Genomic DNA, 144,179 nt, shown 5'->3' on the forward strand with positions numbered 1-144,179 from the left:
AGCTTTTGTGAGATGAATTGGGAGAGGAAATTGGACGACAAGATACTGGAATTGCGGTGGGGATCCATAAATGCAATAATCAGAAAATAAGGGAAAAATAGAAATTTTGAGATTAGGGTTAGGTGGCTGACGGTAGGGCAGATTAGGGCAGACAATAGGATTAGGGCAGATGGTTGGGTTAGGGCAGATTATGGCAGATGGTAGGATTAGGGCAGATTAGGGTAGACGATAGGATTAGGAAAGATTAGGGCAGAAATTTGGAGATTAGGGCAGAAAATAGAGATTTGAGGATTAGGGCAGAAAAGAAACAAAGATTAGGACAGAAATTAGATATTCTTACCGAACATTCTCAGTGGCAAAACCTGGCTCTGATACCATGTAAGGTTTTGATATCTAATACCAAACCACCGAATGAACTTAGATGCAAGAGGAGGAAGAGAGAAGTGGGCTGCACGTCCAAGCAAGAGAGAGATGAAAGAGAGCAGCAACAAATGATGTCTGCCTCTTGTTATCATTATATACTAATCACGATTTAGGGTACATCATAAAATACACAAAATAACAATAAGATTTACAAGTATGCCACCGCCCATGATGTGTTGGGCGTGTGGATCAAATGGGTCAGGTCTGGGTGACCCGATCCATATGTACAAACTTAACAACCAATGCCAATTGACAACATATGTTCCAAGGATGAACCACTATATGTGTACAATGGGGGGTTAGTGCCTTCAAATGAAAGACTTTTTATTTCAATGGAAACACTTGTAATATTTATCAAATGGATCGACATTTTGTATCACCATAGTTAAACATGTGTTTCTAAATTATTGGTCAATTGAATGTCTAGTTATGTATTTTATTTGCATATGTTTGTGTTGAGGTGGAGGCCTAAGTAGGAATATGGCATTGTGTTGTTTGTGAGCATCTGTTTACAAGAAAGGGAATTATAGCATGACACATGCATGGTAGATCCCATGAAAAGTTGACCTCAATGCGAATACGTGACAAGCCCAAGGAGAGGCAAAGGTTGGTAGGCTCATCCAAGATTTGTTGCTATGTATGAGTGTGATTGGGCTATGTTTAAAACTAAGAAATTTTTACTGAAATTGTCTAGCATTTGGTCAAATTATGCGAATGACAAGATGCCATTGATGCCCTTATGATTGCTCATTTTTTCAAAAATATGTCTATGGTCTTATGACTATCTTGAGTAATTGATTGATTGAGTATTCTTATTTGTGCATGTTTATCTATGTGTTTACATTTGTATGATCCTAGGTACGAGGACAATGCTAGTCAATAGCCTACAACTGGAGTGATTATAATTGTGACTGATATTATATGACTAGACACCAATCATGCCTACCGTCGGGTTTTATGTGGGCAATGCAAGGGGGCTAAAAGAAAATGAATTGAGGATCACATGAACTTTAGTATGACCCTTCACTCATTTACTTCTTTATGTCAATCCTACAACATGCATACATGATCTGCATATGAGTTATACTGAGAGTGTATACAACAGAACTTGTACCATGTGTCACCACGGTACGCTGAAATGAGTTGTGTACTCGTACCGGTACGCCGGTATGGCAAAACGGGTACGGTGGTATGGGGGCGGTATGTCAAATCTGGATCCGGGTCAGAACCGGATCCAAACATTTAAACAACCAAAAAGTTTTGGGCAAAAACCCTTTGACGTCTGATGCCCTTCTCCTCTCTCCCTCTCGACTTTCAACAGAAGGTCTTTCGGCAGGTGTTTGGGCAGATGCAGACCGACGGCAACCGGCAACCGGCGACGGACGGAGAACGGTGACAGACAGTGGGTGAGAGGAAGAAAGAATGGGACAACAGTACGAAGGATTATGCGGGAGAGGGTTTCTCTCTTCGTCTCCCCCTAACTCTGCTTTCCTCTTCTCTCCCCCGGATGTCTCTGTAAATGGTAATAGAGATAGAACCCTAACCCACGTCCTTCCTTTCCTTTGTTCTCTCCCTTCCCGTCAATGTCACCGGTTTAGGGTTTTTCTTTCTGTCTCAGTTAATTGTGCTTATTTTAACTTTGATACAATTGCCAACGATGATATAGTCTGCCTATTAAAGCCATACTCTGTTTGGCATTCCCTTTTTGCTTCTACGCAGGAAGAGTTATTTGCATATCCTGCTCATTGGTGAGTGATGATATCATTTGTTTTTTCAAAAATTTTATTTTTTTTTAATGTCATTCCACTGTACCGCCGTACCAAGATTTGTAAAAATGTCGTACCCGTAACCGTTTTCTCGTACCCATACCAGCACCCGTGCCGGTACCTAGGTGACATAGCTTGTACCCAATCCTTATACCTTTATGTGTTTCGTCCATCTTTCTAGAATATATGCTTTGAGTCATTATTTATTGTTTTCTCAATCAAGTGTCTTTAACACATGACAACATAAAATGCTTCTAAATTCATACTTTTTGCATGTGCATTCAACTACTATGTTGTCAACTTATACATAATATATGCCTCCTACCTTTTAAGAGGTTCTTATTTCTCTCATAACATTATAGTAACTTTGCATATTTGTTTCTTGCTAGTCTATTTATATGCTGCAATTGAAAACCTTGATAGCCTCCATCTCAAGACATTCATGTGTTGTTAGGTATACAAACATATGGCTCGTATCAATGTTTTCTTTCCAAAAGCTAAGAGGCATATCTTGAACTCTTTTACATCTTTTTCAAGTTCATTTTATCTAACTGTCAATAAATAACTCATGTTGTTATATGAAACAAAACATTGAAAAATGAGAATAAAGAAATTTTTTAGTATAGCATACATACTCTTAAGGTCTTTGTGTTTATCGTATTTGTATTGACGTACTATCGCACAGATATCAATATCTATTTTTTTTTTACCTTTGTACAATCTTTGCAACATACGTACAAATCATTTGTTCCCAAGTAGACAAAAAAAATGTGATCATCTTCGCTAAAGTATATACCTTCTATAACTTTCCTTAAAGGCTATCTTTTGATTATGTATGCAGCTTGTATTCTTTTTGGATTTTATAAAATATACAATAAATATAGGCATTGATGTGTTTTTCTCATATGTGAGACACTACAGTAGTTGTTGCATTATCACTGTAGATGACTTGAAGGTGCTTCTCGTTCACTACTTCTACAAAAACTTCAAACAACCACTTAATTGTTCTCACGAGATGACTGTATAAAAAAGTGACAAAAAAATGCAACTATGTGAATGATAGCTCACTCTTATAAACTTGACAAATGGCCATTAATAATTATCAATCTTTACTATTGACTCAAAACCAAGGTCATCGTTGAAGTATTGTTAATTCATTCTTGACCTTGAGTTTGCCCAAAACATGCGTATACACTTCCATTTTCATCAATGACCATGAGACCACAAAAACTAGGATACTTGCTTGATTTCTTCTGTAAGCAATCAACTAACGTACATACTTCACTAGTTTTTTTTGTTTGTCCTATTTCTTTTCAAGTGGTTTATATGACCCATGGTTGTGAAAACACATTCATGTGACCACCATTTGTCTTTACAAAATGATTACAAGTATACTGTAGTGCAATGTCAGCACTAGCTGCTAATTTGCCTATTGAAACATGCAAAGATATTACTACGTAACCTTAAACAAATGAGCCGCCTTAGAAATGCCAAAAGATGGTTCTTATCATATAAGAAGGTACCCAAAATATATTTCCCAAGCAGAAACCTTGTTGTCACCATTCTTACTTTACTAGATTTTGAATTGTTTATGTAATGCTAAATTTTCAACTAGTTTCTTCTTACTTTTGGACAAATGTCTTTCTTATGATGACACCACTTGCACTTATCCCCTTTCTGACGTTGAAACTGTGTTCTAGAGTATATTTATTTCAAAACTTGTCCTTGTTGACATCATTGTCAAATTGCAATACTTCAACCAAATCTAGTTTATGCACCTATATCTTTTTTGCATGGGCAAAAATATTATCACTAGAAACAATCCTACTTTTAAATGTGTCATTTATACCATTTACTAAAACATTTTCTTTTGCAAGTTTACTTTCAAGCTCATTATTCATGTAGATGTTCTCTTCGTTATTAGTCTTAATAGACAAAGATTCACCATTTTTGCTACTACCAAATCGTTTGCTACTAATAGGTGATATGAGTACAATTGTAAATGAACAGCCACCATATGAAGCAATCTAAGAGCACATTCATATACAAAATGAATCACTTCAAAGGCAACCAACAAAACCTTGACATTGATTTGTTAGATGCATTTGGAAACTAAAAAATGACAATTAACATTGCAAGACTAAATAAAGATAAAGTTGTAATGAGTTAAACCAATAAGGAGCAGTGAATCACGGATGTAAAGCAATGATGGTTACGTCTCAATGTGATAGAAGTTAACATAGCAATTATTTTGTGGTTATACAACAATTTATCAATGAAAACACAAGGAAATAAAGTGATTTATGTGTGAAGGAATTAACGTTTATAACAATGCAGCAACATAATGCAAATAGTACATTGCTAAACTTGCAAGTATTTAGTGCTATGGTTTTTTTACTCCTTTTCTGATCATGGTAACCAAGTGAATTGTCAACAAGTCCAGCATTTTCTAGCACAGTACAATTGTGAAACCATGAAAATGACCTCCTAAACCTGCAGGAACATTATGAATTATAAACTGTGCACAACTTTTGAACTAGAGCACTATAACATGGATAGGCACGCTTGCCTTGCTAATTGCTATTCTATTTTGCGCTTATTTATTCATCAAGCCTTTTATAGTGCTAAACTACTTCATAGCTTCATATCATTCTACCTAATTATTTGAACCAGCTTATCTTCTTGAAACTTGTGTCTTCTTACCATCGTAAGCAACTCTCCAATGCAATCGATTTATTTACCATCAAGGTCGAACAGTTTGAACGGTCAACCCACAAGGTGAGAAAAGTGTTGATTCTTCAGTGCAATCAAATTGATTTCTCCATCAATGTAGAACAGGTTGATCATTTACTCAGCAATGAAGGAAATGTTTTAGGAGGTAATCTCATATAATAAGCACTACATGCATTTAGGTAAAACCATAAGAAATGTACTTTAATGTATCAACAGGCATTTAGGTAAAACTGAAATGTGTTGCTATGTGTTCATGGGCATTTAGTTGAAAATATGAGAAAAGTGTTGAACTCTACTGGGGCATTTAAGTAAAAACACGAGCATTTAAGTTTCAATGACCTTATGATCTTTTCAGAACGCATGACCTTACGTTTCGGGCCTAGTGCACAAATACAGTCCCGATAACTTTTCAGAGACCATAGCCCCCTGCGGTCATACCATTTATATGACATGATCAGCTTGTCATTCATAAACTCACAAATTGGCTTCTGAATGAGTTATAAGAAGTTCGGAAGGCACCCATTTCCAGAGCAGGTACCAAATAGTCGTACCTATAGGGCTGTTTACATTAGCCTAAAATGCTGATCAGAGATGTGGTTTTAGTTTTCTAAACTAGCAATGGACTTATGCAGAAAAGCTCGATTCGATCTTTTCTTTCTTTTCGATGTTAAACTCTGGTTTGAACAAGGTTTGAGGCTGCACAAAATGGGCTACTGCCAGTGAAACATAATTTGGAGAATTAGCATTTTTCGAACAAAAAAACTGTCCTCAAGTAATAGCAAAAATAGCAAGGTGCTCATCTCCAGATTTAGTAAAAAAGGGTATTGTGGACTTAATCGATTCATAGATCAACCAGAAATTAATCTCAGCGCGAAATGGACGGAGTGAAGGATGCTCCCCACGACCATATTTTCATGCATACCTGTGGGCGCAACAGACGCATCTTTGGCAAAAGCAAAGGTCGAGATCTCGTGAAAACCAGTAGCTCTCTCTCTCTCTCTCTCTCTCTCTCTCTCCCTCTGTGATCCTGCAGTGCTATAATGTTGGCATTGCCTCCTTATCCTCCCATTTCCTCTACTAGAGCTTGTTTCATTAAATAAAAAACTGTACTCGCGGACATACAACAGACTGCATCCTTAAACGCATGCACGGACTGCAAAAGGAACAATTCCACTTGTTTCGTTAATATATGTTAGCTAAGAGGATACAGGTCCAATCGTCCGGGACAATAACCATTACTGCAATTTACATGCACTTTTACATACAGGGTTGCACAGGCAAGGGGCAGCAATGAATTTAGTCAGAACTTGCACAAAACAAAAAAGCTCAGTGCCATGCTCCGAATCTGCACAAATTCACGTTAATCTCTGCCACAATCCATGCTGCTGCGTGCCAAAGGAAGCATAACTGGAGCCAATCCTGGAATAACTCATGAATCCTCTAATTCAACAAGCTGGGCTCTCTTCTCAGCCGCAATTTTCCTAATAAATATACCCCAACGTAGAGCTGCTTTTAGCTTGAGCCAGCCAACAACTGCTTTCCCTGATGACCTGCTTCCACGGTCCTCATTGTATGTGTAGTTTGGCATTGGAGACTGAACGTAAGAAGTATACTCATAATCGGACATGTTCATAGCACCTCCTCCCATGCTGAATAAACGAAGCAACTGTTGCATGTCATCATGCTCAAGCATCTCTGAGCTTTTTGACCGGATCTCTTCCTCCGAAAAGAAATCATGGTCCCGTTGTTGAGCCCAATCATCAAGTGGACCCATATTCATGCTATGTACAGGTGTATTAATAGATGTGAAGCCACAGTCAGCAGGCTGAGGAGGTCCTAGACCCAGACCAACCACGGAATCAGTTTGGTTGCCTTGCATTTGGTGGGAGGAGCCCATTGGTTGGTTTTGAACAGGATATGTTACAGTGTCGAATTGGAGTTGAGAATTAGGAACCAGTGGCTGAGACAGAGCTGAATAGTGTGCTGATGAATTGTCAGTGTACATTGATGTGGTTGCATCTGCTACAAAAAACATATGCAATATACCCACAATAAGCTTACCCATAGCGTTCAAATTGCAACCACATTCAGCATTATCAATCTCCAAGGTGGACATACTTTACTCTCACAAATCAAATACAGATCATACGAAAAATCACAACAAAGACTTTTACAGGAAATGGCCGAGTCCCAGTACCTACGGGCACCATACATGTCAATGCAACATAGATACCAACAGAGATCTAAAAAAGCCTTCAAAACTGTTCATTGCAGCTACCAATTATAAGATTCTTTAAGTCACATGGGTGCCGGTAAAGGTATGAATATGGATATGGAGATGTGGGTAAAAGCATGCCAATTTTAGAAATTGTGAGTACAGGAATACAGTAGAGTATATATATATGTATATATGCAAAAATCTGATAAAAAAATCAAAATTCAAGTAAACAAGTAATATAAATAAAAATAATACATGTTAATGACCAATAACCTGCAAAAACAGTGACTTAGATATAAGCCAGCTCACATAAAGGTAATTGTTCCAATCCAAAAAGTACCCAGGTGTGTATCTGTCTCCGTTTTGTTTTGCCATGTCGGTATGCTGATACAGGTACAGGTGCCATGCCTGAGCACCATGTGACTTAGCACGACTCAGATCACTTGAAATACAATAATCCTTTATCATAATAAGCACATTTACCATGTTGATCCATAAACATCAGCTCAATCAATAAACATGCATAACTAGCATATTTGGAATAAAATTTACTTGACGGACTGAAGGCATATATTCTCAAGTAATTTCCCAATCAATAAACAAGAAAAAGTTCTAAAAGACAGATGCACCACTTTGTGGCGAGTGGGGACCTATGTCACACGGGTGCGCCAAGTATGGTGGCGCACCCGCACTGGACTCGGTCAAACCGAATCTGGTGCTGCTGACCGCACCCGTTCTTCTTTTCTCTTGATTTTTTTCTTTTCATTTTTTTCCTTCTCCTATCTTTCCCTCCTCCGCCCACCCCCCCCCCCCCCCCCTCTTTTATTTTATTTAATAAAACTTTGAATTTTGTATGACATTAAGGTAACCTTGATAAAAAAAGTTCTAAAATATAGACAAATAAAATTACTTACATAACAAATAAGTTGTGCAGCAACAACAACAAAGAGTAAATTATGCATCACATACCCCCAAAGAAAAAAAAAAGAACACCATGCAATCTGAAACGCAGACGACAGAGAAAAATCTCATTGATCTAACTTTTGGATTCTTAAACTTGAGGAACAAATATCAGCTCAGACCTTGTATTGAAAACATAACTAGGCATCAACATGTGAAGGATCAAATGAAATACAAAGAAAAAACTAGGACAAGTTGAAGGCCATATATGATCTTCAAGAACCATCAAAGTGCTTGCACCACGTAATATTTACCATGCAGCCACTTGCAACTTAGAAAGAACAGCTTTTCTTTTGTACGCACACATATCCAAGTGATAGACAAAGAGAGAGAGAGAGAGAAAGAGACCTCTAGCAGCAATTCCAGGATCTGTTGCCACCTGATCAGTGCTAGCTGTGAATGGCATTTGCTGGACGGAAGCTTGCGGATCAAATGACTGGTATTCAGAACTTGAAGCCCGAGTATCAGACCGAGTAGTAATCATCTTTTTGCTCTGTTTAAAAGCCATCAACGCTTTGCCATCATATTCTACCACATGCATCCAATTATCATAAGCCTTTTTTACCAATGTATCCACATAGACCTGTCATTGTCAGCGAAGAATTCAAACATTAAACATGCAATTCAAATTCAAGGAAAAAAAAGAATATGCATCAGAATTCTCAAATATTAACTGTTTAGAGATAAAGATACGTGATTTTTCCACCCTGACAATTATTTCTTTTCTGTTCTTATCTACCCAATGATCAACCAAAATGAACATTCCATGATGATTTCCTTTTCCTCCAACTGAAGCTCATCCAAACCCAACAGATCCCAAAGCAAGTCTAGAGGCAATTGTGCAATGTCTACATGCAGAAGTATCATTTTTACAGTGATTCAAAGAGAAGTCTGTTCACAAGCAGAAATACTCATTTTGCAATGATAAGGCAAGAGACTTTGGTCTTTGGGAACACACCAGAATTTCTTGAAAGCAGAATTTCCAGAACTGTCATATATTCGCTCGAGATAAATGCATTTATAGCATTGTATGAAATTAAAGAAAACTCAAAGAAACATAATTTTTTATATTAATTTTTGTTTTTTTTTTTTTAATTCCAAAACAAACTTTCCAATTAATAAATAAAGCAAAACCTTCCAAATAGAAAAACTTCAAAATGGTGTTGGTGACAACGGTTCATATTTCTTAACGTACATTGTTTGTGGAGAAATAGGGACTTCAATACTCAGAGACCAAATGATGCTGGATGACCAAACCTCAACATCTATAAGGAGATCATGTCCCAAAAAAGTCTGTCTTATTGTTAACCAAAAGTTTGAAACCTGAGCTGCCCCTGTCACTAAACACTTGTATTCTTGATTGCATACCTTCTGGGTGTCGGTTAGAGTTTCAGCAGGGCAGTACTGGCCACCAGCAATAAGACCACACAATGCATAAATGTTGTTGAAGACCACACCAACATTCCTTGAATCATCGTTATAGTAAACATAAAGCTTTCCACCAAGCACACAAGTCTTGGCATGGTCAACTGCAGTTTCCCACATTTTATTGGACATACCACTTCCAAGGATCTACAGTCAAAGAGATAAAATTATTAGAATTTCAAAATATAAAAGGGCACAAATTTGTAACACACAAACATACATTTCGTAGTTTCTGTGGGTCTCTAACAACAAGACGCAGAAAGTCTTCCACAGTATATACTCCAGCCTTGCTCAGTCTTTTGTGAAATGAACCATCCTTTCCTATCTTCTCCAACCGCCACACCTCATCATTAAACGCCGGTGGATAATGTTTCTTATACACTGACAAAAAAAATTCTTAGCATGTTAACCAGAAAGTCTAGCAAAAGAACTAACAGCAATCATGGCATAAAAACACACATAAGCACACGCACACACATATATAGTGAGCAAAAAAGAGAGTGGTGTATATCGCTTTTGTGTTTAATGCCCTTTCAATCATACATAGGACCCAAAGCCTGCCCCTGTCTGCCTCTCCAAGGCAGTAGATACAAAAGTTGAAAGGCCTCTCTCTCTCTCTCTCTCCCTACTCCACACCCCCCCCCCCAAACAATATCCATGTGTTTGTGTGTCTGTACATGAGTATTGAAATAACTGCTATTTCACAGCATATTAATCTTTTTTTCCACCTCAAAGGTAGCCATATGAATGTAATCTACAAGCTTGATATGTAGGAATAAAACTGACCATCCATATACATTTGCGGGGAAAAAAAATTTGAAAATTATTAGCCCAAAAAAATTTCCACAAATATTCTGACCTCAAAAGCTCATATCTTTCTAACAGAAAACTAAAAAAGCATAGTTCAAGACCCCATCCTTAGAAAAATAACATAGCCATAGTGTCACATTCGTTAAAAAATGTCCAGAAATTCACAAATTTCAATATCATATTTCAATTTTGTCATGAACTAATTACTGGATGTATATGCATGTGTGTGTGCATATGTACATCATGTATGTGACGAAATAATGTTACAGCCAAAATACGTACATTCTCCTCTATGGTCCTTAACAGTAAATGCCTCTGTTTTTGCTTCACGGATACGAATACCCTCGCAGTAACCAGATGCAACTTTTAGACCAAGACGAAACTTCCTGCTACGTATCCAACTGGAGTTGTCTGTAAAAGTTAGATCCCCAAGCGTACCTACACCTTCTTTCAAGGTTACCTGCAAATCTCCAGTTAAAAGTGGCCTCTTTCCTTCACGTTCCTTTACAACATGACTTTCAAAGTCTTCCTCTACCCAATTATCATCATCTTCGTTGTTGAAGTCACCTTCAAGCACAACAACATCTAATTTCGCACAAGATTCTTGGCCTGAAGTTAAGACCTGACAAGTAGTTGCATCAAGCAACACTACATGAATAGCAGAACCTTGCTCGCCCTCAACTTTTCCACCAGTGAAAAGTGGAAGAGATAACCTTGAGCGAAAATGCAACTGCAAATTTCTTCCATCAGGTCCTTCAATCCGCTTCGGTGAAGTCCTGCATGTCTTAGTGTCAAGTGGAAGACTACTACAAATTTCACAAGTACGTGCATGGATAGACAGACACAAATCAAATTACAGAATATTCACTGTTACACCAGCATAAAATATTATTTTTCCAGAGGGAATCATCCCAAAATGACCAGTTAGGTTATATTTTTGTTAAAAAATGCAGCACTTAAACTAATAATACCAAAATGTGTAATGCATATTCCATAGGTGAGAATCAAATGGAAAAGAGCAAGGTTTACCAGTTACAATCTTTAGTATGCAATATGAAAATAGGATGCATTTTATATTTTGAAGAATATTCTCTCTTGTTGCTTCAAATCATAGAAACAAACATCATTTATAAGCTTTAAATGACAAGAACTTTCTCAGGTATAATACGGCAGACTTGTTTTTCTCTGGAAAATTTCACCAAATTTTAGAACAATTAAAAAAAGAGCTTAAAAGTAAAAAGTGAAAATAAAAATGTGGTGTAAAAACTGTTAAAAAATGCAAAAATAGCAAAAAAACATGAAAAAGCAAAAATATAAAAAATGTGAAAAACGTGAAAAAAAATGCAAAAGTGAGAAAAAACACAAAAAATTGTGTTCTTTTTATTTTGGCTTTTTTTAAACATATCTTTTCCCTTTTTTTGTCACTGATTTTTTCGTGTTTTTTTTCTTAAAAGAACATGATATTTATTACTATGCTTCAAATCAAACTCCAAAGACCAGTTTGGCTTCAGTAAGATTAACTTGATTAAAGTTATAAGATTTTAATTAGAACAAAATTGACCATTCCAGGAGAAAAGCATCAGCTACAAAGAACAGCTATAAAACTGTAAAACCACAGTGCAACCATATGGGTCCAGTTTAAAAGAGCATCAAGTAAACTTTTCCTCCAGTGGACCAAAGTGTCAGCAGGCCATGTAGAGTCATTGTCTTTATCTAGGACTATGACAACATAAACCACGTACACAATTAAAGAGGCATTTGATAAAGTTGAAAAATTTTTCATGGTATACTGGACAAGGTGAGGCTCACCTTCTTGTACACCCTATAAACTACAATTCAAACAAGAAATATGCTTATAAAATGTATCAGAAATGTGTCTGTAGAATTAGTAAAATAACAGTCTATATCTTAAACACAAGAGAAATGTATACCAGAATTAGTAAAATGCATCAAGAATATCCAATTATATACAGCAAGGACTTCAATCCTAGAGATGCAAAAGAACAAACAGCTGAAAGGAGGATGTAATTCCTAAATGTATGCTTCAACATCCAGGAATTGAACAATATCATACCTCCCACCAATCTTAGTAGGGCCCATTCTGGCTAATGCACGTTCTACTTCTTCGCTGACCTGTTCACCATTCAAAAGGGGAAAAAAAAGACAGTCATAATATGAATATATCATCTTTTGTCACTTAATAAAAGTTTTCTTTTTCTTCTGCAACACAAAATAAATGAAAAAGTAACAAGACAATTTGTAATGAATAAATTGCATCAAGAAAGAACTGAGTTACAGTTCTGATCAAGAAAGAATAACATATACAATGCTCCTTAGAGAACTTCACAGTCAATCAATCTACTCTATAGAAAGTTCCAGTTAATGAGAGAAAAAATTTTATGATATGGTGTATCCAACTAATGAATTCATCTTTCATGAGCCACAAAGTGTTATCACAAGTTCACAAATATATCCAGATCCACCTCTATGAACTGAAATCGGCTAACATCAAATAACTATTTGGAACTATTAAAGCCATTAAACCATCCACCACATTGATGAACAATCATTCTGGAGATGGTTAGACTCCTATGGTTTAAAAATCAAATTCATCATAATTCATGTCCTACCAATTATTGTGAATTTGTGATCATGAGTGAAGGAGTATCCACTAGTTTCACCACATAACCCGAAAAAAAAGAGTTAACCATGAACTTGTTTCTGTAGATTGGCACTCCAGTTTACTTGATGGTCTTCCCTTATGGAGGAGAACTTGGTCACATGGTGAATGACATCCTACCATTGATGTGTTTCTCATTTAATCTTCATACAGAAAACAGATTCTGTCCCAGTTGCAAGCAGCAGCTTTCTTTCCACTTCAAGAAAATAGCTAAGAGGTTGAGTTTGAGATCCTCTGTTTTTGAAATAGACAGCACCAAATGCAGGGTCTAGGGTTCTTGTTGTGGCTTCCGTTTCAGAGAACTTTGACCTCTATTTTTGCACCCAAGACCTCCAATTCACATGGAAGGCCAATCAAATTTGCAGATGTTATTTCGAATGAGTTAAAATGCTTCTCCCTCCAAACCTTCAAATGCAACTCTAATCTCACTATCCCTATTTTAGATTTCACACGATATTAAAGAGAAAAGAAAACTTCCAAGTTCCATGCTTTCCTCCGATAATATATAGCTCAAGTTTACCGGAGGATAGGGAAGCAGGTTTCCCAGTAACCAGACTTTGGAAGTAGAAATTATGATACTTCCAAGGCATGATGAAAAGCATCATTTTGTAGGGGAAGCATGTCTCTCTCCTCAATTACTAATATAGGAGAAGCTGGTTTCAGTCTGACTTCCACCAGCTTGGGCCCCTTTGTAAGAAACTTGCTCACCATGTGTTGGTGCAGGTCTTCATTTCTTTTCTTATCTTCCTTCTTTTTCCTCCTGTCCTTTTCAAATTTTCACTTTTATTCGCTTTCTAATTCACCTTCATTTATTTTCCAACTCTTTCCACTTTGCTTCTTAATTTGTTTCTTACTGGTTTGTGGTTTGCCTTGAACTATTTGCTCACTTCCTGAGTGCCTACAAATGTCAATGTGCTTTGCTTCTTGCTTTTTCTTCCACATAGCTTTTCATTTCCCAGTTCACAAAACTTACAAAATTGATTTAGCTAATCAAGCTCTAACATGACCTCCATTGTTGTCTCATTCTGTTACCATAAGGTACAGGATTAAGCTGGAGGTGCATCAAAAATCAGATGATATAACTCCACTTGTAGATCAATGGGTTCTTCTTTACTAGCCAAGGAAATTATCATTGACCCACTGACCTATATAATTTCTCAGACATTCTCTAGAGACACGAGGACACCCAAAAACACACACACACACACACACACACACTCAAATGATCATACTCCCCCACTTGAAAGACCAACTTCTACTCTTAGCAGTTAAAAGAAATTGAGGTGCCCACCTAGGTGCTAGATGGTAGCCTAGACAACTAGGCTGAGGCCTGTAGGGCCGTAGGCTGTCCAAAAAAAAAAGAATATTTGTTTGTAAAGTTTTAAGTATAAATATTTATTCTTTTGTCACTTTTTTTTCTGCGTTCATCTGGATTTACGAAGGATAGGGAAGCATTTTACATCTTTTTACTTTTTCCCCTTTTCTTTTTTCCCAAATAGAACCACTAAGGCTTCACCTGAGCATGGCACGGGTCCCGTAAGCTTTTTTTCTGGAGTCTATTGAGTGGGCCTACCAAACACTCAGCTATGTATGTAACACTTCTCCTTACCCACAAGTGGGCACCAGTCACCCACAAACATAGACAGACAGGTTCATAAGATGCAGGAACAAAAAGTGGCGAATTTAACAGCCAAAATCTAGCCAAACCACCATATACAAAATAAAATGAGAACCATTAGTCTGTTAAAGGCAACCAGTGCTGCTAAGTAACAGAGGTTTATTTTAGGTCCGCATGATGCATTTTCTTCCTTTGCAACTTGTACTTAATGTAGAGTGAAGTACTTGGAGATTTAACTTACAACTCGACGGAGAATAGGCTCCAGCGATGAGCAGAGCTTCTGCAAACTGTCCACCTTGAGAGCTTCCACTATCACACTGCCAAGAATAGTTTAAGATCAAGAAGACTGATAGAGAACCAATCATCTTACTGAAGATATAAAACTGACCAACAATCAGTCATGAGTCATGACCGGATTAAGATAAACCACTATTAAATGCTCAGCTACTCAAAAATTAAAGTTTCCTTTGAAGTCCAGACAACAATCCAAACACAAAATTGCTACCAAAAGCATACAATTTCCAAGTCTCAAGCAGGATGTTAATAAGAAAGAAAGTGGCACACATTTGTTACATAAGCAGAAAATATAAAGTAGAGACTGCAGAAGTAGCAGAGGCAACTGAGAAAAGCAACACAAAGTGTCTGAAGAAGGACATCAGATAAGGGTAATGCTGAATATCTTGAAAACCAGGGTTACAAAAAAAAAATACTGCAACTTGCAGTAAAAATTCCGAAAATTAACACCATATTTGAAGATAAAAAGCTGATAAAAGATTCTTAAAATTTTTCAGCAAAAAAAAGAAGTCAAGAAAAAGAATCATACTTGGCAAAAATTACCATTACTATAAAGAAAATTCAGAATATCAAACAATAAAACAACAATCAACTATTGAAGGCTTGAAGCACATTAAACACCCAATATACAAGATAATAAGCTATTTAACAGTATTTCTGTCTAAGTACCCAATATAATGAGCATGAAACAAGACAATGTATCAAATTTATTAAACAAAATAATTACACAAAAGGAAGCTGTGCAATTGCACAGAAAACTTTACTTGAACTTTATTGGTCTGTGGTTCTAGCTTAGGTTCCATTGCCCTCCCAGGCCATTGGATGCTGTTTAATTCAAATGTCTCAAAAGACAAAGGAAGAAAAAAGAAATTCAACCTCAATACAAAATCTTTCACTAGAATGAAAACCACAAAAAACTCCAAATTTCACATTCTACAGAACTTTTTATGACAACACATATGCTCTCAAATGCTCAAGGTTGTTCCTAGTGGCGTGGTCACAAAATAACCTTTGGAGCATAATGGGTCTGACCAACAGTAACTGTCCCTCCTCAAGATCTGCAATCTCAAGGATCCAAGTTGTCAAAATCAGAAGTCGCACAGATCAATCAGGTTCCCAAGAGGGTCTTTCATGTCTTATTCCAGGAAGAACAGTAATAGGAACTTCCTGTTCTGTTCCCAGGTGCAACTGTTTGTCTAAGAATAGATGGAATTCTGTCCTTTGTTTGTTTGGTAGCTGCATAACATGGGTATGTGGCAATGGCTGGCATATTCATGTTGATATGGCAACTTTTAGACATTCATATGCCAAGACCATCTGGGTACCTTTTAAATTTTAATATTAATTTAATGGGATTATATATGTGAACCATTGAACGCATAAACTTTGTTATTTGACACATTAGTATGAATTTATGAATTGTTTTGCTTCAGTTTCTTGGTACACACAGGGCTGTATATACATACACATGTTGCACCCACATTTTTTAACACTGTTGTGTTTGAACCCATATTTGATACCTGCACATACACGCCTTAGTTTTGCAGAAAAGGGGACTCCTGTCTGTCTATTTGATTCACTAAGTAGGAACAGTGTACTCAATATCAGTTGCAACTTGGATAACATTTCCACCAAATGCTTGTCAAAATCAAATTTAACGAGTACTAAATGTGTACAAAGTTAATTGCTAAAGCATTTAAGTAGTGATAGACTGAAAACAACAATAGTTGCAAAGCAGAAAGATAAGTGAGATGGCTAAACTAACTGTGGAAAGTTTTAGTGCTGGATCAGCACCTAAAAAAGTATACTTGATGTGAAATGTCTCAATGAAGTAGGATCTTAAAACAGTTACAAGATCAAATAAATCAACTGTAAGATATGACGCATCTTGATCTGACATCAAAAAGTTTTAGTGCTGGGGTCAACAACTGCAATAGTACACTTGGTGCAATACTGATAAATGCCACAGCTTCACCCAAAATGCAAACACAACATTAAACTTCCCAAGGATCAGGTGAATTACACTTTCTTGGAACGCTTTAGCTGTAAAGACATCTCACATTATCAAAATAAAGCATGATCAACACATCAGCTCCTTCAATGTGCATTAACAAGAATCACAACTGCTATCTCACTTTAGTTGATCCCATTAAAAGGTAAAATGAGGAAACCATACTGTTAAAGTGGTTCACATTTATAGACATGATTGCCTAGCAACTAAAAGTTAATTCATATATGCAGACAACTTACCATGTTAATGATATTCCACAGTCTTGCCATTTTCATTGAAAAGTCATAAGAAGATGAAAAGAATCAAGTAAGTACCACAAAAATGTAACTATACTATATTGATGTAGCTTCATTCAAATCAGTTGACATAGTTTTTCCATAATGGTTGGTAGTCCAACTGGGTTGACATTTGACAATTATCCTTACCAAAACAAAAGCACGGTTGTCCAGGTCATCTCTATACCCATATATTTGGATCCATTTCTGCCTTGACATCTTGTGAATGAGAAAGGCTCATCATTTGTAACTGGAACATGCTAGTACTGGTTTGCCACGTTGCAGTCAGTGTATATGTCAATATTCATGGGTCAATAAACTTTTAGTTTGTCCATGCCTCCTCTTTTTGTTGCAAGCAGGTCATAAGGCTGGCTACTTAAAATTACATCTTTTCTCATCTGTCTCATAGATCCCTTCCCCTACATAAACTGCAATTCGGCAACTTTACCCAATCGAAGCCAAATGAAACATGAAAATAATGAAGATTCAAGATGAACCCATTCAGGGGCCGTGCGTCCTTAGTCACAATTGGTAAGACTGCCATTTTCAGTTACACGACTCAAGAGAACATTGACCAAGAATGGCAGGAGAATATGCAAACAAAAGGTAAAAGGGGCTACCAGACGGCTAATAGAATCAGTTCCCTTATCCCTTCTTACCCTGAGATAGCAGAGGTTTCCTTGCATCCCCAAACCACAAAATCTAATACCTTTCATCCACTAAGGCCCCACAAAAATACTCACCTGATGTGAGTTGCCCGTGCTATTGGAAGCCATGAACCAAGAGAAAAGGGCACTCGAAGCACGAAAGATTATCCAGCAACTGCATAGCCTTCCATCTGACCTAACGAACGCCAAATAACACTGCAGTCACTTGACTACAGAACAGCTCCAACCAGAGATTCATCTGCAGTCCTCTCGACTGCATCTTTCAGGCTGAACCAAAAGGAAAAACTACAAAGACCAACTATTTGGTTTCTCAGAGTACGAACTATTGCTCTCGACTAATTTTCATAGATTCTTTGCAAAAATATCCCTCTTACCAAACAATCTCCAACACCAGTACACAATAATTCCAAGCAGCGAACGAATATAGACAGATAAGAAGAAGAAAAAAAAACAAGAAAACTGATTACAGCAAGGGAAACCACAAAACAGAGCGAGAGAGGGAAACTTGAAGGAATGATAGGAAAATAAGAAGGATCCAAGGAAACTAAAAAGCAGGAGGTGACGACAGACCTGGCGAGAGCGGGAACTTTGTGCCGCTTCTCCTCCGGCAGCCGTTCATCGGCATCGCCTCCGACTTCCAACCCTCTCTTCTCCCCCCTCCTCATGGAGGTTGAACGCTCAAGGAAACGAGTCGTCGGCCTCTGCATCTTCTCCTTCTACCCTCAGAACTAACGGAAGCACCCTATCACCAACTTCTCGGCTCTCAATTCATTCCGATCTCCATGAATAAAAAGATCCCCAAAGACCAACCATAATCTCGATCGTACCAACTACAGTCCAATAATGAAGAAGAAAAAGGAGAGATCCAAACTAGGAAGTTGCGGAGAAGGAAGAAAAGATAGAGAATGAAGAAAAAAAGAACTCGAATTTAGCAAAAAAGATCCGCAAATTGTGTTCCCTGTGAGCAGAGGAGCACTACAGAGAGAAAAGGTCCCGCTAGCTCATCCTCTTACTTTTCTAATGGCGGCTGACCGTTCCCTGGCTCCCTTCTCTTCCGTCAGATACACTCTCTCTCCGCCCAGGGCGATCTCGGCCGTTCATTGCGTGCGCAGTCGGGTTCGAACCTTGGGCGGTATTAAAGCGACTCTGGAGTCAATTCGCGTTCACAATTCTACCCTTCATTTATTTCTACCCTCAGTTATTTTTGTATTCCCACCCTTCGCTCGTCAGCGGACCCTTTTAGGTGTAGGCGCCGAACGACCACCGCGCCTTGCGTCTCGAAATGGCGGGGGTGCCCTCACGGCATGGAGCTATAGACGACTTTTAGGCTAAGTTTGTCATCTCCTCCGTGTCCACGATTAGAGATTTTTAACGCTGCGCTGCTTGACACTGAAACCTGCTGCTGCTTAGAAAACTTTCTCAAAAAACTTTCATTTCTAGAATTTTATATCTAAAGGGGCATATATATATATATATATATATACATAACAAATATTTGAAAACATTAACATAAAAATAAAGACACTTTCAAGGGCTGGTGTGGGCAACTGCCCATATGTAGCTCTGCCTCTATCTTTGACATGGACAGGGATCCAAATAAAAGCATGTGCTCGGAATTTAGGCTTGATAAAATATATGGATTTTTTATACAAAAAGATTATTTTACTCTTACAAGCCAAATTTCACGGTTTTGCACATAGTTTCTTCGTTGTAGCTCCAATTTCCATCAAATTCGAGTTGCGACTCCTTAAGCCTACACAAACACAAACATAGGGATTAAGCATTAAATAACATAAAAATTACATGAAAATAATATTAAAAAATAATGCATTTCATGCATTATCAAAGATAATATTAAAAATCAATGACCTTTTGGCTACTGCCTGTCACCACAATGTCATCTACCTAGATTAACACCACCATGATCTCTTTGTCTTCTCTTTTGATCAAAAGAGTTATTAGGAAAGGCGCCTATTGTTTCCAAATTTTTTTGTAGCATTACTAAACTTTAAGTACCATGCTCTAGGCAATTGTTCTATCCCATACAGTTCCTTACTGAATTTATAGATGATGTCGTGGATGAAGCTCCAAGTAGATTTCTTCCTCTAACTCTCCCTGTATTAAGGTGTTTTTCTACATCTACCTATGGAGGTTCCACTTATAATTGCAAGCAATGGATAGCAGAATCCTCATGGTGATCACTTTGATTACAAGGCAAAGGTCTCCCCTTTGTTTGTGCAAATCCTCTTGTGACCAATTTTATTTTATTTCTCTCCAAGGTCCCATCGCCCTTGCTTTTTTCTTTATAGTGCCACTTATGTTGATGTCATTTCGAGTAGTAATGATGGCCCAAGTCATATTTCTGGTCACCGCATCTAGTTCTTCATCCATTGCTCTCTTCTAGTTGTGAACTTTCACGGCTTTTTGATAGTTTTTAGTTTATGGATCTTGTCAATCATCTTGATGAACATGTCATGTCTCTTAGAGAGCCTACATTAGACATATTTATTGATTGGATAGTGGTATTATAAGTTTCATACTTGGCCCAATGTCTTGGTGAATGTTTAATTCCTTTTGTACTTAGGAGAGGAAGATCAATGGTCTCCTCTTCTAATTTTGGTTGTTTGGTCTCAAGGGACATTCATTTGTGCCAATTGCATGTTGATAAACAGTACTACAAATAAATAATCAAAATTATGTAGTTTTGTTGAAGTCGACTCCCCCTTATTTCTACTTGTGTCAAGTTTGACCAAGTAAGCTTGACTATCATTAAATTGAACGTCACGAGAGATAAAGCTTTTTAGTTGTTGGGGTAGCAAGCATAACCCTTGCTTCCTCCCTTGTGGCCAACAACGATACATTTGATAGATCAACTGATAATATGCCTCTTAGATTGATGTATCCAAACATATGTTGTCCTTTCAAAATGCAAAGGTGATCAAGCTTTGGTTGGGAACCTATGAGAATCTCAATAGGACTCTTAAACTTGAGACATTTTTTTACTAGGAGATATATTAATGACATAACAAACAAAATAACAAATTTCTAGTGTGCCATAGGGACATTCATTTCAACCAAAAAACTCCTAGCAATTTGGTCAAGTAGGTGACAATTTTTTCTCTTAGAAACCCCATTTTGCTGGGTAGTATCAATACAAGAGGTTTGATGCTCTATGTCATGCTCAATAAGAAAATTCTCAAAATTATGATTTTTATATTTCATTCCTTTATCAAACTAACACAGTTAGCTTTAAAATTATATTGTATTTCAATCATTTTATAAAACACCTGAAAATGAGAAAGAACCTCATTTTTGCTTTTCGTGAAATAGATCCATGTCACTTTAGAATAATCATCAATGAACATGAGATAATAAAAATATCCATCAATAGATTCAATTGAGGTTAAACCCTAGACATCAGTATGAATAATCTCAAAAAGAGTCCTACTAAAACTGTCCAAGAGAGAAAAGCTAGGTCTAGTAATCTTAGCAAAATGACATATACCATAACTCAGAAGTATAAAGAAATTCTCAGGAAACAAGCAGGATACAATCCTAGATTAAGGATAGCCTAAGCACTTGTGCCACAAGTCACTATTATTGTTCTTGGTAGCCACCATAGCATGATTTTGTACGGTCACCCAATCTAGTCCATTGATCAGCACACCCTTACTAATTGTCACATGAGTAATCAAATACTGTAAAATCACATTTGCTGGAGAAAACCCACACGATATGTAAGGCCTTTGGTAATCATGGCAATGGATAAAAAGTTAGATGTGAGCTTTGGCATAACCAGCACTTCACTTTCATGGCCTCTATTGGGAAAACAATATGGCCTTTTCCTTTCACCAACATGAGTGAACTATTTGCTACAACAACTAGGCCAAGTTTTTCATTGGTAAGCATACAACTTGAGTTGGGGGCCTTGCCATGTGATCTATAGCACCAGAGTTCATTTCATGTTTAAATCAATATAAGAAAGATAAGAAATACCTGGTTTTTCCCTGGAGTTGCCATGAGTGTTTATGGAGATACCAGCCGATTTCGATGCCTACAATTCTTTAATCATTTCTGCAAGTTTTTCTAGTGCCATAGAAGCTTCTGAGGATGAGAGACTATTGGCTTGCACTATTTCTTTACCCTTTTATTTTTGTACAGGTTGATGTTAGAGTTCTTACACTGCTGGTTGATGACTATTTTTGGTCTTTTGATAAAAAAAAACAACAGGTGTCCTTGTCGTGCCTGACATTTTTGCATTGAGAGCATTTGTCTCTCCTGCTATCATCACATTTAGATCTAGGATATTTGTTGTTGCTTCCATAAGAAGCAAGTTGGAACTTGGTTCTGAACAAAAGCAGTTTTGTCTATGCTGCCCATCTCATGACCAGATTCATTAAGTGTTACGATAGCCTTGGATCTAGATTCCTCCTGCATAAGAAGAGAACAAGCAGCACTAAGAGAAACTAACTCAGATAACATCAATATTTGGCTATAGATCTGGTCATAGTCATTCCCTTATCCAAATGGAATTCAAATATTCACTTTTTTCTATCAAATTTTTAACCTTAGTCAAGTGGATAGTCAATGAAGGATAAATATCCATTTCATCCCATATCTCGTTAAACGTCACAAGATATTCACTAATATGTAAGAATCATTTGTTGAGACTACCCTTTTTTTGAAATAGTTGGTACATAGGAGCAATGTTATATTGCTTTCTATACAAGATTTTGGTGGCTTGCCAAAATTCTTCAGCCATTTCAAGGAACATAAAATTAAAGCAATCATTGGTTCCATGGAGTTAATAAACCACAAAATAACAATGCCATTCATAGAATGCCACTCGTTAAATTTTGAACCACTAGATGGCAGCTTTCGCTTGCTACCATAAATGTAGCTAAGCTCTGATTTTCCACTTAGGAATTGAGTGGCCACATTGGACCAAGACAAGTAATTAAAACCATTGAGCAAGATTATGGTAATCTTTAGGTCAGAATTACCATACTCATGGACGATGATTTTATGTGTAGATCCATCACTGTCTTATATGATGGCCTGGTGCTCAATATGGCCCCCTTTTTTCAGTAGTGTACTCCATGATGTAATGCCAAAAGTCCATAAATTGAAGCCTCAGTGTGTAGTTTTGTAAAAGATAGAGAATCGTAAGTCATAAAGAATAATGGAGAACATGTTCACATTGCTCAGGTTAGCATGGCCTACTTCCATGGGTGGGAAGATGTTGTTTTCATTAAGCAAACCCTTATACATGAGGTGTTGTGTATACTGGGAATACATGATTTTTGTAATGGCAAAGCGACACCAACACAGAAAGACAATTATAATGGCCAAAGGAACATTGACATCACAAATTTTTTACAACATAGAAGGAAGGAATTTGACATACTTGTAATCACCCCAAATTTTTTCAAAAAGAATGCCCTTTTTTATTAAAAACACAAAACCCAATTTTTGGATCTAAATTGGTCCAAAGTCAAAAATCAATTAGATAAAAAAACCTAAGTTCAAATCCAAATCAAGCATTTGAGACTCATTTGCCCTTCCTTTTAACAAAAAGTCCTTTTTTTAGAGGGTGATTTTGGTATTTTTGGTAAACAAGATCTATTTGCCTCTCCTTTTTGACAAAGAACATCCTTTTAAAAGGCAATTTTGGTCTTTTTGGTAAACAAGACTCATTTGCCCCTCCTTTTTTACGAAGAACCTCCTTTTAGAAGACAATTTTGGTCATTTTGGTAAACAAGACCCATTTGCCCCTCCTTTTTTACGAATAACCTCCTTTTAAAGGGTAATTTTGTTTTTTTGGTAAACAAGAATCATTTACCTCTCCTTTTGACAAAAAAACCTCCTTTTAAAGGGCGATTTTGGTCTTTTTGGTAGACAAGACCTATTTGCCCCTCCTTTTGACAAAAAATCTCATTTTAGAGGGTGATTTTGGTCTTTTTGGTAGGCAAGTCCCATTTGCCCCTCCTTTTAACAAAAAACCTTCTTTTAGATGGTGATTTTAGTCTTTTTAAGTGAAAAAAGCCACAACTCATTTTTTTTAAAAAAATATTTTTTATAAGCCTAATGGCCAATCATACCCATTTTCAAACCATTTCTTTTTCAAAATAATTCAAAATTATGTGAAATTCGGATGAAAATGGGGTGGAATTCAACAAAATTTAAATTTTGAGTTTTTGGCTCTAAAATCTCCATAAATACCCCCACTTCCCCCTCTCTTGGGCAAGAGTGGTCCTTGAGAAAAACCATAGAGTATTCTCACTTGAAGACATAGGGTTTCTCTTGAGCTCTTTCTCCCTCCCTCTTTCTCTTTTCATTTCTCTTCTTCTCTAACTTGGAACAAGTTACAACCCTCTTAGAGGCATCATCTTGAAGCTTCACTCAAGAGAATCTTCAAGTTTAGGTGTTCATTTTCTATAAGTCTTTCTCATTTAGAGGTATGTAATCCAAACCTCACTCCATTCTTGATTTTCTTTCCTCTCTTCTTCATCTCCCAATGACCATATGAGATAGCTTTCACTCTCTATTTTAGAGTCAAGAGCCTATACTCGAGAGCAGCAGGAGCTTGAGAAGATGAGATAATCTTTCATTCTACGATTAAATCATGTTATTCATTTTCTCAAATATAATATTGTTGTTGTTGCTCTTTCCTTTCTCAAATATAGACTTCTTAAGTTTTCCTCATTTTCTTCCCATCTTCCTCTCCCCATGGCCAAAGGACATAGCACTCAATCTCTTTTTTTAGAAACAAGAGGCTTTGCTCAAGGGCAACGAGAGCATGGAAAGATGAGATGATCTTTCATTTGATAGTTACTTCATGCCCTCCCTCCTAGTTGAATTTTTCTCTTTCCATCTCTCTCTCTTTCCTTCCTTGAATATTGTCTATATATTATCCATGCATAGTTGCTTGTTTTTTCATTTATATGTGAATGTATGGTGGGAATGAGAGTGTGGTTTGGGGATTCTTTATCTTCATATTGATTTTTGAGGTCGGGACTTATCAAACCCGGGGAAACCCTTACGAATATGTACATGTTAATATGCATTTACATGACATTTCGTATTAGTTTCCTTTTAATCATCCCATTTGGAACCCTAATGAGCATCTTATTGTATGATTTGTTTTCTTCCACACCCAACGGTGGAAGAAATATATCCCTTGTGGCAAATCAAATCATAACATTATATGTTTTTATATAAATCATATTTTCCAAAACATTTTCAAAAAAAATCTCTCTAATGCGGCCTTGGAGACTTAGCTTAGGCTCTTGCATGAGTCTAAGCTCCCTTCCGGCCTATATCAAAATTTGAAGTCGGCAATTTTCAAATCATTCTTTGATTTTCATATTCATAAAAACATATGCGTATATACATGTTATATACGTATGCATGCACATAAATATCTTTCTTTGTTATTTCTCTTTCTATGATTTAACATACTTTTATAAACTCTTGTATACGTATATATAAATATATATATGTACGTATATTCCATTTTAAAATCTCTCTTTCTCTTTCTAAAATGATCTTCTCTTCTCTACTTGATATAGACATCATTTTCATAAGTTTTCATATATGTATACAAATACATATCTTTCTTTTTCAAAACATATGATTTTATTATTTTCAAGATCTTTTTCTTTCTTTATATCCCTCTTTGGATGTAGCCCTTCATCTTTTTCATTCTTTCAATATCTTACCATTTAAGATTTTAATTTTGCATTTACCGACTTCATTAAGACCACAACTCAAGTGATGACCCAATATTGGATTCATGCTTGATGGTCTACAATCCCAATCCATTTTCAAAAACTTTTCTTTCTTATATATGATAACTATGAAAACAAAAATCTTAGATGTATGTTATGGTAGGAATGCCTTAGATGAATGTCGTGGTAGGAATGAGTCATTTTTCTTCCATTCACCTTAGGATTGATGCATCCATTCATTCACTTCCACTCACTATCACAAATGAGCACAAACACATCTCTAAAAGAATTTATGCAAGATGAGATTGAGCTCTAACTAGGTGGTAACCGAATTAAAGCAAAATCTCAAGCCAACTTAAAGTCTTAAGAAAACACTAAAATGACTTCAAAGTGATTCCCTAAGCTTTTCAAATGATATTTAAAAGATTTTCCAACTCTAGTTTTCATCAAAATGTTTCACATTCTCAAACAATTGTTCAAGAACCTTTTCAAAAGTTTGAAGCATCAAACTTCCCATATTCTTCTACACCACATATAGAAAAGATGTTTAAACCAAAATGAAATGCATCAATAATAAACATAGCAATTGGATTGATTACTCCCTGTAAAGGCGCCGGGAACGGTTGATCCTCGTACCGACGGGCGAGTCCCTTTCTCTTTTATTTTCAAATAAAAAACTCATTTTTCTGGAGCACTTCAAAACCAACCAAAAATTTTGAGATGCAAACAGATGGCGACAGTGATGGGACCGATCATCATTTGGCAATGGTTATAATTGATGCATTTTTACTAACTTGAACATCTCACATATTGACAATGATAAAGCATGTTCCCTATTTTGACCTTGACCTCATTGGCACTTCATTGCATTGCTTGGTGATTGTGTTTGCTTTCTTGCACATAAGACTAATTGATGATGATCAATCATATTCACCTAGATTTAGTATCAAATACAACCCTCCTTAATTTAAGAGTTGTTTGAAGACAATGTTTGTTCTTCTTCTTATTTTAATCATCATCTTAGGCAACATTGCATTAGAGACAACTCATTTTACATGATTTCTCATATTTTAAAATTTCTCACACCTATTTTGTCTCGGTCATCATGTTGCTGGGCTTAGTCTTAGGTGGTAGCACAAGACTAAGCTTTACATTACAACTAGACCACACCTTGGGCGGGAAAGCCCCCTCGTTAGTACCATGAGTGGTAATTTGTGGTATATCAACGAATGTCCAAGAAGAAGTTGATAAACCTTATCCTTAGTTGCCAAATGAAGAAGTCTATGCTCGTACTAAGCCTCTTGGCTAAGGTATATTGGCATATCTTATATGAAATAATTATACTCAATCAAACCCAATTCAATTAGGGTCCTATGCTCCTTTTCCAAATATATGCATGATAAAGATGACTTTCAAAAATGTTGGATGTTTATCATTATATGATGATTGCATGTGTCTCTTTCATACAATCTTTGATCAATTGAATAATTTTACATTCCATTTTCTTATTTAAATCAACGTCTTCTTCGATCATCTCTATATAATCTTCAATATGATCACACCATAAGCTCATGCTTTAACTCTACTATCTAAATGACATTGATTGTTTCAAATATTGTCAATTCATTTTTCAGAATTACTTCAAGATTTACATTTTATCATACTTGGTCTATCTCTCATCTATTCATTTATCCAACTTCATATTTTTAAACATGATAGCCAGTTATTGGCTCAATTACGAACTTTGCTTGACTTAGGTCATGCATTCTTTTGCTCTCATTTTAGCCAAACTTTTTTCCAAGTTTCAATACTTATTATGTGTCTTTCCTCACATTTTACTATTTTCATAATTTCATTGGATCATCAATTATTCCTTGGCAAGTCTATTTTTCTTAGAATTGCTTCGAAATCTACATTTTATTATACATTGTCAATCCCTTATTTATTTGTCTGACCTCATATTATTGAACATGATGGCCACCTATTGGCCCAATTATCAACTCTCTTGACTCAGGTCATGCATTATTTTTCCCGCATTCATATGCAGCCAAATAACTTTTTAGCTTCAATACATATAGTGTGTCTTTCTTTCCATGGGTCATCAATTATTCTTTGACAAGTCCATCTCTTCTTTATAGAATTACTTCAAAATCTACATTTCATTATACTTTGTCAATCTCTCATTTATTTGTTTTACCTCATGTTTCTAACTCAATTACCAACTTTGTTTGGCTTAGGTCATACATTCTTTTCATTATCCTTACTTATAGGGTGTATTTCTTTGTATTCTACTACTTCCATAGGTTGGGGCATCGATTGCTCTTTGTCAATCCATCATTTATTTGTTCGAAATCACATTCTTGAACGTGACTCTGCTTGACTCGGGCCATACATTCTTTTTTTTTTCATTTATATTTAGTCCAATAATTTTTTGGCTTCAAAACATATAGTGTGTATTTCTACCATTTTTCTATTTCTATGATTTTATTAGGTTATCGTTTATTCCAAGATTTTTGCTTATGCTCCGATTACATTCTATCATCGGACATTTGATTTTTGACTTATTCATTCACCTCTGTTGAATCTATAACTTCATAAATCGAACCTCATATATTTATACTCCACTCGAGATTTAATTCTTTCGAAATTAAGATGTTCTATTTTCCTATATTATCAACTTGATATCTCGCTACGAGAATTATCATCTACCGATCATATTCTTATAACAAATTTCTCTCCTACAAGGTTTGTTTCAATTTCTTCACCTCAAAGGCAAAACACAAACTCTTGCATACCAAAGTTCATATATATGTCATTACCTTGTACCCTCATTTCCCCGTTAAGGGAACATATACCTTATTTTTATAATTTTGCTCATTTGATTGAGGTAATTTTCATTACTTTCTTTGCCTCAGTCTCAATCCAAGACATCAACCATTTATCTTCTACGCAACATTCTTTCCTTTATCAATCACCGCAATTTGCTAATACTGGGGCATTTTTTAAAAATATTTCAAGGACATTTCTAAATTTCTTTTGCGACAAATATTTTTCATGAACAATTATCATTGTCCATAGAAAAAAGGATCATATCCCAATCAAATCAACCGTCTGTTAAGCTAAAGATTTGATCAAGCGCAATCTGGCCATTAGGCTCGGAGCTTTCTAAAAGCTAGCTCAACCATGTCACTAGACAAGGGATTTTTATGGAGCAAGCACAACTTGGCCGTTTGGCTAAGGGCTTTTTTAAAGCAAGCTCAACCCGAACACTAGTTTGAGGAATTTTAACAAGTTCAAAATCCAACCTTGGGTGAAAACAAAAATTTCACCAAAAGGCACTCGAGGTGATAGGAAATTTTCTTGTCACAACCAATGAATGAGCAATAGGGTATCAGTCATTGCTTCAACAAACGAGTTTGAGGTGATGAAGGTTATTTCCTGGCATTGCCACTTGTTATTGAGTAACCCATTCAGGAAAGAGGTAAAACCTGAAACTATGGACAAAAGAGCAACCTATGCAGGTAAGAGGTTGAACCTGCAATGCAAGCCAAAGTAACCCACGCTACCAATGGGTTAAACCTGCACTACAAGTCATCACAGCTCACACAAATAAGAGGTTGAACCTGCAGGCCAACACAATGCACACAGGTAACGGGTTGAACCTGCAAACCAACGCAATGCACGTAGGTAAGGGGTCAAATCTGCAATGCAAGCCAAGACAACCAATTTCAGGGGGGTTAAACCTGAATTCAATATTGGCAAACCCAAGCAGACAAGGGGTTAAACCTGCAATATAAGCTCAAACAACCCATTCAGGTAAAGGGTTAAGCCTGAAACATCTATCAAAAAATGTGTTGTTTAAAAAATTTATGGTGTTTATCTTTGTCACTAAGTATGGTTAGCACCGACTCAGTAACAAAGAGGGGCATCTATAATCACCCCAAATTTTTTCAAAAAGAATGCCCTCTTTTATTAAAAACACGAAACCAATTTTTGGATCTAAATTGGTCCAAAGCCACAATACAAATCCAAATTAGATCCAAAAACCCAAGTTCAAATCCAAATCAAGCATTTGAGATCCATTTGCCCTTCATTTTAACAAAAAGACCTCCTTTTAGAGGGTAATTTTGGTCTTTTTGGTAAACAAGATCTATTTGCCCCTCCTTTTTGACAAAGAACATTCTTTTAGAAGGCAATTTTGGTCTTTTTGGTAAACAAGACCCATTTGCCCCTCCTTTTTTACAAAGAACCTCTTTTTAGAAGGCAATTTTGGTCATTTTGGTAAACAAGACTCATTTGCCCCTCTTTTTTTACGAAGAACCTCCTTTTAGAGGGTAATTTTGCTTTTTTTGGTAAACAAGACTCATTTACCTCTCCTTTTGACAAAAAAAACCTCCTTTTAAAGGGCGATTTTGGTCTTTTTTGTGGGCAAACCTATTTGCCCCTCTTTTTGACAAAGAATCTTTTTTTAGAGGGTGATTTTGGTTTTTTTGGTAGGCAAGACCCATTTGCCCCTATTTTTGACAAAAAACCTCCTTTTAAATGGTGATTTTAGTCCTTTTAGGTGAAAAAAGCCACAACTCATTTTTTTAAAAAAAAATATTTTTTATAAGCCTAATGACCAATCATACCCATTTTCAAACCATTTCTTTTTCAAAATAATTCAAAATTATGTGAAATTCGGATGAAAATGGGGTGGAATTCAAAAAAAATTAAATTTTGAGTTTTTGGCTCTAAAATCGCTATAAATACCCCCACTTCCCCCTCTCTTAGGCAAGAGTGGTCCTTGAGAAAAACTCTAGAGTATTCTCACTTGAAGACATAAGATTTCTCTTGAGCTATTTCTCTCTCTCTTTTTCTCTTTTCATTCTCTTCTTCTCTAACTTGGAGCAAATTACAACCCTCTTAGAGGCATCATCAAGAGAATCTTCACTCAAGAGAATCTTCAAGCTAAGGTGTTCATTTTCTCTAAGCATTTCTCATTTAGAGGTATGTAATCCAAACCCCACTACATTTTTTATTTTCTTTCCTTTCTTCTTCATCTCCCTATGGCCATATGAGATAACTCTCACTCTCTATTTTAGAGTCAAGAGGCTATACTCGAGAGCACCAGGAGCATGAGAAGATGAGATAATCTTTCATTCTACGATTAAATCATGTTATTCATTTTCTCAAATATAATATTGTTGTTGTTGCTCTTTCCTTTCTCGAATATAGACTTCAATTGCTTTTTTCATTTTCTTCTCATCTTCCTCTCCTCATGGCCAAAGGAAATAACACTCAATCTCTTTTTTTAGAGACAAGAGGGTATGCTCTAGGGCACCGGGAGCATAGAAAGATGAGATGATCTTTCATTTCATAGTTACTTCATGCCCTCCCTCCTAGTTGAATCTTTCTTTTTCCATCTCTCTCTCTCTCTCTTTTTCCTTCCTTGAATATTGTCTATATGTTATCCATGCATAGTTGCTTGGTTTTCTTTTTATATGTGAATGTATAGTGGGAATGAGAGTATGGTTTGGGAATTCTTTATCTTCATATTGATTTTTGAGGTTGGGACTTGTCCAACCCGGGAAAACCCTTACGAATATGTACATGTTAATATGCATTTGCATGACATTTTGCATTAGTTTCCTTTTAATCATTCCATTTGGAACCCTAATGAGCATCTTATTGTATTATTTGTTTTCTTCCATACCCAACGCTGGAAGAAATATATCTCTTGTGGCAAACCAAATCATAACATTCTATGTCTTTATATAAATCATATTTTCCAAAACATTTTCAAAAGAAATCTTTCTAATGGAGCCTTGGAGACTTAGCTTAGGCTCTTGCATGAGTCCAAGTTCCCATCCGGCCTATATCAAAATTTGAAGTCGGCTATTTTCAAATCATTCTTTGATTTTTATATTCATAAAAACGTATGCGTATATATACATGTTATATACGTATGCATGCACATGAATATCTTTCTTTGTTGTTTCTCTTTCTATGATTTAACATACATTTATAAACTCTCGTATACGTATATATAAATATATATATGTATGTGTATTCCATTTTAAAATCTCTCTTTCTCCTTCTAAAATGATCTTCTCTTCTCTACTTGATATAAACATCATTTTCATAAGCTTTCATATATGTATACAAATACATATCTTTCTTTTTCAAAACATGTGATTTTATTATTTTCAAGATCTTTTTCTTTCTCTATATCCCTCTTTGGATGTAGTCGTTCATATTTTTCATTCTTCCAATATCTTACCATTTAAGATTTTAATTTTTTATTTACCGACTTCATTAAGACTACAACTCAAGTAATGACCCAATATTGGATTCATGCTTGATGGTCTACAATCTCAATCCATTTTCAAAAACTTTTCTTTCTTATATATGATAACTATAAAAACAAAAATCTTAGATGTATGTTATGGTAGGAATGCCTTAGATGAATGTTGTGGTAGGAATGAGTCATTTTTCTTCCATTCATCTTAGGATTGATGCATCCATGCATCTACTTCCACCCAATATCACAAATGAGCACAAATACATCTCTAAAGTAATTTAAGCAAGATGAGATGGAGCTCTAACTAGGTGGTAACCGAATTAGAGTAAAATCTCAAGCCTACTTAAAGTCATAAGAGAACACAAAAATGACTTCAAAGTGATTCCCCAAACTTTTCAAATGATATTTAAAAGATTTCCCAACTCTAGTTTTCATCAAAATATTTCACATTCTCAAGTCATTGTTCAAGAACCTTTTCAAAAGTTTGAAACAACAAACTTTCAATATTCTTCTACACCGCATATAGAAAATATGTTTAAGCCAAAATGAAATGCATCAATAATAAACATAGCCCTTGGATTGATTACCCCCGGTAAAGGCGCCAGAAACGGTTGATCCTCATACCGACGGGCGAGTCCCTTTCTCTTTTATTTTCAAATAAAAAACTCATTTTTCTGGGGCACTCTAAAACCAATCAAAAATTTTGGGATACAAACAGATGGCCACCGTGATGTGACCGGTCATCGTTTGGCAATGGTTATAATTGATGCATTTTTATTAACTTGAACATCTCACATATTGCCAATGATAAAGCATGTTCCCTATTTTGACCTTGACCCCATTGACACTTCATTGCATTATTTGCTGATTGTGTTTGAAACATTAAACTTTCAATATTCTTCTACACCGCATATAGGAAAGATGTTTAAGCCAAAATGAAATGCATCAATAATAAATATAGCCCTTGGATTGATTACCCCCGGTAAAGGCGCCGGGAACGGTTGATCCTCGTACCCACGGGCGAGTCCCTTTCTCTTTTATTTTCAAATAAAAATCTCATTTTTCTGGAACACTCTAAAACCAACCAAAAATTTTGGGATTGGCATGCCAATAAGGTCTTCATGCCAAAGTACCATTGCTTTTAACACTATGAAGCTGGTAGCCAAAAGCCTGGTACACCATGAATATAGTAATGAACGACAATAAACTGCAATAGCCACATCCTAAAAAACTCAAATCCTCAATAAAAAGATAATCACCATACACATAAAACCAAAGTCCCACCTCTTTCCCTAGACCCCAAAACCCCAATATAAAAATATAATATTGGGGCTTTCTAATATTAGAAAATGATCTGTCAAATAAACAAGGGTCCTGAAGACACAATTTAATCGAGCGCGCGATAGAAAGGAAGACCATCGAAGGCAAGATGTTGAACATGAATGGCAGTTGGAAGTGGTGAAATGCATCTCCACCGTTTATGACTCAAGCAAACCATAAAAGAGAAGAAAAATAATTCCAGACACCAAATAAGAAAAATAGAATCCAAAATTAGCTGCACCATTAAAGGGGGAGAAAAAAAGCTTACGTGAAGTTAAACCAACAGATGCTGCTCTCGCCTTCCACCAGAGAGATAGAGAGAGAGAAGTCTAGAAAGAGAAATAAGAGGGGAGAGATTGGGAAAAAGAGTAAAATGACAAAAGGTAGGGAGAGATGGGGAGAGAGAGTAAAACGAGAAAAGCGAAGGAGACAAAAAATTTTCTCACCCAAGACAGTTGGAAACACATAGATATGAATTAACAGTAACGTTATTAAAAAGGGATATTGATGATGGTTGAAACTATTGTAGTGATGCAAAATGAGGTTTTGATCTGGCTAATAACTTTCAGGTGGCTAATAACTTTCAATGTGTGTGTGTGTGTGTCTATATAAATAAGTAAATAAATAAATATATATATATATATATATATATGTGTGTGTGTGTGTGTGTGTGTGTGTGTGTGTGTGTGTGTGTGTGTTGAGTTGGGTCGAGCCCAAGCCTGGGCCTTGATAGTTGGGCATAGGCCAACCCAATTCCAACTTTGATTGGGCCGTGCTGGCCCAATGCGCCCTAACTTCACTTAAGCAATTTGAAGAAGTACTTAATAGTTTGTCATTTATATCTTATGTGAATTATGTGAGCTTTTTGTTGATTATTTGTAAGGTGATGTGGATAGTAAACAATACAGCGCCCATACATGTTACCCTTCTTAGTTACACCTTGTACTAGTAGGTGTTGTTTCAGTAATAAACACCAATTAAGATGTCAAGATGTCAAATTTCTTTTTTTTACTAATAGTTATTGAATACATGAGTGATTATTTGAGTGTCCATTCTTCCATTTCCTTTTTTTCAGTGATTTCTTGGTACCACATCACATACTTCAATCCATGGACTTCAATATATGTTGTTTCCTAGTGGATAGTTCAATCTCATATTTGTTCATCTCATATTTGCTCATGGATTTTTGATGCATTTCAAAATGACGTTGTCCATGCAGTTCAACTATGGGATATTGTTGCACCCTTAGGTCCAGCATATATAAAGCTTGGTTAAGCATTAACCATCAATCCAGATATATTGTATCTTGCTGCTGTGGCAAACCTACAAAAACTTTGTGCTAAGGTGCTACACTCACTCTTTACTTTCTCATGCTCTTCCTTTAGTAGGATAATTATTGATTAATAACATGGTGGATTCCAAACATGCACTATAAAATCTTTCTTCCTTATCCAATGAAATTTGAAATAGCTATGGAATGTAAGTTAAGGTTATATGTTGTTATGCACATTCTGGTTTTGGGTTGTCTATATGCAAATGAAGCTTTTATGTCCAAAAATATGAAAGAAATATGCATTTGAATTGGAAAATATAATAACCATCAATTATTAACAGCCACACTTGATGTGCACCCAACTTTGGTCCATCGTCTACTTGAAGTACCCATCTGATAAAGGTCCTTGTTTAGTGCTTTGGGTTCACCATATTACTTGCCATAAACTCCTATATTCACGACCATCCTATGAGGGAATACCTAAATGAACATCGTTCAAAAACCATAAAGGGCATCAAATTGTTGCATGGTTGAGGCTTGCTGGATGTACATTTCAATGGACATATGATCTTCACTTTTACCATTCAAAGGCCTATTAACTTTAAGTCTTTCCCTTGCTCAGTTTCAAACAAGTACAACGTCTATTATATGAGAAAATTGTTTGTCAATCATGATATACCAATCTTGTCTATGTTAATAGACAGTGAATGTTCAACAAAAGATAAGTAAGTTCATTAATCGCTTTTGATTTACATGTTGATAACAAGTTTATAATTTCATAGTATGTATAAGTTGAGAATTTAGGATATTGCTTTAGATTGAAAACCTACTTGACTAATAGCTAGTAGTACCGAGTAGAATCATTGCTAGTGGAATGCTAATCCAGTGGGTATGAGAGTACACTGGGTATGAGAGTATGTAGGAGGCACCCATTCTACCTTTTTCCTGCAAAAATCATTACTGGAATCATGGCCATGTGTGCTATGTAAGCAAGTGTACATTATTTCATGTTAAGCAAATGTTAATATTTTGTTATCAATTACTTTAAGATCTTAGATAATTTCCTAAACGGATTTTGCTTTATGAAAATTTAGGGTACCTTCATTCCCAAGTGATATTGGTATGTCTTTTCTTGAAGAGAAGCTTGGTCAGCCTTGGCATAAGATATATTATGAATTTTCTCCCTCTCCAATTGCCACTGGTAATTTCTCTAAGGACATGTTTTAAAACAACAATTTTGGGCAACTAATGATAGAATATGTTCATTTGCCAACATTTAGATATCTTGTACTTCTTATGGTACCTATATTGTTCATCTTTATTTCGTATGTTACAAATTTAACTTCTTTTTACTATAGTTATTTTGACCTTTTATGTTTACATTTGTTGAGTTTTATATGTGGCATCTTTGGGGGGGCAAATATATAAAGGATACCTTAAAGAAAATGAGAACATTTATTGTTTGGAATATGGATATGGTTCTTATAAAATGTCCACGAACAAATTTTGAATAACTAGCCTCCAACTTATATGTTGTTGGATTATATGTTGTTGGATAGGTGCATGAGCAAGGTATCCTGTTTTTTGAGGAACTTGACTATGTGAATGGCCGAATCTCCATTTTTAACTTGAATAATTCTAATTAACAGAAGCCTCTTATATTATCATAGGTGTGAATTTAGCCATTTTATTATCTTATGTTACTATTTTGTCAGTTGTAGATACACAATTGTATTCAGTAAATTGTTATATAGTAGTACTTAGTTAACAACTAGGCCAAAGGTAGTGGTGTAGAATTGTTATATAGTAGTACTTAGTTAACAACTTTGGTGCGTCATGTTGAATAGAATTCAATTATCAAGTTGTTGCACTTTATTTGTGTATTGAATTTGTAAGTAAGTTTTGTTTGGCTGTACAACCTCTATTAATGTTGTAGTTGCAAGTTAAGCAATCGTCAATTAATAGGTTTTTGTTTCGAAGACATATAATACACCTGGAGAAGGGCCCTTTCAACAGGATAGACAAAATGAGGAAAGTTACCCCGAAATGCTGGAAGTGATATAGGGAAGCTGGTTAAGGTGGAATTTATATCCTACTTAAAGTTGGTTATATTTGTGGGTCTTCATCGGTCTTTATTTGGATACACTAGTTAGTTATCTTTTTCCTTGTGTCTTTTTAAAACCAATTTTCCCATAGCATGCATGTAGAGTTAAGTATCTAATATGTGAGTAATAAGGTTTGCATCAACATTTCCATGACCTTTACTATAATTGCAAGCGCTTGCTTGAACCTTTGTATTTTAAATAGTTTATTATGATGGAAGAGTTTTCTGAAACTAGCCCAAGTGCTTATTTTGTGATACTTGTGTTTATAACATTTATGTGATTAAGGAATCAAAGAGCCCTCAAACAGCTTCCTAGAAATCTCGTTATTGGGGATTTATATCACTAGTCAATTAGGGCTATGGCATTGTTCTTTATTATTAAATGGCCTTCATGCAGCAGTCAATTAGTCATCTTTATTTTATTCTGGCGGCATTATCATTTGTGATTGCCAGGGAAATAGCATTTGTTTGTTTTTACCATTTTATTTTTCTTTTTTTTTTAGCATTCTTTGTTGTCCCCACATGCTCAATTGTTGGATACATTTAAGAGAGGCAACTCACTGAAATAATGTATATATCATGGAGGTGTTGTGGCTGCTTGATGCTGGTTTTTCCAATGTTGATCCACACACGAGGAATCTAATACCAACTTTAGATGGCAAGTTGGTTATACATGACTTCGGAAATTCTGTTGTTTCATATGCTAGGTTTTTTCCAGACAAATTTACATATAAAAACTAGCATCCATGGCAGGCAAAAGCTTCCCTGAATCCTAACCTGCCCAATGCCCAATATTTGGACTTCCTCAATAATTCAGCTATCTCATACATAGTCTGACAAATGCTTCTTGTTTCTAGAAAAAATTATATATATTTGCTTTTTCGGACATGAAAGCTTTCAGAATCAAGCTCCTTTCTGTACTATTATATATAGAAATTATCTTTAATATGTCATCGGAAGAAAATATGAATTGATTTTATTTTTCATACCCTTCTTTATTATGCTATATAAGAGGCAATCCTTTCCACTACCTTCCACCTATTTGTTTTTTCTAGATTGAGCATGTATATTGAAAGTATGATTGTTCTAAACAAGTCATATGAGGAGAAGATGGTTTTGGCATACATGCATGTAAAACCTGGTCTAGCTTGGGATTAGTGACTAAGAGATGCATTGAAAAGAGTTTCAAATGCCCTAAAGGAAGAATTCAAATTTTGGTGTTGATTCTACATTTCTGACATGCATACTCTTTGCGTCTACAAATGTTTACCTTTTCATTCCAGAGATAGACATTTCATTGACTTTTGCTCAAATTAACACGACAGAAATAGAACCTAGAAAATTATATGTTCAACTCCTTTTCAATGTTTTCATTCAACTTTTTCTGCATTATGAATTCAAGGATCTACTAAAGAGAAAAAGAGAATTGGACTTGAATAAATGACAATTTTTTATTTTCATATCTTCACATACGACTTTATTTAGATGTGAAGATATGAGTTTGGTAGAAACTAATAGATACACCTGATAAGGAAGCAAGAGAATCACTTTCAAGATTTTAGCTTTTTTATTATTGGATCTCTGATTCATCTCTTTTGATTTCAAATCACTTATTGCTGACTTTAGACATGTCACCAACTTCATCTTCTTATTGACGTTGTTTTCTTTAAGCCCTTCGATTTCATAGGCAGCTTATGAAAAACTTTAAGGGAGTGTTTGGATGACAACCCTCTAAAGACTTGGTTTTGTGAAAAGCTTGGTTTAGATGCAAAAATCAGTTTTGCCTAAAAAACCGAAGGGGAGGCAGGTTTTTCAGGCCCTTCATGAAAACCAGGTTTTGTCATCCAAACATTCTGAAATGGTGTTTTGGGGTAAATACAGGTCCTATGAGACAAAACCTGGTTTTAGCTTGTCGTCCAGGCACTCCTTAAATTTCTTTCTTGTATTGTTCTATTAAGAAATGTAAATTTCAGCTTCATAATGTTATAAAGAAAAAAGATAGCTACTGGAAATTTTTCTTAAGTACTTTAAGGACAGTAATAACTTACTGATTTGATTTTTTCCAATATTTTAGGATATTCATATACTATTTCATCCTGATGGCAATCCTTTTCATGATGGTTTCAAAAACCAACACTGAAGAGATCAACTACCTCAAGATTGGAATTCCAAATGGTAAAATTTTCATCATTTACAGTTGATGTTCCCATCATTAGGTTTTTTTCCTTGTTGGCTATTTTGATTATGTTTCTCAAGGACAGGTTTTCTTTTCAAAAGTAGGCTATACCAGTGATAAAGTCACCATTAACCAAATAGGTGTTAAAAGCTACAGCTGCCAAGTTGCCTAAACTTTTTTTTTGGCACTCGATATATGGCAAGGGTGCCCTTAGCCATTGCCAGAAACTTTTTTTATGACAGCCCCGTTGATTGACGGCCATGGCAACAAACATGGCAAATTATAAGGCTCAATTTCCTGATAGAAGCTATGATTTTCTCTCATTTGAATAAAAAATGTTTTGTTCTGCTGTCCTTTTTTCCCTTTCATGTACAAGACATTAAGGCTGCGTTTGATTGCAAGGAAGAATTTAACGTGGTAAATTTACCACGATAAATTTTTTTGGAAAAAAAACAGGATAAAATTTAACCTTCTTTCGATTTGAGGTCCTATTTGATTGCAGGGAAGTTTTTTGTAGCGTAAAATTAACTGTATTTGATGCATAGGGTAGTTTTTTGCTGGGTAAATTTTACTGCGTTTGGTGCACAGAGCAAAAAATATGAGAGACTTTTTTCCTGACCGTTAGAACTTGTTGTTTTATTGGTTCTCCTCAAATAAGAAGAGGGTACAAAATGAAAGAAATCAGAAGAGGGTACAAAATGAACAAAACGAGAAGCTCCAACAATCCGAGTCCGAAAAAAAAAAAAACGCCTAAACGGAAAAACAAAAGAAAAATGAAAATCTCTCCTTCGATTCTTTTTTCCTCCTCCTCACCGCAACACCTCAGGCTCGGGAGAACCGCCAGTGGAGAAGATCGTCGGGAGAGCGGCCTCTCGCTTCAGAGATGGAGAAAATCCTTCGTCTTCGCCAAGAAAAAACCCTGCAACATCTCCACACTTCACGCCAATAACGCTTCTGAATGCCCGTGTGGTGATCACTCGGCCAAATCCTTCGTCTTAGAAGGAGGTGAAAGCAGAGAGAAAATGAGGGGAACGAGAGAGCCCTAACGGCTCTCAAGAAAATCTGCGGGAAAAACTCCGACCTCCTGAGGTCGGACTTTTTTGTAAGGGAAGTTTTCCTTCGTTGTACCATTTTACCGGGTGGATTTTAACGGCGTTTGATGCACCAACCACTTATCGAGTGAAATTCTCCCTCACCGTACATATTTCACCCGATGCACAGGATTTTTCCACATGGCCTAATATTCTAAGGAAAGTCAAAACTTGAAGCTGGTTTGGCAATATGGTCTTTGAAGATGGAAAAACTCAAGATGCATGGTGGCTGTCATTTCAACTAGGAGTGCGGAATATATGAAAGCTAACGAACAAAATGGCCTTCAAGGGTTTGTTTCCCAGGGGCAGAAGAACAAAATGTTCTTCATTACAAAGAAAGTTGGAGCGCAGATGAGGATGAAGGCTCTGTGTTTGGGCTTCAAGAACAAGGAAAGTGTATGTAAATCTACAATGACTAAATTGCCTTGACAATTGAAAACATGTGAAAACACCCTTCCATAAGAACAAAGATGGAAAGATGGACAGAATAACATTAACATTGGCACGGTGGCATGCGAAGGGTCGAATGAATGAATAACGTTCTCGATCCTGAATGCTGACCACCCTCAGGGGGAGTTATCGAAAAGTGTCCAAAGTTACAGTATAATAAGCTGATTATGAGATTATAATTGATGTTCTAATGAGATCCTCCTCCTGACGGGTAGCCAACGACCCTTTTATGTTTTTGGAGGAAACATTGTAGAAGAATCGAACTAGGTTTTGTGGGGATCAAGTGGGGGGCACTTTAATGGCAGACTGCAAATCTCCAAACAAATTACGAAGAGATATCATGCTAGAGATGTCAATGAATCAAATTTAGACCTTAAATATCTAATCATATTTCTTCAAATAAGTCAAATATGAAAAAAAAATGAATATTCGATTGAGAAATTCAAGTTTAAGAAATGCATCCAATTAGAGTTGGTCTTAACACAAATAATTAAAATCTAATTGGATTGTCAAACATCAGTATAGCCAATTAAATTTCCCTAATCCAATATTCATACATATCCTATTGGAGTTTAGATTCGTTTGTGAGTTCAAACGTCAGGTTGAGTTCAGATACGAACTGTGATTTATAAATTGAGTTCAATTACAGTAAATTTCCTTTCATTATTATTTGAATTCAAATTCTAGTATGAATATGTGATCATTTATTAAAATCCCATATGGTAAAAAGTATATCCAATCCAAATTCAATCAGCTGACAACCGTATGTTGGGCTTCAAGCACTGACATATAAAATATATAATACAGATATATCCTCTACACAAAGTTTTTATTCTTACAAAGCTACTACGTAGCAAATAAACAAAAAGGGGTGTTAAACAACCCCCATTAACAAACTAAAATGCCCTTAATTTAATTTATTAATATTTAAATAAGACCTGCTTCAAATGTTTAGTCTCGTATCGAAAATTGTGAAGAATCTTCAAGGTTTTATAAAGATGGTCATTGATGAGAAGATTGTCCTGATTCCAATCTTTTTCAAGGTTGAAACCAATACTGCTAGAGAGCAGGTTGAGATCCGTCGAACCAGAGACTCGAACCCAAGAGTAGGTCAGAGTGATATCAAAACCGGTTCAACACTCAAACCTAAGGTCCCACACAAGCAGACGCGTGTGCCTTAAAATGGTGGATTGTAATGCCTCAAATGTTTAGACTTGTATCGAAGATTGTAAGGAATCTTAAAGGGTCATTGATGAGAAGATTGTGATTCCTAACATTTTCAGGGTTAAAACCAAAACTGCTAAGGGTTAAAACCAAAACTGCTAGGAGACAGATTGAAATCCGTCGAACCAAAGACCCGAGCCTGAGAGTGGGTCAAGATGTTACACTCATTATCTGAGCGGTTTTCATAAGTAATAAATGACAAACAAATTTCTAAGTCACGCTTTTGATGTGTAGGTGAGACTTGAATAACAAATATAGAAGGTTTATATGCTGAAGGTCGTTAAAAACAAAATTTGCCGTGAATATACATTCATAAGGTTACTTTGCAAAAGTAACTATGGCCATACTTCCCAAATATGGAATCTTTGGAACCCAGTAATACTTCTTCCTCTTCGAAGTATCAGTTCAAGCTTGAGGTGGATTAATTTACAAACCTGTCAGTTTAATCATAAAATGCCTAGCTGCAACATGAGTGACTCTCCATAAACTCATCTGACATCAAGCATACATGTTCCCTATAAAAGCAACTCCATGAAAAGCAGAAAAAGTTACTGACACTATTCTCAGACTCGGTTAGGAGGAACTGCCAGCTTGAAGCAACAGCAGTCCTGGTTCAAACGCACAGACATGATACAGATCGAATATTGCGTTATAGTAGGTATAATAAAACCCATATGGGGACCAGACCACGGTGACCAAACCTGCCACAAGGTCCAACATGAAAAACTTCAGTTGAAACCATCGCAGCCATAACAGCATCTCTAAAATTAGATTAGCAGTCATTGATAGTAACTGAGTTTCAAAAGCAGTGGACTACTTTTACAATTTTATGCCATTCCCCTCACACCATATGAATCAAAAGGAGAAAAAAGGAACAAGGACTTGAACATGCCGTAGCAACTACTTTCTAACTTTCCTTTTACCCTTGGCCTGCCTGGAACCATGGGCCATATTTTCCCACTTGCCTACCTGTTTCTTTGAACCCTTAATCCCTTTCCTTTCCCCCCCATGTCTCTGTAAACCCTTCCCAGGTTTCCTCGCACTACCTGCTACAGTACAATAGAAAGATAATTAGGTGCTTTTCTAATAATTATTTCCAGAGAAAATGATTACCACAATTGAGGGGACAGAGACTTTTAAATTACAGAAAAGTATGTTCTCACCTTGCTTTAGCACATTTGCTTTCCTTGAAAGCTTTGCATGAGTTTTAATCACCTTCAAGACCCTTTCTTTGATAGGGATTGCATGCCTTTCTGCCACATGATCCCACATGTGAACATCCTTGTTCTCTTCTCCACACAACTCACTAGTTGTCACAGTGATGGTGGAGGACCCATTGTTGTAGACAGTAGTTCCTACACACAATAAGAACTTTTGACCACATTGATACACAAGATATTAAGGCTTAAAAAATCAGTGCATTTGATCACTTTGGATTTTTTTTTTCCAATACATGCCCAAGGCAAAGTTTCAGGGAATCAAGGAATTTGAGGGTGAGTAGAGAAAGAGAGTAGGTTCCTCCTATTTCTGAACCACCAATTGCTAGTGCCTACATGTATCAGAAGGAACAAGTTTGTGCAACTATCCAACACCTCTATCACACAACAGTAGACAGTATAATCTCGGCATCTTTCATACCCTCATCAAAGTGCACAACCATGTAAATGAAACAGTGGTCGAGAAGAATATTAAGCTATCAACACAATGCAATACCTTCCAACCCAAATCTGATACGAATAAAAGGTCTGGCCACAATGGACTGAAGAAATAACTTTATCGGTTTTTTCCCAACAACTCGTGATCCTTACACCAAACCAAATGTCTCACTCCCTCTCTCTCTCTGTCACACACACACATATCCCACACAAACCCATCCCATCCCAAAGTGGTAGAGGGACATGCAAAGACAGCACTATACAAGCACGCAGAGGACTCAAGTACAAACATATATTTGTGCATCTAGAAAGATGCATACACACACGACTGTTCCCTGGCTTAGTAGTCAAAAGCACAAGGCGAGCTGAAAACAGCATATGAAAGCAATAAAAACGAGGAATAAGAGGGAGAAAGAGAAGAACAAAAAGAAAAAAAAAAAAAAGATGAGAAAAGGGAGAAAATCAGAAGAAAAAAGATGGAAAAAAAATAAAGGTAGAAGGAGAAAGTAAGAGGAAAAAAATGTTAACAATTCTTTACTTGGCTGCCTAAGTGGCCCAGACTAGTTGACAAGGTGAGCACCCGAGGAACGCCTAGGCACACTTTTGACTACTAACTTTTCTGGTCAGGAACTTCGGTTCAAACATACCGGTAATTGATGGACCATGAAAATCTTCACCATCTTCTTCAATCTCGTTACGGGGGTCATCTGGAACTGTGCCAGGATTCACTGGTCCACCACCATAAGCTAATTGTATTTCCAGCTTCTTCTGTGGAAGTTATTGCAATCAAACAATCATAGTGAGGTAGTCCAATCTTTGTTACTTTTCTTTTTAAAAAAGATAATACACAAAAAGACAAACTAGTCATGTCATACACATGTAGTTGGTCTATTAAACGAAAGCATGCCTGATTTTACTACAATATTGCATAAATTCGACTTATTATGGGTTCAAAAATGAAAACACACATCATGCACAGCCATACATCCTTTTGCAGCTCACTTTAACACCGAAGAGATCTAGTAGAAAAACAGTTGTCTCAATCAGTATTGAAACTAGAAATTGATCGAATCAGGCAGACTAATGATTCAGCTGAATTGGTTAAAAATTAGCAAAAACTATTATTATATATTTATATTTCATTTTAAAAATGGATGAAAAATGATATAAAAGTAATTTAAAAATAAAAAAACTTTAAACTACATAAAAATAGCATAAATGAATAGAGTATAACACATGGCAGACCTGTGTCGGTCGGTGAATCAACGATGTCACCAATTCAATTCAAATCAGAAAAGTCAGGCCAATTTTTACAACATTGGTCAACATGTATTTTGTGAGGTTAAGCACGGCCCAGATTATCATGTACCAGCCTACAGCTTCACAATGCAGGGTGTGCAGCCAAGTCTGACCACCTAGGTGTGGCTTTCATATGTAAGATCCAGAAATACATGGTCCAAACTCCAAACTTACCCGTGTTCATGTAAATTCCTTTTCAGAATCTTACTGAATCATGGTATTTGGCTTTTAAATTCCACTGAATATTGTCTTAACATCATGACCTCTTGACTCAGTGTTGCCTTTCTTACTCAGTCAGTCCTCACTAAAGTAAACAGTTGCAGACCACATCTATTTACTTAAGCCCCCAACCGCTCCACAACCTTAGAGAATGTACGACATTGTATATAGTATACATTATGACCTCTTAATTCAGTCATACACAAATGGAAATCACATCTATCCATTTAGGTCGACCAACAGTTCCATAACTTCAGAAAATCTAAGGAAAACAAGTGAAAAGCATCATACCTTTTTCCGTTGTTCAATTCGCAATTTTCTTGCCTTCTCCTCTAATTGCTGCTGAGCTTCTTTTTGCCTTCTCTTCTTTCGCTTATGAAACCCAGTAATAAAATCCCTAATTGAAATTCCCTTTTAGGATGTAAAAATTGATAAGAAGAAAAGTAAACACAACAAGGCAGTCCCACAAATTGCAAATGGAGTGAAGATGTTAGCGAAACAGAAGACTTATCATCTTGAAAGAAAACCTTCTCCTTGCAGATTCAGAAAGACAAAGAAGAATAACAGGCATTTAGAACTATGTAGTTGAAACATCACCCAACCACCGCGGTATGGTGTGTCAATGTAAGCGAAAATATGCAGGTTGAGTAGGCTGACTTTTTTTAGGTTTTCTTCTTTTATTCTTCTTTTTCTTCTTCTTCTTCTGCTCTTTCTTCTTTTTACACTTCCATCCTTTTTCTTTCATTCTTCTTCCCCTATTTCAGTCTTTCTTTATTCCTTCTTTCCTTTTTTATCTATGTCTTATTTTGCCTCTTTCTTATTTCTTTCTTTCCTTATCTTTTTATTTCATCTTCTGCCTTTTCTTCTTTGCTTGTTTATTTCTTTTGTGAGTGCTTTTGCCATTCAGAAGCATCCTAATCATATGGTATCAAAGACTCTGGAGTCTTCACCAGCCGATTTCAAGCTTCCAATTTTCAAAAGATTTTTCAAAGACTGCAACCCCACTTTGGCCTTGATGGTGGGCCAAATGATGAACTAATGAACCAATACCATGGTTCACCCATGCATCTATCATCTATCTTAGGGGTTGTTATCAGAATTATCAAGCTCCAAACACCATTAAAGAAAATGCATTGTTAGAGGCATCAAGGTCGACCCAAGTCCAAGGACGAAGACCAAGGAGGTACATTACTTGAAAAAGCAAGGACATCTCCGACAGCACAACATGCCTTAAAATCTATGTCATATGAGTGCTCCTAAACGGCTGCCGCAACCCTGTCAACATTGGTGCTTCTCCGACACAGCACGTTGATGCAGTAAGCTAAATCGGGCCAAAGCTAATCCTTTTATATGTGCAGCTGGCTAAAATAGCTCTAATACAAAAAAATATATATATGTAAATACTAAATATAGATAAATACAACTACTAAACAAATAACAAATAACATATATCCATACACACACACAAGTGTGTGTGTGTGTGTGTGTGTATATGTACATTTTCACTGCACATGCACCTATATTTTTTTGAAAACATGTTGCATCTGCACCAGTACCCACACCTTGCACCCATGTGTCATAGCTTAAAACCTGAGAATATCTTGGTGCATGAGGTCAATGTTCTAGGGGAGAAATTGAAAATGATCATTGAAAAAGCAGCAAGATCAGCCCTTGAGCAAATGGTGCAAGAACAACCATTCTCCCTTCAACTTTCAAACACCACATTCGAATACCATCAAAAGCAATGCAACATCAAAACTGAGATTGCTCCAACTCCAACCAGCACGATCTGGCAACCGATGCCTGGAAAACACCGTGCTTGCCTTGTGTGAGCAACTCCAGCACAAACAATGACCACAATACATGTACAACCCCATTTGCATTGATTGTAATACATGAAGCCAACAACAAAAGCATCTCCACATATTCCATCGATAAGGAGTGTGCCTAATCAACAAGCCAACAACTACCTCATTTTCTAGGAAGCAACTACCTGAAGGTCCCAGATTGGCCATCAACACCTAATTGTATGACGGCCGACAGCAACACAATGTCATTCCTTCACAAGCTTGGCCAAGGATAGTGTTGCAGCTAACAAGGTGTCTACAAGGCTGCCTATGCCCATGCTATCCCTTTGTTCGACAGCAGTAGGCAACTATATTGCTTCTGCTGAAGGAAGCGCTAAAGGTCAAACCAATTGTGGCATATGCTCTGCATGCCTCACCCCATACCAACAACGCTCGATCTACCCCAGCTGAACTCTAACTTAACTCCCATGACCATGGACACCTTGCACTCAATCCAGAACATCGAAAGATCAAATCCCTCGAGCTAGAAACGAGCCTCCCCTACAGTCTTGGGAGCAAGACCATTATAACAGGGGAGAAGTTAGTGTGGACCTATCTCAAGCCCCATCCAACCCTATTTACTCCAACTAAAATGATCTGAACAAGGGGTCCTTGGCCATAGACCAGTGGCTAAGATGGATGAAGAGTGAGCATAGAGGCTGCACACATGTGAACCATTCAAAAGGTCAAGCGAGGATGGAGACAAGACGCACGCTCTGGACGAATATATAATCATGCCCAAAGTGGAAAGTGTCGAGGTGGATGTGGCCTTCCTCATCTAGCTACATAAGATCCACTTGCAATCCCCACACTAAGTGTGAAGTTCTGCCCCCTGGCCCACAAGGCCCAGCAAGCGAATGCCAAAGGCACGACTTGATCTAACATGCCACCTGACTCTCCAAGGGAGATGTGCCCTTGCCTTAATAAATTTTCAAACGTTTGTTCAAATTCCAAATGTTCTCGCCTTAATTGTCTCCATTTTGAAAAGATTTTCTTATTTAAGCTAGTCTATTGCACCCTAGAGGACAGATCTTGATGAAACGAAACAAGGATCAAGTTTTATTCCTCTCTCTCTTGGGTTCTTGTCATTTATCGCTATCTTCAAATAATTGGACACCTCACCGGACAACTACCAGCCGATCTAGTGTAGGGACTGCTTGGGCCCTCCTTACTAGGCGACACCCCTAGACATAGGCAATCACTTCTTCAAGGCTTGGCGGCATAAATTTCACATTGCTGGTTTAATAAAATCCAATATAACTGGGTAACTAATTTCATTCGATGAAAGATATAGTATAAATAGGAGTTATTACATGGATCCGCAGTTAGACACGAGGCAGCAGGACTGGCGAGCTTGAGAGCACCAATACTAATCGACCTTAAGTGAAATCCGCACACATTGGTTCCTGGAAGTAAAATGCTCTGCTCCATTAACTTCACTAAATTAACAAGGCAGGGTATTCATCTCTGGTGTCCATGCGCCCCAAGGAACCTTTTTGCCAGTCCGGATTCCTGCCCTAAGTATAAAAATCGAGTTCCTCCGAAGTGAAACCACAAGATCGGAGCAGCGCGCTAGAAGAAGATTAACACAACTGTAGTATGGGACAAAACGAAGGAAGCGGGGGATGGGGGCGCGGCCGAAGGTAAATGTAATTATGATGTTCAATCATCCTTAAAGCCCTTATCCGCAAAAGGCCCCAAACCATGCCTTCGTCATGTGCAACCAAACTTACACAAAATAATAAAACCTCAGCAATGACAATGCGCATGATGTTTCAAGAAAATTAGAGCTCCAACAACAGCAAGAAAAATAAAAAACGAAAACGAATAAAATCAACCCATTTTCCAAGAACCAAAACGCAATCAACCGCAGCACAAAAGAACATCGGAAAAGAAAGGCAAAAAAGAAGACAAGATAATGGCGAACAACGCCATATAACAGAATAAAGGGTAAGAAGAGGAAGAGGAGGGAATTGAACAAAACAGTAGGAACGCACCGGAGGCCCTTCTCGTCGAAGCCGACGGAGAGCGACTTGTTCCGGAGAGGCTTCCCCTTGACACTAAGTCTTGAAGGATCTGGGATCCCTCCGCCCTCCTCTTCTTCTTCTACCTGTTCCTCCCAGCCCATCCCTCAAGATCAGGGGGATCCCGTGGTCCCGATCGGCGCTTCTTGTGGCTTCCACTGACCGTCACGCCGGCTGCCGTTGTGTAGGAGGAGGAGCGCGGTGGCTGAGGGACACCTTTTATGGCAAAGCGGCCTACTTTTTGGGTGAATAGCACACCACCATCCATTGTTCATAGAATTTCAAATTACTGGTTGGGCGGCCCGTAGAAGCCGGTGGTGTGTATCAGGAAAAATCCGTTCTCATAAGTGCCTTAAATAAAAAAAGTCGACCAAACCTAAAAGCTTGTAATTTTCTTATCGAAGTAGCCTGATAGTACGACAACTTTCTGGTAACCACCTCAATGCTCTTGAACACGTTGCAACGTAACACATCTCTCATGTTTTAACCTACTTTACACCCGCTATAAAACATTATCTGCCATTAAAGTTTCCTACATACAAACAGTCAACAATATTACATTAGCAGAAAAACCGATCGATTGAATTAAAGAATCCATTTGCATGGGTGAAGAACAAGACAGAGTTTAGCCAATTCGTGAACGATCAAGGGTGATCCAACTGCATATTGTTTGCGTTATGTCGCTATCTTCTTTTATCAAGCATTAATTCCATCATGTTTAAATAAGTCATTTTATTCCCTTGCATAACTATTGTCCTAACACACATAATTGCTACAATAGGTTGTATTCATCTTATTGTCTTGGTTGTTGTATCATCTCTTTATTTAGTTTTGCAATATCGATTGTTATTGTTTGGTTGTTAAATGCATCTCATAAAAAATTGTAGATGTCGTTGATTAACTTCAAATTACTTCATTTTTCAATGTATGTATCCTTAGAGGTTGTTTGATAACCGTCTTACCAGACAAAATCAAGAAGAGGCCTTGTTTACCACATTGTAGTTTTGTTAGTCCTATCAATGGTGTTCTTTGTCCTTTATTTGATAGTTTTAAGGATTGAACACAACATTTTTTTATGTCTAGTTTTTGTTTTTGTATATGTTTGTTTTGTATGTACTGTTTGGCGTTTGTTTTATGTTCTGTCTTATTTGTCCAATGTTTGTGTTTTGTATTGTCTGCTTTATCTGACTTGTCTTTCCATCCATCGTTTGTCTTCCATTCTATTTGTTTTGTCCATTCCATCTAGTGTTTGTGTCTTGTGCAATGTGTTATGTTTGTGTTGTCTGTTTTGTCCATGGTTTGATAAGAAAGACATTTTATTTGTTAGTGCTGTTTATTCTAAAATGTTGCTAAAATATGCAAAACCTATTTCTAATTATGTCATTGAAAACCTATACAAAGAACTTGTTATATTGTTCAATACATTTATATTGTTAAGATTTTGGTAAAGCAAGATCATGTTAAAATAAGACAAATATATAGAATATCCATATAGCCAAACCAACTTCTACGAATTGATCCGTTTAACAAGAACATAATCAGTGTTACATATTACATTAAATAGTCAGCAATAGAAAAATGAAACCATATAACATCAATACAAGAAGAAATTAAATTTCCACATGTTGGAGGAACGTTGGCATACATCGACACAAAAACAGGATAAAGAAGTCTATAGACCCCAAGACAACAAGAGTAGAGTTACTATAAACATATAGACACCTATGACAACTTGCAACAACCAGTCTTCTTAGATGTGTGTTGTTGCTCGGACTGCATCTTGGCCATTATCCTTCTCTCGAATACCACATAAGATTTGAGGCAAGGCATCATCATTTAATTACCGCATTTGTAAAAATAAAAAGGCCATTAAATAGTTAGATTATATGCATAAAATATGAATTTAATTGAACATATAATTAGAAAAGTGGGCAGTTAATAAAAAGGGGGGGCTTTTTCCCCCTTGTCTTCCACTTCATCTTTTTCCTTTGGCTTGACCGTGTGATAAGAGGAGGGCGGAGGTGTGGCAGCGGCGACGATTGGGCCGACAGAGGAAGGCAACGGCGGCGGCAACGACATTGCACAGGTAAGCTGTCGGTCTCTCTCTCTCCCTGTCCCTTCTTTCTTCCTTCTTCTCCTCCGCCACTCTCACGCACTATCACCCTCTCTGTCTGTCTCTCCCCTCTATGCATGTTCCCTTTTTCTTCCGCCAGCTCTCGCTTGCACCGTCTCACCCCTTTGCAGCGCTCTATACCCTCTGTCCGCATACCCTCTCTCGCTGCCTGTCTCTTCTCCCCTTGTCTGCACTCTCTCACTTCCCCGTGTGTTGTTGCTCCCACTCGCAGCCCCCTTCTCACTCTCGCATCTTTCTCTGTCCTCAAGCTCTCACTCCCCGTCTCTTGTTTCCTTCACCCTCTTTCTCTCGCACCTGGTCCCTCTCCCTTGTTGTTCCCTGCCTCCCCCAACTGAACCAATCCCTCAGTCGGACTCCCTTTCTAGAGTTCATTTTCACTTTTTCTAACTAGTTATTGACTGTTTGGTCAATTTGCAGCTTGGAGATGCATATTTCCCCTCATACCAGTAAAGTGAAGGCGTTGGTGGTGAAGAAAGCGAGGAATCTTTGGCGTTGGCGCTCCATGGAACATTCGAGATGACTACCGAGAACATTGCAGCAGTTTGGACACTAATATTGGGGTGAGCAAGGCCTAATCGAGCCTAAATTATTGAATATTATCTATTAGAGCATGTATAATTATTATTTGAGCATGCTAAACTCATGATTTGATTATTTGGAATGCAATGTAGCGATGTTGTTATTTTTTGGGAAGTTTAGGACTGTTTTGAGTAGGATCAGAATCCACATGTATATCTATCTTTTAGCATGGTGGGTTGATGTTCGAAGCGATTAGAAAACATGGTAGAGATCGTGATGTTGTAGAGAAGATTTAGAACCATTTTAACGAGCTTGGGAAATATGCTTTTATTGATGTACATATGTGTTGTATGTTGAGAATCTTAATTGCAGGGAAGACACCTCAACTAAAGAAAGCAATTGAAAAATGTGTTAGTGATGGATTGATCGAAAGCATGGAGCTTAAATCATTGGGTGAGAACCTCAAGGGGTTGAGAAGAAGCCTACTGGAGGGCTTTGTGGGTCAACACTACCCGTTGACACCTTCTTGAGACGATGACATACCTCAATGAGTATATCTTACACTTGTATAGATTGTAAAGTGAAATAAGTAGAAATCTTATCACTTGTTTATGTTTGCAGGTACACCGAGCACATCCAGTAGATCTTGAGCAACAAGACATGAAGCTCGAGGCATTTTGAAGTATTTTGTGGATGCAAGACAGGTATGGCGGCATTCCAAGCAAATCTCTGCTTAGAGCCAATTTGTGAATGTGTGTTCTTAGGATCGTTGGATTCCAAGATTGTGATGTAATTAAATGATTGTAAAGTGATTGAATGAATGTATGCATGAGAGTTTAATGCTTATGTGATTACTTTTGTTTAAAAATTTCTACACAATTGCATGTGCATGCTAGATTGATAACTGCTTAGGACAGATGAGGTGGGGTATCGAGTCGAGTGTCTTCTCGACCCCAATTGTGCATTAGAAAACATCTTAGAATGATAACTGCCTAGGACAGCTACGAGCCAATCACAGATCGAGACTACTCTCTGGAATTTGGCTAAGTTTTGAAAGATGTGATTGATGTGTTTCATAAGATGTGAACTTTTATGAATGTAAATGTTGTGAATTGTTGCATATGTATTGCTGTGGGTAATGATACAATTAAATGAGAGTGAAAGGTAGTTATACCCGTATTGTTATGACGGCTAGCTAAGAATATTAATGAAATGTGCAGCCCTCGTGTGGAGGCAATTGGAGGTGTGAGTGCACTCATGTAGTGAACCAACCTTATGAGTTAGCCAGTCATTTTGTGAATGTACAATTATAATGATAAGAATGAAATAATAAGAGATGAGAGGCCAGTGGGTTGTGGCATTATATTTGGGAGTTGTCCCGCCTTCGCCACTGGTCTCGCCTGTTCGGAGCGTAGGTGATTCAAGGCCCCAAGGTATTGTTGTGTGATGTGCTTGGAGCGTTGGGCTCCCGCCTTCCCAAACTGAGTGTCTTAGGAAAGGCTGAGTATCTCTCCTTGGAATTCACACATCCATGGATGAGTACTCTACCACTGCAGTGGGAATGGATCCATATTATTTCGGGCCACCACAGGGGTTGTCTCCCGACTGTAGGCCGCCCGCGGTATGCACGTGTCTGTGTTTGCACCTACAGGAACTATCAATTCATTGAAGCTAATGAAAATGAAAAGAATATGAATGAAATGTATGTGAATGATGTGCATATGAATGAAATGAATGAGAATGATATATTTATGCATGTCTTGCATGTGAATTGAAATCGCATTGTCGTGACCAATGAGTGGCCTTTACATGTCATGATCTATGTGAGGGGCCTACTTGTCAAGTCATGTGGCTATGTCCTGTCACGACATGATGATGATTTACTTTGATAATTGTGATTATCTCATATTTGAGCCCATACCTAAAAGGTTTAGGGATTTACCTGGCTTGTTGCCATACTATGAAGGCTAAGCCTTCAATTGTTTCTCTTTTTCAAGTTTTGGCGAACTCGGGGCAGCAGGTTGATCAGATGGCTCTACTCACATCCTACTGAGGAGGTTTTGGGTCTTTTGTAGTGCCGGCGTGTCTTGATTGGTTATATTGATCTTTTGTTTTTTTTAGACATCAATTACATGGTTTGGAGCATTTTTGTCATATACATAGATGTGATTTTGTATGAACTGAGATTATTATATAAATGAAAGTTTGTCCCATGTTTCGAGTGGCATAGCTCCCTCCTTTTTGAATTGTTGTGTCGTCGCACTTCAATGCTTTATGTTTAAGAAAAAAATTATTTGAGGGTCAAAAGTTTGGGGTGTGATAGCTTTAGTATCAGAACTATGGCAAAACCCCACTGTGGATGTGAGTTAAATACTATCTGTGAAGCAGTGTTGTCGAGGTACGCGTTACTTGATTGAATTGTTACTGTAGTTTTGATTTTACAGTAAAGTATACGTATGTAATGTAATTGATGTTTTGAAACATTGTGCTGATACATGTTTGTGATTTGATTTGAAAGATTAGTCATAGACTTTGTTTGAGAATGAAGGTTATTGTTTGTACAGATGGAATACCAACGTAGGGGTAAAAAGCGAGCTGGGCCGCCAACAAAGGCACAAAGAGAGCCAAGTTCGACCCATTCAGATGCATATACCCCAGTGGATTAGTGTGGGTGCCCAAACACCACCAAGGCAGACTCCACCTGTGGATTAGCAGACTATACTGCTGACGACTTTGCAGACACTGACCTCTCTTGTACAGTTGATGGTCAGCAATCAAAGGAGTCATGCATCTCCTATAGGAGACACAACTGCACCACCTAAGGAGAAAGCAACAACAGTATCATTCAAGCAGTTTATGGTGATGCAGTCGCCTATCATTACTGGAGATAGCAGTCCAGACAAGGTAGATGAATGGACGTGAGAGATTGAACACATTTTTCGGCTTTTGAAGATGCCAGAAGGAGACAAGGTGAATTATGGCTCTTATCTGTTAGATGATGCCAATAGATGATGGCAATTGACCTGTGAGATATGGTTTGCAGGTCAACAGTCGATCCCATGGAAGCAGTTTAGGAATTCCTCCTTCAGCACTTACTTTCCAGTGCATGCTAGAAACAAGAAAAAGCAAGAGTTTCTTGAACTGCAATACAATCATTTGAGCTTGGAATAATATGTTATTAAGTATCGGCACTTGGAGGCGTATTGCCTGCACATCTATACCACTTATGAGGCCAGAGCAGACAAATTCGTACTTGGTTTGTGTGATGGGTTGTGAGGAAGAGTTATGTCACGCAAACCTTGTGATTTGGACGAGACAATTACTATGGCTAGATGCATGGAAGGGGGGCTAGGCAAGGACACAGAAGGACTATCACAAGAAGGCAGGCCAGCACTCACACGGTGGGCGAATGCAGGTCAATCACCACCACTTTGCAGGCAGTGCAAAGCCTTATGAGAGGCACAATGACCGAACATTTAGGCGGAACAAGCCAAACCGCAATGATGCCACACAGGGGTCAGTGGCTACTCCGACTTCACCGAGGTGCCCCACTTGTTCACGTGTGCATCCTGGGAAGCCATGCTATCGGGAGACCGGAGCTTGTCTACACTGTGGAAAGATGTGACACTTCATCAAAGATTGCTCCTTGAGGACGGGAAAAGAGTTGAAGAAGCCCAAGGCAGATTCTTCTAACGCCAACAAATAACTGGATGTGTTATGTGACTACTGTGAAGGAGCTTCAGGCACACGATCTTATCGAAGGTACACTACTTGTTGGTTTTCATATTGCTAAAGTGTTGTTTGATGCATGGGCAAGTCATTTGTTTATATTTAGTCAATTTGCCACCTCACTAGAAGTGTTGTCTAGGAAGATGTCGTATGTTATAAAAGTGGTTAGCCCTATGCATGCACAAGATTCGTGTAGCGAGTATCTACCCGATGTAGACATGGAGATCCATCAACATCACCTACCTGCATAATTGGTGGTCATAAATCTTAGTGGATTCGATGTGATTTTGAGCATGGATTGGCTATATGCGCATTATGCCAATATAGATTGCAGAAAGAAGCAGATACAGTTGTTGATTCATGAGATGCACCCTGTGGAATTCCAAGCTCGTAAAGCCAGTCGAACTGATAAGATAATGGTGTCTGCATTGAAGACTAAACGTTTGATAGAAAATGGTAGTGTTGCATTTTTTGTCAATGTGTTGACCAATGAGACTGAGCTGGTGAGGTTACAGGATGTTGCCATCGTGAATAAATACACTGATGTGTTTCCTGATGAACTGTCAAGTTTGCCTCCAACACGAAAATGGAGTTCAAGATAGAGTTGTTACCGGGAATAGCGCCTATTTCTAAGGCACCATACCATATGGTAGCTGCAGAATTAGAAGAATTGAAAAAGCAATTGCAGGAACTCTTGGATAAGGGCTTCATTCGACCTAGTGTGTCACCTTGGGGAACACCCGTATTGTTTGTTAAGAAGAAGGATGGAACAATGCACTTGTGTATAGATTACCGCATGTTGAACCAAGTCACCATCAAGAATAAGTATCTACTTCCTAGAATTGAAGACTTGTTTGATCAACTCAAGAATGCAAAAGTATTCTTCAAGATTTGTCTGAGGACGGGTTATCATTAACTTTTGATACAAGAGGAAGATGCTTCAAAATATGAAAAGAAATTTTTGGTGGTCTGCAATGAAACACGAAATTGTAGAATTTGTGGCAAAATGCTTGGTTTGCCAATGGGTCAAGGCAGAACATCAATGACCAGGAGAGTTGTTGCAGAGAATTGATATTCCAATGTGGAAATGGGAGGACATTACGATGGATTTCGTAGTTGGTTTGCCTCATACCAGGAGACAACATGATGCCATATGGGTGATTGTTGATCGACTTACGAAGTCCGCTCATTTTCTACCAATTCGAATTAGTCAGTCGTTGGAAAGTCTCGCAGAGTTATACATTAGCGAGATAGTGAGATTGCATGGAGTGCCAAAGTCTATCATTGTGGATCAAGATCCATGTTTTACCTCTAGGTTTTAAGAGCAATTGCAAAAGGCATTGGGTACCAAACTTAAGCTAAGCACAGCGTTTCACCCCCAAACTGATGGGCAATCTGAGAGGACCATTCAAACCTTAGAGGACATGTTACGTGCTTGTGTTTTGGACTGAAAAGGGATAAACATGTGAAATTGACAAAGTTTGCATATAACAACAGTTACCAATCTAGTATTTGAATGACACCTTTTGAGGCCTTGTATGGAAGGCCATGCAGATCGCGAACTTGTTGGATCGAAATGGGTGATGGCAAGATCGAAAACCCTTTAGTATTGTAACATTACACCGACCAAGTACAATTGATAAGGAAGAAGTTGTTGATTTCTCAAAGTAGACAGAAAAGTTATGCCGACAATCGATGCAGAGAGTTGGCTTTTGGGGTTGGTGATCATGTGTTCTTGAAGATTTCACCTACTAAAGGCGTTTTTCGATTTGGTGTTAAGGGAAAGTTGAGCCCGAGGTTCGTAGGACCTTTTGAGATATTAGAAAAGATCGGAGAGGTGGCGTATAGATTGGCACTACCACCTAACTTGAGTCATGTTCATGACGTTTTCCATGTTTCCATGCTTCTAAAGTATGTACCAGATCCTACACATGTGATTGATTTTCAAGGCATTTAGGTGCAAGATGATTTGACAATGAAAGAAAATTCTATTACAATTGTGGATCAAAAAGAGCAAGTAGTTCGCACCAAGAGAATTCCTCTAGTAAGAGTGGAATGGCAACACTATGGGTTGAAGGAGAGCACAAGGGAACTTGAGGAGGATATGCAAAACAAGTATCCACAATTGTTCTTGCATTAAGGTAAGATCTAAATTTCGAAGACGAAATTTTATTTAAGAAAGGTATCATGTAACACTCGTCCTCTTTCAAGTGGGTCGGGTCGGGTCCAAACCTGGACCCGAACCCACTTGCGTGAGGAGCACGACACGGGGGGCTTTTTCCCCCTTGTCTTCCACTTCGTCTTTTTCCTTTGGCTCGACTGTCTGAGAAGAGGAGGGCGGAGGTGTGGCAGCGGCGATGATTGGGTCGATGGAGGAAGGGCAACGGTGGCAGCGGCGACGGCGTTCCACAGGTAACCCATCGGTCTCTCTCTCTCCCTGTCCCTTCTTTCTTCCTTTTTCTCCTCTGCCACTCTCACGCACTATCGCCCTCTCTGTCTGTCTCTCCCCTCTATGCATGTTCCCTTTTTCTTCCGCCAACTCTCTCTTGCACTGTCTCACCCCTTTGCAGCTCTCTCGACCCTCTGTCCGCATACCGTCTCTCGCTGCCCGTCTCTTCTCCCCTTGTCTGCACTCTCTCACTCCCCCGTGTGTTGTTGCTCCCACTCGCAGCCCCCTTCTCACTCTCGCATCTCTCTCTGTGCTCGAGCTCTCACTCCCCGTCTCTTGTTTCCTTCACCCTCTTTCTCTCGCACCTAGTCCCTCTCCCTTGTTGTTCCCTGCCTCCCCCAACTGAACCAATTCCTCTCAGTCGGACTCCCCCTCTAGAGTTCATTTTCACTTTTTCTAACTAGTTAGCCACTGTTTGGTCAGTTTGCAGCTTCGGGACACATCTTTCCCCTCATACCAGTGAAGTGAAGGCGTTGGTGGTGAAGGCAGTGATCAATCATTGGCGTTGACACTCCATCAAACATTTGAGGTGGCTATCGAGAACATTGCAGCAGTTTGGACACTAATATTGGGGTGAGAAAGGCCTAATCTAGCCTAAATTGTTGAATTTTATCTATTAGACCATGTATAATTATTATTTGAGCATGCTAGACTCATGATTTGTTTATTTGGAATGCATTATAGCGATGTTGCTATTTTTTGGAAAGTTTAGAACTGTTTTGAGTAGGATCAGAATCTATGTGTATATCTATCTTTTAGCATGGTGGGTTGATGTTCGAAACAATTAGAAACCATGGTAGAGATTGTGATGTTGTAGAGAAGGTTTAGAACCGTTTTAATGAGCTTGGGAAATATGCTTCTATTGATGTACATATGCGTTGTATGTTGAGAATCTTAATTGCGGGGAAGACGCCTCAACTAAAGAAAGCAAATGAGAAATGTGTTAATGATAGATTGATCGAAAGCATGTAGCTTAAATCATTGGGTGACAACCTCAAGGGGTTGAAAATAAGCCTATTGGAGGGATTTGTGGGTCGACACTACTCGTTGACACCTTCTTGAGGTGATGACATACCTCAATTAGTATATCTTACACTTGTATAGATTGTAAAGCGAAATAAGTAGAAATCTTATCACTTGCTTATGTTTACAGGTACACTGGGCACATCCAATAGACCTTGAGCAACAATACGTGAAACTCGAGGCATTTTGAAGTTTTTTGTGGATGCGTGACAGATATGGCGGCATTCCAGGCAAATCCCTGCCTATGGCCAATTTGTGAATGTGTGTTCTTAGGATCATTGGATCCTAAGATTGTGATGTGATTGAATGATTGTAAAGTGATTGAATGAATGTATGCATGAGAGTTTAATGCTTATGTGATTAGTTTTGTTTAAAAATTTCTACGCAATTGCATGTGCATGCTAGATTGATAATTGCTTAGGACAGATGAGGTGGGGTATCAAGTTGAGTATCTCCTCGACCCCAATTGTGTATTAAAAAACATCCTAGAATGATAACTGCCCAGGACAACTACGAGCCAATCACGAATCGAGACTACTCTTTGGGATTTGGTTAAGTTTTGAAAGATGTGATTGATGTGTTTGATAAGATGTGAACTTTTATGAATGTAAATGTTGTGAATTGCTGCATATGTATTGCCGTGGGCAATGATACAATTGAATGACATTGAAGAGTAGTTGTACCTGTATTGTTATGTTGGCTAGCTAAGAATGTTAATGATATGTGTAATCCTCGTGTAGAGGCAATTGGAGACGTGGGTGCACTCATGAAGTAAACCAACCTCATGAGCTAGTCAATCATTTTGTGAATGTGCAATTATAATGACAAGAACGAAAGAATAAGAGATGAGAGACTAGTGGGTTGTGGCATTGTGTTTGGGATATCTCTCGCCTTCGCCACTGGTCTCACCTGTTTGGAGCGCAGGCGATGCAAGGCCCCAGAGTATTGTTGTGTGATGTGCTTGGAGCATTGGGCTCCCGCCTTCCCAAACTAGGTGTCTTAGGGAAGGCTGAGTATCTCTCCCTGAAATTCACACATCCATAGACGAGTGCTGTACCGTTGTAGCGGGAGTGGATCCATATTGTTTCGGGCCACCACGGGGGTTGTCTCCCGGCTGTACGCTGCCCGCGGTGTGCACGTATCTGTGTTTGCACACATAGGAATTGTGAATTCATTGAAGCTAATGAAAATGAAAAGAATATGAATGAAATGTATGTGAATGATGTGCATGTGAGTGAAATAAATGAGAATGATATGTTTATGCATGCCTTGCATGTGAATTGGAATTGCATTATCGTGACCAATGAGTGGCCTTTACATGTCGTGGTCTATGTGAGGGGCCTTCTTGTCAAGTCATGTGATTATGCTCTTCATGACGTGATGATGATTTGCTTCGATAATTGTGATTATCTCATGTTTTAGCTCATACCTAAAAGGTTTAGGGATGTACCTGGCTTGTTGCCATACTGCGAAGGCTAAACCTTCAATTGTTTCTCTTTTTCAGGTTTTGGCAGACCCGGAGCAGCAGGTTAAACAGATGGCTCTACTCACATCCTATTGGGGAGGTTTTGGGTTTTTTGTAGTGTCGGCACGTCTTGATTGGTTATATTGATGTCGTGTTTTTTGTTAGACATCAATTACATGGTTTGAGACATTTTTGTCATACACATAGATATGATTTTGTATGAACTGAAATTGTTATATAAATGAAAGTTTCCCCATTGTTTCGAGTGGCATAGCTCCCTTATTTTTGACTCGCACCTCAATGCTTTATATTTAAGAAAAAAAATTTATTTGAGGGTCAAAAGGTCGGGGTGTGACATGATGAGTCAGATGCATATGAGATGCATGAAATGTTATATGATATGTTTATAGCATCAAGTTCAGGTATTGAGTTAGAAGAAGAGGAGCATGATTCTATGAATAATCATACTACAAATTTTGAATCATTTAATAGGCTATTGGAGAATGCAGAGGAAGAATTATACCGAGGTTGCACACGGTTCAGTAAATTGTGTTTCTTGGTTTGGCTGTTTTGGATAAAATGTTTATATGGATGGATTGACTAAGTCATTCATTATATTACTTGAACTATTGAATGAATCATTTCCCAAAAGAAAAAGCTGCCAAAGTCTTATCATTGGATGAAAAAGATTATATGAGATTTGGGCTTCAATTAGCTGAAGATTGATGCATGTCCAAAACAGGGTATGTTGTATTGGAAGGATGCAAAAAAAAATGTGACTTTTGTGGAACATCCAGGTAGAAAGTAAAGAGTGAATCACCATGCTTAACCACAAACAAACAAGATAAGGTAAATAAGATTTTCTGCTAATGTTGTGTGTCTTTTTCCTTTGGTACCAAGACTTCAGAAGCTTTTATGTCATCAAAGATAGCAGCTGATAAGGAATGAGCTAGAGGGTTCTACAAGGGTGGACTCTATCAACTATCCATGAAAATAGCTTCATTTAACCGTGCACACCGGCCCGCCTCTCATTAGAAGTGTTAATACAAGTGCATATGGGCCAGGTCCCTAGGGAAAGGATATTTTTGGCCCTTTTTTATCATATGCTAAGTACAAAAGAGCAGCAAATGAAGCAACCAGAAGAGCTAACAATGTTGACTAAAAGTGCCAAATTTTGGAAGAAAGACAAACTCAATTAGAGTGCATTTGAGGAAGGGTGCACAAATTTGGAGCATGCAATAGAAACTTTAATAGAAGAAATCAAATCTTTAAAAAAATCATCTCTAATGATCGGCAAGGAAATGATGTAACCTAGGTTAAATTCAGTTAATGTATATTAGTTATTTGTCATATTTAAGAACTTATAACCTTTTTTATATGAAATACAGGTCATAGAAGACTATGCCAGTGAGGATGTCATATTTTTATTCATTGTAATTTAATGTTGGGTTTAAGATTTTCTTTGTAATTCTATTTATTTAATGTTATACCTTTTGATTGATTGTTCTATTTATGATCATTTTTTAGGTTATAAGTTATTGCGATCAAGATGCTTTGTTTCCAAGCCAAACTGTACTGAACGGGAGCTGCACACCAGTGGCCGCAAAAAATGCTTCTTTTCCCTTTTGTTCAATGGCATTGTAGCTGTGGGGGATGATGAGGTCTCTATATGAACTGTCATAGAAGTTTGACAAAGTAGGGTTCTTAAATGTATCAGTTTATGTCCCATCTTCAAGATATCAGGTTCTTTAAATGTAGAATTATAATATGGTGGATGATACAAACCATCACCACAACAGGCACCAAATATGTCCATGTACTAATGAAAATAATACATTGGTGGTAATGTGTTGCATAAGGATGAAAAACAAAATTAGCAAAAAGATTGAATGTCTTTATGAAGGAGCATTTCTCAATGAAAGATAGAACAAAATAGTGGTGGGAGATGAAGTTCAAGCAGTCTTGGGTGAGGTGTGGTGCGTGGGAGGGATTTTGAAAGCAAGCATACTTACAACCTCTCATAATGAGAAAATGTTGTCTGTTTTATGGGAAGCTCAGCATGCTAGAGAAAACAACTAAAGGGTGCAGTACTACAAGAACATGTTTACTTGTTTTGCTACCTTTATATTTATAGGTTGGGCTTTCATCAAATCAAAAACTAGTTGAAGGTGAGGAGTGCTTAAGGTTTCACTTGTTGCTTAAACTCTTGATGATTAACTTTATTTTATGTATTAAAATCTTATCATCCTATAGGTGGATCACAATGTATGCAAGTATTCAACAAAAGTTCTTTGAATGTTTCAATGATTCTTACATTAAGCTTGTGAACAGTGAAGCCCATTGACAAATATCATAGACCGACTACCAAAAATTGGTGCAGTTTGCTCAATATGGTCTCTATGAAGCTGCATCATCCATGGTAATAACAAATTGCACTCGGTTGTTCTCCTATGTAATCCTTTGTAGCTTCATAATAGTCTTGGAAAAATGATGATATGTAATTGAGCCATCTTTAATTGCTCTTAGGACTAAATGATGATATGTAATTGAGCCATCTTTAATTGCTCAGGACTAATGTACCTTTTTCCTTTCCAGGACTTGTCATCAGATTCTTGACAACATGTACATTCTACTTTAGCATTAATTGTAATGGGTGCGGCACCTGTCCTTGAAAAGGTGAATTTTTTGAATGCTCTATTATTGCACAAGGTCATTTGTTTTTCTTTGTTTGATTCTTACTAGTAGGCTGGCAAAGACATCTTTCATTTGCTATTTATATGCTAGTATTTTCTATTTATATGCTAGTGCAGCATATTAAGTATTATTTTGATGTTTACGCCTCACTTGATTGTTATACACAAGGTGAAACTATTGAGCAGTTTCTTCCTGTCTTTCTATCCCCACTAAAAGATGAGTTTCCTGATGTGCGGTTTATTATCAACAAGCTTGATCAAGTAAATCAGGCAGTTTGTGATTGGGTGATACTACTGCTGTTTGTAACTCAATTTTGTGGTATCAGTTTATCATGGATCTAGACTTCTAAAGCTGAAATAGTCTACTTGCTAGTGAATGTCTTCCCTAAAAGTTGGTCTGACTAACACAGTCCAATTTGGTTAGGTGAGACCCAAGAAACTGAATTCCATCAGTAACTAAGATGTGGAATAAAACTTTACATTATGAGTTCCACTCCATTGATTTGAATTCTACATTCTCTGTGTCTTTTGATTTATCCTAATAAATCCCTCAAAGAAGGATGATCTTAGATTTGACCATCAGAACTTACATAGTGTATCTTTTGTTATGTGATGCCAACTATTAGACTGCTTTTAAAATTTTGTTCACCATATTAAGATCTGGTTGGGGGAGTCTCACAATGACTCACGTCTTAATCCATTTGGTCAAGGCACATTGAATCAGTCAAACATAGTATGACCCACTTTGAACAGACCTCTACCATTATCTTAATGTTCTTATTCAAAATGAACCAATTAAATTTGAAAACTCTTGATGCCAGCTGACAGAAAATAAATGGAACCTGTCTTTATACATCCACATTTGCTTAGTCTGTGTAGGTGATTAGTAACTGTATAATTAAGCATATTAATTTTTCTGCGCTACTATGCAACAAATAAGGGTAGAACTGCAGTCTTTTCTGCTAAATAGACTTGCACTTTTTTGTGCTACTATGTTCATAAATTGGCTTCACAAACTCATGCTACCTGTATGCTTGTGTTGCCTTGTTCTATTATGTGTGTAGTTAGAAAGTCCCTTCTGAAATTAGATACAAAGTCAAGCTGCAGAATGATTATAACCATAATGAGGTGGTAGGAATGGTTGCTTATGCATCAGCTGTGAGGCATTCAACGAGGTAAAGGCTCAAATGAGTAAGGTAATTGCAGTTGCCTTCTATTTTCCAATTCATAAAATAAATTGTATGCTTATGTTCTTCTTATAACTGCAACATGAATGGGATCAGACCATCAGAGCCTTGAAAAATGGTGTCTCTCTTGAAGTTCTGAATGAAGGAGTTATGCCCAAACACAACATAGTTTACAACTATGGAAGCTTTAAATACAATTGAAGCCAGTATAATGAAGATATGAAGAATTTCAGGAAAATGGCATTAGCTAGGAAGGTACGAAGGAGACATCAATATGAATTATCTAATTAGCATCAACAAGGCATTCATGATGGAATGGGGAGTTAACAAGACACAACCTGGGTTAGATTAATCAAAAGGAAATACCTCTCAACACATGTTTGTTGTTAAATTACTTGTATTTCTAGTGGAATTATGTCCTTGCATATGATATAATTGCCCCATTGCTGAAACCATGCTCACAGGATGCAGCAATAGTATGCTTCTATACTCTTCTGTGGAGCTAGCCAGTCCACTTTTGTTTTGTCTGTTTTTGCCTTTTGGCTTATAAATATCTCACCGCTTTCAATTAAAATGCTAGATTTTTTATTAATAAAATGCCTCTTCTTAGTCATGAATTAGTGGTCTTGTAATGTTCAGCGTTTTGAGTAGGTTGGGTTGGATTAGGTCCAGACTCGGACAATGAACCCCACCTGCATGAAGAGCCTCACATGGGGCCTCTTCTTCCTTGGCTTCCTCATCGTCTCCCTCTTCTTCACTCTCTCATCTCGCTGATGGGAAGTCATCACAAAGAAGCAAGAGGCGGAAGAAGGGCAGCAGTGACAGAGGTGAAGGGTGGCAATGGAGGTGAAGGGTGGCAGTGGAGGCACACAAGTTAACCTTGTCAATCTCTCTCTACTTTTTTTTTTCTATTTCCTCCTTCTTCCTCACCCACTACCGCATTTCTATCCCTCTACCTCTTGTCAATCTCTGTTGTCTCCCTCTCTTCTGCCCAAGCTTTCTTCGCTTGCACTCTCCATGTCTCTTCTGTCCTCTCCATCTTCTTGCCCTTTTTCGCACTAGTACCATTCTCCCCCTCGCCATTCCCTATCAGCCTCCCCCTCTGTCCTGATTTTTCTTGCTTTTTCTCCTCTCCCTCTTGTTGTTTTCTGTTTGTCTCCCTCTCTGTCCGAGTTCTCTGTTTAGTCCCTCGCTCTCTCTCGCAAGCTCTCACTCCCTCGTTAGTCTCTCTCACATTCCCTCTGCCCATTCTCTTCTCTTCCGCACTCCCTCCCTCCTTTGCTACTCTCTTGTCCCTCTACTCGCACTCTCCCTCTACCGCCAGCCACTTTCACTCGCAGCCTCCTTCCATTCGTAGCATTCCTCACTCTCGGCGTCTCTCACCCTCAACCGAGCATTCTCTCGCTACACTCTCCATCTCGCCTGTCTCTTTTTTTTTTCATGCCCAGTTGTTGTCTCTCCCTAATTGTGCGTGTCAATATCAGTTGAACCACCTACTTCTCCTAACTGGATGCCCTCTTCTAACGGTAGACCCCTCTTTTGATCTCTATTTCGCTAAGTCTCACCCTATTTAGTGTTTTTGATTGGATTGCAGCTTGAGGACGCGTCTTTCCCCTCATACCAGTGAATTGAAAGCATTGGAGGTGATGGTAGCAAACAATCTTTATCATTGGTGCTTAGTCAAGCGGTTGGTGCGGCTACCGGGAACACTCCAGTAGTTAGGACTCTAAGAGTGGGGTGAGCGAGGCCTAATCGAGCTTAAATTGTCTGATATTTTTTGTTAGTGCATGTATAATTATTATTTGAGCATGTAAGACTCAAGATTAAATGATTTAGAATGCACGTTAGTGACATTGCTATATTGGGAAAGGTCTATGACTATTTTGGAGGGACGAGGATCTATGTATATAATTATTTTTTAGCATGATGGGCTAATAATTGAAGCAGTTATAGAGCATGGTAGAGATATTGATAATGTTGAGAAGGTTTAGAACCGTTTTAGTGAACTTGTAACGTAAGCTATTGTCGATGTGCATATTTGCATTGTTGGTTGGGAAAAAGTATGTATGTTGGGAAGATGCCTCAACTATGAAAACAAGTGAGAAACATTTTGGTGATAGGATGAACCGAAAGCTCAGAGTTTAAAACGTCTGGTTACAACGTCAAAGAGTTGGGAAGAAACCTATTGGAGGCGTTATGGGCTGATACTACATGTTGCTTGAGGCGATGACCTACGCCTCAATGATCCTATTTTGTACTTATATAGATTGTAAAGTGAAATGAGTATAAATCTTATCGCATGATTATTTTTGCAGGTACACCGAGCATGTCGAGTAGACCATGAGCGACAATATTTGAAGCTCGAGGTGATTTTGGATATTTTTGGCCACGCGCGGCAGATGTGGTGGCATTCCAGGCAAATCTTTGCCTGGGGGCCAAATTTAGAGTGCATGTTTTTCAAGATCGTAGCATCCTATGTTGTGTTTGTGATGGATATGTGTGTTATAAGTGCTTAATGCTACATGAATGAATGTATGTGAGTGAATGATTATGTGATCGGTGTATTGTCCTTAAATTACTAGCACATGCATTTTAGCAATTAACCGTTTAGGACAAATTAGATGGGGTATCGAGTCGAGTATCTCCTCAACCCCGGTTGTGCACTAGAAAGCATCATAGAATGATATTTGCATAGGACAACTATGAGCCAATCATGGACCGAGACTACTCTTCGTGAATTGGCTAAGTTTTGTAAGACGTGAATGATATGTTTGATTGATGTAGATGTTGCAATATGGTTCGTATACATTTGAATGATGCAATTGAATGAATTTGAATGATAAATGTACCCATAAAGTTATGATGGCTAGCTAAGAGCATTGATTGTGTGTGTTACCCTAGTAGGGAGGTATCTTAAGGTATGGGTGCACTCATGAAATGAACCAACCTTGTGTGCTAGCGGTCATTTTGTGAATGTGTTTTCCTAATGATAAGTTAGTAAAGAATAATAGATGAGAGACCAGTAAGTCATGACAATGTATTTGAGAGATGTCCAGCCCTCGCCACTAGTCTCGCCTGCTCGGAGCATAGGCAGTGCAAGGCCCTAGGATATCGTTATATGATATGCTTAGAGTGTTGGGCTCCCGTCTTCCCAACTTAGGTGTCCTAGGGAAGGCTGAGCAACTCTCTTTAGAATTCACACATCTATGGTTGATTGCTCTACCGCTGTAGTTTGAATAGATCCATATCGTTTTGGGTCACCACAGGGGTTGTCTCCTGACTTTAAGTCACTCGTGGTGTGCACGTGCCTATGTTTTCACCCACAAAAACTGTCAATTCACTAAAGCTATTGTAAATGAAGTGATTGTAAATGAAAAGAATGTTAATGAAGTGTATGTGAAGGAAGTAAATATGCATGAAATAAATGTGATTTTTAAATGTGTTAATTGTGGCCATTGAGCGGTCTCTACATGTTGTGGTATATGTGAGGGGCTTCAATGAAAAATCATGTGACTGCATGCTCCTATCATGACATGATAGTGTTTTGTTTTCGTATTTGTTATATCCAAGATTTGAGCACATACCTTAGAGGGTTAGGGAGCTATCTGGTTTGTTTCCATACTGCGAAGGCTAAGCCTTCTGTTGTTTACTTTTTCAGGTTTTGACGGACCCGGGGCAGCAGGTTGATAAGATGACTCAACTCATATTCTATTGGGGAGATTTTGGGTCTATTGTAGTGCCAACGTGTCATGTTTTGGTTTCATTGATTCTTTGTTTTTGTTATGCATCAATGTTGTGGTTTTAGGGCATTTTTCTCATATATATTATTGAGAAATATGAAATGAATTTTGTATGAACTGAATTTACTATATAATGAAATGTTTGCTACATTGCCTTTTGATGTGCATAGCTTCTTTTGAGAAATATGAAATGAATTTTGTATGAACTGAATTTACTATATAATGAAATGTTTGCTACATTGTCTTTTGATGTGCATAGCTTCTTTTGAATTGTTGTGTAATCGCACTTCATGTTTTACTTCTTGGTAAAAAAAAGTTATTTGAGGGTCAAAGTGTTGGGGTGTGACAGTTCTTCTCTCTCTCTCTCTCTCTCTCTCTCTCTCTCTCTCTCTCGATATATATATATATATATATATATATATATATATATATATATATATATATTTGAAAAGCATAAAAAACCATTGCTAAAAAAAGAAACTGGGCCCACTAGTTTTTAAGCATAGAACCAATGAGTGTGGTTTTAAATATTTGTAGGCATAGTTTGTAACCATAGCTACAAATTTTTAGCAATGATTTTTTCATTTTTGGCGACAGTTTTTTGCCATCTTAAAAACATAATTTCTTGTTGTGCATAGACATATCATTAGTTGCCAGCTGAAAGTGAGAAAGCCAGGGAGAGAGACAGACAGACACAGAGAGAAAAAAACATCAAAGGCAAACAAGGGCTACCTTGGCAATGCATCTCCTCAGCCAGAGAGAGACAGAGAGAGAGAAATCTCATACTTGTATGAAAGGTTGTAGACTATTCATTCTATAGATAGGGCTGCAAAGAAAGAGATAGAGAATGGGTGAGATAGAAAGAGAGACGGATTAACAGTGGTGAGGGCAGCATCGGCAATGGTTGACGCAGAGCCTCAACTAAAAACAAAGGGAAAAACAGAGCAAGTGAGAAAGATAAAGACATTATGTACCTATATGAGAGAGAAGTTGTGGTTCTGAGTCTAGCCCAACACCAAAAAATAGAGCGCTAGGAAAAGAGGAGAAGTGCAGGTCAGATTGAGAAAGAAGATTGAGGGGAGAGATGAAGATGAGAGACTGTGGAGAGAGGGTTGAGGGCTTCGAGTGGTCTTGATCATGTTTTGCGGATCACTATTCTATGGTTCCCCACATAATGCCACAGGATGGGTCAGGCTTTTATACCCTCTATTGTATGTCCTCTCTTTTCCGTGTGTTCCATGGCCAACATTTATGTTGACTGCATAAAAATGGAACATGTTGTTAAGTTTGTGCGAATGGGGATCGGGTCTGTTCAGACCCGATCCACGTCTTTTATATCCACACGCCTAAGAATACTAGGCGGTGGCATTCTTGTAATAATTTATATATTTTTGTACAAATCTGTTGTAACCTAATTAGGTTAATGTTTTAATAGAGATTAAGGATTGTAGGGCTGCATTGGCCGACTGCATCTCTTCCTCCATCGTCTTGCTTTATATCCTCTCCTCTCAATCTATCTTATTTTCAGCCGGAGAGACATGATTTAGTGAAGATTCTTACATGGTATCAGAGCCAGGTTGCAGCATCCTCCAATGAGTGTTTTCAATCTGATGTGATTTGCCCTAATCTGCCCTAAATCCCCCTTTTTCTGGCGTGATTAGCCCTAAATTCAGTTTCTGCCCTAAATCTTCCTTTCTGACGTGATTTGCCCTAATTTCTGCCGCTGCCCTAAATTCTGCCCCAAGTCGTCTGCCCTAATCATCCCTTTTTCATTATCCCTCTTCGTATTTCTTGCCCCTCTTTTCAGTCATGGATCAGCCAGCTCCTTCCCTTTTATCTTCTAGCTTTCTCTCCCAACTTATCTCTCAAAAACTAAACCATAGTAACTATTTGACTTGGAAACGTCAAATTGTCCCATTCATTAAAAGTCATAGACTCTATGGACATAACGATGGCACTACTCCAGCACCTCCAAAGTACATTGACCGTGAAGTGAAGAGGACCGTTGTGGGAGATCAAGCTGCTGGGACTCCGGCTGGGAGTGAGATTAGATTTGAATATGAAACTCTCACTGAAAACAATCCTAAATACGAAGTTTGGCTGGCTCACGACCAGTCCCTTGTTGCCTACATTACTTCTACTTTGTCAGAGGAGGTATTAGGAGGCATTGATGATGATTTAACAGCCCTGGAGTTGTGGTCTACCCTTGTCACGACGTATTCTCAAGTAACGGAAGCACGTTTTCTGCAATTAAGAAGGCAATTTCAGGACATCAAGCGTGGGATGCGTACAGTCTTGGAATATTTGAATGAAATAAAAAGTGTAAGTGATCAGCTTGCTGCTATTGGACATCCCGTCAGCGACAAGAACAAAGTGCAACAAGTTTTAAGTGGACTGGGAGCAGATTTTGACATATTTTGCACAGCCTTGGAAGTTCTTCCTATCCTCCCATCTTTTGAAGATCTGAAGGCCAAGCTTTTTCAGCATGAAGCTAGTCGTGTTCAGCGACAGAGTTTGATTCATTCCAACAGCCACAATGTACTGATCACAAGAACACATGCAGTGCAAGGGATTTGCACCCGTCCTTGGACTTCTCAGGCGGGAATGGGAAGAGGTATTCTCCTAACACCGCAGGGCATGAATACTACGCCTAGAAGGGCTCCGACTTGCTTCTATTGCAACAAGAGGGGACATGTGAAATCAGAATGTTGGCACAATCCTCAGAACAAAAATAATCAGATCAGGCGTAAGAACAAGGCGGCAGCAAGGCCAGCTTCATCATCATCTGGCTCAAATCCGACATCAAATGTTTCAGCAGACGTGCAGCAGCTTCTAATGACAGCTTTATCTAAATTCCACTTGAAACAAAATGAGCAAGGAGAGTTGTATGTGGACTCTGGAGCAGCAGCCCATGTTACTGGTGCAACAGGTAATCTCTCTAGTGTTTTCCCTTATTTAGATCAAGGCTCAGTTGTCGTGGGAGATGGTTCCCATCACACAATATCGCACATTGGAAATGCATATCTATAGGCTCTTCTTCCATTCCATTAAAGAATGTCCTTGTTGTTCCTAGTATCAAGAAAAATATTATCTCAGTGTCCAAACTTATTGATGACACTCATTCCTTTGTTGAATTCACACAACCTTCTGTTTATGTCAAGGATGTTCGAACCAAGAAGACATTCGCTGAGGGCACTCGCAAAGGAGATATGTATGTCTTTGAAGAAGCTCCAAAGCTGTCAAAACCTCACTCTTCAGATTCATGTTTTCCAAGTCATAGTGAAGTCAATGTTGCTGAGTATAATAAGTCGTCCATTTGGCATGGTCGGTTAGCTCATTGTAGTCAGTCTTTTGTTCGAAGTCTTGTTGCAGAGGGCTCTTAGATAAGTCCAGTCTGAGTTTAGTTAGTGAGACCAGCATGTGCTCGAGTTGTCATATCTGTAAGAGTCATGCCCTTCCTTTTCAATCAATCAATAAAAGAGCTTCAAAGGTTTTTGACACCATATATTCCGATGTTTGGGGGCCTGCTCCAATTCCTTCTTCTTCTGGGAGTAGATACTATGTCATTTTTATTCTTTCATATTCCCGATATACTTGGATCCATTTCATGAAATACAAATCAGAAGTTTTTCGCTTGTTTACTCAATTTCATGCCTTGGTTTGGAATAAATACTCCAGTAATATTGTGCATTTTCAATGTGATGGTGGTGGTGAATTTATTTTTAATGAATTTACTGAGTACTTACTAGATCATGGGATCACTAGACAAATCTCATGCCCGCATACACCTCAGCAAAACGGAATTGCTGAAAGGAAACATAGGCATATTGTTGAAAACGTGCTTAGCATGATGCATGACACAGACTTACCTATGACATTGTGGACTGAGGCTTTTCATACAGCTGTTCATGTTATAAACTGACTACCATTGGCTTTGCTTGATGGAAAGTCACCATTTTTTCTATTACATCAGGAACAACCATGTTATGAGGAATTGCGTGTTTTTGGATGTGTGTGCTATGTGCATATTGATGTTTCCTTAAGAAACAAATTTCAAGATCGTGCTGTTTTGTGCAGATTTATAGGGTATGCAGAAAACTACAAGGTTATAGGTGTTACAATCCTAAAACTGGGCGTGTACGTGTTTCACAGCATGTTGTTTTTTATGAAAGCAGGTTACAGGATCCAAAGGCTACTTCTGTGACACTTAATGACAAAAATGAGGTGTATGATACTTGGTTACATGCCAAAATCTTAAGACAAGGGGCGGAAATGTTGCCTGAGCGAAAGGAGCAAGCTGTAAATAAGCCTGAGACACTTGTAAGTAGTTCCTTAGACAACACTACTTCCTTGGATAACCTGCCTTCATCTTCTCAGCCCAATGATCCACCTATAGATAATTGGTTCTCAGGCCTGGTATACTCTAGGCGATCAGCCCCTACTACAGCTCCACGCCAATCACAACGCGTACGACATCCTATTGACAGTTGGGCGAGCTATAATAAATTTTCTCTGGATTTTCAACTGTTTATGACAGAAGTCATCAAAAAGGTGGAACCAAAATGTTATCAACATGCGAGTAAGGAAAAATGTTGGGTTGAAGCTATGAATGAGGAAATGGCAGCCTTGCATGAGTGTCAGACATGGCAGATTGTCCCTTGTCCAGATGATAAGAATGTTGTGGGCTCCAAATGAGTGTACAAACTGAAATATAAGCCAGATGGTAGCATTGATCGATACAAAGCTCGCCTTGTGGCGCGAGGCTTCACTCAGCAATACGGGGAAGATTATGATGAGACATTCAGTTCGGTCATCAAGATGAGAACAATACGTGTAATTATTTCTCTTGCAGTCTCATATGGATGGCCTCTTTATCAGTTAGATGTCAAAAAAAGCCTTCCTTCATGGGATTCTAAAGGAAGAGGTATATATGGAGCAACCTCCCGGCTATAGTACCCATGATCCTCAAAAATGGGTTTGTAAATTACATAAGTCTCTATATGGGTTGAAGCAAGCTTCTAGGTCATGGTTCGATCGGTTTTCTCATCATATATAACAAGTTGGTTTTCTCCGAAGCTTTCTCGATCACTCTCTATTTATCTACCATACCAGAGAAACTACCACTTGGTTACTTATATATATCGATGACATTGTTATAAGTGGGAATTCTTCTTCACATATTTCTTATGTTAAAGATATGTTGAAGCAAGAATTCAAGATGAAGGATCTCAGCGAATTACGATACTTCTTGGGTGTTGAAATTGACAGGACGAATGACAGATTGAGTCTTACGCAACATAAGTATACCCTTGATGTTTTGGGCATGGTAGGTATGATTAATTGCAAACCCATAACTACTCCTAGTGTTCTGAACACTAAATTGACTGCCTCTAATGGAACTGCTGCATATTCAAATCCTACATTCTATCGATTGTTGGTATGTTACAATACATCACTTTTACTCGCCCAGACATAGTATATGCTGTAAATCAGATCTCTCAGTTTATGCATGCACCCACAGAAGGACATATGGATGCCGCTACGCGGATCTTACGATACCTCAAAGCTACTCTTGGAGATGGATTAGTCTACACAAAATGTCCCAATGCTTCACTTGGACATAGCATATATACCTATACTGATGCAGACTGGGCAGGGGATCCCGATGACCGACGATCAGTTTCAGGTTTTTGTCTTTTTCTTGATTCGAATCTCATTTGTTGGAGTAGTAAGAAACAGCGTGCGGTTGCGCGATCTAGCACTGAGGCAGAGTATAGAGCAATGGCTGCAGGGACAGCTGAAGCGTCATGGTTACGACATTTTATTGGAGAGCTCAATCTTCCTATTGTTCAGTCTTCATTCCTTTGTGACAATCAAAGTGCGATAAAAATTGTCTTCAACCCCATCATACATAATCGTACCAAGCACATAGAGATTGATCAACACTTCATCCGTCAGAAGGTTGAAGAAGTCGAGATCTTGCCTGCTTATATATCCACCAGTGAACAGATAGCTGATCTCTTTACCAAAGGACTCACAGGGCAGCACTTTTGGGAATTGAAGAACAAGTTGTGCATGATCAAATCTCATGCACAACTTGAGGGGGGTTGTTAAGTTTGTGCTTATGGGGATCGGGTCTGTTCAGACCCGATCCACTTCTTTTATATCCACGAGCCTAAGAATACTAGGCGGTGGCATTCTTGTAATATTTTATATATTTTTGTACAAGTCTGTTGTAACCTAATTAGGTTAATGTTTTAATAGAGATTAAGGATTGTAGGGCTGCATTGGCCGACTGCATCTCTTCCTCCATCGTCTTGCTTTCTATCCTCTCTTCTCAATCTATCTTATTGTCAGCCGGAGAGACATGATTCAGTGAAGATTCTTACACATGTTCTGCCATCTTTCACTGCAACCAAACGGCTCTTAGATTTCTTCATATGATAGTTGTATTGATCCTTGTATCATATGCTTGCAACAAAGAATCTACTGGCAAAGAGGAAGGCAAATTTGGTATGTTGAAGCTCTCAATGATGAGTACTTGTTAATGTTATAGTGGTTTTGTTAAAAAATTACACGTGGTTGCGCTTGGGTGTGAGGACGAGAAAAGAAGGCATCAAGAAATGGAGCACTAGCAATCAGTGACCTAGTTGTTTTTATTTGCATTGTTTCTATATATTGCTTTTATTAAATGTTAATTTTGTCATGGGCAAATAAGTCAGTTATTTCCTTACATTACATTGATAAATTGTTGTTGAGAACATTAGTCCTATTACTTTGATAAATTGACATTATCACTTCATTTGTTATTCATTTCGTTTGCTATTAAGTCATCATATCAACTCTTTATTTGGTTTTACATTGCTAATCATCGTTATTTAGTTGCTACATGTTCCATATCGTTGCTCATTATTTTTTTGTTAGTTGTAAATCACTTCATTTTGTATGCATATATTCTTAGACCACTTCATATGTTAGTTACTCACTTTTATTGATACTAATATTGCCTTCTAGCACGAAAAAATTTGGGTAACATGGAAGCTAAATCTTTTTCTACTGAAGGTCCCAATGATGAACACAATATCTATATGAACAAAGCACTTGAAAGCAGGCCTGCACACAAAAATATTTTAGGGAACAATGTGAATGGCACACTTGAAAGTAGAATTGTCTATAGTGACAACAAATGTGACAAGTACTTTTTTCCCATCACGAGAATGATATGTGTCCAACTTGAAATAATTTTGAACCTCATATTCTAGCAAAAGGTATACGATTTGAGAGTGATGTTGGCTTTTGCAATGTGCATGCCCTCCAACATAGATTCATTTGCTAGACAGTTCTGCTTGGAACAAAAATGAACTTTTGTACAACTCTATTGTAAAGACATTTGAGTGCTTGTTTAAACGATTACAAATGCAATGAATGGATAGCATCATCAAGTTGTACTAATTAACTATGCCCATTCAATAATAGTTGCAATATCTCGTAGATGGCCGAATGCATGTCATTGCCTCTATTTGTGATTTTTTTTTTAAATGTAACAAAAAACATAGACACCATACTTAAATCATAATAAGTTTCAATGAAAGTTTTAGATTGTGTGTACCTTAGAGAAGATGATTACAATTTTCAATCGACATGGACAGGATATTGGTTGTACACCAAGTTTAAAATTTTAAAGTTTCAAATTTGAAGTATGAATTATTGCTTTGCAATTTTTAGATGTATAATTCAGGACTTCAGTGATAAACTTTGTTAGTATATGTGTAGTTTATAAACTTTAAAGTTTCTTTCTTTCATTTTGTTTTATCCACAATGATTTTTTCATAGTAACCTACCTATTATCTATATTTCTAATTTTTACTTTCTAAAGATGGTACTGTCATTTCTTCTGCTCTTTTTTAGCCCTTTCATCCATGTTCTCACATAAAAATGGCAAATAAATGAAGGCTCTTCAAATGAAAACCTTTTCTCCCTTAGGGGAAACAACATTGTTTGCCTTTGAAACATATTTTAACTTGTTTTCAGGTGTCACAAAACCGGGTTTGTACAAAACCTAGTCTCTATAGACCATATTTTTGGTATGGTAAATGAAAACCTACCCCCTTGGTTTTTTACTCCAAAACATCGTTCTAGGATGAATGGAGGACAATAGAAACAGATGGCCACCATGCCTCACACTGAATGGAAGATCAAAGCTATCAATGGGAGTCGTCGTTACTCGTTATTGTTAATTTGCTTGTTAAGTTCATCATATTTTCTAGATAAAGTTCCAATGACCTATACAGAGAATTAGGTGATTTCATAAACTACTGCAAACAGTGAAGGATGTTGACCACCTGGACCCACTCTTCTAACTCGATCCTCTGTGCTTCTGGTGATTCTTGTCCTAACTGTTCAAGATATTTGGAAATACTGACAAATCGGAGTCCAATAAACCTTTAGTGCGCTAGATTTGTAGAGGGATCAGCCAAAAAACGAGACTGGAAATTATAGTTGATAGACCGGATTTGCAGACTGGAGGTGGGTCCAACGCCATAAACCATTTCCATGCTTTGGATTTTTCTGTGGGTTGGTGGTTTTTGCATTCGTATATGGCTTATGTACACTTTTTTTGCAAGAACGAACAGACACTATGTTACCTTCCTTATCAACACTTGTTGACCATCTGAATCTTTTTTTTTTAATCTAAAAACATTCGTTTTCTTGAGAAAAAGACTTGTACTCTTCTTGTTTGCGTTGTAATTTTAAGTACTTCTAATTGGTAAGCACGATTATCGACTATTGAGTTTAGAATGATGAAGAAATACACTAAGACAAGGAATAGGTTGAACTTGATTGGAGTCTAGAGGAAATTTGCTCCAAGACCCCAAAATGCAGGTACTTTTTGAGCCCATAGCTTTATATTCTTGAGCTGCTTGTTGTAAGTTGTTGATTGTAGTGGTCAACTTTTTTGTTGATTGGAGTCTCTAGATAAGACTGCTAAGGATGAATAGAACTCGTGATCAGCTCTCTAACAGCATTAACTGTGCTGAGATTGGACTGTGTGGTGAAAAGCTTGTCATTGGAAATATGAGTTCTTTTGAGAATTTTGAAAAACTTAAATATAGTTTTTAAGAACTGGAGGGCTGCTTATTTCTAAATGCATGGTACTATTAAGGAATTTAATAACAAGCTAGTAGTTGGAGTAGCAAATTTGTTCACTAGAGGAGTAATAATCTTAAGTGAGATTTATAACACCTTTAATGATGACTTAATCATGAATTAATGCTAATTAATCAAATGATTAACCACTAATGGCATTACTAATGGCTAGGGATTAAATTGATTTTTTTAAAATAGTGGAACTATTTTTTGAATTTTTTGGTCAATTAAAGGGCTGTTTGAGCGTAACTCGATTGGGGAGACCAGAAATGCCCCTTTTGTGGTTTACCGATCCAAAACTAATAACATAACCATATATTATAGACTGGTAACCTCTCTGGCCACATGATTATTTTTGTATTGTGTTATTAAAAAACCATCACAAAAAATGCATCGTATCGGTAAAAGCCATGGCCAAACAATTGAGTGTTGCAAATACACTTTTTGCAACCTTTTTTTTCGATACAAAAAAAAAAAAACTACCTAGCCATACCAGTAGTTTTTTTTTTTTCAATTTTGTGAGACAAAAAATAATCACAAGTGGTGCATTCCACGGTTAAAAACTATGATCAATCAACTATAATCACAAAATGCACTATTTTTTATGGTTTTTTAGTGTCACCAATAGGGCTGCACACGAGCCGAGTCGAGCTCGAGCTTGCCCAGCTCGAGCTCGACTCGACTCAACAAGCTCGAGCTCGAACTCGACTCGAACTCAAGTCGAGCTACCTAACACAAGCTCGAGCTCGACTCGATTAAATAAAGTCGAGCTCGAGCTCGACTCGATTAACTCGATTAGCTCGTCTAAATAAAATATGATCCTTCTTTTTAAAATATCTAGTAAATTTCATGACGTGGGATGAAATTTGTGAATCACTCAACCGAGTCAACCCTGCCAACAGTTTAGAGCTGCAAATAGACACCATTTGGTATTAGACTGTTCTCATTAATAACTATTATAGAATCATAAGCTGATGACTGAACAACTGAACAAAATGTAAATAGGACATAATGTATACGAGGAAATAAAAGTTTAAAATTGGCTACACAGTATGGTAAAATAAAAGCCAACTTCAGTAGCTACATATGTCCTTTGATGGAAAAACAGACGAGCAGATTCGAGTCCAGATCTGAGCAGAGCATCATCTCCAAGAGGAAATTGGATAATAGCAGCAACAATTTGAGCAAGCTTTAGAATATAGTTTGAGAAGACGTAGACAGGAGTCAAGATCAAGGCTGTGCAGAACAGAAAATAACCCATGACCTCTGGCTTTGCTTGTAAATCCCCAGCATCCTCAACCTCCCAGCTCCAAAGGCCTGTCCACACAGTTTCTCCAAAGCACTTCCCATACCCAGCTGCCATGATCACCAATTCCCAGTTCAAATTTCCAACAGAAATCATCCAATACATAGATGATATAATAAAGGACATGCTCCTTAGTGCAGAACAGAAATCATCCAACGTAGATTAGCATAGGCTGTCCATCAACAAGATTGGCTGGCACTCAATCCAATACACACACACACATTTTTCAGTTTATCAAAAAGATTGGTTGTTCATCAATGCATGTAGAATAAAAGGAGCAGGGATCAGCTAAAATAGATCGTGCACCATTTTTCAGAAACAATATTCTGGAAATCAACACGTTAAGTTATTTCTCGAAAATGTCAGCCATGCCAATCTCATCACTCAGACAGAAAGGAAGGAGCAGAGAGAATGTATAGTACATTCCTCAAGTTTTGTCAGTTACATTTGCTAAAATAAATAGGGGACCCCAAGACAGCAAACCATCCTACGGTGGCCCAAAAATTACAAACAGAACCAGCTATACTTGAAAGCTAAACCGAAACAGATATGTACAATTATTTACACATAAAAAAGATCCAACACAAACTAGAAACAAGAAAAAAAAAACAATTCTTTTTCCATTTTGATGAAGAATACGAATGAAAACAGTCTGTTCCTAAAGGCAAATTTAAGTTTTTCTTGTTCTTTTTCAAACAAATCAGTGATAATAAATCATAACTCTAATCCTACGATGAACAAAGGATAAAAAATTCAGCTAAATATGCTATAGATGAAGCATGAAAAACCAACATGGGCTTCAAGGCTTCATCACCAAGATGAGATGTTGGAGGCAGTCAAGAGTTGAAGACCTCAGCTAACAAACCCAAGCCTGTATGTACCCCTAACCCCAGTGCGTATGGCAGGAAAAGAAACACACACAGCAAGAAAAAAACAAGCAAACAAACAAAAGAAAAGGCTCATTGGAGAATATATAAAAGCTGGCATAAATCAGAAATATCAAAAAAAAAAAACTTGCATCTACCATCAACTGCTTTGCCAACATCCCTAGAAGATAAGCCAAATACTTCTATCCACGTCTTTGAGAACAGTGCACATGCTAATATCATAAAAACAATAAAGAAAAGAGCACGGAATGGATTGGCTGCCAATTCTTCTACTGTTGAATCATGTCATGCAATCTCATCTTCAGCAGTACCCTACAAAAAAAACCAACAATAGTTGATAAGTAAACAACTTCTATAACATATAAGCGTAAAATAAACATGATAAAACTTAAATATACATGCATTTTGGTACTTGCCTTTAGCAATACTGGTACAAGATTCATAGGGTCGCCATACTGTTTTACCCAATCGCTTGCACAAACTAATTCTTCTACTGTCTTTGGGTTCAATGAACTCCTAGATTCATCCACAATTCGACCTCCAGTACTAAAAGCATATTCAGAGGCAACTGTAGTGATAGGAATACACAATATATCTCTTGCCATCTGTGATAAAATGGAGTATTTTAGTTCTTTATCTTTCCACCAAATTAATATATCAAACGAATCATGAGCGGTAACATCACATTTGAGCAATCCATCTTCTAAATACATATCAAGCTCAGACTTTGAAGCTTGAAAATGAACATTGTCTGCTTTATTTAAAAAGCTAAAAAATCTTATTCTACTTCTACTAGAGTTGCCACATGATGGGTCAGTTCCTCTCATAAAAGTAGTAGAATCACTTTCAACATCTTTATTTGAACCATCAATTTTTGCAATGTAGCTGTTATAAAGGTCTTGCATTGTACTTCTTACTAATGTCATATGTTCTTCTTTTTCTTCTATTTGACAAAAAGTCTTTGAAAAGACAAAGTCTGTTAAACTCAACTTTATCCTTGGATCTAGTATCGAAGCAATAGCCATTAATATGTTGCAGGAACTCCAATACTTATCAAATTTTTCCTTCATTTTGAATGCCATTCTCTTCATAAAGCTAGACCCATTTGTAACTCCTTCTTGTAATAATTCTTGAACCCCCCAAATTTCTAAGAAAAATAGGTTTGTTGTAGGATACTTCGACCCTGAAAAAAGAACAGAAACATTATAAAATGCTTCAAGAAAAGAACATATTTTTTGTACTCTCCCCCATTCTTCTGCATCCAACAACCAAGTAAAACCAACATCTTCCATAGCATATCTATCAAACACATGTTTGTACATAAGTGCAACTTCCAACATCAAGTAAGTAGAATTCCATCTAGTTGAAACATCTAGCACCAACTTCTTTTGACCATGCATTTCAAATTCATCTACTATAACCTGAAAGTTGTAAAGTCTTGATGGGGAACATTTTATGTATTTGACAGCCTCTCTGATCTTACCAAGTTCATCTCTAATTGCAGACAAACCATCTTGCACCATTAGATTTAAAATATGTGCACAACAACGAACATGAAAAAATTTACCGCCTTGGTATAGACTTACACCACTTTTCTCTAAATTTTTTTTAATGTTCTTACAAGAACATCATTAGAAGAAGCATTATCAACCGTAATTGAGATGATCTTCTTTTTTATTTCCCATTCTTGAATATTTTTAGCAATCACATTTGCTAGATTCTTCCCTGTATGAGGTGGTTCGACTTGGCTAAAACCAATTATACGCTTTTGAAGTGTCCAAGAATGATCTATGAAGTGAGCTGTAATGGAAATATACCCAATTTGTTGGTTAGACGTCCACATATCTGTTGTCAAAGCAACGGAAGGAACTCTTTTAAAATATTCCTTCAATTTCTTTTTTTCGACCTCGTATAATTTTGTGACATCTCTTTTCATTGTTGTCCTTGAAATGGGTACCCAATTTGGAAAAGCAACCTTCATTAAAAATCTAAACCAACAATGTTCAACCATATTGAATGCATACTCATGACAAACTACCATCTTTGCTATTATTTCTCTTATCTTTTCAGTATCAAGTTTGGCACCCTTACTTATTACTTCCTTTGTAAGGCCTGAAACTTCACTAATCCCAAACCTCAAAGTATTTTGCGTCAAACTACCAGAACGCATAAGACATTTATGTCTTTTCATTGATGATGTACACCCTCCTGAACTTATAACAAATGTTGTTTTACAATGCTTGCATCTACCTTTTTTGACACCACTCACAGTTACTTCTTTAAAATCATTTCAAACTGAAGAAGTTCTTGCCCTTTGTCTTTTCATACCACCCACAGTTACATCCTCATTTTCAACAGACCTTGTATTAGTAGTATCTAAACATGAGCTATAGACTGTTGTGTAGAGCTTCCTACATTATGTGGTTCTGTTGAACCTGCTCCTGAACTGCATATTACTTGTTTGTCTTTACTAATAGTATTTTCTATCGGTGAAGACATTCTTCTTCCGTAGATAGAAGGACTAATCTGTAATACAATAATTAACTACAGTTATATACTGCAAAATTTAAATTCACAATGCGTTTTCGTAAAAACAAATTAAAATAAGAAGGAATTAAAGACATGCAACCAACAACAACGCACCGGCTCGATTGCTACTTGATTGCTGCTAATATATAGCCCAGTCTGGCCGAAAGTCAAGCTTAACCAGAACATGAGCTGCAAAACAATGTAAAAAAAGATAACTATGGAAACACAAAAAGAACAACAGGTGGATGTATAGAGGAAGAACTAAGAAATGACATACTTATCCTTGATATCACATATATGGTCTTTTAAATATATATACTAGTATGCATATACATCTATAATGTATACGTTTTTATTTTCTGTTGACAGATGGTGTTCATTTATGAATTTTTTTTTTCACAATTATTATGTGCTCACTAGCAAATCATGGAAATTACCAGGTTAGTCGTCTCGATGTTCCAAAAGAAGACAAAGATGTTTCATCACAGCCAACAGCCAAGGTACACTAGAACACATACTGCATGAGGATGGTGAAATTACATCATAGATCTTGTTGAATAAACGGGAACTTTATTCCCTGCTGTGTGGCTTTGAATGCTAGCCATGCATGCCAAAAGTGTAAAATTTTCACCAAAGAACATGGACTCAGAGCTTGTAGGATTTTTCCTTCTGGAGCTGTTGACTTGCCTTTGAAGTCATTGAGTTAGGAAGAATTTCATATATTCCTTGAATTTAGTTGTGGTCAACCTTGATAGTTGAACCGAGAAATTCATCTGTTTGGGTGCATTAAGTACAAAAGGGAAAAAGAAAAGAGACTGCAATATATCTTCCAGTAACATAAGTAAATAGAAACTCAAAATCTCTTGGAGTTTTCACACAAAAAAAAATGATGGAACTCTTTGACCTCCCATGTATGTGCAAGGACTGGAAGTTAAGTTAATAGGCAAATAACCTTTCAAGTGTGACTTTTGAATACCATTGCTTGAAATATGCTTCTTTCTCCTCTCCTCTTCTCTCTCTCTCTCTCTCTCTCTATATATATATATATATATATATATATATTTGAAGCTCAATCATTGAACTCCAAGATTAAAAGAAAAAAGTTTTAGGAAAAAGGGAACAATGTGGAAAATGGACTGAAATTTGAGTGAAATGGTCTCAGTGGTGCCGCCACCTAAAAAAAAACCAACAATGGTAACAACAGATGCTAAAAGAAAATCCAGTGAAACAAATCCACCAAGTTCACAGATTATTTGTACATGGCACCACATCTACTTTTGTTTCTTCCAGAGCTTCTTATGATAACCAAAAAGACTAAAGAAAACTCTATGAAGCAAATATTTATGTGTAGATATAATGAGACATCTACCTTAAAGATAAATCAGTTCTGGTTCTGGACCAATAGCGTAAGCCCAAAGAGCTTGACAGTCGAAAGTTGCAAAGCAAGAGCTCGCTGTCCTGGAATCTTGTCAAATGCATCTACAACAATAGAATCATAACTTTAGTAGACCATTGGTGACTATAACAGAACAGCTATAGAAGCAAACAGAATATCAGGGCTCTTGCTATGATACATGATCTGGTGCTCACCATGCTTCTAACCAGAGATACTGCCAACTTGATTGTATATCCAGCAGCTCCAGGGTCGCATGGCTACATATGTGCATATCATTTTCTAATATCAAAAGCAAGAAAAAGTTTTGAAGTTGTACATAGAAATAACCAACAAATGTTTACAGGATTTGACTCTGTCAATTGATAACTCACTTAACGACATTAAACTCTAGAACAAGCCAAGTTTAATGTGCATATATTGAGTGTTTAATGTGCATATATTGAGTGGAAAGCACTTATCATTAGCAGACTGCTGTATATGGTGAGCTGAAGCAACACCAGCAGGTACAAAACAAGATAACCTTCTAAAAAATACATCATCCATGCAACATGGTTCAACAAAAAACTAGAAAAAACTTATAGCATAAAAAGGGGCAACCGATGCTACTGAGGCGAAGAAAAAAGGAAAGCCGAAGAGGTACTTGTTGCGAAGGCGGGAGCATGAGCTACAACAAGAGCGAGAGGGGCAACCGATGCTACTGAGGCAGTTGCAGCAGTGATTTCTGGTGGGTTTTATTTGGGCAAAATCAGTTGGGAGGAGGAGGAAGAAGAACAACAACAAGCAAAAGAAAAAAGGGAGGTCGAAGGGGTACCTGGCGTGAAGGTGGAAGCAGCAAAACAAAGAAGGCAGCAACAGCAGCAGTGGTGGGCCGGTGGCGGCGAGAGAAGGCAGCAACAATGGAAGAGAGAGAGCAGTTGGAAGACAACAACTCAGCAAGACAGCAAGTGCCCTCAGCCTCAGGTTTGGTCTGGTTGTCGTGGTCGAAGGAAGAAGGAAGACAGCAAGAGAGCAGACGGGAAGAGTGAAGACCGAAGGGCGAAGATGGAAGACCGAAGGCGAAGGGTGGTCCGTGGTCGACGAAAGAGCAAAGACGTGAAGAGAGAGAGCAAACGAGAAGAAAGAGAGTCAGCGCCGCAGAGAGAAGTCGGGAAGACGGAGGAAGAGTAAGCTATAAGAGGAGACCTCAGTAAAACCCTAAACCGGTGAATCGCTTTTACGAACCGGTTTATATAATTCAACTCGTTATATAACGAGTCGAGTCGAGTTTAAACGAGTCGAGTTCTTTAAACTCGAACTCGACTCGTTTATGGTTTCGAGTTTAACTATGAGCTCGAACTCGACTCATTTATAAATGAGTCGAGCTCGAGCCGAGCTTTTTCGAGCGAGTTCGAGTCGAGCCCGAGTTGGCTCGACTCGTTGTGCAGCCCTAGTCACCAAACATCTGGTCGTTGCTTGTTGGCTGTTACATAGTTGGACTCATCATTTACTCAATATATAATCGTTGCTTGTTGGCTGTTACATAGTTGGACTCATCATTTACTCAATATATAAATACAAAAATTAAAATCAGCCGACTACCTCTCTAATTATATAGTCGTTTTTTAATTTATGTCACAATAAACCATCACAAAATGTGTATTTGCAATGGATATTTTTCATATATTTTAGCGATAAAATACACTTTTTATGATTGTTTCTATTGGTACATAATAAAAAAAATAACTATCGTGTAGTGAGCTGATTTTAACTATATATATTACCCGACCGTCCTCCAGGGTCGACTCACCATTGCAGCTCCGTCCCCTGAACCAGTTCGCTGCAATTAGCGAGAGGGTGAATTTGTCAATTTTGTAGAAGCCTGGGATGAATTTGAGAAAAACCCTAAGCAGCCTTCCCTGGCGCGCTCCACTTGCCTCGCGTTTTTCTTCCTCTCGTATTGCTCTCGCTGGTCGGACATCATGGTGGGAGGAGATGTGTTCGGAGAGATGGCTGCGGTTGAGAGCTTCATGATCGTGCACAACGTGGCGAAGAGGCATAACGTTGGCACCTTAGTTAGAAGCGCGACAGCCTTCGGCGTGTCGGAGCTCATACTAGTGGGGAGGAGGGACTTCAACACCTTCGGCAGCCACGGCTCCGTCCCTCACGTCCGCTTCCGCCACTTCTATTCCCTATCCGACGCCCGCCTCTACCTCAAGGTCAGACCCCTCTATTCCTCCTTTTTCTCCTCCCATACTTCTTTCCTCGTGTTCTTGTTTTCCTCCACTCGGTTCTTACAGATCTTTGTCTTTTATTTGGCTTTTCTCATAGCCACTTTCTATTGTCTGTCAAAGTCACCTACTGTGCAACGGAAGTGCGGCCGCGAGCATTTGAAATTTCTTTGTTAACCTATGATCTGCATTCTCATAGGGGTGCTCGTAGTTCTTCTCCGACATTTATAGGGTATTTGATTGCTTAGTTAAGTAATACAAATTGATGTTTTCAATTAGCTTTGGAAACTCGGACATTTCGATGAAATTGGATTAATTAACTTGGTGGTTGTTTCTTTCATTGTTTCAGATATATTCTTCGCTCATTTTGTTATTTCTTGTTCGACTTACGGCACTTTTTTGGACGTTAGCCATTACAGATGGAAGGAAACTTTACTATTTATATATAAATTTAGTATTCATACATTAATTCACTCATTTATTCGCAGTTGCTATTTGAGATAAAACAGAGGATTGCTAGATAATAATTCATGAGTAGGAGCTTTCCTTTTTTTGTGAGAATCTTTTTTATTTAAGTTCTATTGTTTAAGCTCTTATCTGAATCTGGACTGTCAGCTTTTATATATGGATGTACAGAACATTTATTCTTGTTCGAATGGAAAATTTGCATGTCTTCCATACTTCTTTGGTCCTTGAGACTTGAGGTACGTGGTTCAAAAAAAATTGGTGGATTTACTATGTAAATTTTTTGTTTCTCATTTCATGGACCAATTTAGTATATGTTGCCAGCAACAGTAGTATAATCTGGCAAGCTTAATTTACATCATCAACTGCCTAAAAAAGATGAACATGTAGATCATGTTTTGATAACTAAATTATTTTTGTAGAGTAAAAGAAAATGAAAGTGCTGGAAGCATATAAAGTATGCTCAAGAGAGATTGTTTGGCTATGTTTTGGTAGGTAAATAAGTCAAAATAAATAGAATGGGAATAACTAAAAGAGGAGAATCTGACTATGTTTTGTTCAGTAAGCTAGTTAAGTTGAGACATAGACAATGGATGCTTATAGTATATATTTTCTTTCTATTATTGCACGAACACACACACACACACTCTCTCCCACACCCACTTCTCATCTAGTACTTTATTCATTTCAAAGCGTCCTTTTTTTGATAAACAATGCTAAGGAGTACCGTCTTACTAGCAAAATATATACAAAAAAAATGTTATTTAGAGAACAAGTTTTCAGGCTTAAACCACTATATCACACTCAATACCAATGTCCCATGTTGGAGACTAGTTAAATCATTTCATGGCAAGCTCATAATTCAAATGGTAAAGTATCACAGATGCCATGAAAGATAGTTGAACCAGGATTTGGGTGGGCTCCAGCTTGGCAGGTGGGTGAGAGACTTTCTCTCTTTGTCAAATCAATTCCACAACAAACTTCGATGATACCTTAATGGGAAATAAATGTTCTTCAATACAGTACTAAAGAAAAGAGAGAGAAGGGGGTGGACCTAGGGCTTGGGTGGTGCCAGTGTGGCGCTGACATGGTGTGGGTGTACAACTTAAGGGGAAATGTTAAGAGCATTGTCACAAAAAACGCAGTTTTTTTTTTAAAAAACGTGTATCATACGTCAAAAACGTCTCAACACGTTTAAAAATAAAAGATGCGTATAAAACGCATTTTATACGCGTCTTCCGTTCTTTTAAAGACACCAAGTGAGTTTTTTAAAATATGGCACGCGTGTAATATTTGTAAAAGAATTGTTTTTTTTAAACTTGGACGCTCCTTTTAATGGCAAAAACGTCTTTTTAGAGGAAAAGAGGGCTTACGTTAACTTCCCGCCGTCCTCTCCTTCGTCTCCTTTGTTCTCATCGAGTGAACTGTGAAGACTGAAGAGGGCATTGTTAAGAGGGGACACCGAACGGACGAGCGGTGAGAGGGGGTCGACGGGAGTCGCCGAGGCTGACGAAAATCATCATCTCTCTTGCGGTGGTGGGAAGATTTTTTCTTCGTTTCGACTGAGTAACAATTTTGTTCTTTGTTTGTATATACTTTTATTCGTTATCTTTCATTTTTAAAGTATGAGCATGGTTGTTTCATATCAATAATTCTTTCTCTGTGAAGGGCAACCAATAAAAGAGTCGCAAGTGTCCCTTCAATAAATTGAGGAACTTTTGAGGACATGGGAAGAGTTTATTAACTTTATTTCCCTGAATTTTTACGTTGGCAAATTGTTTCAGAGGTGTACCTAAAATTTGTTTCTTATCTAGTCATTTTTCAATGTTTTTTTTTAATTTCTCATTTATTTTATTTTTATATAATTGTTAGAATTATTTATTTATTTTTTAAAAATTTGCCATCTTTTTTTCGTTTTATTCCTGAGATATACAACTTTGCCGTATTATACCCGTTTTTTTCCTCGCCGTATTATACCCGTACACATTTTTTGTGACAATGAGTACACCTCTGAAACAATTTGCCAACATAAAAATTCAGGGAAATAAAGTTAATAAACTCTTCCCATGTCCTCAAAAGTTCCTCAATTTATTGAAGGGACACTTGCGACTCTTTTATGGTTGCCCATCACAGAGAAAGAATTATTGATATGAAACCACCATGCTCATACTTTAAAAATGAAAGATAACGAATAAAAGTATATACAAACAAAGAACAAAATTGTTACTCAAGCTGAGTACAAACAAAGAACAAAATTGTTACTCAAGCTGAGTAACAATTTTGTTCTTTGTTTGTATATACTTTTATTCGTTATCTTTCATTTTTAAAGTATGAGCATGGTTGTTTCATATCAATAATTCTTTCTCTGTGAAGGGCAACCATCGCAAGTGTCCCTTCAATAAATTGAGGAACTTTTGAGGACATGGGAAGAGTTTATTAACTTTATTTCCCTGAATTTTTACGTTGGCAAATTGTTTCAGAGGTGTACCTAAAATTTGTTGCTTATCTAGTCATTTTTCAATGTTTTTTTTTTAAATTTCTCATTTATTTTATTTTTATATAATTGTTAGAATTATTTATTTATTTTTTAAAAATTTGCCGTCTTTTTTCCGTTTTATTCCCGAGATATACAACTTTGCCATATTATATCTGTTTTTTTCCTCGCCGTATTATACCCGTACACGTTTTTTGTGACAAAAGAGTCATGGGTATTTTTGTATATTATTTGGATCTGGATTTGGATCCAGTTTTGATTACGTTCATGTTGTTTGTACATGTTCTGTGTGTTATTTTTAATACCCAATCAGTGTGAGGGTACTGTTGTAATTAGGAAAAAGCCCTAACATTAATACAAACTACAAAGTTTCTGCCGCAATCCCTATCATTGAATGTGTGTTTTGTGGCTGAGTTCCTGTCCTCTTCTCTCTCTTTTTGTAAGACAGACTTTCAAAAATCCTAATAATATGATCTCCATGTGGATGATGTTGACGAAATGTGAAGGTGGTAAGATGATTAGGGATGTTCAATGAGTTGAGTTGGCTCGACCTGGACTCGCTTGGCTAAGTTCAACTTGAGCTTGACTCATTTAATAAACGAGTTGAGTTCAAGTTTAGAAATAGACTCGCTTAAATAAACAACTTGAGCTTGAGTTGGGAAGGCTCCTCTCGGTTAAACTCGTTTAAGCTCGTGATACTCATGGTAAGAGAATAACTAAAATATGTTTTACATTATTGTCAAAAAAGGAAGTTGTTTTAGTGGACACACTTGTGAGTCGCAAAAGGTAGGGACAAAGTTCAAGTCACCTTGTTTTTGCTTTCAAATGAATATTGTCTTTATACCTTTTTCACAGAAAGCTAATATACTTAAAAGCTACGATGTCAAAGTGCCAAGGTGCTGTCTGGGTGCCAAGCAGCAGCTAGCGCCTAGGCAAAAAAGGCGACCAATTTTTTTTGTTTTATTTTTTTAGTTATGATAATATGTCAAGTTATTTTGATTAACTATTACTAGTATTTGAAATGTGGAGAGTAATAATATAACAATCATAATCAACTTATACAATCAAAATTAATTGACTTCATTGAATATGCAAAATTAATAAAGTAAGTATAATACACATTACATATTACAGTATATAACAGTATACATATTCCTAAAGCAGTATATAACAATATAATACATATTACATATTACATTATGTTACAGAACCATAAACAGAATACATATAACAGTTTAAACAGTCAGTCATATATACTACTAGTATATAACAGAAATTACTTCAGAGACAGTCATATAACGGAAAGAGAAACATTACAAATTAACAATTCAAACAGAAATCAGAAACATATATAACACAGATAGACTATTTACATAATCTATTTATATATAAGTTATATAATATTACAGGTATAGCAAACTGTGCTTAAAGAACACTAATATAATAAAAGGACTAATAGTACATAATAATATACAAATAAGTACATAACAGTAACAATACATATAAGTGCACGACCATACTAATGTATACGTATAATAGGTATCACAATACTACACATTATATAACAGACTAACAGTATATACATATAATAGTATGCATATAACAGCATAATCATAACAATACATAAAAAATATGTAATCAATACAAAATAAAGTACATAACAATATATATTCAATGCGCAGTACAATATATAACTATATAAATCTTTAACAATTTCTAAAATTCTGTTTCATAACCAATTAAAAACCTTTAATTGAAAGGGAAGGTGACGTTTCACTTTCCCATGGACTACGTATGTTGGTGCCAACACATATCCCGTCGCCTAAGTGGTGGACTTAGGTGATGGGTTTGGCCTCAAGCTTAGTCCATGCCTAAGTGTGGCTTAGGCAATGCCTTTACAACGTAGCTAAAAAGGGAGCATATAATTTAAAGAGAATGAAAATATATAAATATGGTATAAAAGTATCTCTTATAACAAATAAGGTATAAAAGTAAGTATCTCTTGTAACAGAATCAAAATGTTTTCCCCCAAAGATTTTTCTCCAAGGTTATTGATTCCTTATACAAGAGACCGTGAGAGAGAGCAAGAGCAAGCGAGAGATAGAGATAGAGATAGAGATAGAGATAGGAAAATGTAAAACCAGTTTTGAAGTTGGATGTCAATGTTATGTCAAGTTTGAAAAACTATTGGAAGAAGTTAATGTGAAAATATAAGTAATAAAGGTCTATATATATTAAAATTATAATAAATTCATTTTCAAATAAAGCAAAAGTGAAATGCTGAACTGAAATCTGAAAAGGGAAAAAAAAAATTCTATAAACGTAGACATGGAAGGGTCTGCCATTTGTGTGTGTGTGTGAGAGAGAGAGAGAGAGAGAGAGAGAGATTGTTTTTGGTAGGGGACATTTTTTATTAAAAAACTTAAAAAGGGTTAAAGATGTGAAAAGAAACGGTGAACCTGTGGAAGGGAGAAACAAAAGGTCTTCATTTATAGCGACATGTCCAAATGATTTGGCTTGGAATCAGGTTCTGGAGCAATGAGTAGCTGCCATTTATGTTGTATCAGGAGCTAAGTTCTTGGTGATTTCTATATAATTTAATATCTTTATCTATTTTTCCTTTATGGTTGTGCAGGCTTCATTCTCTTGTTATGCATGTGATTTATCATTGTTTGGATGATGGCCTTTGAGGATGCCTGTGGAGTTACTTCTCGTGTTTGTCGTTTCAATAATGAGGAACTGGTTTAATCATTTTGTTTTTTTTCTTTCATATTTTGGTCAGCAATTGGAAAATCTTATAATATATTCCTGGATTTTAGACAAGATTGTTTATATTTGTGCTTTTGTATTTTGCTATTTAGGAGAGGGGTTGTGACATATGTGGCATAGAGATAGTTGATGGCGCTACAGCTGTGCATGAGCATCCTTTCAAGAGAAGTACTGCATTTATACTTGGCAATGAGGTAACTTTTCATGCTATTTCAGGGACATGCTTGTCTCCATTTCTTCTCCAAAAGATGCTCTACCCAAGAGACAACATTTCACTAGTCTGTATCGATTGTCAGTGACAGTATTTTTTTTTTCTTTTAATATGCCAATAGAGTATATAGATTGTCAGTGATCATAAACAAGGATGACTAAAGCCTACTTAGAGATTTATCATCAAGGGTTCGGTTGGAACCTCCATGGACACTGAAAGTGCTGACATAAACAAGTAGTCTTTTGTACTGAAACTTCCAAGCGATCTCCTTGTACAAGCCTTAATAGGGTCACTCTCTGAAAAAGCTTTAGGTACCTTTATTTTGTTCAATGATTTATTTATTTGTATTGACTAGTTATTTTCTCTTCATCAGGGTACTGGTCTTTCAAGTAAGGAATGTGAGATTTGTGATTTCTTTGTTTATATCCCACAGTATGGTTGCGGAACTGCTTCCTTAAATGTCACTATAGCTGCATCTATTGTACTGCACCACTTTGGAGGTATTGCTCTTGTTGCTTTATCAATTGATTGCTAGATATCTCTTAATTTTGGTCATGATATTAAAATAGTCAAGCAGTACCTTTACTCCCTAAACCTCTATGTGTTTGTGTTATGTGATAGATCCTTCCACTTGAAGCATTGGAGCATGTCATTTGATGCACAGTCACAACTTTTGATACAAGATCCTGCATATATTGGCTGATATCAAACAGAAATATTAGTTTGATGGATGATTAAAAACATATTTTCCTTTTTAAGCAGTCAGATTTCTTAACTAAATATCCACAGATCTTGATGCTCTCTCCCTTTTGAGCTACATTTCCATGATTCCTTATCTTCTTCATCCACAAAATGTAGTATAAGTGTATAACTGCTCTTAAAAAATTTTGATTTTTTCAAATTTCAAATTTCAAGTCTCAAATCTCTTTTCCTGGTAGAAAATCCCGTCAGTTTAACATTGGTTGGTATGTGGACTTCACTACCTTAGGTGTTAAATAGGTTTATTTAATTTTTTTTTTCCTTTTTGAGATAGGATTGCCAAGCTGAGGGTTTGGCAGGCACACTTACCAGTGCAAGTAGGTGTGTAACAATGATCTGTTTAACGTAGGATTGCCAAGCTAGGGTCAGTCAGGCCATAAATTTTTATATTGTTTTTATGTTCCCCTTCAGCTCTGTTCAATGTGTATAATCTATTTCCTATAAAGTTTTATCCACAAAATCATTTCATTACAGCTTAGTGAAATGAAATTCTGATAGCCGTAGTTGAAGTAACTTTGTCAAGGAGCCAAATTTGCTTTTATTTTATTAGCAAATAACATAGCACATCCACAAATAGTCATGAGAACTGTTCAAATGTCTTTAATAGTTGTTTTGAGTTCTTATGGAATATTAGAAGGTTAGAGAGTGTGTGTTTAATGTTTTCCTATTTTGTTTGGACTATCATTGTAATTTTGTTTCTAGTAGCCCTAATCTGTTTTAATCTTGAGATTAGGGTAAGTTAATGTAAGTTTTCATGATTTTTCTTCTCCCACTATAACATGGTACCAAAGTGGGTTCGATCCTAACGCTGGCGGCCAGGTCAGTTTTTTTTTCGGTGGCTCTTTCTGGTGACTCTTCCTCTCTCTTCTTCCTCTCCTTCTGTCTTCCCTTTTCTCGTCTTCTTCCTCCTCCCTACTGCCTGTTGGCTGGTGGAGTAAAAACTGCATGGAGGAGGAGCTGATCACGCCTATGAGGAACGCGTGATTAGATCCTCAAGTAGACCATATATAGCAGATATGGTCTATTACTGCTGATGATCGTTGAGATGAACTGTCACTACTACTGATCGTGGAACAACAAGATGTGGACTTGTCGTTTGTGATGTTGCGGGGGTTAGAAGAAGCATAAACGGTCACACCCCGACCTTTTGACACTCAAACATTTTTTTTTTCTAAACATCAAACATCGAGGTGCGGCTACACAACAGTTCAAAAGAGATGAGCCAAGCAATTCAAAACAATGGGGCGAACTTTCATTTATATAATCATTTCAATTCATACAAAATCATATCTATGTATAACAAAAATGCCCCAGACTATATAATTGATGCCTAACAAAAACAAGACATCAATAAAACCAAAATAAGACGCGCCGGCACTACAAAAGACACATCCCAAAACCTCCCCAGTAGGACGTGAGTGAAGCCATCTGCTCAACCTGCTGCCTCGGATCTGCCAAAACCTGAAAAAGAAACAACTGAAGGCTTCGCAGTATGGCAACAAGCTAGGAAAATACCAAACCCTCTTAGATAGAGCTCAAATCAGAAAACAATTATCAAAATCATTCATCATCATGTCGTGCCAGAGCACGACATGTACAAGCCACTCAATGGCCACAGTACACAGTTTCAATCACATGCTTTCACATCAATCACATGCACATCAATCACGTACAATCATATACATTACATTTTCATTGACTTTAGTGAATTGACAGTTCCTGTGGGTGCAACACAGACACGTGCACACCATGGGCGGCCTACAGCCGGGAGACAACCCCTGTGGTGGCCCATAACAGTATGAATCCATTTCATCTGCTGCAGCAGTAGAGCACTCATCCATGGATGTGTGAAGTCCAAGGAGAGATACTCAGCCTTTCCTAGGACACCCAGGTTGGGAAGGCGGGAGCCCAACGCTCCAAGCACAACACAACAGTACCCTGGGGCTTTGCACCGTCTGCGCTCCGACAGGTGAGACCAGTGGCGAGAACGGGACGTCTCCCAAACACACAGGCACATCCCACTGGCCTCTCATCTCTTAATCATTCATTATTATCATTAGAAGAATGTATTCACAGATTGACTGGCTAGCTCATGAGGTTGGTACACTTCACGAGTGCACCCACACCTCCAAATGCCTCCACACGAGGTCTACTCATAACACTAATAGTCATAACTAGTCGTCATACAATATGGGTACAATTACCCTTCAATCCATTCATTTGCATTATTGCCCACAACAATGAATATGCAACAAAACACAACATTCGTATCAATTATCACATCAATCATATCTTTGAAAAACTTAGCCAAACCACAGAGAGTAGTCTCGATCTGCGATTGACTCGTAGCTGTCCTATGCAGTTATCATTCTATGATGCTTTCTAATGCATAATTGGGGTCGAGGAGACACTCGACTCGATACTCCGCTTCATCTGTCCTAAAGAGATATCAATTGTAGCATGCACATGCAAATGCGTAACCTTTTCAAAACAACTACTAATAACCTTTCAAGACAATTCATATCGTATATCAACGCATGAACAAACATACATATACTCATTCACAAGACAATCAATCAAGTCACATCACAATCCTAGGATCCCATGATCCTAGGAGCACACAATCACCCATTTGCCCAAGCATGGATTTGCCTGGAATGGCGCCATACCTGTGGCGCGCTCACAAAACTCTTCAAAATTCCTCGAGCTGCGAACTCAAGGTCGACGGGACGAGCCCGGTGTACCTGCAGACATAAACAAAAGGTAAGGCTTCTACTAGATACCTAACCAATTCAAACAAATACAAAACAAAATCCTTGTGGCACGTGTCATTGCCTCCAGAGGGTGTCGGGTAGTGTCGACCAACAAGCTCTCCAAAAGACCTCTTCCTTACATCTCTACGTTGCCACCAACATTAAAACCCAAAGTCATCAATCCATCCACCACTAATGCCTTTCTCGCAACTTTCTTTAATCAAGGCGTCAACCCCGAAGACACCTCCAACTTACGTACCCTTTCCTTACTTAACTCCAAGACGCACCCGTTCACAAAAACGTGTGCTACAAGCTCACTAAAACAGTCATAAATCTTCCCCACAACCACACAATCTCTACCATGCTTCCCTATTACCTCGAAAATCAACATCATGCTTAAATGATCATTATAGGCATTAATCAACGCTTTCTAACATAATCCTAAACTTTCCCCCAAAAACAAAATCGCTAACATGCGTCCCAAAACTTCAATTCTAAGCCCTAGCATGCTCAAACAATAATTATACTAGCTCTAATAGGTAATATTCAATAATTTGAGCTTAATTAGGCCTTGCTCACCCCAATCTAAGCGTCCAAACTGCTGCAACCCTTCTAGCAGCCACTTCACGCGTCCGGTCAAGTGCCAATGCCCAAGATTGCTTGCTGCCGCTGCTCACCACACGCCCTACCTGCTGGTAAGAGAGGAAAAAGCGTCCCCAACTGCAATCCGACCCAAAAAGCCATAAATGAGTCAACAATCGTCCAAATGAAGTTCAAAACAGAATCTGTCATTAGGAGAGACCCACGGTAGTAGTGGGAAAAGCTGAAATGAAAGAGAGAAAGGGGCGCTGACAGAGAGGGGAGACAACGAGAGAGGGAGGGTTCAGATAAAAAAGGGGTAAAATGGTAGAGGGAAGGGGAAATCAAGCGGGGCAATGGAAGATATGGTGAAGAGGAGACAGACGGGACGAAGAGGGGGCTTTAGCAGAGAGGGAGAGGAAGAAAACGTGCGGCAGGGGGGTGCTGTCGAAGGAGGGAGAGGCTGCGTGGGAGAAAGGAGAAGAAGCAGACAGAGAGGGTGAGAGAGAGAGAGCTTACCACGTTGCCGCCGTCGCCACCGCCGTCGCTGTCGTCGCCGTCGCCGCTGCTCCACACACCGTCCTCGATCTTCACTGTGTTGGTCGTAGCAGGCGAAGAGGGAAAACGACGAAGGAAAGGGGAAAAGAGGAAGGCGAGACGGGCTGCGGCGTCGGCTCCTCACGCGTGTGGGGCTCGGGTCCGGGTCTGGACCCTGACTCGACCCGTTTTGCCAAAACAAAAGCCGAACGTTACATCCTACCCTCAAAAGAAATTTCGTCCTCGAAATTTAGATCATACCTCAGTGCAAGAACAAGTGCGGATATTTCTTCTGCATGTCCTCCTCAGGTTCCCATGTGCTCTCCTTCAATCCATGGTACTGCCATTCCACTTTCACTAAAGGAATTCTCTTAATGCGAAGCACTTGCTCTCTATGATCCACAATTCTGATAGGTTTCTCTTCCATTGTTAGATCATCTTGCACCTGAATACCTTGAAAATCAATCACATGTGTCGGATCTGGTACGTACTTTCGAAGCATGGAAACATAAAAAACGTCATGAACATGACTCAAGTCTGCACTTGGTCGGTGTAGTGTTGCAATACTAAAGGGTTTTCAATCTTACCATCACCCAATTTGGTCCAACAAATTGGCGATCTGCACGGTCTTCCATACAAAGCCTCAAAAGGTGTCATCCCAATACTAGAGTGGTAACTGTTGTTATATGCAAATTCTGCCAGTTTCACATGTTTATCCCATTCTCCTTTCCACTCTAAGACACAAGCACGCAACATGTCTTCTAAGGTCTGAATGGTCCTCTTAGATTGCCCATTCGTTTGGGGGTGGAATGCTGTACTTAGCCTAAGCTTGGTACCCAATGCCTTCTGCAGTTGCCCCCAAAACCTAGAGGTGAAACGTGGATCTCGATCCGAAATGATAGACTTTGGCACTCCATGCAATCTTACTATCTTGCCAATATATAACTCTACGAGACTTTCCAATGACTGACTGATTTTGATTGGCAGAATATGGGCAGACTTCGTAAGTCGATCAACAATCACCCATATGACATCATGTTGTCTTCGGGTGTGAGGCAATTCAACCACAAAATCCATCGTAATATCTTCCCATTTCCACAATGGGATATCTATTCTCTGCAACAAGCCTCCTAGCCGTTGATGCTCTGCTTTACCTGTTGGCAAACTAAGCACTTTGCCACATATTCTGCAATTTCACGCTTCATTCCAGGCCATAAAAAATTTTTCTTCATATCCTGAAACATCTTTGTACTGCCAGGATGAATAGAAAACTTAGATTTGTGAGCTTCATCAAGCAACTGACGCTTCACCTCTTCATCCTTAGGAACCCACAATCTCTGTCGAAACCGCAATGAACCATCTTCATCTTGATGCCAAAGAGAATCGGTCTTCTGGCTTTCTTCCATGTTCTTAGCAAACTCTAGATCTTCCTTTTGCTTCATTACAAGTTCTTCCATCAAAGGATGTCGTATCAAGGCCGTCATCGTTGCTTTGTTCTCATCGCAGAGGTAAGGCTGCCAAACTATCACATCTTGCAATAATGTCCAAGAACGGGTCAACATGCTGCACATTGTTGCCTTGGCATGTCTGCTCAACGCATCTGCCACCACTTTTGCTTTGCCTGGGTGATATAATATGGTAAAATCATAATCCTTTAGGTATTCAATCCATCTACTTTGCCTCAAGTTGAGATCCTTTTGAGAGAATATATACTTCAAGGACTTGTGATCTGTAAACACCTCAAATGTTGCACCATAGAGATAGTGTCTCCACATCTTCAATGCGAACACAACTGCTCCCAACTCCAAATCATGAGTGGGATAGTGTTGCTCATGGGCCTTCAACTGCCTTGATGCATAGGCCACCACACGACCATGCTGCATCAACACACAACCATATCCGATCCCCGAAGCATCTGTGTACACCACAAAACTGGAATGACCTGATGGAAGCGTCAGAATAGGGGCAGAAGTAAGCTTGTCCTTCAGAGTTTGAAAACTCTTCTCACACTCTTCATTCCAAACAAACTTCACTCCTTTTCTCAATAGCTTAGTCATGGGCGTAGCTATTTTCGAAAAGTCTTGTATGAACCTGCGATATTATCCAGCCAATCCCAAAAAGCTTCTAACCTCAGTTACACTGTAAGGTGTCCTCCAGTCCTGTACAGCCGACACCTTAGCCGGATCGACAGACACACCATCCTTTGATATTACATGACCCAGAAAGTTTACATTCTCTAGCCAAAATTCACATTTTGAATATTTGGCATAAAGCTTATGCTTGCGCAAAAGGCCCAACACTCTTCTCAAGTGGTCTCTATGCTCTGCCTCACTTTCTGAGTACACCAAGATATCATCAACAAAAACAATAACAAATCGATCCAAGAACTCTTGGAAAACCCGATTCATGAGGTCCATGAACGCTACGGGAGCATTGGTCAACCCAAAAGGCATGACCCTGAATTCATAGTGCCCATATCTAGTTCGAAAAGCAGTCTTAGAAACATCTTCCTCCCGTATCAAGAGTTAATGGTACCCTGCCCTCAGATCGATCTTGGAGAAAACCTTTGCATTCTTAAGCTGATCAAACAAGTCTTCAATTCTTGGAAGCGGATACTTATTCTTGATGGTGACTTGATTCAACATGCGATAATCGATACACAAACGCATTGTCCCATCTTTCTTCTTCACAAACAATACAGGTGCTCCCCAAGGTGACACTAGGTCGGATGAAGCCCTTGTCCAAGAGCTCCTGCAGTTGCTTCTTCAACTTTTCTAACACTGTTGGTGCCATACGATAGGGTGCCTTAGAAATGGGAGTTGTCCCTGGCAACAACTCTATCTTGAACTCCACTTCTCGAGTTGGAGGCAAACATGACAATTCCTCAGGAAACACATCAGGGTACTCACTCACAACGGCAACATCTTGCAACCTCCCCGGTTCAGTCTCATTGATCAACACGTTGATCAAGAAAGCAACGCTTTCATTTTCTAACAGGCGAAGAGGGGAAACGACGGAGGAAAGGGGAAACGAGGAAGGGGAGACGGGCTGCGGCGTCGGGCTCCTCACGCGTGTGGGGCTCGGGTCCGGGTCTGGACCCTGACCCGACCCGTTTTGCCAAAACAAAAGCCGAACGTTACATAAACGGCAGCAGTAATTGACATATCCTTTTTTTTTTTTTTTCAGTTCAACGACAGTTGTGATGGTGGTGTGTGTCGATTGATGTGTGGCCATCTTGAGTAGCAGAGGTATTTGATGTCTTGAGAAGCAGGAGTCGTGAAGGTGACATGTGTGTTGACTGGTTTGTGGATGTCTTAAACAACAAAGGTATTTTGATGTCTTGAGAAGCAGGAGTCGTGAAGGTGGCGTGTGTGTTGACTGGTTTGTGGACGTCTTAAACAACAAAGGTATTTTGACGTCTTGAGCAGCAGAGATATTTTGACGTCTTGAGCAGCAGATTTGGCTTTTGTGTTTGATTGCTGTATGTGACTGCTGGATTCTATATACACGTATATAGTGCATAATCAATATGATTGATAGCAGTAAATCTGAAGTTTCTAATGAATATAAGATGATTGGACATTCATTTTTTTATGGAACCACAATCAAGCTGAATGGTTCAAACTATGAAATCTGGTCTAGGGTGTTCATGATGCTTGTAGCAAGTCATAGAAAAAAGTATGTTCTTGAAGAAAACAAACCTACTAAGAAGAAGGGGAAGTATGCTGCGTGGATGAAGACAACAACATCGTGATGTCGTGGATTATGAACAATGTGGAGTTGCGTATAGTCCTTACAATTCCATACTACACCAAGGCCAAAGATATGTAGTCGTTCTTGAAGAAAACTTATTCTCATGCTATTAATGTCATTAAGATATTTTGCCACATTGACTACCACTTATGAGAGGTTAAAAGCCCATTCGCCCACCATATCAGCATTATTATGCATCACATTTTGAATCTGCGATTGTGGACAAGTTTTTTTTTTTTTGGGTTGTCTTCAGAGTACTTTGTTGTTAAGGCACAAATCCTCATAGGGAGTGATGTTCCTAACTTAGCAGGCACATATAATTGACTGAGTCGTCTTGCAATCAACCTCAAGTAGTCTACACGACGCACCGGTTTATGCTCTTGCAGTATCAGGGGGACGTGGCCATGACTCCTATGTTGGAGCTAGAGGACGAGGTACAGGCTGCGGTGCAGGTTGTAACAGATTTCATCAGTGTACCCATTTGGATGACCAACGTTGGGATAAAACATCCGCATCTCCATTTAGCAGTTGGTCCACTTAAGGCTGGCGTTGGGTCGGGTACCACTTATGAGAGGTTAAAATCCCATTTGCCCACCATGTCAGCATTATTATGCATCACATTTTGAATCTGCGATGGTGGCAAAGTTTTTTTTTTTTTTTTTTTTTTTTCCTGGGTTAACTTCAGAGTACTTTGTTGTTAAGGCACAAATCCTCATAGGGGCTGATGTTCCTAACTTAGCAGACACATATAATTGACTGAGTCGTCTTGCAATCAACCTCTTGTAGTCTACACGACGCATCGGTTTATGCTCTTGCGGTATCAGGGGGACGTGGCCATGACTCCTATGTTGGAGCTAGAGGACAAGGTACAGGCTGCGGTGCAGGTCGTGACAGATTTCATTAGTGTACCGGTCATTTGGATGACCAACGTTGGGATAAACATCCGCATCTCCATTTAGCAGTTGGTCCACTTAAGGCTGGCGTCGGGTCGGGTACTCGGCCCGACTTGGGCCCGGGCCCCGAAAAAAGGCCACTGGGCTGGCCCAAGTGGGCCTAATAAGCGTGGGTGGGCTTGATAATATTTTTTAATATAAATTGTATTATTTTTTATGTATTTATTATTTTATATTAAAAATATATATTTTTTAATTTAATTGTGCCAAGCCAAGAGCAGGGCTCGGGCTCGGGTCTTAAGTGTTGGGCTGGGCCGTCCCAATGACCAGGCTTAGGTCCACCAGGGCGTGGTGGAGGTAGAGCCCCTTCAAGCAAGGGCTCTTTCTCATCTCGGGCAGCCTCCTCACAGGCAACAACATTTATGGTCAAACCCCCCACTGGTTCCTCTACACTTGACTTATATTCTCTGAATTTATGCAAGGCACATATGATCTTGTTCTCGCTTAGCGATCTTCCTTTGCATAAGCTTCCACCGTAGTAATGGACTCAGCCTTTTATGTTGGTGCTTCTACCAGTGACCCAGGTATGATGTAAATGATTGATTCAGGAGTATCTAGACATTTTTCCAATCAGCCACAACTCTTTTCATCATTGGTAAGTGTTGAAGTATGTTAGACGGGTCTCGGGACCGGGTCCGGATCCATACCCGATCCATCTTGTAGCCCTTGTTGGGCATTACTTAAGTCGTGTAACCCTAATTCTTATGGAAAATGAAATCTTAAGAGATTGAGTCTGGCGGCTAGTGGGCAACCAACTCTTCCTCATCCGTGGTTTTTTTCCTCTTGTTGAGGGTTTTTTCACGTTACATCGTGTTCCTCGTATTCTCCTTCTCTGTGCTCGTGTTTTTACATGGTATCAGAGCTGAGATTGGGACTTTTTTGGTGATCGTGGAGTTTTCTTCACCCGCCGCCGCTGCTGTCACCGTCGTCATTTCCGCCGCCGCCGCCGTCACCACCGTCACCGCCGCCGTGTCCGATGCCGTTACCTGTCTGCTGCGTCGTTCGACGACGCTGCTGACACCGCCGCCGGCGTCACCGCCCTTGCTGTTGCGCCGTCGCCCTTGCTGTCGTGCCGTCGCCCTTGCTGCCGCGCCGTTGACCTGCTCCCTGACGTCGCGCCTTGCTCCCTGTCGTCGATATCGGCGCCCGAACTGCTCCCTGCTCCGCTTGACCAGCAACGTCTTCTGCCGCCCGACCTGCTTCCTGGTGTTGCCTTTCCGTCTAGCGCTGCCTCTACTCCCTGCATCATTGTTTTCCTGCGGGATCTGCTGCAGAGTTCCAGCACCTCTGCTCACGCCAGTTGCTGCGTGCTCCCCATTGCCGCGGTTGCCCTTTGTCACTACATGAGAAATTTGGGTGTTCGATCGATGTGATGGCGGATTCCCCTATGGGAGAGTGGATCATCGGCAGTGGCGCTACTCACCACATGACCGGCGATCCTAAAGTCTTTCATGGGTATAAGCTTTCGTCAGGAAAGGAATGTGTTTCTCTTGCTGATGGTTCCTCTATCTCTGTGGCTGAGAAAGGGAGTCTCCCACTTTTGAACAAGTTCTTTGTCCACAATGCTCTACATGTTCCCCATCTTCCCTTGAACCTCTTGTCGGTTAGCAAGATTACGAAAGAGTTGAATTGCGAACTCATTTTTTCTGCTGATCGCTGTGTTATGCAGGACTTGGTGACAGGGAAGAGGATTGGGATTGGTCTGACTTCTGACGGGCTGTATCGCTTACCTATGCGTACTGCTCAGGCTCTCATGACGGCAGTCAGTCAAGCAACGAAGAACAGAGAGGAGTCCCTTCAATTGCTTCTACGGTGGCATGAGCGCTTTGGACATCTGCCTTTTGGAATTTTTAGACAGCTGTTTCCTGATTTATGTTCCAAGTTAGATGTGACTATGGTGTCCTGTGATGTCTGTCACCTGGCCAAACATGTTAGGGCTTCATATCCTTTGTCTAGCCATGAGGTATTTGCCATGATTCATTCTGATTGTGGGGGCCTTCAGGGATTCCTTTTTATCATGGTTTTCAGTATTTTATCACCTTTATAGATGATTGTTCTCGTAACACTATTGTCTACTTGTTGAAAGACCGTAGTGAAGTTCCTACTGTCATAGAGACTTTCATTGCTTATGTGGAAACTCAATATGGAGCATCTGTTAAGACCTTTCGATCTGACAATGCTCGTGAGTATATGTGTCAGTCTGTTGATAGTTTCTTTCGAAAAAAGGGAATTGTTCATGAGACTTCCTGTAGTTATACTCCTCAAAATGGAGTTGCTGAACGAAAGAATCGTCAATTATTGAATATGACTCGAGCTCTTCTTTTTCAACGTCATGTTCCAAAAAGGTATTGGGGGGATGCTGTGTTGACCAGTGCGTATCTTATAAACCGTTTGCCTAGTCGTGTGTTGAATGGGCAGACGCCTCACTCTATGTTACCCCGGAGTCGTGAACCTTTCTCTCTTCCACCAAGAGTCTTTGGCTGTGTTTGCTTTATTCACAATCATAGTCCTCACATTAAAAAGCTTGATCCAAGGTCTATTAAGGGCATATTTCTAGTTTTTTCTCCCACTCAAAAAGGGTATAAGTGTCGGGACCCTTCCACTGGTCGTGCCTATGTTACCAAAGATATCACTTTCCTTGAACATGCTTCCTATTTTGGTGAGAATCCTCTTGAGGGGGAGAATTCTATGTCAAAGGAAGAGTATTCTTCGAGTCAGGAAATTCTGTTTACAGATTTTTTAGACTACAGGCGTGAATCCATTGGTCCTTCTATTGAGGTGCTTGAACAAGAGAAAAATGGAGAGTGTTCTACTGGGGCAAGAGAGGAATGCAATCGTTTGTTTGGGCAAGTTTACTCTAGGCGAAGAGTCTGTACTGAGGAGATGACAGGTGGTGAGAATTCTGCTCCCAATCCAGTTAGTCCTTCCCTGGATGACCCAAGTCGTGCTCAGAAGCAACCTGTTGAAGAAGAGATTCAGACTGTTATTGCAAGTGAAGAGCTTCCCATCGCCCTGCGAAAGGGTGTCAGGTCATGTACTCAACATCCTATTGGTAATTTTGTTTCATATTCTAGTCTGAGCAAGGACTACAAATGTTTTGTATCTTCTATTTCTTTGGCTATGATTCCCAGGAATGTTGCTGAGGCTCAAAGTGATCCCAAGTAGACTTATGCAATGCAAGAAGAGATGGAAGCCCTGAGAAGAAACATGACATGGGAAGTTATAAAGATTCCTGAAGCGGCTCACTTGGTTGGATCTAAGTGGGTCTACACCATCAAGTACAAACCAGATGGAAGTGTTGAAAGATATAAAGCTCGTCTTGTGGCCAAGGGGTTTAGTCAGAAATATGAGATTGATTATTTGGAGACCTTTGCTACTGTTGCGAAGATGAAGACTGTCAGAGTCATTATCTCCTTAGCTGTGATGAAGGAGTGGAAGATGTACCAACTTGATGTCAAGAACGCATTTCTCAATGGAGACTTTGAAGAGGAAGTATATATGTGTATGCCTCCAGGATATGAGGAACCTGGAAAATGTTGCAAGTTAAGGAAAGCTTTATATGGGCTCAAGCAATCTCCTCGAGCATGGTTTGAACGACTTAGACTTGTCATGAGACAATGTGGATACCATCAAGGGAATGGAGATCATACACTCTTTGTGAAGAGAAATAAACAAAAGGTTACTATTTTGTTGGTATATGTTGATGATATGATGTGATGATGAAGATGAAATAATTAAGTTAAAGAAATTGTTGGCGATCGAGTTTGATCTCAAGGACTTTGGTAAGTTGAAATATTTTCTTGGCATTGAAATTGCTAGGTCTGGGACTAGCCTCGTGCTAAATCAACGGAAGTACACCTTAGATTTGTTAAACGAGACCGGGAAATTAGGGTGTAGACCAGCTTCTACTCCTCTAGATGCTGGCATAAGCTAAGTCTTAGAGATGGGGAGCCTCTCTGTGAAGAGGCCAAAAGAAGATATCAATGTCTTGTAGGGAAGTTGATTTATCTTACTCTCACTAGACCTGATATTACTTTTGCTATGAATGTGATGAGTCAGTTCATGCATGCTCCCACGGATGCCCACTTGAAGGTTGTTGATAGGATCTTGTGCTACTTGAAGAGAAATCATGGCAAAGGTCTTTTGTATGTCAAGCAAGATACTCTTGGGATTGAAGGTTATTCAGATGCAGACTGGGCAGGTTGTATTGACACTAGGAGGTCCACCTCTGGCTATTGTATCTATTTGGGAGGGAATCTCATAGCGTGGAGAAGTAAAAGGCAAGATGTGTGTTCTCGTTCCAGTGCTGAAGCAGAATACAGAGCAGTGGCTATGGGAGTTTCAGAGCTTTTGTGGCTAAAAGTATTGTTGATGGATATTGGTATAAAGGTTGAAGAACCAATGAAGATGTATTGCGATAACAAGTCTGCAATCAACTTGGCCAACAACCCTGTGCTTCATGACAGAACAAAGCATGTTGAGATTGACCGACATTTCATTCGAGAGAGAATTGATGCTAAAGAACTTGTACTTCTTTACATGAGATCTGAAGACCAAACAGCTGATGTTCTGACGAAAGCTCTATCTTCAACTTCATTCGAGAGAAATGTATCCAAGTTGGGCATGTTTGATATGTATGCCTAGGTTGAGGGGGAGTGTTGAAGTATGTTAGACGGGTCTCGGGACCGGGTCCGGATCCATACCCGATCCATCTTGTAGCCCTTTTTGGGCCTTACTTAAGTCGTGTAACCCTAATCCTTATGGAAAATGAAATCTTAAGAGAGAGAGAGAGTCTGGCGGCTTGTGGGCATCCAACTCCTCCTCATCCGTGGTTTTTTTCCTCTTGTTGAGGGTTTTTCCACGTTACATCGTGTTCCTTGTATTCTCTTTCTCTGTGCTCATGTTTCTACAGTAAGGTTTTCTACACCTTAGCATGTTAAGCTAGTCGATGGCAAGGTGTCCCCTATTATGGGCGGCAGTGTTGTTAGACTTCCACACTTGGGCACCATTACAAGTGTTATATGCTTCATGTCTTCTAGTTAATCTATTATTTGTTAGGAAATTGGTTAGTGACTTAGAGTGCATATTAATTTTTTATTCTGGTTCATGTTCTTTTCATGACTTACAAACTGGGAAGATGATTGGTGGTGGCCATGAACATGAGGGAGTCTTTTTCCTATACACCCCTGTTGATGTTGCTACATCTTCCTTCACATTGAATACCTCTTCTTTCCAGTGGCATCTCAGATTAGGTCATCCATCTATGTCCAAACTTTGTCGAGTGTTTTCAAATATTTCTGCATCAGAGTCTTTTCAATGTTATGCTTGCCAATTAGTCTAACATACACAGAGTAGTTACCATCCGTGTCAGAGTCCTTTTGATCTTCATGTGGATGTATGGGACCCAACAGGGTTGCTTTTAGGTCTTGTTTTTGGTATTATCTTGTTTTGGTTGATGATTTCACTAGAGTTTGTTGGGTCTTCTTACAGAAAAGATCTGAACTTATTTGTATTGTTTAGAAATTTATCATGAAATAAAAACTCAGTTTGATTCTATTGTAAAAAATGTGATTCTATTGTAAAAAATGTTCACACTGATAACCCTCTTGAATTCAAATCTTCAGTTGGACTTTGATTTACGCCGATCATGGAATTTGGCTACAATATACTTGTCCACACACATCTCAACAAAATGGTGTTGTCGAGCACGAACATCTGCAACTCCTCAATGTGGCACGAAATCTCATATTGCATACTCATATGCCAACCTATTTTTGGGGTGATGCCATTTTTACCGCATGTTACTTTACTAATTAATGCACTTCGTCAGCCATCTGATAACGCATTCCCATTCAAATATTATATCCAGATCGGCCGTTATTTCACATACCAACCAAAGTATTTGGATGCACCTGTTCATTGGATATTCGCCCAACAAAAAGGATATTGATGCTTTGACCCCTAGACGAAGGAGTTTTTAGTGCAGATGTCACATTCTTTGATTCTCGTCCTTACTTCTCCTCTTTGAGTCCCTCTGTGTATGAGATGTCGGTTTCTATTCTTTTATTCCTCCAGTGTCACTGGAGTCTGTTTCATCCCCTCTACCTATGCTTTGTGATCAGTTCCTTGATCCTCCATTAGTCTACTCTCGCTGTTAGGTACTCCCTCCAAACCGTCCACCAGTCTTCTCCGGAGGTAAGTTTTAATGATAAGACTGACTCAAACATAAGTGATGACTACCTTGCTGATGATCTTCCTATTGTTATTCGCAAAGGACAGAGAGTGTACTATGCACCCAATTTCTAACTCTGTTTCTACTGACTATGTGAGTACGAGTTTGGTGCAGTTTGATCAAGCTATGTCTAGTCACACTATTCATTCTTCTCACCATCAGGCCTTATTAGACTCACGGTGGAAGCATGCCACACAGGATAAAATGGATGCTCTTATCTCTAGGAAGACTTAGGACCTGGTTGATCTACCGATGGATTGTGATATTGTTGCCTCAGGTTCTGCTCAATCTGGGGAAGAGGTTGGATAGTCGGTGTAGAACTACACGCCGGCGATCGTTGATCGAGGAGGACATCCTGGCGACTCAATACAGTCTGCGAAGCGCCAAGGGCAAGGGAGTAGCCCAGTCTGACGAGATGGGTACATCCCAGGGTCAGGAAGACTTGGCCGGGGTGGTGAACAAGCTGGTTGCCGACGTAACTACTCATGAAGAAGCGTTGGGCAATGCAGTTGAGTCCTTCAGAGAAATGAAGGACGAGATGAAGATCCTGCGGGATCAAATGGCCGATCTCGTGGCCATGAATCGGTCACTTACTGACATAGTGACCGCACTGCAAGCTGAAGTCAAGGAACTTCAAATAAAGAACCGCACACTACAGCGACAAATCTCTGTAGGTGGAGGTGACGATCGCCTAGCGAGGGTCGACATTCAGAGGCCAGCAAAATACAGTGGAAATTGGGATAGTCGAGTGATCGACAATGTTTTATTCCAAGTGGAATACTACCTGGATCTGCAAGGCGTGGTGGGGGATGACCTTCAGGTCAAGACAGCGGCTATGTTGCTTGAGGGCGATACTGTGGCATGGTGGAGAAGAAAACAACTCGACATTCAAAAGGGGATCTGCACAATAGACACTTTCGATGATTTTCAGCGAGAGTTGAAAACTTACTTCATGCCTCCGAATGCGACACGCCATGCCTATCGAATGGTCAGTGAATTAAAACATACGGGATCCTTGCGAGATTATGTGTGGGCCTATCAGAGTCTCATGTTAGAGATCAACTGAGCTGGTTTATTTTGGGACTTCAGTCGTGGGCACAATCTGAAGTGGAAAGGAGTAATCCGGAGACTTTGGAGGATGCTTATGTGGTAGCAGAACGCTTGGCCGATACCCAGCGCAAGAGGTACACTAACACTTTCAAGCCCTCGAAGAAGCCTGACCATGGAGGAAAGAAAGTGGATCGACATGATCGTAAAGATGAATCATCGACTCAACATCAAGTCAAGAGGAGGACTTTCTTTCGCAAAAATGACAACCCTCAGAATAGAGTGTTGAAATGTTGGTTTTGCGATGGTAGTTACTTGGCAAGGCAATGTCCGAAGCGTCTAAACAGAAACAATCAAGCAAACTCTTCAAGACAATCTGCTAGTGCGATACAAGGTGAAGAAGGGGAAGGACCAAAGATGGGTGCACTTCAACTTCTTAACACCCTAAAAAGGGAGGAGAAAACGAAGGTGACAACGACACCTTCCAATGAGCTCATGTACCTAGAGATCTTGGTAAATGGAAGACCTACTATGGCCATGGTAGACACGGGTGCCACGCGTAACTTCGTCTCAGATGAGGAGGCGAGGAGATTGGGTCTCACCCTTGAGAAGGGAGAGTTACACATGAAGGTAGTGAACTCAGAGACAAAACCCATCCACGGTGTAGCCCGGGATGCGGTTGTGAAGATTGAGAGTTGGTAAGAAAGAGCCAACTTCTCGGTGGTCCCGATGGATGATTTCCGGATGATCCTAGGAATGGAGCTCCTCAGTACAATGAAGATGGTTCCGATGGCGCACCTGCGCAGTATCAGTATCATGGATGAGAAGTCTCCTTGTATGGTTCCAACAATATCGGTTAAGAGGGATAAGGGTAAGGCCGCAATGATATCTGCTCTTCAGTTGAAGAAAGGCCTAATACACGGTGAAGGGACGTACTTGGTGGCAATAAGGGAAGTGACTAATGACTCCCCTAGTCTGGTCCCAGAGGCGCTTGCGCCTGTCTTAGCGGAATTCGCAGGAACAATGCCTGCGGATCTCCCTAGACGGCTGCCACCTCGACGTGAGGTGGATCATGCCATATAACTCATTCCTGGTGCCAAACCCCCGGCAATGGCACCTTATCGGATGGCCCCTGCAGAATTGAAAGAACTTTGGCGATAGTTGGACGAGATGTTAGTTGGAGGTATAATTAGACCCTCCAAAGCTCCTTTTGGTGCACCAGTGTTGTTCCAAGCAAAACATGATGACTCCAAAAGGCTATGTGTGGATTATCTAGCGTTGAACAAGGTGTACCCCTTACCTTTGATTCTATGTGACACGGATACGGCAGTTTGGGTCACGTACCGGTGTCGACACGTGGATCCCAACACGTGGATATGGCTGGATACGTTTTGGATCGGGTCTGGGTCAGACCCGATCCAAACCACTTTCATAACCCAATTTTCTTTTTAAACCTCGTTTTCTTTTTACGCCTTACCCTCGACGGTCGACCTGCCTTTACCCTCGATGACTTCCGTGGCAGCACAGTTCGGCAATGGCGGGCGACGACCTCCGGCGGCATCCGGTGGCGTCCGGCGGTAGCCGGCGACAGAGAGGTAAGTGTTTTTTCTTTTCTTTTCGATATTAGAAGTTAGGGTTTCAACTTTCATTTGGGGATTTTTAGATTGGGTATTTCTTGCCGATTTGGGGATGTTTTGGTTTGAAGATTGGACGGTTAAGGATCCTATTCTTCAATGCTATGTGCGATATTTTCTTTTTTTTGTTTGATTTTGGGATTTGGGGATTTTGCTGATTTGGGGATTTTGTCGATTTGGGGATTTTGCCTTCGTGTTGTTGATGATGCTAGATAATGATGAATACGTGATAATAACAATCAAGTGAGATAAGCAGGTTCAGCTACATAGTCGATCGCAGCTAGATATTATAGATGAACTCGGCTATTGCTCGGAAATTAATGATTCTAGCATCCAATCTAGATGGCATTAACATATAAAATGTTAATTTTAGAAGTTTATGACATGATTGTATGCATATATATTGTGAAATGCATATATTTTGGCTACATGACAGATATACGATATTGAAGGAGTTGAAAATTCTTTTAGACATGAATGAACTGCTTCTGCTTTTTTATCTATGAAGGTTTAGTACGATCATTTACCATTCTTGAACAAGTTTTCAGCCTTCCTTCTGCTTCTGATGTTTTGTGACTGCATGTTTATACTTTGTCAGTTTGTTGTATTGTTTTATTTCATAAATTTTATGTTCATTATATGTTTTTTCCATCTTTTTATTATGTTTAATGTAGTATGGCGAGCAAAGGAAAAACAGTGTCTCAGTCTCAACCTTCAAGTTGTGGTTCTGGATCAGCTACGTCTATTGCACAGCCACCATCATGGTCATACGTGAAAATAATGGGGAAACCTCCTGGAGGTGGTGGAAATGCTTTTTTTAAGTGTAGTTTTTGTGAGGTTGAGTTCAATGAATCATATACAAGAGTGAAAGCACATCTGTTAAAAATCAGTCAAAAAGGAATTCAACCATGTAAAGATATCAGTAAGAGACTTTGGGTCAGTTGAAGAAAGAACAAAAAGCCTTTGAGAATAAGAAAAGCACATCATCTGGATTTGGTTACATTGACATTGCTTCAATTTTACATGATGATGCTCAGAATCCTCCCAAAAAAAAGAAAAGTTGTTGATGTTCATCAAAAATCAGGATTCATTTAGTTTACAAGGACGGCGAGAATTAGATCTGAAAGTGGTGACATTTTTTTATGCTAATTGCATATCATTTAATGTAGCTAGAAGTCCATATTGGAGAGACTTAGTTACATCTATTGCAAATTCTAACTTGACTGGGTATGTTCCCCCTAGTTCTGAAAGGCTTCGCACTGTACTACTAGAACAACAGATGACTCGAGTGAACAAATTGTTAGAGTATCAAAAGTTCACTTCGGATCGGCACGGAGTTTCTATTGTTTCTGATGGCTGGACAGATTTGCAACGACACCCTCTTATTAATTTCATTACAACTTCAGCAAATGGACCAATTTTCTTGGAAGCAATAGATGCATCTGGTGAATATAAAAGTGTTGAGTATTTGAAAGGATTGTTTATGGAAATAATTGAAGAAGTGGGGAAAGATAAGGTTGTTCAACTAATTACAGACAATGCACCTGTATGCAGAGCGGCTGGTATTGCGATAGAAAAGGAGTACCCTCATATCTTTTGGACTCCTTGTGCAGTTCATAGCTTAAATTTGGCTCTAAAGAGTATATGCAATCCACCAAGTAAAGAGCAAGATCCTCATGCTTATGAATTATGTTCATGGATTGAAGACTTGGAAAAAGATGTGAGGAACATCAGAAGTAAATCATCAACATGCACTTTCCATTTATAACAAGCATTCTGATCTAAAATTATTAAGAGTTGCAGAGACACGTTTTGCATCTCTAATTGTTATGGTCAAAAGGATAAAAGTGGTGAAAAGTGCATTGATCAGTATGGTACTGATGATGATTGGAGTTTCTACCGTGCTGATGATGATGACAAAGCTCAAGCAATCAAAAGATTGATTCTTGAAGACAAGTGGTGGGATCAAATCTTTTATTTCTTGCATTCACAAAGCCGATCTGGGAGATGTTGAGAGTTCTTGATTGTGATAATTCAGCATTGCACCGTGTGTATGAGATGTGAGACACTATGATTGAAAAAATTCAAGAGGTTATTTTTAAGCATGAGAAAAAAAATATTGCACTTGAAGATTCAACATTTTTTGATCATGTGCATAGAATATTGATTGAGATGGGATAAAAGTAGCAATCATCTTCAATGCATGGCACATACATTAAATCCTAAATATTATGGAAAAAAGTGGCTTGCACGGGGTGTTGGAAGAACCCCACCACATCTGGATCCAAAATTATCAACAAACAGATTGGCATGTATTAATAGGATTTTCATTGATGTACATCAAAATCGCCGAGCTAATAATGAGTTTGAAAGGTTTTCTACTGGAATTGGAGAAGATGTAGGTGCAACTGCAGACAAAGATGATTATCCATCTATATCTGGGTGGATTAAACATGGATGTGCTTATCCTACTCTTCAATACCTTGCTTTCAGATTGCTAGTTCAACCTGCTACATTTTCATGCTGTGAGAGAAATTGGAGTACATATTCACAAATCCACACTATAAAACGAAATAATCTCACAAGCAAACATGCAGAAAATCTGGTTTATGTGCATTCTAACCTTCTACTTCTATCACAAAACAAAGAAGAATATAGATAAATTAAGTATATGATTTATTGATTTAGATGTTTCTCTTCTTATTCGCTAATATCATAATAATTACAATTTTTTTGTCTTGTAGGGAAGGAGAAACTAAAGATTGGGACGTGAATGTTGAGGACTTTAACTTAGAACAATAGAATGAACTTGAAGTTGTTAATTCAAGATTCGAAGAACCTTGTATTCCATCAACATCTTCTATTGTGGAAGAAGAGGAGATTCAGGAGAACGATGATTTGGGCATTGATGATGACTAGAATGATGATGAACAATGTTTTGTGATGAACAATGTTTTGTTTGAGACTTTCTTTCTTATCAATTATGACTTATGAGTTATGAGATTGGTGATGAACAAACAATGTTTTGTTTGAGACTTTCTTTCTTATGATTTATGAGATAGTAAAAGTGAATTATTAATTTCATGTTTTTTTTATTATCATTTTTAAAATTTTTGAATATAATATTCGCCGTGTCCGCGTATCCTAAAATTTTAAAACTTGCCGTGTCCGCGTACCTGTACCCATAGGATAACTGTACCCGTATCCGTGTGATATAGCTTTGATTGCAGATCTGTTTGATCAACTAGGCAGAGCTCGAGTATTTTCCAAGCTGAACCTCAGATCGCGATATTGGCAAGTTCGGATTGTTGACGGTGACGAGCCGAAGTCAACCTGTGTCACTCGCTACGGTGCCTTTGAATTCTTGGTAATGCCGTTCGGGTTGACGAATGCCCCAACCACTTTTTCGACTCTAATGAACAAGATATTCTATCCGTACTTAGATAAGTTCATGGTAGTCTATCTTGATGATATTGTAGTGTACAGCGGCTCAATGGGAGATCATGTGGAACACCTGCGGACAATGTTCAAGGTGTTGGAAGAAAACAAGCTCTATGTGAAGCGCGAGAAGTGCTTATTTGGCCAACAAGAAATCAGTTTTCTCGGTCATGTAGTGGGTAAAAGACAGCTGCGAATGGACACAGAAAAGGTGAGGGTTATCCAGGACTGGAAACCGCCAACCAATGTACCGAAGTTGCGTTCTTTTCTCGGCTTGGCGAACTACTATCGGCGATTCATTGAGGGGAATTCTTTGATAGCTGTGCCTCTCACTGATTTACTGAAGAAGAACCAGACTTCGGCTTGGGAAGGACTTGAAGAAGATGCCTTCGAGAAATTGAAGAGGGCCCTGACGCAGGACCCTGTGCTCAGGTTATCCGACCACTCGAAGAAGTTTGAAGTCCACTCAGATGCATCAGATTTTGCTGTTGGCGGAGTGCTGATGCAGGAAGGTCACCCGATTGCCTATGAAAGCAGAAAACTTAAGGACGCAGAGCGTCGGTATTCTGTTCATGAAAGGGAGATGACGACCATTATCCACTGTCTCCGTACATGGAGGCACTATTTGTTGGGAAGTCAATTTGTGGTAAAGACTGATAACGTAGCCACAAGTTACTTCCAGACTCAAAAGAAGTTGAGCCCGAAGCAAGCCTGATGGCAGGAATTCCTTGCGGAATTCGATTTTGCCTTGGAGTACAAGGCAGGAAGAACCAACGTCGTAGCCGATGCACTGAGTCGGAAGGCAGCTACTCGGACAGCATCATCCGAAGCACAACTTGAGAGTGCTCTTCTCGGGTGGATTCGAGAAGGCATGAAGCAGGACCCTGTGACCAAGCACTTGGTCGAGACAGTTGAAGCGGGAAAAACGCGACGATTCTGGTTGCGGGATGGACTTTTGATGGCAAAGGGCGGGTGTCCGTACCTAGATGGGGCAACCTTTGGCGAGAATTGTTGAAGGAATGCCATGACTCGTTGTGGGCTGGCCATCCTGGCCAAGAGCGGACGCTGGCGCTCCTCGAACGTGGTTACTATTGGCCACAAATGCGCGATGATGTTGAAGCATATGTGAAAACATGCTTGTTTTGTCAGCAGGACAAGGGAACGAATCAGAAGCCTGCCGGTCTCTTGGAGCCTCTTCCTATTCCGGAATGTCCGTGAGAATGCCTCTCCATGGACTTCATCGTCAGCTTACCCAAAGTTGACGGCTTCATCTCCATCCTTGTGGTTGTGGATAGATTTTCGAAGTATGCCACCTTCATCCCAGTCTCGAAGGAATGTCCTGCAGAAAAGACAGTGGAGTTATTTGTGAAGCATATAGTCAAGCACTGGGGCGTGCCGAAAAGCATTGTCAGTGATCGGGACGCTCGCTTCATAGGAAAGTTCTAGCGCGAAGTATTTCGTTTGCTGGGTTCAGATTTATTATTCTCAACGAGTTTCCACCCACAAACAGATGGCCAGATAGAACGGATCAACAGATTGTTGGAACAATACCTTCGACACTATGTCAACGCAAATCAAAAGAATTGGGTGAAATTGTTGGATGTAGCTCAATTTTGCTACAATTTACAGAAGAGCGAGTCTTCTGGACATAGTCCGTTCGAGATAGCCACTGGACAACAACCGTTGATGCCTCATACCCTTGCAGCCCAAGAAAAGGGATGGCCTACTTTTGCCTACCAGTTCGTTCGCAATTGGCAAGAACAGACGGAGATGGCTAAGGCGTTCTTACATAAGGCTGCTAAGAAAATGTAGAAGTTTGCGGATCGGAATCGAAGGCCAATGGAATTCCGAGTTGGTGACCAAGTCCTCGTGAAGTGGATAGGCGAACAAAATCAAACCTGGGAGTATGCCTTCCGTATGAAGCAGCGCTACTCGTTGGAAGTCAAAGACTATCATGAAACTAAGTCAGTTTATGGAAAAACCTCAAAAGGTTCATTGGGAAGCTGCATTGATGGTGGCGAGATACTTAAAATCAGTCGTGGGGATGTGGTTATGGTTTAAAAAAAGAGGATGTATTGACATAGAAGCCTTTAGTGATGTTGATTATGCAGGGTCTGGATGACAGGAAGTCTATTACAGGGTTTTGTGCGGAATGTGGTTGCCCGGTCTAGTATTGATTCTGAATATAGGGTTATAGCCCAAACTGCAGCTGAAATGTCATGGGTAAGATCAATTCTTTTAGATTTGGGCATGTCAGTGAATCTCCCAATGAAAATGTATTGCGATAACAATGCAGCCACCTATATTGCCAACAACTTTGTTTGCCACAAAAGACCGAAACACATTGAAGTAGACTGCCATTATGTTCGGAACCTAATACAAGGAGTGATTAGTACTATTCATGTCTCATCGGAAGATCAGATGGCTGACATCTTTACCAAGGCTCTTTCCATAGGCGATTTATCGAGGATTTGAGAGAATGTAACAAGCTAAGCATGACTAATATATATGCTCTAGCTTGAGGTGACTAATATATATGCTCCAGCTTGAGGGGGAGTGCTGAACGTCTTTAGTAGTTGTTTTTGAGTTCTTTTAGAATATTAGAAAGTTAGAGAGTGTCTATTTAATGTTCATTCTATTTTGGTTGGACTTACATAATTTTGTTTCTATTAGCCCTAATCCCTTTTAATCTTTAGTTAGGGTAAGTTAATGTAAGTTTCACAATTTTTCTTCTCTCACCGTAACAAGAACAGCAGTAGATATGGATATCCAGCAATCTGATCCATAGCTCCAATTCTGCAAACAGCTAAGAAGAAATGGCAGTCTATATGGGGCGAAAGATACACCAACACAGAGTCAGATTTTGTATAACAAAAACAGATACAGTGTAGGTGGAAATGTTTTTGGCAAACTATATAGAAGCTGACTGCAGATACGAGTTTGGCCGTCCTTTTTATTGTTTTAGCTCACAACTCCTTAGGGAGCTTGTAAGTTGTTTTCTGTTCCATCTGGTTTTGTGCGCGAAGTATCCCTTTTGTTTGTTCAAAATTTCAAATATTATTCATTCCTAATGAAGGTAGGGAGCCTAACTATTGGCCGTTCATTGGAAATATCCCATGGCATGCTTGTCTTTGCTATCGACCAACCAGAAAACTTTGACTAAAGATACACAAACCTTCAATAATTTTATGCATGATTCTTAAAATTCATTACTAAACATAAAATCTACAATGACACAAACTTTCTTTTATTTGCATGTGGACATGCAGCCTTTCCTCATTAGAAAACATCTATTTTAAATGATTTTTTTTTACTTCACTAGACTCTGCACAATCAGTGCATTTCTAGCAAATCGAGTTTGTGGAAGTTGGGTCAATTCAGTTCCATGTGTAAATTTCCTCATACGACTCAATGTATGAGTATGATTGTGAATACATTTGTGGCCTCTTGGCATTGTTTTACTGCTGATTTCATCTCATTTATGTTACCAATATCTTGAAGTATGAGATTCACGTAATGAAGGAGCCTAATAGAATGACCTATATTGATTACACATCTGACCAACTTGCACATCATAGAAAATATTACACAAATTGAGCAGTCTTAGAAGTATTTGATAGGTCAAGAGACTTAAAGATTGTGGTACATTTAGGTCAATATACTAGAAAGTTATCAATGTTCTTAACTATGTGTCAGTCCATCTATCTACTGCAATACTGTACCATATTTCTTTTTAGCTCAATTTCAATGCTTCACTATATCATATATGCTTTGACTTTTTTAATTGTTGCATACATAATTTTTCGTCTTAATTGATGATTAGATGACTTTTTCTAAGTAGGACCTATATAAGTAATCACATATACCATTGACTAGAAATGAAACAAGTTAGTGATAGGTCGAGTGCTTCCAGATCAATTAAAACATTTTTTTCCTTCCTATACTGCTGCAAGTCCTCAACCAACATCGATATAAGTGTATAACTATAACATCGAAAGATACAATAGAACAAGCATAATGCATTTGGGATATCTTTTGATGTTATAGTTATACACTTATATTGATGTTGGGTTGAGGACTTGCAGCAGTATAGGAAGGGAAAAAATGTTTTAATTGATCTGGAAGCACTCGACCTATCACTGGATATACCCTACCACTGGACCTACCACCTGGTGTAGTCTGCCTTCTGTATGTGTTATGCCATTCCCTTTTGCCTTTGAGCTAGCCACGTATGATTGTAGACTAGCATCAATATCCCAATCCTGTTTAATGTTTTGATTGTCGCCCTCAACTTCCTAGTGCTCACCATAGCCCATTTCCGTGTCATTTTTTTTTTCAATCCTTTTTCTCTTTGAAGCAGTAAGCATATCCAGACATTATTGCTGCACATATGGTGGAAGTGTGCAGATACGTGCTAAATGGGCAAATCTGATGGGAAAATTTTCCCTTGAATTGATGATTTCTCCCTCAAATCAACACAATTTCACCTTCAAACTAGCAAATACTCTCCGTTGGTCAACTCTTAAGAGTGTTTGAAAATGTGGAGAGGGGGTTTTAAATCTATTTCAAAATTGGCTCGCTATTTTCACTCGCCGACTCTATTGCAATGTACGGGCTATGTATCACACACTATGTGTGACGCTTACAAGATATACCTCTATTTTAGATATGGAGGTGTAAAAGTTACGATACTTGTAACATTTATCAGGATTTTAGCTAATACATATCCGAAAGGGAATTCATTCCTCTCATTGCTCGTCCTTTTTCAAGGTTTATTTGGAAATGACATTCTAACATGTTACTGACTGGTTTGCAGTTTTGCCATCTTGTGATTGACATGTATGGAGACCCTTAACTTGCTATTCATTTCTACATGTTTCTGAAAGGTTTTGTGTTTGATTTCTCCAGTTTGGGCAGGATTCCATGAGAGAGAGCGTTATGGTGGCAAGTACATCGTAGCTGAGAAACAAGTGAAACAACAAAGGCGTAATCATTTCATAGAGTCGGAAAATTCTGTAGTTGAGGAACGTGAGAGCAGGAAAGAGTCTTTTGACTTCTTTGGCAATGGGAATAGTAATTGTGAAGTTGATGATTCTCATTCTGGCATGTTGAATGTATTGTTTCAGATGTAAACGTGTGCTTTGGTGTGTGTGCATCTTAAAGGTGTGAAATTTACCTTTAACTTTTGAATGATGGCAAAGCGATGGACTTCCCAAGGGCATTTCTAAGTCATCTCTTCTGATGCATGCATTTTAGTCACTTTGCAACATGAAGCCTGGTGCAACATCAAGCCTTGTGAAAGATGAAATGCCTGGTAGAATGGACGTCTGCTTTTATGTGTGCATCTTGAAGGTATGAAATGTACCTTCAACCTCTGAGACTTTCAATGGGCATTTCTAATGATATCCAACGTGAGACCTTACGTCTCAGTCAGTTTGCAATACGAACGGTAGTAAAAGAGGCAATGCCTGGTCGAAATCCTGATTTTGCAACTCTCTTTCGCCAGAACATTGTTAATGGTTTCACGTTCAGGGAAGGAAATCTCTAATTCCATTTTACAGACCACTGTAACTTAATTTTCAAAGTTTCTTAAAAACCCTTTTCACTGTGCTTACCCTACCCTTTGCTATTAGGGTTGCACATTGGCTAGGTCTAGCCTCGGTCAGACTTGTGTGAGTCTTGGCCTGTCTTGGCGATTTGAGGAGAGAGCGAAATAGCCCTCACTTCACCCTATCCTCATGGTTTAGGGAGACTTGGGTAGGAAGTGTGACACTTGCTAATTAAAGTGCAGTGCATTAACCGTTTGCATTCAAAAGGAATAGTAACCATTGACTTGAACAAACAATTAGGTTTTCATCGGCAAGTGAGCTCGACCATCTATGCTATGCCTTAAGGCCATCTATGCTATGCCTTTTGGGCAACTGGGTATGAAGTGGGATACCTGCCACTTAAAGTGTAGTGTATCGACCGTTTGTAGTCAAAAGGAGGGCCACAAACTTGAACAAACAATTAGGTAATTAGGTTTTCATCGACAAGTGAGCTCAACCAGCTACGTTATACCTTTTGGGCAACCCATTGTCATTTGAATCAATGTGTTTGTCAATACAAAAATGCAAGTTCTTTTGTAATAAAACAATGGTCCTTAACCCTTGAGTACTGTGTTGATCTCACATGATTGCACCTTTGTTTGAATTGATCCGCCTATTAGTACGAGGGCATAAATAAGGCATTAGGGGTCCTTCATTTTGATGCTTCCAACTAGTGAATCCACTTAAACAATGATGAAAGTACCTTTTTTGGTATATAGGAGCGGCTTAGGACCGCATTAACTAACTATAGCATGACGTCTAGCTACACCAATCAAATCCTCATCAATCAATCGATGCAAATGACCAGGTACATTGGTAAGAATGGCCATTCCAAAGGTTTCTTGAAAGGCCCATGAGGCAAGAAAATCAGCACACATGTTAGCTTCTCTATACGCATGACATAAGACACACTCTCAATATTGACTCAGCAATTCTTGATACTGCTTCACTATCTAGAATAAATTCATAAGGCTGCACTTCTTTTAGAACTTTATTCACAACTAACAAGGAATCTGATTCTACAATAACTTTACGAAAGCCATGTTCCCAAACTAATTTCAAACCATGAAGAATAGCAATAAGTTCAGCCTTAGTTATATGACCATACCCCGCATGACAAGTGAAGCCAAATGACCATTCTCTATTATCATTGTGAAATAAACTACCGGCAGCTAAGTCTCCTGGATTTGTTCTAGCAGCTGCATCAACATTCAACTTATCAAAACCCAAGGGAGGTGACATCCATGCAATAAAGTTTCGAATTTTTTGTTGGGATAATCGAAGTTGGGTCATATGGTTTCTGAACTCTCCAACTGAAGCAACTATGTGGAATAAAACATCATCAGGCCAGAAAAATCTCTCTTCAAATAAAAGTCGATTCTGCCATCGCCAAATATGCCAACAAGCGAAGCAAAAGAAATAAACCAAGGAATCATATCGTTAACCGAAAAGCAATGCCTAGAAATATTATTCCTCAGCCAAACTTCTAAAGTAGAAGTATTAAACTCTAACAATTTAGCTCCATGAAGATAGGCCCATATAGCTTGAGAAGAACTACAATTCCAGATGACATGTAGAGTATTTTTCTCAAGAGCACCACACCGAGGGCAAGCTGCAGTAGTCAAAATATTTCGATATACACAAGCAGATCTAGTAAGAAGACGATTATGAAATAATAACCAAATAAAAAACTTGACTCGAGGGGAATATCTAGTTTCTGCAGTTTAGACAAGATGCCATCTATGTGAACACCAGCAGTAAGCAACTTATAAGTAGAGAAAACAGAGAAGTTGCCATCGGCTGAAACTTGCCAAAAATTTCTAACTTGATCATCCTGTTGAAGCTGCACAAACGAAAGCTCATCCCTAATATCAGTGGGCAAAAGCGCTAACAACTGCTCACTCCAATTATTGTTATAAACATAGTCCTTAACATGTTTAGTTTGTTCCTCTTTTAGACAAATTAACATTACAACACTCTAGTAAAGACTTATCACCAAGCCATTTATCTTTCCAAAACAAGATTTTTGATCCATCACCTACAATTCAAGCACAACCTTGATGAACAAGAGATTTGGCTTATTTATGAGAATGATGAAAGTGCTTTTCATTATAGTGAAATAAGTAAAACTTTTTCAACCCCTTATTGGACCATGAAACCCATCATCGAAAGACCCCTTGCAAAACCTTCAACAGTAGAACCCACACATTTTCACTAAACAATCGTTGTTGTTGGAGTACCTCAAACAATCATGAAGGTTCAGTTACTTACCACCATTGGGAACATGGGTGTGTCTCATCCATTTCCATAGTGTCACCTTATTATTACTCATCTAGTCTCTTAGTTCTAGTGTGTTTTATTTATTTTTGGTTGCCTTGTTATTTTTGTCTAATTTTGCTGTGGAAATAGTTTTACTATGGGAACTCATAAATCTATCATTACTTATGTTCACGAGGTTATCATATGACATAATAAATAGGTACATAGAAAATCTCCAGTGCATTGCTATGTTTGCCATGGTACATTTTATTAAACAATCATTCAAATCTTAACCTGCCGCTCTTGCTGTATGGATAACTTGCTTTTTGTATGATATGTACTTGACTTGCCATTAATACATTTTATGAAAAGTTTGTCGGAGCTAAATTGCTGGAATGAGTTGCTTTTGTTAGGTGTAGCAATACAATGCTAGAGAATATATTAAATACTTTGAGGGCATCACAATTTGAAAATGAATCCTCTAAAACTTGAGTGCATTACTATGTTCAATGATATATTAAGTCATCATTCTTACATTTCATAAAACTAAATCATCAAAGTCCAACTTGTTGATCTCATAGTATGATGCGGTCCCAACAAAAATGCATCTGCTACCACCTATTGATACTTGGCCGCATACAATTGAGCTTTCTTTTACCTCATCTTCTACATCGAGACATTTTCTAGCAATGAATTTGGTTACCCCCTAACAAATTCTAGTTGCATGCTCCTGTACTGCGAGCAAAGAATCAAGTAGGGCTGGGCATCGGGCCGGGCCGGGCTGGCCCGGCTCGATAAAAAAGTCCATTATTAAGCCCAGATAGTTTATCGGGTCAGCCCGATACCCGGTCCGTTAATAATTGGGCTGGGCCGGGCCTATAATTAATCGGGCCTCGGGCTTGAGAGCAAGCTCGAGGCCCGGCCCGGGCCGATTATAAGTTAACGCTGCCCGAGTCCAACACATCAAATGTTCAGTTCTGTTCACATAATGAAGGTTCAACATCAGTACATAATCGTCAAAGGCATCGAGTCAATCAGTAAAGTGCGGCTGAAATGGAAGGGTGAAAGGAACCCTGATGCGTCTCTCGCTGCCCAACCTAGACAGTTCTCTTCGGCACTTGTAGAAGCTGACATCCTTCCAAACTACCCAACTAACAAAGCAACAAAAACAGAAACATATGAGACCTTGAAAAGAAACAACACTAGTTGGTGACCATATGGTGGTTTCTCACAACGTTCAGCTTCGTTCCCAAAGGGCAGGGCAGCTACGCAGTAATGTAAAAGCATGTTTTCGGCTCGTTTTTTTGTGCCTCGTGTTCGCGTTAGGGCTTCAAAAGATGACTATGAGGATCTGGAAGAAAGGGTTTGGGTTGCCAAGCAATCCAGGTGGCCGGCGGAGCCGCGGATGTTGAGCATAGAGAAAGGCGATGAGTTGAACAGAGGAACAAAGGAGAGTCTGTGAGAGGCGATGAATGAACATTGAAAATTTTGAAACCGACGGAACCCTAAATCCCTAACATATGTTGGGCTTCTCGGGCCCCCGACTAACAAAATTTGAAGCCCGGGCCTGACCCATTTATTATCGGGCCGGGCCGGGCACAATAATATTGGCCCGTTAATATCTATTTCAAGGCCCGGGCCCAGACTCGAGTCGGGCCGGGTGCCGGGTACCCGGCGGCGGCCCGGCCCGGTGCCCAGGCTTAGAATCAAGCCCTTCTAGAACTATCGACGGTTGTCCTGCATCATAGTCCTTAACATTTAGAGCCATCTTGGCCGAGCTTTGCCTTGCTCTCCCAGCCAAGACTAGCTGAGCCTGGCCTGTCCATCCTAGTCTAGCCGACATGGCAGAGCCCAAATAAGCCTTACTAGCTGAGCCTAGCCGAACTGCCTTACAGTGCCTACCCAAGATACGGTAGCCACACCCTGCTCAGCCATTCTCGTAGATCAACCGACCACCCTAGCTGGGTCTCAACTATTGGGGCTAGGGCCATACCTAGGTGACCCCATCGGGACCTAGTTGGTTCATGGATGGTGCACCCAGCTTAGCCCGGATCCAAAATCAGTTGAGTTCTCAGGATGGCTAGGCCAGGCCCTCTCACACACAGACAATGGCTAGTCTAGGCTCCACCATGGCCCAGGTTGACTCGGCCCAATTAGCCCACAAGTCAAGCCAGCCTTGCCAGGCACGGTCTGGCCAGCAACTAGACCAACTAGCACCCAAGGCTCACCCAGCTCGTTGTAGACTCAATGCGCCCAGCCCACATTGTGTTAGGACCATGATGATAAGCGAACTAGGCCTGGTTAATGCCCAATTGCGTTATATATGTCAAACCCTTGGGCTGAAGTCAACCTGGCAACTTTGGGTGCTTGGTCCGGGCTCAGGTAGTCTGGTCAAAGCTAGCCAGCCATGCTGGACCATCCATCACCCTCGAAAGTTGTCCAAACCAACTGACAACCTCTACCATGGCCAAACACACAGCCAGGCACGGCCATTTGGTGCACCTTGCCATGTTGGACCAGCTAGTGGATTGGGATGCTGTCCTAGCCAGTGAAGAGGCAAGATCCAGCCCTGCCGCTCAAACTTTTCTAGCGCTAACAAGTCAGCTGTCCCTACCCAATCTATAGGCCACATAGGCAAGGCCTACAAACGTGGGCAGGTCATCTTCCCGACATGCTTCCCTATCCAATCCTGTGCCATTCTGTATGGAGTCAATAGGGCCCAGCCTAGTCAATGTCATCATGGACCAATCCCTACCCCAGGATGCTGCCCCAGCTAATCGGTGCCTACCAGCATCCAGTGAGTGCCACCTTAGGTCTTCCTCATCAGCATGTTAGCCCTAACTGCACCCCCTTTTTCTCTCTTCTTTATTGTGTATTTAAATGACTTGATGTTCATGTATGAGGCATCAAAAAATGTTCTGGAACCTATTTGATTTTGGGAGGGAAGACCCTCACCTGCCATTGTTTACATGCAAATTTTTTCAATTTTACATGAAAACTGTAATAAATGGGATATCATTACATGCACACGCCTTCATTCCATGTGCAGGATTCCAAGAGATAGGACCCGATCTATTGGTACAAGGTTTGACTATTCCTGGTGCATTTATCAGGGGCCAACAAACCAATAAATACTAAAATATTTTATTTTGTAAGTCTAAATGTTGTCCAAAACCTATGAAAGCAAACATACCCTAATTTTGAAATCATGCATGTTTTAAAATCAATATAGACCTCACAACAAGAAGTAATATAAAGTCTATTCATGTCCAAATCATCATAGATAAATGCAAATCGATCTCTTGAATCTAATATGATGCATGCAAAAACTAAGTCATGTAGACTTGGAGTCTAGTCTATACTAGGACTAGACCGTAGGGCATGGACCTATTAGGAGAAACTGGATATGAATCCTAGACTTATAATCATGATATGAGAAATTTTATATAATTATTGTTCTAAATTCGAACAAGAGATGTTGGTAGAAGTCAAAATATAATTTCATGTGTTTGAGACTCATGATCCAAAATCCAAGGTTAAAGATTCAGTAAATTTCATCTTGTATTCATGATTGAATCTTTTAAGATTCAAAATTTGAAAGGATACATCCAAATTTGATCATTCGAGGGTTTAAAACATTGTATTTGGGTCGAATTTTGTGGTGTTTGATCCTTGGTTTATGTTCAAATATTCATTTGCTTGGAATTCAATCCAAGATCCAAGATCTGAAATCAAAGATCCAAAATCTAATGTTTGAAATCTGAAATCCATAATCTGAGCTTTATGATTCGAAACTCATATGTGAAATTGATTAAAAATCCAATGTCTAAAATCAAAGACGTAAAATCTAAGACTTGAGATCCACAATAAGAGATCCAGGATGCATAATCCAAGGTCCAAAATCTAATGCTTGAGATCCAAATCCAAGTAGGTTGGACTTGGGTTAATGTCATGATTTAGATCCACATAAGATTTGTGATTTGAATCAAAACTTGGAATTGTGATCCAAAATACAAATGGGGTGGGGGTTAAGTTGGTCAAAATGACTGGGTTCAGTCTTTCCTACATTGGGTTTGAACCTACTTGGGATAAGTTTGACTGTAATAAGTGGGTTTGGTCTCAGTTAAACTCTATAATATACTCATTCATTTCGTATGAAAGAGTGTTTAAAGAAGTTTGACTTGATCTAGGTTATGGGACTAGGTTCATATGTAGTAGGCTCTAGGACCCGTATGAGCTGGATTATAAAGAATTGAGCTGGGTTTGGATTCCATGCTTACATGGCCTAGGGTTTTTGAAATCATTTAAAGAGATTTCTGTTTAAAACATTTTAGAGAAAACTATGATTTGAAATGATTCTTGTATGAGGACTAGGCTAAATTCAGGTTTTCACATACCTGGGTTGAGAGACACATGGTAAGCTACTTGGCTGATCCAGTCTGATTTCAGACAAGTGGTGCATGTGGGTTCAATATAGTTTAGTGCATGTCAAAATAAAATGTGCAATACATGATTAAAGAACAAGAAAGAAAACAATAAACTATATTCTAAATGCATGATCTAAGTAAAACTACATAAGCGGAAACATGAAATTAAAGGAAAGAGACAAGGAAGAGAGGGCACACTTGACCCTTATGCCTACCCTAAAGTCATTATAATAAATCTAATCTAGAAAATAAACATGCTAAACTAAGCAAAAATTAAACTAAACTAAACATGCTAGAAATAGAAAGAAAACTAAACATGCTAAAAAAACTAAACTAAACATGCTAAAAGCAAAAACTAAACTGAAAAAGAACCAAATTGCAAATAAGATAAAAGAAAAGTAAAAAAAAGATATTACTTGAAGTTGGCACCCTAGCTGAGTCTGCTCCCATGACTCTTAAACCGAGTTTGGCTGCCCCTGGCTGAGTGTTAATCTGAACAAAGACTTAGACCAAAACTCTTAAAATTTTAACTTGTTTTGATCTAAACCTTTTTTTTGAGTGTGTAGTGCCAATGATTGGGAGGAGCCCTTGTTATAGGAGAAAGAAGGGGCAAACCCCTTTCTCTCTATCGATAGATGACTAAACTTTCTTCACACTCTCTTGTATCTCTGAACTGAAAACTACAAATTGAAAGCACAATTTAATCAAATTTTGTTCACTGTGATCTCATTTAGACTTCAAATTTGATTTCGGGAAAAGCCATATATGCAGAAGAAATGCTGAGTGATTCTTGATAAAGCATTCAGATTGACATTGAGTGTGGAGGACAAACGACACAAATAAGAAGAGGAGAAAACACAATTTTAAACATTATAAACTTGATATAAATAAGAAATGTTTGTTATGGCCATATATGGATATCAATTTTGATCATGTTTTTGCTAGAGCACTCAACAAAGAATTCTGCATGTTCCAAGTGCTTACGTGAGAATTGACATTAAGCATACAGTGAGAAAATCATGACATATTTTTGAGATATAGTGTGCATTAATATCACATGTGGATCCTAGACCCGGGTTTGATGCTGAGGCTCTTATCCAATAAGTTAGGCTTTACAAAAAATACGTTCATGGTGGTAACTGACCAAAATGTCTTTGTTTTGATTTTGAGTTGAAAGGGGATTGACTTGAACTAAGATTCTAGAATCAAAGAAAATCATAAACAATGAACATGTGACCTATATCCTATGATTATGCAGAAGAATATGGCTAAAAAAGGAAATGACCCTTTTGCCTCTTTGTGTATTTCTAAGAATTTCTTGATCTGATTGAACCGGCCTATGGTCAAGCTCCTAGTAGAGAGAGAAAGACCCAATAACAATCTACAAGTAATGACACTTTTTTTGGGTGAGCCCAAAATAAGTGAAATAAAACTTTCTTTCAATTAAGATAAACTTGTTTGACTTGGTTGAGCTAAAGATCATAGTTTATTGTTTCAATAGCTGATTTGAGCTATAGGGAAGCCGGCTTCAAACTGTGATAACCCTGGTGAACTTTCTCTGACAACTCATGGGGTTATATAAAGCATAGAAACAGCTTAATTGCTCAAATGTAAGCCAGTTCTCAGAATTTTAATGAAAATTTCTACTTTCCAAGTCGAGATGCCAAAATGTAGAGACACAATGGTAATTTTTAGCTTGAACGACCTAGGCGGTCTAGGTCTATGTGTTCAATGTTGGTGTAAAAAGTGCTTGTTCGACTCAGAAACAACCATTTGTTCTTGAAATTTAGTCTTTGAAAATCAAATTGAAAATTTCATGGTGAAGGTAAAATGGTCGTTTGGACTTGTGGTGATTTTGTGTGTTAACACAAATGCCCCTTTTTTGCTCATGAACCTAAAATTATGCTTAGTGGCAAAGACCAAACACTCATCATGAGAATGATGAAATTTTTGAAACCAAACTTTTGTAAGGGAAAATCTATTTTGAAATACATATAAAAAAATGCCCCAATGTGGGAATTGATATGATGCTTGTGAAAATGTTTGAAAATTCTTGTGAAATCTATGCAATAGTGTGCACTAAAGCACGAAAGTATCACATAAAATGTGAGTGCTTATGAAAATGATTGTCAAATTCATGTAATGAAATGCATGTGCTTGTATGCTTGTGTACGCAGAAGTGTGAAAATCTCTCATAAATGTGTGTGCTTGTGAAATGCTTGTAAAATTTATAAAATGGAATGCATGTGCTTGCATGATTGTTGGCATCGAAGCATGAAATCTCACATAAATGTGAGTGCTTGTGAAATTCATGCAATGAAATGCATGTACTTGTATGCATGTTAGCGCCGAAGTGCAAAAATATTACATAAATGCTTATATAAATCTGCGTGTTTGCGAAATACTTGTGGACTTGTAAAATGCTTTTAAAATTTGATAGTTCCTTTGCTTATATCTCTTGTATCTTGTAAGCACTTATATAATTTCATTTACTACAAGGACAGATTGTTTTAGCTAATGTTATGAGACTCATTTGAAACGAATATTCTTTCATTTCCACATGATAAGCTAGGAAGAGTCACTCTCTATGTCACAGCATTTCTTTTATCATCAGAGAATTTCTTTGATTTGATTGTGATTGGTTTTCTAGAAAGACAATGTTGCTAATTTTGTTCTTGAAGTTGGTATTTTTTGGCTGTCTTGTTCTTCTTTTCTTGATATTTCAGGCTGACCTTAGGGAAAATACTTTATCACCCAACAGACTACTACAAGGCTCATTTTCTTTGATGATCATGTAGCTTTGTCATGTGTAATGTTATGTCTATTAGGCTTTCTACTGAACCCTTGTAATGAGTTTTGAGTCGGTAGCTCTCAGACCAGTTGGCCATAGGGTACCAAGTATAGCCTTTGAACTTACTTGCTCGAGCTTAGAAGACTTTATAAGACATAACTTGATAAATGTTCATAGATCATACAATTTTGTAAAATAAATGTGAATCAACTTTACGCATACCTGACACTTTTGAGTACTGATTTGGTAGAATAACTACATTCTCCCTGAGCCCATCTCTCAATACTCTTTCTGTTTTTATGTTTTGCCTATTTTGCTTGGGTCAACTCGGTCTCTTGTTCTCTAATTGATTCTTCATAAGGTCATGTTTTTTCTAGGGGGTCAAAGTCAATGACATTTCCTAAACTTTGATGCCCTCTACTTCCTTGAACTCTCTTCATGGCTTATATAATGTGGTATTCTCAATACTTTTATCTTTTGACAGTCATAAAATCATTGGATGAAAATTTCTTGTTCTTTTAAAGAAACTAAAGCCATTAAGTGCTTGCAATACAATATGATATCTTGTTTGAAATAATTATCAAACTTGAAGTACTTGTTTTAAACTGTGCACCAAAGTGTGAAAATATGCACAAAAATGCAAAATTTCATATTAAAATGTGAGTGCCTATATGCTTGTAGGTATCATACAAATACAAGTGCTTGTGGATCTTGTATGCTATACAAGTGCTTGTGGGTCTCATATGAACACAAGTGTCTAGGCGCATGAGAATATGAGTGCATGTGGGTCACATACGAATACGACTGCTTGTGGGTCCACTATAAGTATGAGTGTTTGTGAGCATATAAAATGCTTGTAGAGATTTAAAACTTGTATGTATCAAAGCACTAAAATATGTGTCGGAGCACGGAAATGGTGTTCCAAACCACAAAATTACTTGTGAAAATTTGTTACATCGAAGTGCAAAAACTTATAATGAAGTTGGGAGACTTGTGTGCACTTTGTAGGAAATTAGGAAACTTGTACACTCCAAGGTGAAAAATTTAGAAAACCTATTTGCACCAACATGCAAAACATTGAAGACTGCGTGCATCGAAGTGCGAAATTTGAAAAACCATGTATCAAATGCCTGAAAACTTGAGACTCAAAAAAATAAGAAAAATTGATATATATTTGGATGTGAATATCGATTGCTCCTGGATTTTGAAATTTTCCTTGTTGAAAAGCATTTTGTAGCCATCACCTTATTCTTGTCACACACACACACACACACACACACACACACACATATAGATATATATATATATATATATATATATATATGCCCCAATGTAAAGGGCGGTGAAGAAATGCATGAGATAGAAGTCTGACCACCAAGGAATAAATTGCATGCAAGAATATAAAGATGCTTGGATATGAAAGCAGAATAAACTTTTATTGCTCAAGACATTGTAGAGGGGACCCCATTGTCCTTGTAGTGCTTGGAAAAATAAAAAATGATGCTGTAACAAATTCAAGTTAGGCCCCAACATCCTCCTCAGGAATTGCTTCCTCCACCATAATCCGCTTCTCAATGCAATCTTGCATGAGGTGTTTGATAGGAATAATCCTCGGTACTATGGCCAAGACTTTTGTGAAACTTGCAGAATTGATGCTTGTTTTTCCCTTTTGTCTTTGTGCAGTTAGCTACCTTGGGGGGCTTGCAAAACCCCTCTGCAAGAAGATATTCCCAAATTTCCTCCCTCTTTTGCTCAAGTGGGGTGAATGCTCTATTATTTGTCCAACCTAGATATTTCTTGCTGCTGCCATTTGATATTTCTTATCCGATAGCTGCTAGCTTTGCAAGGTGCTGACTGTGGGTTCTTGACGAAAAGACAACATGTGCTTGTGATTTGTTTGACTTCTTGCTGTTTTGTATAATTTTTTTATTTGAGATAGCCATTCTTGATGGCTGAAGAATGGCTCTCTCCATCATCTCTGCTTTATTTGTGAAATACAAAAAATTCTCGTACTCATGCTATACGGGATGATCTTCCTGAAATGCTCCGATAATCATAGCAAGTGCATGGACCTCAAGCATCGGGGTTCTGAGTTTGACCCTTTAAAATGACATTGGGAAGAAAAATTTTGGATGATTTTGACACAGGAAAATAAGGCTCTTTTGAAAAATCTGTATAATTTTTTATGGAAAATTCAGTGTATAGTTTTAAATGAAGGGCAAAGATATAAACATGTATTCAGACAAGATACACACAAAATGCTTCAAATGACATTCGCCAATGACATTGCTCTATTATGCAAATATTTGAAATTAGCTTGGTCACCTATAACTTTATATCTTTAAATTTCAAATCCTCAGTTGTCCCATATACCAGATATGCTTATTTACTTGGACAATAAATCTAGAGTACATGACATAGATTCGTCCAAATGAGGTTCTAAAAGTTAAGGGTCTTTGTTCTCCTTGATTACTCACCAATGTATCGGGCTAATCCTCTGTACGGTTGAGGGGCGGCCAATACCTGCCTCTAGTAGGTTGGTCCAGCTATTGAACTACCTTGAGGTAATGCATACTGAGAATAACCGAGACATATAAGTGAGGGAAAACTTTGAAATATGCAATTATATGCACAAATAATTGGCTCTAACATAATGTGGCCTAAAATAAGTGTTAAAATAAAAAAGAGAAACAAACATTGTATCAAAAGATTCCTAAATTGAGAGAGGTACTATGTAATACTATATCCATGTGAGCATGAAAAATCCTTCTTATACGTCTTAACGTACATCAGAAATATGTACATTGTGATGATACAAGTGCGTGGTAGGTGTAGGAGCTGGGCGAAGCGGTAGCAAAGAAAAAAAAGGTGGTGATGCAGGTGCGCGGTGAGCGTAGTAGCGCTCTCAAGCATGCTTCTTGCACAACCAAGCGAAGAGCTAGTGATGGCCAGAATGGAATATTGTATTTAGTCTTTTCTGGGATTGGAATCTCTTGACTTGGATGAGGTGAGGAAGCACAAGTAGCTGTTCTATCAGGAAAGAGAGGTCCCGTGCTTCTAGGGCTAACAAAAAATGCAATCCGTCATTCATAGATCAACAAGGTTCGCTTTATACATGAAATAAGGGTACCTAGATGGCTCCAAGGGTGAGACAACAATTAAATAGAAAGGTGGAATAATTTTTTTTTAGTCAAGAAAGCGACAAATCTCATCATGGTCACCATTTTTGTTTACATGTAAAATGTTTCAATCTTACATGTAAACCATAATAAATGAGATATCATTACCTGTATTCACCTCCATTCCTTGTGCAAGATTCTGAGAGATAGGACCCCGACCTATTGGTATGAGGTTTGGCCTTCCCTAGTGCCTTTATTTGGGGTAATAAAACCAAATACTAAACTGAAATGATCTACTTCTTAAAACTAAATGTCGTTAAACGACTGATGAAAGCAACATGCTGTAATTTTAAAATCATGCATGCTTTTAAACCTTAATAGACATAAGAAATGGACCATGAACAATAAGAAATTAATCTAAAGTCTGTTCATGTCCAGATCATCATAGATAAATACAAAGAAATGTCTTTCATATGATGCATGCAAAAACAAGTCATGTACTAGGATTAGGATGTAGGACGTGGACCTATTAGGAGAAAACTAGATCTGAGTCCAAGACTTATAACCAAGATCTAAGAAATTTTATAAAATTCTTATCTTAAATTTGAAATTGGACACTGTAGAAGTTAAAATACCATTTCATGTGATTGAGACTTATGATCCAATATCTTAGGTCAACAATCCAGTAAATTCGATCTTGTACTCATGATTGGATCTCTTAAGATCCAAATTTCGAATGGATAGGTCCAAATCTGATGGATTAGAGGGTTTAAAATCTTGTATTCGGGTTTGATTCCATGGGGATGGATCCTAGGTCTATGATTAAATACTCATTTGCTTTGGAATTCAATCCAAGTTACAAGATCAGAAATCTAAATCCAAGATCCAAAATCTAGCATCTGAAAATCTGAAATCCATGACCCATAATAAGAGATTTATGATTCGAGACTCGTTTGTGAAACTGATTCAAAATCCATGATCTAAAATCTAAGACATGAGATCCAAAATCTGAGATCCATGATCCACAATCAGAGATCCAAAATCTAGTACTTGGGATCTAAATTCCAATATTTTGATATTCAAATCCACGGACATTAGACTTGGGTTAATGTCATGGTTTATATCCACATAAGGTCTATTATTTGAATCCAATACATGAAATTGAGTCAAAATGATAGGGTTTAGTGTTGCCTACGTTGAGTTGAACCTACTTGTGATGGGGTTGACTGCAACAAGTTGGTTTAGTCTTAGTCAAACTATGTAATATATGATATTATGAATGAGTATTTAAAAGAGTTTGAGTACATATAGGTTATGTGACTAGGTTCATACGTAGTAGGCTCTAAGACTGATTTGAACTTGGTCTTAGAGAATTCAGCTAGGCTTGGGCTCCATGGCTGCATGACCTAAGGTTTTTGAAATCATTTAAAGAGATTGCTTTTTAAAATATTTTAATGAAAACTATGATTTCAAATGTGTATGAGGACTAGACTAAATTCTAGTTGTCACATACCTGGGCTGATGTTCATAGGGTGTGCTACTTCGCTGACCCAGCCTGGTTTCAGACAAGGGGTGCATGTAGGTGCAAGATGGTTTAGCGTTTGTTAAAACAAATGTGCAATGCATGATTGAATAGAACAGGAATGAAAACTATAAACTATATTCTATGTGCATGATTTAAGTAAAACTACATAAGAAAAAACATGAAATTAAAAGAAGGAGACAAGGAAAAGAGGGGCATACATGACCTCTTTGCCTACCCTAAGACATTAAAATAAGTCAGATTTAGAAAATAAACATGCCAAAATAAGCAAGAATAAACTAAAGTAAACATGCTAGAAACAAAAAGAAAACTAAACATGCTAAAAACAAAAAGGAAACTAAAGTACACATGCAAAAAAGCAAATGGAAAACTAAACATGCATAAAGAAAAAGAACTAATTTTAAATAAGAAAAGAAAGAGGAAAAAAGAATTACCTGAAGCTAGCACCATATCTGAGTCCACTCCCACGACGCCTAGACCAAGTCTGGCTGGACCTGGGGCTTGTTGCTAATGTAGCCCAATCCATGACTTAGACCAAGACTCTTAAAATTTTAACTTGTTTTAAGCTAGTTCTTTTTTTTTTTTTGAGTACCCAGTTGAAATTTTACCAACTCTTTGGGCTTCTCTAATAATAGCTCCAGTGAGTAGTGCCAAAGGTAGGGAGGAGCCCTATTTATAGGAAAGATAGGGGTAAATAGGGATGCACAACGAGTCGAGCTACTCGAACTCGACTCGTTTAAGCTCGACTCATAAGTTAAACGAGCTGCTTCATTAGTTAAACGAGTCGAGCCCGAGTGTAATCACCCCAAATTTTTCTAAAGGACTATGATGTTTTATCCAAATGCTTAATTCAAATTTAGGCACAAGATTTCCAAAATACTACTCTCAGATCCAAATTAAATCCAAAATAGAACCCTCAGATCCAAATTAAATCCAAAATACTACTTTTAGATCCAAAACCCAAGTTCAGATCCAAATCAATCATTTAAGACCGATTTGCCCCTCCTTTTGACCAAAAAACCTTCTTTTAGAGGGTGATTTTAGTCTTTTTTAAACAAGACCGATTTGTCCCTCCTTTTGACCAAAAAACATCCTTTTAGAGGGTGATTTTAGTCTTTTTTTAAACAAGACCGATTTGCCCCTCCTTTTGACCAAAAAACCTCTTTTAGAGGGTGATTTTAGTCTTTTTTTAAACAAGACCGATTTGCCCCTCCTTTAGACCAAAAAACCTCCTTTAGAGGGTGATTTTAGTCTTTTTCAAACAAGACCGATTTGCCCCTCCTTTTGACCAAAAAACCTTCTTTTAGAGGGTGATTTTAGTCTTTTTCAAACAAGACCGATTTGCCCCTCCTTTTGACCAAAAAACCTTCTTTTAGAGGGTGATTTTAGTCTTTTTTAAACAAGACCGATTTGCCCCTCTTTTTGACCAAAAAACCTCCTTTTAGAGGGTGATTTTAGTCTTTTTGGTAAACAAGACCAATTTACCCCTCCTTTTGACCAAAAAACATCCTTTTAGAGGGTAGTTTTAGTCTTTTTGGGTAGACAAGACTCATTTGCCCTTCCTTTTGGCCAAAAAAATCTCCTTTTGGAGGGTGATTTTAGTCTTTTTAGGTCAAAAAATTCAAATTTTGGGTTTTGGCTCCAAAATCCTCTATAAATACCCCCCCATATCCCCCCTTTTGGGCAAGATTGGTCCTTGGGAGAAACTCTAGTGTATTCTCACTTGAAGACTTAGAGTTTCTCTTGAGCTCTCTCTCTCTCTCCCTCTTCCTCTTTTCATTTCCTTTTCCAACTTAGAGCAACCACTTTTGGAGCTTCATTCAAAAGGGGATCTTCAAGTGAAGGTGTTCATCTTCCTTAAGTTATTTCCCATTAGAGGTATGTAATCTTCATCTCTCTCATTTCTCTTTTCTTTCTTTTCATTAATGTTCTTATTATTATGTTATTTCTTTCTCTTAAACATAGTGTTGTTGTTGTTTTCATTTTTTTTTTCTCATCTTCATCTCCCCATGGCCAAAGGAGATAGCACTCAACCTCTTTTTAGAGACAAGAGGCTATGCTCAAATGCACCGGGAGCATGAGAAGATGAGATGATATTTTATTTTATGATTAAATCATGCTCTTTCAAGTATTCTTGTTGTTCTTGTTCTTTCTCTTTATCAATATCTTCTTGCTCTTTCTTCTCTTCAATATATATTCTTGTTGTTGTTATTCTTTTCCTTAATGAATATATTTTTGTTGTTATTGTTATTTCATTTCTTCAATATAGTCTTATTCTTGTTATTTCATTTCTTCGTTATTGTTTTTCTTTCTACATTTTCTCCTCATCTTCATCTCCCCACGGCTAAAGAAGGTAGCTCTCAATCTCTTTTTAGAGACAAGAGGCTATAATCAAAGTGCACCGGGAGCATGGAAAGATGAGATGATCTTTCATTTTAATCATGTTCCTTCTTTTCATGAATACATTCTTATTGTTCTTTTGTTTCCTCTTATTTTCCTCTCTTCCTCATTTCTCCATGGCCAAAAGAGATAGCTCTCAATCTCTATTTTAGAGTCAAGAGGCTATACTCAAGTGCACCGGGAACATGAGAAGATGAGGTGATATATCAATTCATAGTTACATCATGTCTTCCCTCCTAATTGAACTTTGCTTTTTTTCATCATCCTCTTTCTTTCTTTCCTTCCTTGAAAGTTATCTATATATTATGCATGCATAGTTGCTTGGTTCTTTACTTACATGTGAATGCATGTCGGGAATGAGAGTGTGGTTTGGAGACTCTTTATTTTCATATTAATCTTTGAGGTTGGGACTTGTCCAACCCGAGATAAACTCTCACGAAAATGTACATGTTAATATGCATTTCCATATCATTTTGCGCTAGTTTCCTTCTTAATCATCACATTAGGAACCTTAACGAGTGCCTCGTTATGTTGTTTGTTTTCTTTCATACCCAACGGTGGAAGAAATATATCTCTTACAACAAACCAAATAATAACATTCTATGCTTATATAAATCATATTTTCTAAAACATTTTAAAAAAGAACCTTCTAACATGACCTTAAGGACTTAGCTTAGACTCTTGCATGAGTCCAAACTCCCCTCCGGCCCACATTAAATTTGAAGTTGGTAATTTTAAGTTGTTCCTTGAATTTTCTAATCTTGTGAAGGTATGGATGTATACACATGTTATATACATTTATGCCAACATGATGACCCCCATATTTCTCTCTCTATGCTTTCACTTTCTATTTTATAAATTTTCATATGTGCATGAATACGTATGTACATGTGCTCCATCTCCTCTCTTTCAAATATTTATTCCTCTTTTCAAGACAAATATCTTCTCTTATAACATTTCTCATACCCATATATGCGTATGATATTTTTCTTTTTCTCTAAAATCTCTATTCCTCTTCGAATCAACACATCTTTTTCTCTTAAACTTTCATATATGTGTATATGTGATGGTATGTACACATGTATGCATGTCTTTCTTTATATCTCTGTTTCCTTTCATAAGAATGTTTTATCTCTTGTATTCTTTTTAACATTCTCACCTCATGAACTTTCTATTTACCAACTTCAATAAGACCACAAACCAAGTAATGACCCAATATTGGAATCATGCTTGATGTTCTACAATCTCTATCCCTTTTCAAAAACTTTTCCTTCTTATATACAATAATTATAATAACGAAATCTTAGATGTATATTGTGGTAGGAATGACATTAGATGAATGTTGTGGTAGGAATGTTTTACATTTTTTTCAATCATATAGGGTAAATGCATCCATGCATTCTCACCCACTTTATTTCATTTATGACCACAAGCATCTCTCCAAAGGAACTTAAGCAAGAAGGGATGGAGCTCTAGCTAGGTGGTAACCGAATTAGAGCAAAATCTCAAACCTACTTAAAGTCTTAAGAGAACACTAAAGTGATTTCAAAATGTTTTCACAAGTTTTTCAAATGATATTTACTAGTTTCACTTTTTCCTCAAAACATTTCACATTTTCAAGCAATTCTTCAAGAACCATTTCAAAAGTTTGAAACTTCAAACTTTCAATATTTTCTACACCGCATATAGAATCAAAAAGATGTTTAAGTTAAAACGAAATGCATCAATGATAAACATAGTCTTTGGGTTGATTACCCCCGGTAAAGGCGCCGGGAACGGTCGATCCTCGTACCGACGGGCGAGTCCATTTCTTTCCTCTTTCAAAACAAAAACCTTATTTTTCTGGAGCACTCCAAAACCAATGAAAATTTTGAGATGCAAACAGATGGCGACCGTGATGGGACCCATCATCGTTTGGCTATGATTATTGATGCATTTTCACTAATTTGAACATCTCATGTATTGCCAATGATAAAGCATGTCCCTTATTTTGGCCTCGACCCCATTGGCATTTCATTGCATTGTTTGATGATTGTAAATGTTTTCTTGCACATAGGACTAATTGAGAAGGATCAATCATGTTCACACATATTTATGATCACATACCACCCTTCTCAATTTAGAAGTTGTTTGAAAGCCATGTTTGCTCTTCTATTTTAATCTTCAAACTTAGGCAACATTGCATTAGAGACAACTCAATTTATATGATTTCTCATATTTCAAAATTCCTCATACCTATTTGTCCCGGTCATCATGTTGCCGGGCTTGGTCTTTGGCGGTACACAAGACTAAGCCTTACAACTAGACCACACCTTGGGTGGGAATGCCCCCTCGTTAGTACCATGAGTGGTAATTTATGGTATATCGACGAGTGATCAAGAAGAAGTTGATGAACTCTACCCTTAGTTGCCTAAGGAAGAATCTATGCTCGTACTAAGCCATTTGGCTAAGGTATATAAGCATAACTTGATATCGGATTATCGTGACACAAAATTATCTCAATTAGGTTCCTATACCCAATTTTCTAAAAAAAAAAAAAAAAAAAAAATTATTTAATGATAGATGTTGATGTGCGTGAAACCTTATGTGATGATTTGCAACCTCATTCCACACATCTACCTCATATTGTCTTTGTCAACCTAGTCAATGTTTTCCACTAATTCAATTTTTATCTTTTAGAGTCATCATTCAAGATGTATTCTTTCCAACGTGGTGTCACATTCCCTTATGATCACATCCTCTTTGGGGAAGGTCCCGAACGGTCCACCTACATTTCTCTTGAGTCTCAACCTTTGGCTCCCGAATGGTATCGGACTTGGCATCCCACCTTCTCTCGGATGTTTCCTTCTTACTTTGAAGAATGTGGGCTAGAGACAGTGGCAGCTGGAGGAATGCAGTCAGTTAATGGAAATTTGGTACATGCAATCGCCGAGCGTTGGAACCCAAGGACCTCATCTTTTTGGTTTCCATGGGGAGAAATGACAATATTACTAGATGAATTTGCCGAAATACTAGACCTCCCTACCCCAACTTGTGACCCAAATGATCTATTGGAAAAACAATTCCTTATGAACCCAACCAAGGTCAATGCAAATGACCTCATTGCTCACTTTACTGGACGGAAAACTTGGCCTTTAGTAGAAAACCATGAAAATCAAAGCATCAACATGAAAAATTTGTATGAAGAATTTGGAACCTATGTTGAACCTTCTACCCTACCTCGAAAAGCCATAGGGAGAATTAAACATTGTATGATGCTCTGCACAGTAGGAGTGACCCTTTTTACCAATGGAAGTGACCTTTTAGATGTCTGTATTGCCCAACTTTTTCGAGTATGGGGGCATAGAGGGACCCGACACTTGTCAGTAGCAATGACAGCCTTAGCCTTCCTTTACCGAGGACTCACCCGCTTTACCATTGAAGATATCGACTTCATAGAAGGATGCACATATGCTTTACAATTGTGGTTCCTCAAGCATGCGGGACCCCAAGCCAGTCTATTCAGAAATACTGATGGATCATTGACAACCTTGGAGCAATACCGTCGTTTGATCGAGCAATTGAATGAAGGAGAGATCATTTGGGATTATTGTGATCGTCGGCAGAGCCTACCCCGATACACTCACCATCATCATGGGCGTACCACACTCTTGGGCCCTTACTTCATAGTTGATTATTGTGCTGATAGATGTATGAGACAGTTCTCTCAAAGGCAGAAGATGGTCTCTGTGCATGCACCAATTGGAGCTATTCCCGAATTTGACCTTAGTTCTCCTCAATGGACAGCATTGTTTGCAGTAGCTCGACAAGAATGGAAGACACAAATATCATACACTTGGTTCATAGGCCCAGTGGTGAAGAAGGAATACGCTGAGTGGTGGGATGCCAACCGACCACCATCCATCATTCCCTAAAAAGTTTTATGTTGTCAACTTTGTATTCCTTCTATCGTTATCATCTTTATTAGTATCTTTGGATGTAACTTTTTAAAACTTGTAATGCAATATGAACCTTCATTTTGTCATCATTTCCGTCCAATAACTCTATTTTCTTATGTCATAAGGTGAATACTTGAAAGCCAACAAGATGGTTGAAACTAGATCGCAAGCTAAGCAGACTCCTCAAAACGAGGCTTCATCCTCTGAACTCCATCCAGAAACACTTGGCCTCCCAGCAATCGAGCCAGAAGCTTACTATATGTTCCGTTTGTTCATGGAGCGATTCATGAAAGAGCAAGAAGAGCAAAAGGCCTTGATGGTTACTCCAGAGCCGGATGAAAAGACTGCCAAGCAAAAAAGAAAGAAGAAAAACAAGTCTTTTGTTGAAAATCAGGATGAAGACCATTTGGGTTCAGATTCGACAACTAGTAAGGAAGAAAGACCCGAACTGTTTTCTCTCAAAAAGAAAAAGACAACAAAGAAAAATAAAAAGGGAAAAGATGTTATGATAGAAAATAGCTCACCCAGTCCTATCACCACTGAAAGTTCGGAAGAGAAGCCCAAAAGGAAGAGAAAACCTACAAAGAAAGTAAAAAAGACAAAGAAATACATCACTAGCAGCAGCTCAGACAGTGAGAGTTCTGAAGGAAAAGTAAAGGAGATCAAGGGCAAAAAGAAAAAGATCAAGCCAGAATTGGTCGAATCAAGTGATGATGAAAGTCCGACTAAGCGCAGATTCTACGAAATAGAGAAAAGAATGAACAATCTTGAGCTTAGGGGGAAGGGGAAACGTTCATACTCATGTGAGGACTACTACCTTGGCATTGAAGGAGACGAAGACGTGAAAGGCTTGCCCAGAGAATTCATCAGATATGATGGAACCACTTGTCCACACGTTCATCTTTCAACTTTTTTCAATGATTGCTACAAAATTCGGACAAATGACAGAGCTTTGTTCTGATATTTTCCAAGAAGTCTTGAAGGCATTGCCGCACAATGGTATAAAGAAAATATCAATCCAATCGAGCTGAAGGAGTTTGACAAGTTGATTAACATGTTTGTTGAAAGATTCGAACAAAATGCTCCCATGGCTCCAACCCTCAGTACCATTTGCAGTCTTCGTCAGAAACAAGGAGAAAAGGCTCGAGAATTCATCCAAAAATGGAGAATGCAATGCAATAAGATGAAGGAGCCCATTTCTGAGACACAAGCCTTGTCACTCATTAGGAAAAATCTTGCCCAACCCTTGAAAAGTCTCATCCGCAATGCCCTGATCAAAACCTTTGCTGAGTTGATTGAACAAGCAAACTCGATAGAAGAAGGAATTGAGGAAGGAGATTTTGATGGAATTATTGCTCCTAAGTACAAAGAAGATGGAAAGAAAGGATGAAGGACACAGTTGCCCGCACACTTCATAGCCAATGCTGGCATTAGAAAGGACCATGGCAATAACTACAAGCATGACAAAGACGTCAGTTTCAAGAAGAACATGCAGTTTCTCAAAGGCGACGATGAAAGGAAAAACAAACACCCAGGTTGGAGCTACGACCGGAAATTCACTCCTCTGAGCCAGTCTCGGGAGAAGATCCTGGAATACCTTCTCGCCAAAGGAACTATCGTCTTGCCAAAAGTACCAGAGCCTCCAAAAATGATGGGAGGAAATAAAGAAAAACTGTGCAAGTTTCATCGTACCCCTGGTCATGACACTGAGGATTGTTTTGTCCTCAAAAATATTATTCAAGACTTCATCAACAAAGATCTCAAGATTTGTGATGATAACACCCCTGAGATACTAAGGAATCCATTCCCTGACCACGGAAAGGCGACAGTGGCCATGATCAGTACATGCACTCCACTTCCATACCATCCACAAGAGCACATTCGACCTTATATTGGGAGCAGCTCACACAAAGTCATGGTGGTAGACCAAGGTAAGGAACCTCTAGATTTCATTACTATGATGAATGGCAGGATAGAAAGTTTGCCCAAGAAACTTCCTATGATTCCAAAGACTTTTATCTTACAAGGCGATGAATCATCAAATGACTCCTCAGATAAAGATCCATGCTATTTGGACGTTCTCCCCTTGGAAGAATGTATGGATGAGGGAGACTCGATTCAAGCTTCTAAAAATCAGTCAATTACCTTCTCAGAAAAAGACCTCTCAAAATGGGGATATTTCCATGAAGATGCTCTTTACATCGTTGTTCAGGTCAATGGGATGACGGTGCCACATGTTTTGATTGATGGAGGAAGTGGTTTGAATATTTGTCCTGATCTCACGGCTAAAACATTGGGGTTTCGTGAAAACAAATATCGTTCTGATAATACCAAGATCTACGGATACGATGGCCGAGGCATGAACAGCAAATGTACCATCGACATGAATGTGATCATTGAAAATACTAGCCATTGTATTGAATTTCATGTGGTAGATGTACCACCATCATACAACTTGCTTTTGGGACGACCTTGGATCCATCAAGTACGAGGGATCACATCCACTCTTCATCAATGCCTGAAATGGAATTTTGGTCCATCAGTCATCACTGTCCGTGCTGAGGATCCGGTCAAGAGGTTGAGGCAACCTATGCTCCCTAGGCCAATTGATCCGGTAGATGTACCGAGCATAAGAACAACAAAGGACAGACCTTTGGAAGAATGGATGCAGAACATGGAGATAGAGGAACCATCTGGGAATGCTTATACTATTTCAAGCAATCGTGAAAGTTACCAAGAACACCTATTGTATGTTCATTTCATGAAAAACCCCAAGGGTTTTCAGTTGCTTCTGAAAGGTGGCTACCGTCCATTCACTGGCCTTGGGAAAAATGAAGATGGCATCTTGCAACCGATTAGCATCTCTTTTCAGATGAACATGAGAGGACTGGGATATCATGAAGGAATTTGAAGAAGATCTTGGGGGCTAATAGTATTCACTTTTGTTTCAAAATCCTCCCATGAATTTTGTAATTTTGAACATCTTTTTGTCTCGTCTCATGAGAGAACCCATTCTATGAACTAAGAACCTTTTTTTTTATATATATGCAAATGCAAGTAATTTTTTGTTGTCAATTTCATCCTAACTCTTTCCTTTATCCTCTTTACAGGATGTCGGAACTCAATATGTCTCAGTTTATTCTTTTTCCATGAAAGTCCCCCCAGAAAGCATTTATCGAACAAGCAGTCGGTGAAATGGAACCTATGGCAATACCCGAGTCAGAATTACCAGAATTCACTCAGATTCAGAAACAAGAACATCCCTCATCTTTGGTGAATGATCCAATTGAAGAAATTAATATTGGAACAAGTGAAGATCCTAAAATTCTTCAAATTGGCACCAGTTTGTCAGTGAATGAGAAGAAAAGATTGATGGACTTTCTTATAAGTAACCAAGAAGCTTTTGCTTGGACTTATGAAGATATGCCAGGCTTAGACCCCCAATTGGTTGAACATCGTTTGCCCTTAAATCCTAATTGTAAGCCGATTAAGCAAAAATTGCGCAAGCTTGACCCTCGACTAGAAGGCCCTGTAAAAGAAGGACTAGAGGACTTGATAAAGGCAAAATTCATTTGTGCCATCGATTACCCCGAATGGTTGGCGAACATCGTGGTGGTCCCCAAGAAAAATGGCAAAGTTAGGTTGTGCATCGACTTTCGAGACTTGAACAAAGCCACACCGAAGGATGATTATCCTCTTCCAAACATTGATCTATTGGTAGACAGTACTGCAGGCCATGCAATGTTTTCTTTCATGGATGGATATTCGGGATATAATCAAATCAAATTAGCAGTCAAAGATCAACCTAAGACTGCTTTTACTACACCATGGGGTACTTTTTGTTACACGGTAATGCCATTTGGGTTGAAGAATGCTGGAGCAACCTATCAAAGAGCCATGGCCGCCATCTTCCATGACCAGATGCATAAAATCATGGATGCATATATCGATGACATATTGATCAAATCCAAGACAAGAGAAGATCACATTGAAACTCTTGCCCAAGTATTCGAGAGGCTTTTACAGTACCAGCTTCGCCTGAATCCTCAAAAATGTGTGTTTGTGGTTGAGTCAGGCAAACTGTTGGGTTTCATGGTCAGTAAGAAGGGAATTGAAATGGATCTTACAAAAGCCAAGGCAATAATCGATATGCCACCACCTACCAATATCAAGGAGTTGCGAAGCTTGCAAGGACGAATCCAATCCATCAGACGATTCATTTCCAATCTGGCCATGAGATGCGAGCCATTCAACCAGCTACTGAGGAAAGGTGTCAAGTTTGAATGGGGTTTTGAATGCCAACAGTCATTCGAAAGGATCAAGAAATACCTTCTAAATCCACCAATTCTAAAACCACCAACGTTGGGAAGACCACTGCTGCTTTACATCACAGTAAATGAGTCAGCATGTGGCGGCTTTTTGGCACAATATGAGGAAGGAAGTCGCATCGAATATGCAATCTATTACATTAGCAAGACTTTTGTTCAGTACGAAAAGAAGTACTCTCCAATAGAGAAAACTTGTCTGGCATTGGTTTGGATGTGTCAGAAGTTGAGACATTACTTATTAGCTTGTGAGGTCAAGATACTCTCCAAACTAAATCCTCTCAAGTACATCTTGGAGCAGCCATTCCTTAATGGGCGTATCGCAAAATGGCAAGTTCTGTTGATGCAATATGATCTTGAATATGTGTCTCAAAAGTCAATCAAAGGACAAACAATTGCGGATCAGTTAGCAGACTTCCCTCAGTACGAAGAAATCAGAACAAATGATGAGTTTCCAGATGAACATGTACTAAGATTGGAAACGGTTTCGACATGGAAGAAGTACTTTGACGGGTCCAGAAATGTGATGGGAGCAGGCATAGGCATCTTACTCATCACTCCAGAAAGCGAAATGATCCCGTACTCTTTGAAACTTGATTTTCCATGTACCCATAACATGGCTGAATATGAAGCCCTCATACAAGGACTTCGTTCTTTATTGAGTTTTCAAGTGAAAAGAGTGCATGCCTTCGGCGACTCTCAGCTTATTATAAACCAAGTGAATGGAGAATGGCAAGTCAAAGATGAAAAGTTGGTGCCATATCAAGAAATTGCTACCTCCTTAATCTGTCAATTCGAAGAAGTACAATTGGCTCACGTAAAGAGAGAAGGTAACCCTATTGCGGATGGTCTCGCGAGCTTAGGATCAACCATCACTTTTCGAACCAATGAAGCAATCCGTTCTTTTGAGATTGGAAGATTGGAACACCCTACTTTTGAAACGATGGCGCATGTTCATCATATCCAAGGGGGGGATACGCCTTGGTACCATGACATCAAAAGGTACATTGAAAGCGGAGAATTCCCGACTGAAATGTCTAAAAATGAACAAAAAGCATACAACGTATGTCAGCAAGGTACTTATCCTAGCAGGGGTATATACAGACGTGGATTTAGCACTGAATACTCTCGGTGCCTTGATGAAGATGAGGCAAAGAAAGTAATCGAAGAATCACATC

At 38.4% G+C, this 144,179-nt stretch overlaps 4 protein-coding genes and 2 long non-coding RNA genes across 13 annotated transcripts; 3 read left to right on the top strand and 3 right to left on the bottom strand.

The window, feature by feature from the left end:
- Positions 1-6,076: 6,076 nt before the first annotated feature.
- Positions 6,077-18,961, bottom strand: LOC116252784 (calmodulin-binding protein 60 D-like). 2 transcript variants are annotated; one of them, XM_031627316.2, is made up of 8 exons: positions 18,452-18,961; positions 14,875-14,950; positions 12,410-12,468; positions 10,618-11,111; positions 9,746-9,906; positions 9,469-9,672; positions 8,449-8,683; positions 6,077-6,944 (listed from the first exon to the last, which is right to left on the bottom strand). In XM_031627316.2, exons 1-8 carry the CDS (start codon positions 18,586-18,588, stop codon positions 6,352-6,354), a joined length of 1,959 nt encoding a protein of 652 aa, XP_031483176.1. In that variant the 5' UTR covers positions 18,589-18,961; the 3' UTR covers positions 6,077-6,351. The 2 variants fall into 2 exon arrangements, with proteins under 2 accessions (XP_031483176.1, XP_031483177.1); XM_031627317.2 differs by having other exon boundaries at positions 6,077-6,941; positions 18,452-18,958.
- A 23,315-nt stretch (positions 18,962-42,276) lies between these two features.
- Positions 42,277-48,788, bottom strand: LOC116252906 (uncharacterized). Of its 2 annotated transcripts, none has more exons than XM_031627523.2 (5): positions 48,550-48,788; positions 44,997-45,102; positions 43,835-43,955; positions 42,696-42,887; positions 42,277-42,581 (listed from the first exon to the last, which is right to left on the bottom strand). In XM_031627523.2, the coding sequence occupies exons 1-5, from the start codon at positions 48,678-48,680 to the stop codon at positions 42,433-42,435; spliced, it is 699 nt and encodes a 232-aa protein (XP_031483383.1). In that variant the 5' UTR covers positions 48,681-48,788; the 3' UTR covers positions 42,277-42,432. The 2 variants fall into 2 exon arrangements, with proteins under 2 accessions (XP_031483383.1, XP_031483384.1); XM_031627524.2 differs by having other exon boundaries at positions 42,277-42,578; positions 48,550-48,785.
- A 136-nt stretch (positions 48,789-48,924) lies between these two features.
- LOC116252907 (uncharacterized) lies at positions 48,925-67,568 on the top strand. 5 transcript variants are annotated; one of them, XR_007573218.1, is made up of 9 exons: positions 48,925-50,662; positions 51,128-51,780; positions 51,851-51,933; positions 53,794-54,199; positions 54,273-54,991; positions 62,227-62,314; positions 62,491-62,571; positions 63,653-63,784; positions 67,434-67,568. It is a non-coding gene; the product is annotated as an uncharacterized LOC116252907 (long non-coding RNA). The 5 variants fall into 5 exon arrangements; XR_007573217.1 differs by having other exon boundaries at positions 51,128-51,270; positions 51,602-51,933; XR_007573216.1 differs by having other exon boundaries at positions 51,128-51,933.
- Positions 55,249-58,661, top strand: LOC116252908 (uncharacterized). The gene is made up of 3 exons (XR_004172337.2): positions 55,249-57,370; positions 57,831-57,980; positions 58,561-58,661. It is a non-coding gene; the product is annotated as an uncharacterized LOC116252908 (long non-coding RNA).
- A 10,017-nt stretch (positions 67,569-77,585) lies between the features above and the next one.
- LOC116252145 (uncharacterized) lies at positions 77,586-84,737 on the bottom strand. Its single transcript, XM_050077338.1, has 7 exons — positions 84,690-84,737; positions 84,567-84,596; positions 83,592-83,948; positions 82,975-83,037; positions 82,754-82,863; positions 78,993-79,167; positions 77,586-78,018 (listed from the first exon to the last, which is right to left on the bottom strand). The coding sequence occupies exons 1-6, from the start codon at positions 84,735-84,737 to the stop codon at positions 79,125-79,127; spliced, it is 651 nt and encodes a 216-aa protein (XP_049933295.1). The 3' UTR covers positions 77,586-78,018; positions 78,993-79,124.
- On the top strand, positions 84,580-117,832 carry LOC116252143 (uncharacterized). Of its 2 annotated transcripts, none has more exons than XM_031626227.2 (4): positions 84,580-84,975; positions 90,808-90,909; positions 91,300-91,426; positions 117,520-117,832. In XM_031626227.2, exons 1-4 carry the CDS (start codon positions 84,739-84,741, stop codon positions 117,741-117,743), a joined length of 690 nt encoding a protein of 229 aa, XP_031482087.1. In that variant the 5' UTR covers positions 84,580-84,738; the 3' UTR covers positions 117,744-117,832. The 2 variants fall into 2 exon arrangements, with proteins under 2 accessions (XP_031482087.1, XP_031482088.1); XM_031626228.2 differs by lacking the exon at positions 117,520-117,832 and adding an exon at positions 111,918-112,101.
- The last annotated feature ends 26,347 nt before the right edge of the window (positions 117,833-144,179 follow it).

Source organism: Nymphaea colorata, chromosome 4, assembly GCF_008831285.2.
Source record: "Nymphaea colorata isolate Beijing-Zhang1983 chromosome 4, ASM883128v2, whole genome shotgun sequence".
Classification (NCBI taxonomy): domain Eukaryota; kingdom Viridiplantae; phylum Streptophyta; class Magnoliopsida; order Nymphaeales; family Nymphaeaceae; genus Nymphaea; species Nymphaea colorata.

Excerpts from the sequence above, each read along its gene's own strand:
- LOC116252784 (XM_031627316.2), bottom strand. The coding sequence starts at position 18,588 with ATGCAGAGGCCGACGACTCGTTTCCTTGAGCGTTCAACCTCCATGAGG. Across the intron at positions 9,673-9,745 it reads ACCCACAGAAACTACGAAAT|ATCCTTGGAAGTGGTATGTC; the intron begins GTATGTTTGTGT and ends CTTTGACTGTAG. Across the intron at positions 6,945-8,448 it reads TCCTGGAATTGCTGCTAGAG|CAGATGCAACCACATCAATG; the intron begins GTCTCTTTCTCT and ends TGTTTTTTGTAG.
- LOC116252906 (XM_031627523.2), bottom strand. The coding sequence starts at position 48,680 with ATGGGCTGGGAGGAACAGGTAGAAGAAGAAGAGGAGGGCGGAGGGATC. Across the intron at positions 45,103-48,549 it reads TTCGACGAGAAGGGCCTCCG|GGATTTTATTACTGGGTTTC; the intron begins GTGCGTTCCTAC and ends AATTTCAATTAG. Across the intron at positions 42,582-42,695 it reads AGCAAATGTGCTAAAGCAAG|CAGGTAGTGCGAGGAAACCT; the intron begins GTGAGAACATAC and ends ATTGTACTGTAG.
- LOC116252143 (XM_031626227.2), top strand. The coding sequence starts at position 84,739 with ATGGTGGGAGGAGATGTGTTCGGAGAGATGGCTGCGGTTGAGAGCTTC. Across the intron at positions 84,976-90,807 it reads ACGCCCGCCTCTACCTCAAG|GAGAGGGGTTGTGACATATG; the intron begins GTCAGACCCCTC and ends TTTGCTATTTAG. Across the intron at positions 90,910-91,299 it reads CATTTATACTTGGCAATGAG|GGTACTGGTCTTTCAAGTAA; the intron begins GTAACTTTTCAT and ends TCTCTTCATCAG.
- LOC116252145 (XM_050077338.1), bottom strand. The coding sequence starts at position 84,737 with ATGTCCGACCAGCGAGAGCAATACGAGAGGAAGAAAAACGCGAGGCAA. Across the intron at positions 84,597-84,689 it reads GGAAGAAAAACGCGAGGCAA|CGAACTGGTTCAGGGGACGG; the intron begins GTGGAGCGCGCC and ends CGCTAATTGCAG. Across the intron at positions 79,168-82,753 it reads AGAACTGATTTATCTTTAAG|GGTACTGCTGAAGATGAGAT; the intron begins GTAGATGTCTCA and ends TTTTTTTTGTAG.